Genomic DNA, 144,179 nt, shown 5'->3' with positions numbered 1-144,179 from the left:
GCAAGCTTCAGGGGAAAACTAGAGCAAGAATTCCGGACCACAGGGGAGCCTACGGTTACATCCTTCTCAACCAGGGGAGCTTTCAGTCAGCTGATAAAGGCTGAGCCTCACAGCAGTCTGCCATGGCTCAGACCCAAATCCAGGTTGGACCTCGAACAGCTCAGCCCAAGGGGGCAGTGATCAGACTTTGCTCTGGGTGCACTGAAACATTCAGGTCCTCAGACTTAGCTGTCCCTGAGATCCCAGGAAATAGATGCATGTAGCAAGCAGATCACAAACCTGGAATGTAGTAACAGTAGGAAAATGCAAGCATTTGGTCATCTGCTTCTCTCTCTCTCTCTCTCTCTCACACACACACACACACACACATACACACACACAGAATTTCTGATAATTTAATCTTTTATGAAAGATACACAAAACAACAAGAGGAAAATTTACACTGGATCTGATTCTTACCAACAAAGATAAAATGATTGCTAGTACGGGAAAGATGGAATCATTGAGGAAATTTACCATTGTATCCTAGAATATGTAATAGGCAATGATATAAAAGCCAGGAATACTCTGAATAAACCCTAGATTTGGAGAGAACAAATTCTGAAAGGTTCAGAAAAATGATAAGTATATGGACAAAAATTCTCTAAGGAAAGTAATCCTCAGAGCCAACATGGCAGAGTAGAGGCAGGGATTCACTCATAACAAATAAATAAATATAACAAATAATAACTAACAAATAAATATAAAATATTTGGGAGTCTATCTGCAAGACAAACCCAGGAACTATATGAACACAATTACAAAGCAGTTTTTACACAAATAAAGTCAGATCTAAACAATTGGAAAACTATCAATTGCTCATGGGAAGGCTGAGCCAATATAATAAAAATGACAATTCTGCCTAAACCAATTTACTTATTAATGCCATGACAATCACACTACCAAAAATTATTTGATAGACCTAGAAAAAATAACAAGATTCATCTGTAAAAACAACAAGTCAAGAGTATCAAAGGAATTGATAAAAAAAATGCAAAAGCCAGGGTCCTAGCAATGCCAGATCTCAAATTAGATTATAAAGCAGAAATCATCAAAAAACTATCTGATACCAGCTAAGAAATAGAGTGGTCGATCAGTGGGTTAGATTAGATACACAAGACACAGTAGTCAATGACCACAGTAAACTAGTGTTTGATAAACCCAAAGATCCCAGGCTCTAGGATAATAACTCACTATTTGACAAACCTGCTGGGAAAACTGGAAAACAATGAGTAGAAACTAAGTGTAGGCCAACATCTTATACCACATACCAAGGTAAGATCAAAACAGGTACATGATTTAGAGGTAAAGAGAGATACCATAAGCAAATTTGATGAGCAAGGAATAGTTTAATTGTTAGATCTATGGATTAAGGAAAAATTCATGACCAAACAGGAGAAAGAGAGCTTTACAAAATATAAAATAGATAATTTTTGTTATATTAACTTCAAAAGGTTTTGTACAAACAAAACCAATGCAACCAAGATTAAAAGAATAACAGAAAGCTGTGAAACAAGCTTTGCAGCAAGTGTCTCTAATAAAGGCCTCATTTCTCAAATATATAAAGAACTGATTCAGATTTATAAGAATACAAGCCATTCCCCAATTGAAACAGGCAGTTTTCAGATGAAGAAATCAAACCTATCTATAGGCATGTGAAAAAGTGCTCTAGATCACTTTTGATTAGAGAAATGCAAATTAAAATAACTTTGAGGTACTACCTCATATCTATCAGATTGGCTAACATGACCAAAAAAAGGGAAATGATTAATGTTGGAAAGGATGTGGGATAATTGGGACCCTAATGCACTACTGGTGGAGTTGTGAACTGATCCAACCATTTTGGAGAGCAATTTGGAACTACGCCCAAAGGTCTATAAAACTGTGCATACCCTTTGATCCAGCAATATTACGTCTAGGTCTGTATCCCAAAGAGATCATAAAAAGGGGAAAGGACCAACATGTACAAAAATATTTATGTATTTTGTAGTGGCAAAATATTAGAAATTGAGGGAATGCCCTTCAATTGGGGAATGGCTGAGCAAGTGACATCACATAGACGTAACAGAATACCACTGTGCACTAAGAAATGATGAGTAAGCAGATTTCAGAAAAACCTGGAAAGGCTTACATGAACTGATGAAAAGTGAAATGAGCAGAACCAGGAGAACATTGTATACAGTAACAGTAATACTGTATGATGATCAACTGTGAATGACTTAGCTATTCTCAGCAATACAAAGACCCAAGACAATTCCAAAGGACTCATGATGAAACGTGCTATCCACATTCAGAGAAAGAACTGATAGAATCTGAATGTATATTGAAGCATACTATTTTTCATTTTGTTTTTCTTGAGTTGGGTTTTGGGTTTTTTGAGAGTTGTTTTGTTTTTGTTTTTTTTTTTTTTGTTTCATCTTCTTTTGTAACATGATTAATCCAGAAATTGAATTTGAATTGTCTTAGAAAGATTCTGAAGATCACCTGGCAAGATAAGGCACTGGACCCTGAGGTCCTTTCTTGAGCTAAACTGCCAAGCATTCATACTCTACTGCAGAGAGCACAACTGTGATGGGCTGGCCACCTTGTTCAAATGCCAAATATACATTCGCCTAAAAGACTGCAGCAGAGAACTCGCACAAGGCAAACACTCACACAGAGGTCAGATGTGATACAAGGACATTCTCAAGGACTTTCTGAAAAACTTTGGAATAAATTGCGAGACCTGGGAGACACTGGCACGGGACCACCCAGCATGGTGTGCCTTCATCAAAAAAAGACACTGTGCTCCATGGGCAAAGCAGAATTGCAGTAGCTCAGAGAAAATATGAGATGCACAAATTTAGAGATATCTCCACTCCAAATGCTCATATGGACTATTTGTGCCCAACCTGTGGTAGAGCCTTCTGAGCTTGTATTGGTCTGATCAACTACAGTCAGACACACTGTACCTCAACCCTAACATAGGGATGTCATATTGGTCCTCTTTGAGAATGAAGGACAACAGCAAACCAACCAATATGGAAATACTTTGCATAATTACACATGTATAACCTTTATCAGATTGATTGCCTTCTAAATGGGGAGGGGGGAGGTAAGGAAGGGAGGAATGGAAGAAGAGAATTTGGAACTCAAAATTGTAAAAATAAAAAAAAAGGTTAAAAGTTGTTTAGCATGTAATTGAAAGAAATAGAATTTATTTTTTTTAAAATAAAAGAGGTATACTTTTCAGGTTTAAGTGGCCAGCAAAAAAAAAAAAAGACTGAAATTCTAAAGAAAAAGAGAAATAATACTTCTAAGAAAAGGAAAGGGGAGGTTTTCTAAAGTGGCTAATATGCATGTACATCGAGAACCCAACCAACCAACTCAGATTTGTAAAAGATATATCCCGAAGATAGAAGCAAAGGTAGGTAAGAAGAAGTAATAGAAAAGCATGTCAGGGTCCTTGAAGACCAATTTCAGGAGGGCTAAAGCTCACAGTGAGTTGAGCCTGGCAAGAGAAGTTAAGAGCAACAAAGACTGGTCATTTGTAAGCTATTGTAGAGGAAAAGGTTGTTTGGGGGCGGGGGGGGGGGGGGGGGGGGGGTGGCGCAGAACCACAGCTCAAGGCAACAGGAATGAGGAGGAAGACCAAAGGAGGAAAGGTAGGTCTGGTCGATGTCTATTTTAGTTCTGTTTTCTTGGCCAAAGAAAGGGTTTCTGAAATGGACAGAACAGAACAAGCATGGTTAACAAGGAACCGATACCCAGGTAAGAAAGGAGATCATCAGGGCAGCTAGGTGGTGCAGTGAGTAGAGCGCTGGCCCTGGAGTCAGGAGGACCTGAGTTCAAATGCGACCTCAGACACTTGATACATTTACTAGCTGTGTGACCTTGGGCAAGTCACTTAACCCCAATTGCCCTGCCTTCCCCCCTCAAAAAAAAAAAAACAACAACAAAAAGGGATCATAAGAGAGCCATTGGATGCCTTTAATGAACCCAGTCCCAAAAGTTGGATGCGGCTTAGGGCACCAGAAGTATGACCAGGTTAACTCCTGAGCTGCCTGAGTCATCTCTGAAAGATCTGAAAGATCACGGGGACTGGAAAGTTGCTTCAGGGTTTGAGAAGGGACAGTGACCTATGGTTGTTGTCAGAGTCAGAATTGACTCAGAAGTGAGACTAGAGTTTGGCTGGAATATCTGACACCATTCTAAAGGTGGTGGGCCTCTCCAGCTCACAGTCACACCACCCCCACCCCCCAACACACACACACACACTACAGTCAAACTGTTACCACTGCTCACTGTCCCATATTGTACAAAGAGGTTCTTTTCCCTTTTTTATCTCCTTGGGATACAGCCCTAGAAGTGGTATTGCTGGGTCAAAGGGTATGGCTTTATAGCTCTTTGGGCATAGTTCCAAATTGCTCTCCAGAATGGTTGGGTCGGGTCACGATTCCACCAACAGTACATTAGCGTTTCAGTTTTCCCATATCTTTTCCAACATTTATCATTTTCCTTTTTTGTCATATTAGCCAATCTGATAGGTGTGAGGTGGCCCCTCAGAGTTGTTTTAATTTGCATTTCTCTGATCAATAGTGATTTAGAACATTCTTTTTCATATGGCCATAGTAGCTTTGATTTCTCCATCTGAAAACTGCCTGTTTCAATTGGGGAATGACTTGTATTCTTATAAATTTGACTCAGTTCTCCATATATTTGAGATATGAAGCCTTTATCAGAGACAATTGCTGTAAAAAATTTTCCCCAATTTTCTGCTTTCCTTTTAATTTTGGTTGCATCAGTTTTGTTTTTGCAAAAACTTTTTAATTTAATATAATCAAATTTATCCATTTTACATCTTGTAATCCTTTCTATCTCTTGTTTGGTCATAAATTCTTCCCTTGTCCATATATCTGACAGGTAAGCTATTCCATACTCCACTAACTTTACTTATGTTACAGCCCCAAAGGGATATTCTTAAAACATAGATCTGACCATGTCAGTCTACTGCTCAAAAATATTCAACAGCTCCCTGTTGTCTCTAGTTTAAAATAGAAATTCCTTTAAAAAGCACCAACCATATCACTCTCCTATCCCAGAAGTTCCAGTGGGTCTCTATTACCATTAGGATAAAATACAAACTTATCTGCTTAGCATTGGGAGTTTCTCCCATCTGGCTTCTGGCCTCTACCTTTCCAGGATCATTTTGCTAAATTACTCCCCTTCACATGCTCTCCCTCATAGCCATGCTCACCTACACACTTTTCTGCATACATAATGCCCTCATGGAAGACAGGAAGTGACCAGAGAGTGGCCCTGACTATATGTAGCAACTCTGCAAGTTTTTTGTATTGTATATTTTCTTTGGGATAAAATTAAAGCTAACCTGTATTTAGTTGGTATTGTTAGCCTGAGTGTGTGTGGCACACTTGGGAGGGGGATAACAGCCTATTCATGACCTTTTGTGTAGAAATCTAAACATGACCCAAATTCTGAGGTTTCCAGGGAAAGACTAAGTGGGAACTTTAGTAAAAAAGTATTTGTGAGAAACCTCTGAGATTCCACTCCATCCATTCTACAAAGAGCTTGCTGTTCTGGGTTGTAGATTTCATCTGTAGAGGCCTGATCAAGATCTCTAGGGATCACGGGTGCATAAGGAGGAAGCTGTTGGAATCCTCAGCAAACCAGGGTGTTTCCCTTTGAAAGGGGACAAAGACTAGCCTTGCAAATTAAGAAAAGCTGTTAGCCTGTTAAGCTGACCAGATACTTCTGATGATACCTCCTTGTTGATACAGCAATGAGGACAACAACAGAAATACAAATTAAAACTCTTTGATACCACCATGCACCCACCAATCAGAGAGGGGGATAAAATTCAGTGCTGGCGTTACTGTGGAAGAGCAGGTACACTAACCTGTACCTAAGGGAGCTGTTCATTGATTCCACCATTTTGGAAAGCAATAGGGAATTTTAAAAGAGCTATGAAAACATTTGTTCCCTTTGACCCAGTAATTCCACTACTAGTATGAGGCCCTGAGGAATTTACAGATAGAAAAAAAGACCTATCTGTCCAAAAAATAATTCTGGCAGCACTCATTATAATACCAAAAAGTAGAAACAACTGTTTCCAGTGATTAGGGAATAGCTGAACAACTTTGGGGATGTGGGTGTGATGGAATGCTCTTGCACGTAAGAAATAACTGTTCTGAAGAATTCAAAGAAATGTGGGCAGGTTTACATGAAGTGAAGAAAGCGGAGCTGAAAGAGAACTCCTCCAGGGCTCCAGCTATGTAAATAATCACACCAGCAGCTGGCTCAATGCTTCCTTGACCAGCGGTTCTAGTTGACCAGCACATTTTTGTCCTCTCTCTTTTGTTCCATTTTGCCACAATCCACAAATAATCTGTTTATAGTTACATTGACTTTGGGCTTGGTTTGTTTTTCTCAGTTTTTCTCATTCTTCCTTGTTGTTGATCTTATTTTCCCATCTGAATGAGACACGATGTAGCCCTGGGAATAGAGAGCCTGTAGAAAGTGGCTTTGGAGCCAGGGGTCCCTGGGTTCAAACCCTGCTTTTTCTGCACACCTCTCCCACCCACAGAAAGAAGTGGTCCCAGATCCGGGGGGTCAGGAGTGTGATAGTCCTAGGGAAGGACGTATCAGGGATACTGACTTAGAACCCTGGAATGGGCGGAGATCCAATCCATCCCAGAAGGGAGCCAGTATCTATAATTCCTTCAGCTGGGCCGGCCACCAGGGAAGGAAGGCTTCCTGCCCTGGGACCAGGTGTTCTCCAAACACGCCTTCTTGACATGTCTGCTCAGATTTCTCCCTACCACCCCACCATGACCACCCCATTGGCTCCAGATGTTCTTTTCAGGGGCCGAGAAGCCAAAATATCCATTAGACAAGTGCCTTTGGGTTGGCTCCAAGGAAATCTTGGATGGCAAAAAGAAGCTGGCAAAACATACTTTAAAGAGTCCATTGCCACAGCATGGGTCAATCTAAATGACCACAACTCAATCTGTGGTTTCCTTCTCATGACTCCAGCTGGTGGATGGGTGCCTCTGATCCACTCCCAGCCCCAGAGTGGCTGTGGTCAAGAATAAGGAAGGGCTGATGGTGAGGTGTCATGGGAAGTGCTCTGGGCAGGGAGGCTGGACATCCAATGGGCATCTTAGTCCAGTTCTGACTCCTCTGTTTGACACATCAGATGAATGACCTTGGGAAAGCCTCACTTTGCTGGTTTATCCAATGGTTAAGATACACAAAGTGTTCATCCAATGCCTTATAGTGGTATGGAGGTTACTCTGTCCCCACATCCCATGCCAACAGAGTACAAGAGTTTTTATCATTCTGTAAAGGTTTCAGACAAGGTTCTGGAGTAGCCTTTCTAAACTGAGGATCTATGTCCCAATTCCTACTCTCAGACAGCTCGGCTCTCCGAGGAAGGAAGCCTCACCCCCTCAAGGTGCTGGGGTATCAGTGAGGAGTTGTGGGTGTCTCTCCAGTTCCAGCCTCTCTCCTGACCTCGAGTCTCACATCTCCAGCTGATGTATGTGTGTGTGTGTGTGTGTGTGTGTGTGTGTGTGTATCAAACTGGCTGTCTAATAGACATCTTAAACTCCAGTGTCCAAAACTGCCCTCATTATCTTCACCCTCAAACCCTCCCCTCTTCCTACTTGTCCTACTGCTATTGAAGGCACTGCCATCCTTCCAGTCCCCTAGGCTTGGGGCTCCTGGACTCCTCACACTTTCTCCCTCCTCCCAAAACCAATCTGATGCCAAGGCTGTAAATTTGTCCTTTGTCAAATCTCTCAAATACTCCCCTAAAGCTACCAGGCCATCTTCACCACACACTTGAGGCTGATCTCCTAGCCCCAAATCTCTCCTCGATCCAACCCCTGCTCCACCCAGCTGCCAAATCCATCTTCCTAAAGCTCAGCTCTTACCTAAGTCCAAGAGCTCCAAGATCAAATAGGTCTTTGCCTTGTAAAACCCTCCATAACCCAGCCCCTTCCCACCTTTCCACTCTTCGTACACTTTATTCCCTTTTCCATCCTCTCTGATCCAGTGACCCTGACCTCCTTGAACATGAAGCACCATGTCCCAAATCAGTATTCATCACTGGTCATTGACTGTGCCGTGGAGCTCTCTCCCTCCTTGTCCCCCCTTCCCAGTTTCCCCAGCCTCCTTCAAATCTCCGCCAAAGGCCCACCTTCTGCATAAAGCCTTTCCCAATCCCACCTAATCTCAGAGCTTTTCCTAAACCCATCCCCAATTTGTCCTCTACATAATGTTTGTATATGGTTGTTTTCCCCATTAGAGGTCTCCCCCATTAGGTGGGAAGCCCCTTGAGATCAGGTGCCTTTCTTTATATCCTCCATATTTAGCACAATGTCTGGCACATAGTAGACACTTCATAAATGCCATCAGCTTTGTCTCCCATTCTGATGTGCTCTCATTTCTCCCCTGGCTCTCTATTTGGGGGACTTTTCTGACTGACTTCTCCACCATGCCCCCATGTCAGGACCTATCCCCCTTTTCACACTCCTTTTGTGTTTTCTCTTCTCCCATTAGATTGTGAGCTCCTTGAGGGCAGGGACTGTCTTTTTTCACATTTGTATCCCTAATGCTTTGCACAGTGCCTGGCACATTGTAGGCAGTTAATAAGTGGTTTTTTAACTATTGGCTACTTACTAATGTTAATTAACAATAATCTGTCATCCATTTAACCAATTAAGATCAATTAGCTTTAGGAAAGGAGTGTTTCTTGAGAATCTGGAAAACCATTTGCCAGGGCCATGTTAGCGAGAATTTCTTTTTTAGATGCAAGTTGGATGAAATGGTTATTCAGGCACTTTCCAATTCAGCTGTGTATTTAACACGGTGCCTGGTATATAGTAGGTACTTAATAAATTTTACATTGGTTGAACTTTTGCAAGAAATAGTTATGTTCAAGGTCAATTTTTTTGGTATCAATGGTTCTTTTGAATAGCTCAAATTTCTATTCTTGCAATCATTCCCAGTGTTCTTTCCATACATAGTCTTCCAATTTGATGGTGCTTTTTATCTTTGTTCTAACCAGGTGGGGCTCAGCTTATGCAGAGATAGCTTATGGAGAAATAACTGCCTCAGTAGTCAACCAGTCATCCCCTCTCTGTTAAGAGAGAGTCATTAGAGGTGAAGTAGTTCATCTTTTAGTGTTCCAGATAAGTATTTTTAAGGCTAATCATCACAGGAAAATCATCACACATATATTCTATTGCAGAAGATAAAAAAGTAGAGAAATTCCACAAGAAACGATGTCTCTCCAAATTAAATCAATTTATACCCTGATACTTGATGAACTCAAATCAAAGGTGGGCATAGATAATGGGGTTGAGAAATAGATGGGAAGACACAGGTCAGCAATATGGAAGGCAGCAGGCCAACCAGCAACCTAAGTCTCATGACCTCTTCTGTACATCTTGAATTGCTTCTTTGAGAAATAAAAAAAAAAAAAAACAGAAGGTACAGAACATGATGAGCACCAGTGACATCACAGAAACAAAACGTATTATATTCCAATTGATAGATGCTGACTCTTTACTGATAAGGAAGCCTTTGCTGAATCATTTGTCTGTGTAAAGACTAACCATGAAAGATAATCCCAGGGAAATAGCCACCAGCCAAATAAACTTCCTGATCTTGAAGGCAGGATTAGAAGGGAGAAAGAGACAAGAATTGGAATTGAAGAGAATGTCAGAGATGCCTCTTAGACAATGAGGAATGGCTGAGCCAACTGTAGTGTATGAACATAATGGAATTTGGTCACGATGTAAGAAATCATGAAAGAGCCAACTTCAGAGAATGCTAGGTACGATGAAATGATAGTGAAATTAGCCGAACCAGGAGGGCAATTTACATATGGACGGGAACATTGTCCCTATAAATAAAAGCAACTTAGAAAAACTTCAGGACTCTGATCAAAGCAACAACTAACCAGATGGTCACATGCCCTACACTCAGCCCCTGACAGAAGTGTTGGACACCAGGCACACAGACAGATTTTTTTTTTGACATGGCTATTGTATGGATTCATTTTGCTTGACTATGTTTATTTGTCACATGAGTTTTTCCCCTTTCTTTCTCTTGGTTAATGGGGGAAGAGGATTGGTAAAGGGGCCGTTGGCAATAATGATGGCCCCAAAAGGCCAGCATAACTTTTAATGCACAGATGGGAACAAAAGGAAATCTGGGGAAATGCAGGACAGTATCAAAAAGAAGTTGTAGAATTGATTATATCCATTTTCTACAAAGCAAGTGGGATGAAGCGGAGACTCCTGGCTTCCTACAGAATCCTCCTTCTGAGTTCCATGGTTCATATAGAAATGCTCTTTTCTGTTGTCAAAGTTGAAAATTAAAAACATAAAAGAAACTTACCTTTTCATATGATGCTGACATAATGTCTGCAACTCTTTACATTCATCGTGAGTGGCAAGGGAAGATGACCAAGTGTTTCATGAAATGATGTTCCTTGTTGGCCTTGGAGGGATAGTGAAGTCAAGCTAGCTATATCTTTTATCTGCCTCTCCAAGGGAGATTTGGGAGCCATCCTATTTAACTCCAACTGTCCTTTGTCTTCTGGCTTGTGACATGTAAAAAGTTTGAGAGACATAATTTCTGGGTAATTAATCATTTTGTTAATAATTCTAGTGGATAATTAATAAAGACCACTCTAGGCTTATATGCCCTTGGAAGAGTGGGTGTTCCTGAGGGTGGCAATCAACTCTGATAGGTTAACAATGAGAATCATTGAGAGGTGGACCCATTCTAATGAGGGGTTGAGAGACTTGATTTTGATCACTCTTGCTCCCAGACCACTCCCAGCCTCAGGCCATCAAGACAAAGAATCTACCTCAGCCACCCAAGCCTGAGTAGAACACTGGGCTTCCCCACTTGGGTGGGGTCTGAACAAGATTGAGGAAAAAGTTAATCCAACCTCATTATCAGCAATGTCCTTCTGGTGCTGACTTGACCCAGTAGAGAAGAAGATAGGAGAGGAAAAAACCTTGGATCTCCCCAATAATTGGTTATTTAATGATCATTTCACTCAGGCTTTATTTATCGTGAGGATATCAATGTTGATACAATTCAGTTTTAATACTATGTCCATCTATTTGGAATTGGACAAAGATTTTATTACATGTATGTGTATATATACACAGACATATATACACACATATGTATTTGTTTCTATTTAGTCACTTTCGGTCATGCCTGACCCTTTGTGACTCCATTTTGGGTTTTCTTGGCAGAGCACTGGACTGGCTTGCCATTACCTTCTCTGGCTCATTTTATAGATGAGGAAACTGAGGCAAACAGGGTAAAGTGACTTGTCCAGGGTCACCCAGCTAGTAAGTGTCTGAGGCTGAATTTGAACTCAAAATGATGAGTCCTCTTCATCACCTAGCTGCCCTATGCAGATAGAGATAATGATTGAGAGAGAACCAAGAATTAAATTAATATTCATAGATTATCTTAAAAACTATGTTCTGCAGCATTCTTTGCCCCTCTTCTTCTTCCCTCTACCCACCATGATCACTGTGGAAGAAGAAGAGGCCAGTACAGACCCGAGGGTGGCTGTCTGTCTCTGTCTCTCTGTCTCTCTCTCTGTGTATCTCTCTGTCCCTCTCTGTCTCTCTCTGCCTCTCTATCTCACTCTGTCTCTCTGTCTCTCTCTGTCTCTCTCTCTGTCTCTCTCTGTCTCTCTGTCTCTCTCTCTGTCTCTCTCTCTCTCTCTCTCTCTCTCTCTCTCTCTCTCTCTCTCGTCTGCCCCCATCAGAACTTGAGCTCCTGGAGAGCAGGGATTGTCTCACCTTTTTATGTATATCTCCAGAGCCTAGCAGAGTGCTTGACACATAGCAAATGTTTGAAAGCTTTTTTCTTCCTTCACTAATTTACACTAATAAAATAGCAAAGAGAAGTGCCTCAGGTTACCTGTCAGCCAGTTTCCTCATTTGATTCACATGTGTACATTTGTATAACTACTTTAATTTGTCTGTCTATGTTTCAGGTCCCAGGGTCAATCTTGGACATCTCTGGCTCCTTTCTTAGATAACTAGGTATCCCAGTAGAAGCAGAGATAGCCTTTGAATGAGGAAGCTTTGAGTTCCAACACTGGCTGCGTGACCCTGCACAAGTCACTTAGCCCCTCTCAGCCTCAGCTTCCTCACCTATGAGATAGGAGCACTAATAGCATGTGCCTCCCAAAGTTGTTGTGCTCATGTTTGTGAGATGCTTTGAAAGCCTTAAGGCATGAGTTAACTCTGGTTTTTGTTCTTATGTTTCAACAATCCGGCTAGCAGCTGTTGTGGGGGTGAAAGACCAACACAAGCCCAACAACAGGCATGCTGCCAAAGACCAGGCTCTTTAGATCCGCCATAGTAAGGAAAGCAACGCTAAGGGGTTGACAAGCTTACTTTAATTCAGCACACAAATACCATTCACTTAGTTCAGGGGAAAAAAACAGCAACCTGAACTTCAGAACAAAATACAAACAAAGTACAAACATCCACAGACAGACCTTGTCTGATTCAAATCCCAATTCATAGTTACCAGAGTTTAACAAAGTCCCAACATCAGGGTTACAAGCTGGAAGGCCCTTAGCTACAGCTGCCGGGAGTCTCTGCATCAGCACATGCCACCAAGAGTGAAAGCCCCAAACAAATTACAAACATTGACAGACAGACCAAATACAGTTCATAGTTACCAACATCTAGGTTCAGCCCGGGAGCTCATAATGAGGGCTGGCCCAGAGTCACTCGTGCCACCACTGCTGTGGGTAAGAGCTCCAAAGAAGAGAAAGCCAACCCCTGGTTTTATATCCTTTTCAGGGTCGGGGTGAGTCACACATGCGGCTCACTCACGTGTAGAATCGTCACAAAGAGGTGACTTAAACCCACAGACAGAGACAGAGTGGTCTAAAAGCCTCTGCTATCCTAGACATGTCACTCAAACTCACGTGTAAACTAGGCCCTCCCCTGAGGCAAGGAGGCCACCAAGGACTCCCAATCTAATCAAGGAAACAAAGGCCAAACTCTTCAAGGGCACTTGGTTGAACTGAGTGCTAAGAGCCCGTTTTGCTTACCAACATATCTTATTACATAATTTGAGTTGCCTCGAGTTCCTGATTCCTTTTCCAGACAGTTGAGTCTTCCTAGCCCTCTCGGAGCACTGTACACAGGAGCCTTTGGTCCCACCCAACATCATGGCATGCTCCCAACTTCCCAGGACTAGCAAGTCATTGTCTAGTTGTGATAGATAAGGCAAACCCCGCACAGCTGAGGAATCTTCAGCTCTGCAGTGTAATCTAACGCTGCAGTAAAGGGCATGTTCTCTGGGCTAATGACTTTTGCTGAAAGAAATACCCCTTGTGAAACCCAGGGTGTTCCCTGGGAAATGGCTTTTATTGAATGAGAAAGTAGCCTAGAAATTTGGTCTTCAGCACCTTGTGGGGAGGGCAATGAGTACCTGATGGACATCACCCTTTGCTTTTGACCCCTCTCTTATGAGTTATTTATTCTGCAATATTTTACAACTGCGAATATCTAAACTTCCCCTATTCTTCAGAGGAACAGACAGGTTATAACAACATTTAGAGGTGATGTATGTACTGCTAGTTCATTCCTCAGGAAATGCCCTCTGACTAGCATCTTGGATGACCTCTAATCAAGTCTAATCTTCTTCTGAAAGGAAGCCATTGTCACTGATGACTGTGGCAGGCCCTGGCTTTGTGGAGTCATTTCAGAATTATTTATTAAGACAATTGTGGGAAGGAAGAAAGACGTTAGAGCATCGGCATGAACATGAAGATGGGAAGAAATGCTGGGGAGACTTGAGGGAATTTTCCAGTGATGACTTTGAACAAAGAAGCAAACGTATTTCCACAACAAGTTATTGGCTGCAGGTTTAACATGTGTCCATGAGATATGGTCATAGGAAGGAAGGAAAGGAAGAGAAGGAAACAAGCATTTATTAAGTGCCTACTGTGTGCAAAGCAGCAAGCCCTTTACAAATATTATCTCATTTCACCCTCACAGCAACCCTGGGAGGGAGTAGCATTATAACTCCCAGTCTACACATGAGGAAACTGAGGCATATACCAGTTAAATGGCTTGCCCAGCCTCACATCCCTAGGAAGTGGCTGGATTTGAACTCAGATCTTTCTGACTCCAGGCTGAATGTTCTAGCCATTGTGCTCACAAGCTACCATGTGAAAAATGTTCATTTTGCTAAGTGTGGTGCCCTGTCCTATTCCCAGCAGTATAGAGAATGCTTGAGAGGCAGGCACATGTGAGCCAGTGCATCCGTAGAGGCAGGGTAGAGAAAGCAGAAGAGGGGAGCCAGGACAGACCCTTAGGTTCGGTAGACGCATACATAGGGGACAGCTCAGAGACGATCACTCAGAAAAGGAGACCAGGAAGGATTGTTTAGACAGGTAGGAGGAGAAACAAAAGATAGCAGAGCTCAGCCAACCCAGAGATAAGAGTGAGATCAACAGTGCCAAAGGCTGCAGACAACCTGAGGAGGATGAGGGATGGTCAGGCAGCCACTGGATTTGGCAGTGAAGAGATTGTCCATACCGAGAGAGAGAGAGAGAGAGAGAGAGAGAGAGAGAGAGAGAGAGAGAGGGAGAGAGAGAGAGAGAGAGAGAGGGACAGGGAGAGAGGGAGACAGAGAGAGAGACAGACAGACAGACAGAGACAGACAGAGAGAGGGACAGACAGACAGACAGAGACAGACAGACAGAGACAGACAGACAGACAGACAGAGACAGATAGACAGAGAGGGAGAGGGACAGGGAGAGAGGGAGACAGAGAGAGAGACAGACAGACAGACAGACAGACAGAGACAGAGAGAGCAGTTTCAGTTGAATGAATGATGGATGAGATTGGAAGTCAGATTGCATAGAGTGGTGAGGTGAATGAGAGAGGAAATGGAGGGAGCCAATTGGAGACGGCTTCTTTTGGATGTTTGATTGTAAAAGGGAGAGAGCTCTGTACTGCCAGTTTGAGGAAAAGGTAGCAAGAGACCTCCTCAGGTATGGAAAGAACTGGCAGGTGGAATTCCTGAGCACCTCTCAGGGATGTTGAACTGCTCACACATGCAAGCGCGCACACACACACCATAAACAAAACCATGTGCACATATAAGCCAATAAAAAGTGTGTGTGTGTGTGTGTGTGTGTGTGTGAACCAGAGCACTAATAGCTGTGATGGGGAAGAAGACCCACTGAGGATCAGCTTCATGGAGAAGGCATTTGAGCTGTGTTGTGAAGGAAGCTAACAATGCTCTGAGGCCAGTATCAGAAGGGAGGGTATTCCAGGCATGGAGCCCAATTGATGGCAAGGCAGAGGTGGGAGCACCTTGACTGGGCTGGAGAGGGCATGAAAAGGAGTATTATGAAATTAGATGAGAAAATCAGACTGGGGAGGGGTTTCAATGCCAGATGAAGGAGGAGAAATTTTCTCCTGGATCAGTAGGGAGCTGCTGTCTATTTTTTAGTGGGGAGGAGAAGTTATATGGCAAGATCTGTGCTTTTAGAATCTCATTTTGGTATCTTCATGAAGAATGGATTGGAGGTAGAGACAATGTGAGTGGAGACAAGGGAAGGGATGGGAGAGATGCTATAGAGGGAAAATCCATAAGCCTTGGCAACTGATTGGACGTGGGAGTTGAGAGGGAGCAAATTATAAGCGCTGGCAATTGTAGAAAGCTTTCAGATCTATGTGATATTCCCTCTACACAATGTTGAGTGGGGGAGTTGATCAGGACTGCTCCAATCAATCTATTTCCCCACCCTAGCTGAAGTATTCACAAAAAGTAATGGGCAGGTAACACAGACAATGAGGAGTTATGGTTTAAAGTAAGCTCTTTGGCACAACCATGATGGAGTTAAAAGGCAGTTTGCCATTAATTTTCTGAAAATTGGCCGTTTAAATTGGCATTTAAAAAACAAGCTTAGCAACTCTGAAGTTAGCTGAGGCATGGGTTCTGAGAAGCGTAAACCCTGACTGCAGAGAAGCAAGCTGTCTATGGAGGAAGAACCCACCTCTCTAGAGAGCATCACTCTGCCTTTTTCCTTGCACTTCAACCAGAAGGCAGTGGGGGGACCTTCCATCAGTCATGGCATTTTGTAATAGGTTAACCCACCCAACAAAAGTGTCGTTCTCTGAGAGGAACTGGTGCTATGCCCAACAATGGGAGGAGTGGGTCAAGTGGTGTTGGAGGCAAGAAGCACCTTTGTCACATTTGTTCGTACTAGGGACACCAAAAGAGGCAAAAACCAATCCTTGCCTTTAAAGAGCTCACATTCTGACAAAACTCTTTATGATTCTAGGTGTGTCCACTCTTCAGACTAATGCTGTGTGTAGTTGTGGAAGGGTTCACCCCAGGCTTATAGAGGAAATGTTTATACTCTTCCATCTCAGTATATGTCTTTGATTCCAGCTAATTATGTCTGCTGTTCTTCAGTCATTTTCAGTCATATCCAACTCTCCGGGCCCCATTTGGGATTTTCCTGGCAAAAATGCTAGAGTGGTTTGCCATTTCCTTCTCCAGATTGTTTTATAGATGAGGAAAATGAGGCAAATAGAGTCAAGTCACTTGGCCAGGGTCATACAGTTAGTAAATGTCTGAGGTCAGATTTGAACTCAGGTCTTCTTGACTCCAGGCCCTCCAGGAGCTCTATTCACTGCGTTTGACTAATAAAGGTATATGCACTAATGGAGCCATTAGAGTAAGGGTCCACAGGGACCTGAAGCTTAGAAGGAGTTCTGTCCCACCCCCACCCTCAGGGACCCAACCTGAAAATACGAATTATAGGGATAGCCCCAGAGTGGGACTACATATGAGGATGGAATTTGGCAGCTGCCATAAATCAGTAAACACGCCATGCCTCTGTTCCTTCTCTGTTTACTCTTTCCCTGTCTTAGGCAAAAAAGCATTCTAGGATGGGAGTGCCCAAACCAAGCACATGAGTTCAGGAATTCCTGAGCTCCCATCAGAAGGCCCCCTGACAGAGCAATAGCCATGCTCTACCGAAAGGTGGAAGTGACCAAGCAGCAGCTGGAGAAGGGTGCAAGATGAGCTGTAAGGGACTGACAGAAGCCAGAGCCACTCCAGGGGCAGACTGATCTTCCGGCAGGTAAGGAGCGGAGCTGATGGTCCCAGTGGAGTCAAATAGAGACTGTATGATGAGAGACACAGAGGAAGTGAACATCCCTCTGCCAGGCTTTAATCCTGAACTGAGTTTTCCAAAGTTTTTAACTCTTTAGAGGCAGCTGGTGGAGCAGCGGATAGAGTGGTGGGCCTGGAGTCAGGAGGATCTGAGTTCTAATTTGACCTCAGACATTTACTGTGTGTCACTTAACCTCTGTTTGCCTCAGTTTCCTCAGCTGTAAAATGGAGATCATAATAGCATCTGTTTTGCAAAGTCAAGATCAAATGAGATAGTATTTGTAAAAAGCACCAAGCCAGTACAGTGTCTGGCACATAGTAGGTGCATTATCAGCGCTTATTCTCTGACTTTCCTGCCCTCTCCTGTCCGAGTGTCAGAAGATAGACTTGATTTGGAGGATTCTGTCAAGTTCTTGGCCTCATTTCTCTGCCTCTTCATTCATGGCATGCTGGTCTATGCCATGCAATTATCCTTACGTCACCTTTTCTGCTCATGTTCATGTAAGTGCTGTAGGACCTGGTAGTGGAGCACCCCAAGAGATGATGTCTCGTGTGTCCGTGGGAACAGGAGGAAGTGAGCTCTCCCTGATGATTTTATTTGGGAGCTAGGCTTCCGTTGGGTGCCAATGCAATCGTGGCTCCTGGTTTCACTCAGAACAGAATGCCAATGTTTACGTGGTTCATTTCTATCATTATATGAGTGTAATAGAATACTTTTGTGCTATAAAAAATGATGAGCATGCAGACTTCAGAAAACCCTGGAAAGAATTACGTGAACTGATGCTGAGGAAAGTGAGCAGAACCAGGAGAACACTGTACACAGTAACAGCCACATTGTGAGACGACTGACTTTGGTAGACTTATCTTTTCTTAGCCATGCAAGGATCTAAGACAACTCCAAAGGATTCATCATGGAAAATACTGTCCAGATCCAGTTACAACATGACTAATGTGAAAATAGGATCAATGTGAATATGCATGTAGAGCCTATATCAAATTATGTGCTGTCTTGGGGTGGGGGGAGAGGAGAGATGGGGAGAAAATTTGGAACCCAAAATCTTATAGAAGTAAATGTTGAAAACTAAAAGTAAATAAATTTTTAAAAAAAAATTCAAAAAATCTTTTTCTACAAATAAAATCAGATATAAATAATCAAAGAAATTTTAATTGTTCATGGGTAGACAGGGCCAATATAATAAAAGTGACAATTTTACCTAAACTCATTTATGTATCCAATGGCATCTCTACTAAATTATCAAGAAATTATTTTCCTAAATTGGAAAAAATAATAACAAAATTCATTTGAAAGAACAAAAAGTCAAGGGTATCAAAGGAACTAATGAAAAAGTGTAAAGGAAGGAGGTTTAGCAGCACCAGACCTTGGACTATAGTATAAGGCAGGAATTATCAACACTGTCTAGCACTGGCTAAGAAATAGAAAGGTAAATCAATGAGACAGAGTGGATATGCAATTTACAGCAGCAAATAAACATAGTAAACTTGTAATTGACAAGTGCAAAGAATTCAGATTTGGGGATAAGAATTCATTATTTAGTAAAAATTGTTGGGAAAACTGGAAAGCAGTATGGCAGAAAATGAGCATGGACCAATATCTTACACTATTTACCAAGATAAGGTCAAAATGGATACATGACCTATAACCTAGGTCATGTATCCATTACAGGGGTGGAGAACCTGCAGCTTCCAGACCACATGTGCGGCCTTTTGACTGAATCCAAACTTCACAGAACAAACAAACAAATCTGTTTGGAGTCAAAGGACTGCACTTGAGGATCTAGAGGGCCACATGCAGCCTTGAGGCTGCAGATTTCCCACCCCTGAGTCCTAGATATCAAGAGAGATATTACAAGAAAATTTGAAGAACATGGAACATATTATTTATCAGACTTATGAATGATGAACAATTTAAAAACAAGAGAGAGAGAGCAGAGGGAGGTGTAAAATGGATAGCTTCAATTTCATTTAAATTAAGAAAGATTTGAATTGGGAAAGAATCTTTACAACCAGTGTCTCTGATAAAGGTCTCATATCTAAAATATACAGGGAACTGAGCCAAATTTATAGAAATACAGGTCATTCCCCAATTGAGAAATAGTCAAAGGATATGAACAGGCAGTTTTCAGAGGAAGAAATTAAAGATATCTATAGTCACATGAAAAAATGCTCAAAATCACTATTGATTAGAGAAATGCAAATCGAAACAACTCTTAGGTACCACATCTCTCCTGTCAGATTGGCTAACTGCTGGAGAGGATGTGGGAAAATTGGAACATTATTACATTGTTGGTGGAGTTGTGAACTGATCCAGCCATTCTGGAGAGCACTTTGGAACTATGCCCAAAGGGCTATAAAAATGTGCATAACCTTTGACCCAGCAATACCACTTCTAGGGCTGCATCCCAAAGAGATCATACAAGTGGGAAATGGACCAGTATGTACAAAAATATTTATAGCAGCTTTTTTTGTGGTGGCAAAGAATTGGAAATCAAGGGGATGCCCATCAATTGCAGAATGGCTAAACAAATTATGGTATGTAAATGCAATGGAATACTATTGTGCTATAAGAAATGAGGAGCAGACGGACTTCATTACAAACTGGAAAGACTTATATGAACTGATGCTGAGTGAGGGGAGCAGAACCAGGAGAACACTATACACGATTACAGACACATGGTATCTGTAAGAACTAACTTTGATAGACTTGGCTCCTCTCATCAATGCAAGGTTCAAAGACAGCTACAAAAGACTCATGATGGAAAAAGCTATGCACATACAGAGAAAGAATTATGGAGTCTGAATGCAGATTGAGGCAAACTATTTCTCTCTTTTTTTCCTTCTTTTTTTTGGTTTCATTTCTTTTTTCTCATGATTCATTCCATTGGTTAAAGTTCTTCTTTCCAATTTGACTATTATGTAAATAAGTTTAATGCGAAGGTATATGTAGAATATCAGCTTACATGCCATCTTGAGGGGGAGGGGGGATGAGAGGGAGGGAGAGAAAATTTGGAACTCAAAAACTTGTGGAACTGAGTGTTGTAAACTAAAAATAAAAAATAAATTTAAAAAAGATGTTTGTACAAATAAAGTAAATGTTGCCAAGATCAGAGGGAACGTAGAAAATCAGTGGAGGGAGGTGCAGGGGATGAAAGGGAGGGAGCAGGAATTTTTAGCCAGTTTCTCAGAGAAAGGTCTTATATATCAAATATATAAGGAACTTTGTCAAATCTGTAAGAATGTGAGTCATTTCCCAACTGATAAATACTCAAAGGATACAAATAGGCAGTTTTCAGAAAAAAATCAAAAAAATCTATATTCATATGAAAAAATGTTCTAAATCATTATTGATTAGAGAAATACAGATTAAAACAACCTTGAGATATCATTTTACACCTATCAGATTGGCTAAAATGATTGAAGGGGGAAGCGACAAATGTTGGAGGGGATGTGGAAAAATTGGGACACTAATCCTCTGTTGGTGGAATTGTGAACTGATCCAACCATTTTGGAGAGAAATGTGGAATTATGCCCAAAGAGTTATTAAGCTGCCTATACATTCTGACCCAGCAATACCTCTACTAAGTCTAGATCCCAAAAAAATAAAAACAAAAAACAAAAAACAAAAGGACTTACAAATGCACAAAAATATTTATAGCAGCTCTCTTTGTGGTGGCAAAGAACTGGAAATTTCTGGGATGCCATCAACTGGGGAATAGCTGAACAAGTTGTGGCACATGATTGCAATGGAACACTTCTATGCTACAAGAAAAGAGGAGCTCAATGATTTTAGAAAGACATGGATAGACTTGCACAAAATGACAAAGACCGAAATGAGCAGAATCAGTAGAACTTTGTGCACCCTAACAGCAATCGTGTTTTAAGAACAATTTTGAGCAATTAAGTCATTTCGATTATTATAAATACCCAAATTAACCACAAAGGACACATGAAGGAGACGCTCTCTGCATCCAGAGAAAGAACTGATAAAGAGAGGTATGTATAGAATGGTTTTACATATGTGAATGATATTTATGTCTAGTGGTAGCCATCTCTAGGGCGGGGCAGGCTGGGAAGAAATTTACATGATAACTTTATTATATATTTAAAAGGAAAAGCAAGATGTATGTAATAATTTTGCTTTCTTATGTGCAATCATCTTTTTTATTATACAACATTATGGAAATGTTTATTTATTCCATAAATTAAAATAGAAAGATTTTTTAAAAAAAATACTTCTTTTGTGATCATCTACAGTCAATGCCATGTTATGGTTTCACCCTCTATCTTCATGTTCTGGCTGGAGTGCATAGACACAAGCTCCTTTGGGGAAATCCCCATTTGACCAGGACTGCCAATTGGTGCTACGACAGAGACATGGGCATCCTGAACCACTCCAGCAACTCGGCCAAACGTCAGAGAGGCAGCTCCTGGGACGTTAGCTCTTCAAACTCGCCTACACAGTGCCCTAGCCTTGGAATTCAGGACACTTGCATGACTCATTGAGCTGCCCTGCTGAGTGAGACTGGCAGGCCTCTGCCACCTCGGGCTCCTGCTCCAGTTCTGGAAGATTAGCTGTGAACAGGCCACTTTGTGGGAACTGGTAGGGGAGACAGAACTCAGTTAACACAAAGGGAATTGACCTAAAGGTGCTTAGCCCTCAGGGACCAACCTTGAAAATCAGAGGAAGAAAAAAAAACCTTCCCTCCTGAAACTTAGTTTAAACTTTGATCTCCTCTGGTGCCTTTCAGTTCCACTCAATCCACCTATTGATGGTGCTAACACTGAATTGTCTGAGAGTTCAGAAACAAGCACTGGAGCAATGGACCTGATGTCAGGAAAAGCCAGGCACAACTCTTATTTCCAAGGGCTAATGAAGTATGTGATAGCGTACCCGTCACTTACCCTCTCCGAAACTCAGTTTCTTCATCTGGTTTAAGTCTTTATAAGTTCTGGGGCCTTTATCCCAACTCTCACTTGCGACGAATTGGATTCCCCAGAGCAAGACTGGCCACAACTTCCCCATCAGGGTTCTAGAGTTACCCCTGAAGGATTCAGGGTGTCTTCTTCTAATTCAATTGACTTGAGCCCCGCTCTGGTGTATTCCCACCTACTTTTAGCAACCAGTGATTAGCATCCTAGTATCATTTAATCAATAACCAAAGGGATATTTACTGAGAAGACAGAGTTAAGAACAGAAGTATAAACATTTCCCCCAACACTCAGGTCACCCTCTCCTCTATCCCACCTTGGTCTGCAAGGGCAGTTGGCTCAGACTTGGAGTAGTTTCCACATGGCACTTACCTGACCAGATTCACTTCTGAATATAGCGTAGCCCACAGACGATAGATCCTCCGTCACTCCCTCTTGGCTGTTTTCTATTCATTTCTAAGAAAGTACTGCTGGGCTCTGGCAGTTTGTTCTCCTGCCCTTTGGAAGTTCTTAAGGTTGCAGTGCAGCCCAATATTCCTTCACTTAGGAGCAGGTAAAAATAAATACCAAGAGACAAAGAAGAATAATCTGTGTCTCCCTGGGTAGGGAGATAAATGCTCCAAGTACCTCTTCAGGCATCTGTTCCTTCAAACACAGCCAGATAGGAAAGGGGATTGTATCATCTGGTTACCCTTTGCTAGCATTCTCAGTCCAGCTCTACAGAGTGTCTTCTTTTTCGTGCTGCAAGCAGACCAGAACCAATGCCAGCACATGCTCCAAAGCCCACATGGAGACTATGTCTGCATCCTAATAAGCATCATGCTCTTGTTGGCCAATCCCAGTCCCTGGTTACCTGTGAAATGTAGATAATAATAGCACGTGCATCACAAGGCTATTGTAAGGATCAGATAATACTTGTAAAGTACTTTGTAAATCTTCAAGGCTCGTAGAACTATCTAGTATTGTTATTACTGGAAGTTTAGCCTGGAGAAGACTCAGAGTGGAGAGCGGAGGGGTGGACATGAGAGCTGTCAGGAGGAAGAGAAACTTGATTTATTCTGCTTGGTCACAGTGGGTAGACCCAGGAGCTGTGGACAGGAAAGACAGAGAGACAGACCCAGGCTCCACATAAGGGAAACCTACCAGGGCCATCCTGAAGACACTGGACCCTAAGAGATGGGGAGCTTCCCCTCATTTGAGGTTTCTGAGTGGAGATCACACATTCATTTCATTTTAATAAACATTTATCAGGTATGACTATGTGCCAGGGACTGTAAATCTGCACCAACTCAGCAGTAATAGTGTAGTCAAGCTTCTGACCACATCACTCAACTGAAACTGCTCTCTGTAAAGATGCCAATGTGCTCTTAACTGTCAGATTTCATGGTCTTGACTGGGCACATGTCCTTCTTGCCCTTCTGGCAGCCTCTGTCACCTGGTGACCACCTCCTCTCTAGGCTTTGGGGTATTCACTGCTCTATACTGGCTCTGCTCCTACCTGTCACTTTTGCCAGATCTATATCCACCTCCCCAAATGAGGGTGCACCCAAGGTTCTGCCCTGACTTCCCTTTCTATCTCAAGCTCTAGGCGATAGCATCAGAACTGGTCTCCCTTATGATCTTGGTGTCGATGAATCCACTCATCTTTGGAGCGACTGTCTTAGGTCCCAACCCAGCTGATTGGTGACTAAGATCCCACTGCCAGCTGGGCCCAAACCCTGACCATGTTTCGGCTTCACATCCTATCCAACCATTCAGTCAGTCAGTCAATAAACATTTACCCATGGCCTGACACAGGGCAAAGTGCTAGGGATTCCAAGGAAGCCCAAAACACAGTCCTCGAGGAGTGACAACATGAAAAAATATATATATACCTGCATGAAGAAATATACAATTTAAATGGAAGACAAGAGCAGTGGTGGGGGGGGGGGGAAGGGTAGGACAGGAAAGGCTTCCTGAAGAAGGTGGGGTTGGAGCCAGGGAAGCCAGGAGGTTGTTTGAGGAAGAAGAGTCTTCCAGGCATCCACATGTCTGCTGCCTAAGCCCCTATGCCTTCCCTGCACCCCAGAACCAAACCTCTCTCCCTGATCACTCCTTCAAAAGTTCTCTCTTTCTCTATTAGAATATAAGCTCCTTGAGGGCAGGCACCATCTCTCTCTTTTTCACTTAATATTTGCATCCTCTGTGCTCTTCACAGTGCCCGCCATATAGTAAGTGCCTAATAAATGCTTTGGTATCATTCATTCACATGCATAGAGAGCTCTAGTCTCTCCAACCTTCAAGTCAGCCCCAACAACAGCCATCTGTACGTGTCCAAGCAGATAAAACACTTCCTTCCCAGTAAAGATAAAATGAGATGATATTTGATCTTAAAGCACTACATAGTGCTCTAGACCAGGGATTCTTAATGTCATGTCCATGAACTTATTTTTGTTTTTTGTTTTTTTGTTGTTGATTACTGTATTTCAATACAATTGGTTTTTTTGTTCTCCTATGTAGTTTATTTTATACGTTTACAAACAGGATTCCGAGCAGGGATCCATAGGTTTCACCAGATTGATTGTCCAAAGGATCTATGAGTGATGCTTTCTTTTGAGACAGAATCCTCCATTGCTGTCCCAGCCCCATTCTTGAGAATTCAGCAGCAGGACTGTGGGTTTGCATCTCAGCAGCGGGCTGTGTGCTGCTCTATGGGTGACCTACCACTGATGGAGGGGAGAAAACAAGAGGCCCAGGAAGCTTGAGTCATCTTTTCCAGGCTGTTTGTCAAGAGGCTGATGGATCACTCAGGACTCCTAAATGAGTAAATGGGCAACCAGAATGAGGCCAGCCACATTTAGACTCATTTGGAGCCTTACTTCCTGGACTGCATCCTCCAAACAAGGACCAAGAACCTCTGGGGCTGTGCTTGCCCACAGTGAGGCACCTTAGTTCGGTGGGCATGGGGCAAAGTATGTGGATGTTTTATGATGAAAAAGCAGACATCATCCCTCAGAGGCTTCTGGGGATCTGTCTCTGCTTTGAAAGATGGCCCTCCTGCTCAGTCCTCTGAGCATTGTTTAAGATTCATAGCCATTAACACGATATAACTTAAACATTCATAACCCGTTACAGAAGATAAATGCGGAAGTTACTTATGTGTTGGTCTCTCAATGCTCCATATATGGAAAGAGGATTCTTGGTAAGGAGATTAACCCCAGCTGTAGCAGGCTCCATTTGGAAGAGAGAGATGGGGACGCCACTTCTTGGTTCTATAACCTAGCTTCTTGAACAAAGCAGGCTGGTACCATCTGCCATCAAATGAAGGTTACAAAGTGCTCCAAAATCCCCAAAGATAGATGCCAAGACAATTAGAAATTAATAGGGCGCTGTTATTTATCCCTGCTGACACTATTTTCAGTAATTCATCATGTACGCTAGCCCACAGACAAATGAATACAGAAATTCCAGTGGCACCCGATGGCATGTCCATTCCATCAAATATTTCAGATCTCTGGATACGATGTGTGCTCTCTGCTGGCTGCTGCCAACATGCCTGGCACTGAACCTCACTGTGCCCAGCTTCCTCTTTTTGTTCAGTGATGCTCTTTTTCTCGAAGATAAGTGCCAGCCTTGGCTTCTTGCTTATCCCTAAGACTGGGGGAAATGAGGCCTCCTTGTCACTCTCCAATAGAATATTATGGTTCCAATCTCTTAGATATCCAGGAGAATTTGTCTAAGGAGTTTGTCTAAGGTCGTACAGGAATGTCAACATTTGAATCCAGGTCTTTCCACTCCAAATCTAGTTGTCTTCCCACTTAACAGAATCTCTGTGCATTTGCAACTTCTTGGTTCTTCAGTCTGTAGAGGGCATACTTGCTTATTTTTTACACTGGCTCTTGGGAAATATTTTGTTGAAATTAAATGAAGATTCCAAGGCCAGAAGGCTGCTATGCCCATGGGCTGGAGGACCACCTCGCACAGTCTGACCCCAGAGTGTGGAAACCATCAGGGTAACTCACTGGCTGAGAATGAAGGAGGGAAACAGAAGTAGGTGGAATGGCGAGCGTATCTCCAACTCTGTGCCTGGAGAGAGAAGAGAAATGGTGAGCCCGGGAGACAGATCCCTGCCCAGACACTCAAGCCTGAGGAAGGAGGGGAATCAGAGCTCCCACCTGGCTACACAGAGTAGCCGAGGACCCTGCACTCACTTCAGGGCAAGTTTGAGGCTGCCTTTCTGGGCTTATCATGCCTCCTCCTTCAGCAATAATACTTTCCAAGCAAACTGGCCTCCTCATTGCCATCTGCCACCCTTGCATCTTGGTACCACATTTACCTCATGCCAGGAATGCCATCCCTCTTAACCAGTCCCTCTCAGAAGCCCCAGCTCACTGTTCAAGAGCCCAGGCTTTGGGCTCAAAGAGACTCTCTGCCTACTTGTTTCAACAATCTGGCTAGCAGCTTCTGTGGGGGTGCAAGATCCACCCACAGCCAGCACCCAGAAAGCTGCCAACAGCACAGGTTCTTTTGATCTGCTTAACTAAGGAAATCAAGGTGAAGGGGTTGACAAGCTTACTTTAATTCAGTACACAAATATCATTCACTTAGTTCAGGGAAGAAGGCCAGCACCCTGAACTTCAAAGAAAAATAAAAACAAATTACAAACATCAACAGACAGACCCAATACAATTCATAGTTACCAACATCTAGGTTCACCCTGGGAGCTCAGAACAAGGGCTGGCCCAGTCACTTGCACCACCACTGCTGTGGATAAGAGAGCTCCAAAGAACAGACAGCCAACCCCTGGTTTTTATATCTTTTTCAGCGTCAGGGGTGACCTAGAATCGTCACAAAGAGGCAGACTTAAACCCACATGGTCTAAAAGCCTCTGCTCTCCCAGACATGTAAACTAGGCCCTCCCTGGAGTTAGCCCCACCTTGGGCCCCACCTTAGTTGCCAATCCACACCCACTAAGGTTTTACACCTAATAGGGGTTTGGGCCTGGGGCTTAGCACCTAGTAAGGCTCAATGAGTTTCTCAAAGGGAACAAAAGCCAAACTATTCAAGGGCACTTGTTGAACTAAGTGCTAAGGAGCCCATTTTGATTACAAATACAGTTAGCTAGGTGACTGTTCTGCAGCTAGAGCACACCCTGCCCCGGGGGGAGCTGGCCTCCGTGCAGCAAGGCCCCTTGGAGCTCTGGGCTCCTGTGAAATGCTTCTAGACAGGGGCCAGTCTTTGACACATCTCTCTTCAAGTAACCTTTAAAGTCTACATGGAGATGTTAATGGTGCCCAAATAAAACCTTCCAAATTAAACAAAAACCTCAAAATAGCAAGAGAACACCTCAAAACCTGGGATTCCAAAATTTTAAACTTTTTAAAAAGCGTTCACTGAGATTTTACTCAAATAATTATCCTTATAGAACAGGTATGAAGAAGCCCAGATGGACAGCTCAGCTTGGTGACTACTCAGGCCTTATGACTTCTTTTGAATTCCTCCAGCATCTTTGTCATCACCACCATCAATTTCTGGTGATGCGTCCAGTGACATGAAGTGCTGGGCTGGGCTACCCTGAGCTCTGCACTGAGAGGGTCATGACACCAGGCCCTTTCCTGCCCTGCCCTCCAGGAGCTCACAGGATTCTTGGCTGAAGACAGTGAAGACTGGGTGCCAGAAGATGCTAGCTGCTGCCTGGGGTTGCCTAAATTTGGATCTAGAGCATCAAAAGAAGGATAATGAGTAGCAGGGAACAGATAGGCTAAGAAAGTCAGGACTTTCTCCTACCCACCTGGATTCTGCCTTCCATTCCATTAACCACTGCTCTGAGGAATAATTCATCGAGGCTGACTACAAGAGAGACCTGTCTTGAGCTCACTGAAAACTCAAATCTCCCTGCTCAGGGATCCATCAGAGACACCACAGCCAGGCTGAGCAGCTGGAGAGGAAGAGATCAACTTCGGCACACGGGCATTGAGTCAGTGACAGGGATGCTGGCCCAGGCATCTGTCGTATGGATCTGAGGATATTCTATCCACAAGGAATTTTTCTTAATGACTTAACTGAAGAAAAAACATCACTAAGCTTACATAAAGGTGATTCCATCCTAGAGGGTGAGCCACAGAATGGCCCCAAGCATCATTTGCACAATCCCATCATTATACACAGAGGCCTGAAGCTGAAGAGACTGGCTGCTCAAAGTCACAGGGACTTGAACTCAGGTCTTCTGGTCCAAGATTTTTCTTTTCTGACACCAAACCTTGATCCCACCTCTACTGACCAGTGTCTTCCTGACCATCAACCCCTCCCCTCCTTGAATGATGGGAGTAGGAGGGGTAAGTCATAGTGAGTGCTTGTAGATGACACCTAGGTTTGAGAACCCGGGGCCTGGGGTAATGGTGATGCCCTCCACAGTAACAGGGAAGCCTGGAAGAGGGGAATATTTAGGGGAAAGAAAATGAGCTCCTTTGTGGTCTGATGTCTATGGCACATCCAGTTCAAGCTGTGTGAGAGCAGTTGGAGATGGGCGACTGGAGGCCAGCAGACGAAGGTTGGTACAGAAGGCTGTAACCTCGCATTGTAGGGTTCCCTGCCTAGTGCCTGGTGCAGTACCTAGATTGGACTGGATGCAGAAGTGAGCATCAGCCCAAGCTGTCAGGATTCACATGCCAATGATTGCATTTCTCTCCTGTTGGATTGGGCAGAGTGGACAAGAGTTACCCTCTCCTGGGCGAGGTTAGTCGGAGCAGAGACTTCCCCCAATAATGCGGCATTGATGAGGACACAGTCTCTGGGAACCCCTTGAACCCTTGAACTCTCCTTGAATCTTCCCACTCTACCTGGCCTTGGCCTGAGGCTATAACCATTAAGCCCAAATGCCTACCTTGCCCAGTCCTCTATTGTCCAGCTGTTTCCCACCCTTAATCCTGTTTCCCATCCTTAATTCTGATCAAAATATCTATACTCTAGCTCTGTTACCCTAGCTCCTTATGGTCTGTCATTTCCATATGGCCTGCAGCTATTTCCCCCACCCTGGAGTCTGACCTCATCCTTAAGTCCCTCCCTAGACCCCTCCTCTGGCCACCCCAGACCACCCCTCAATCCCTCCCACAACCTTTGTGTATATAATCTCCATCTTGCCTCCATGAAGGTGGTCAGTTCCAATCTAGCTCAGATTGGTCTGGCCCGCTTTCCTTACAGGCGTCGTCGCAAGGGGTGGGATGTCTTGGGGGCAGGCCTGTGTGGCTAACTCTTAATAAACTTTATCTTTTCCCTTGGCTGAGAAAGTTTGAGTCGAATTCTTTCGGCAGGACCCGGTGTTTCGGTACTCTGGGGTGTCGAGCACCTCTCACCCCAAACCCTCATCAGCATCAGGCTGAGGTCCTCGATTCTACTGCTCTCCTGTGAACCCAAGTGCTAATTAAGGCTGATGAGCTGAGTCTGCCAGGACAGAGCTCTCAAGGTGATTAGTGATTGCAATAAATAGAAGGTGCCTTTTCTTAGCCTGCACCAAGGCCTGGTGATGGAAAGGACAGCGACCATCTTCGTCAAGACTTAGTTGCTATCTCTTGGTTCTCTGAGCACACAGTGTGTGCGGACTTGGGGGAGAGTATATTTTTTTACTTATTTCATTAAATTTTTCCCAATTACATTTTTTTTAAATGTTTCACATTCTTTTTTTATGTTTTCAGTTCCAAACTCTCTCCTTTCTTCCTGCCTGTCTCTAATGGTAAATCAGGGCAGTGCTTTTTGCTGTTCTTCTCTTAAGTGCCTTTAATGATTCTGGCCCTTGTTTGAATGGGGCAGGTAAAATGGGATCTTTTTGTCTTGGAGTGTTTCTCAGCCCTAAGACAATGTAATGGTAATCAGGATAAAACTTTTTGTTGTCTTCTCCTTTGGAATGCTGAGGTAATTAAGTACCTTTGATGAGTCCTGCCTTCCAAAAGTAATGGGCAGCAAAATGGGATTTTTCACTGTTCTTTGTTTGAGTGCTTCTCAGCACTGAGGTAATCAAGTGCCCCAGGGCCCTGAGATGGGTATATAAGATCAAGGCTGGCATTTGACTTTTAGGGCACACCCATAGAAGGAGTGTTGAGACTCTGGGCAAGCCATAACTGCCTCCCGGCTTTGCTAACCCAGACCCATTGGTTCTTCTCTGATAACTAGATATTGTGATTCGATCAGACAAGGTCTGTCTGTTGATGTTTGTAATTTCTGTTTGTACTTGCCTTGAAGTTCAGAGGGCTGATCTTTTCCTCCTGAACCCAGTGAATGATATTTGTATGCTTAAAGTGAGATTGTTAACTCCTTAAAATTACTTTCTTTAGCAAAGCAGATCAAAAGGACCTGTGCTGGCAGCTCTTGCTGTTATTGTTGGGTCTTATACCCCCACAACAGCTGCTAGCCAGATTGTTGTTACACCATCCCCCACCCCTTGAGAAGGCAAGCAATCTGATGTCCGTGATACATGTGAAGTCCTGCAGAACATATTTCCACAATAATGTTCAGATTTAAGAAGAACAAACCCAAACCCCAAGGCTGACTGGGCTTTCGAGACTGCCCAGGCACACCTCACATGATCAGCTGCCCCTTCTGGTTTGCCCCTTCTGGTTTTCATCACTTCTTGTCTTTCATCGCCAACCCTGGTGAGCCAATAGCTGGCTGAGCACCCTCCGTTTCCTCCCCTGACTCACCCTCCTACACAATTGGGCTTCTGACCCTTTCTCTCCTCCTGCCCCACCTCTCACCATGCTGTGCCTTCAAAGATCACCAGAGACCTCATCATTAATCCAATGATCTGGCCTTCCTCCTTCACCCTGCCACATCAGCCATTGGAGGCTACCCCCTCCTGAAGGCTCTGGCCTCCTTTCGTCTTCATGGAACCAGTTTCCATTCTCCTCCTGCATCTGTAACCACTCATTTCTATCCCCTTCCTCTGCCCTGCTTGTCTGTCCCAATGGGCCCAATGGGGGTATCTGCCAAGGCTCTGTCCATTGCCTTCTGATCCCCACTTTTTTTGGAAATCCCATCCACTCTGACTACTTCAAGCACCCCATCTATGGTGGGCTCTCCTGAGTCTTAACCTCACCTAGGATCATAGGATAGCAGCATTAGGAGGGACCATGAGTCTAAGTCATCCATCAGAAGGGTCTCCTCAACAGCATCCCTGAAGGGGGTCAGGCAGCCTCTGCTTGAAGACTTCCAGTGAGTGCTGGCAAGTTTGCCCTTACTCAGAGCTGAACTTGCCTCTCTGCACCCTCCCTCCTGGTTCTGCTCTAGGGTCAAGCACAATATGGCTGATCCTTCTTCTGAGCAGTAGACCTTTACATGTTCAATGACCATCTTCCTGTCCTCTTGCCTTGGGTCTTCTCTTCCCCTTGCTCCAGTGCCTTTCACCAACTAATCCTTAGCACCATGACTAGCCCAGAGGAAGCACTTAATCAATGCATTTATCCTTCTCTGGATGCCCTCTCACTGGTCACTGGCATCCCCAAACTGTGCCTCCTAGAACTGAGCCCAAAGCTGTGGTCTGACCATGGCAGAAGCCAGCAGAACCCAGGGCCCCTTTTTTTCTAGCCCTTACATCTCCTTAAGGTCACTGGGGGACATGAGCAGCCATATCACTATCTTGACTCATATGAACCTTTCCACCTACTAAGTCCTCCAGATGTTTTTTATCTTCAGTGTTATTGTCATCACCTCCCCCTGACACAATCCTATACATGTGCAGTGCATTTGCTAGAGTTGTGGGTAGGAGTTTATATACACATGCAAGGGATCTGCCATTTTGTCAACCTAGGGAAATTCCAATGTGAATACTCCCTCCACCAAAGCATATCATCACCCTCTATGAGGATTTAGTTGATCAATCTGAGGGAAATGTTGGAGGTGTAGGGAAATGAAGTGACCAAGGTCGCTTCATAACTGCTAAGCGTCAAAGGCAGCATTTGAACCTAGGTCCTTCTTGACTCCAGGACCAGTACTCCATATCCGTTATACCCTCTTATCCCTGTTAAGGTACAATTCATTAGAATGGTCATTCTAGCTTGCCAAGATTCTTCTCAATGCTAATTCTGCCCTACAATGTAACAGCCATCCCTCCCAGGTTCCTTTCACCTTCAAATCTGATAACAGCATCAGAAGGCCACCTTGGCAGGCTGTTGAAGGCGGAGCTGCAGCCCGCTCTGCCTCTGCGGTGCTCTCCCCCTAGAGATCATTGTCTGCATGAGCATCCATCCGTTGCTCAGGATTCTTTCAGTAGATTCAACCATTTCACCATCCATCTGACTTTTGGATCCAGCCTACATCTCATCTGTTCCACAGGGAAATGACACGTTATAAAATGCTCCAAGAATAAAGCAACTGTTGCATTCCTTTGGTCTTTCAAACTAGTAACCCCATCATAGAAAACCAAAAATGAAGCCAGACGCAGCGTGCCTCAATCCTGATGGAGCGGTCCTGGCTCCAGAAATTGACCATATTTTGTGCTGATTTCCACGGGCGTATTTTGTTTCCCACAATAGAAAGCAGGAACTGTTTTTTTGGTTTACCTCTGAATCCCCAGAACCTAGCACAGTGTCTAAAATATAGCCATGGAAGTTTAATAAATGCTTATAGAATTGTGTTGAATTGAACAATAATTATCACTTTATCTGCCAATACACTGGAATATATTTTATCCAGGCCTGATGATGTAACTTCACGGAGGGCTTTATCATTCCTGAAACTCTTCCCGTAGAAATGTGAACCTCCTTCACTGTTGTCTTCAGTTAGTCACCTGTCCTTTCTCTAATCTTCTAAATATGTACTTGAAAAATATCCCCCCCCCTTGCTAATCTCTCTCTCAATCTCTCTCTGTCTCCTCCCACCCTCTTTCTTTCTCTCTCTCTCTCTCCCTCCTTCCTTCCCTCTTTCCCTCCCTTCCTCCCTCTCCTTTCCTCTGCCTTCTCTCTCTACACACAATAGCATGATGTTTGAAGAAATATCAATGTGTATACTGAAGTTTCCTAGCATGAGAATGGGCAGCTAGATGGTGAAGGAGATAGAACACCAAACCTGGAGTCAGAAAAACCTTAGTTCAAATCTAGCTTCAGGCACTTTCTACCTGTGTGATTCTAGGCAGGTCACTTCACCCTGTTTACCTCAGTTTTCTCATCTATAAAATGAGCTGGAGAAAGAAATGGCAAACCCCTCCAGTATCTTTGCCAAGAAAATCCCAAATGGGGTCACAAAGAGTTGGACACAACTGAAATGACTGGACCACAGCAGCAGCATGAGAACAGGAGATGAGGACAGAAAACCTGTGAGCTCAATTGGGAAACAAGCAAACTATGTGGGGGTGGACAGATAATGGCCACCAGAATCTGGATCAGATGACAAGTTTGGATAGCACAAACCTCAGAGGAGAAGCTGCTGAGTAACAGTGGCAGAGGGAGCTGGAGCTGGCATTGGGGAGAAAGGAGGACTGCATCTCCCCATTACCATGGCTTACTAGGGCAGGGAAGGAAGTGTGAACAGTGCTGTAAAGAGTGACCAGGGAAGCAGTGTCATCAGCCAGAAGCCAGGTCTCATTCAGTGCCTAAAGTTGGTAAGAGTGAGAAAGGAAGAAGTTGAAGATGAAAAGCAAGTTTTTAAATTACGATCTTGAGGAACAGGGTTGAGACGGTGGGTTTAAGGAAGCAGTGACTTGAAGATGAGGACCAGGGCTTGTACTTTGCTATCTAGGGGTTTCAATCTTACTGGGTTAAGAACAATATAAATGGGCTGGAGTGTGTTGACCCCTGAGGCAGTGGGTCCAGGCAGAGTGTAAGCAACTGGAAAATGAAGTGTTGAAGAAAACACTTGGTTAGCTTGGTCAAGCCTTTCCCCCCACACCCATTCCAGGTCCAGCCTCCAGGAAAGTGGTGCTTCTGGGTCCATCTCACAACAGGCAGGAGCAGAAAGAAGGAAGACCCAGGGAATCCTTCTCCAGAGGCAAGAGATGGCAGTATGAAGTGGGCATCAGCCAAAGAAGGCCTTGCTGGTGAAGACAGAAGCCAGGGGGTGAAACTGTCTCTGGAGAATGTTCTGACATATCTGCCTCAATTTTCTTCAAAGTTTGGCTTACCTGCTCCCTCCTATATAAGGCTTTCCCTAATGTTCCCCCACCCACTCAAATGACCTTGTAGCTATCCTGGATAGCTGTGCATGCAGCTTTCCCAGATGGGATATGAGCTCCTCAGGCCAGTGGCCATGTTGCTTTGGTCTTGGTATCACCAGCACTTATTCTGCTACTTGGCACAAAGTAGCTCTTAATAAACACTTATTGATCAAACAACCTGGTTTCCCCAAATCAAAAGTGAACATAAGACTTTGCCAATTTTTCCCCTTCTATCTGTCACAAACTAAGATTCAATGACTTGAATGAAAGCATAGACGTTGTACTTATTAGGTTTGTAGATGATGTGAAATTCAGAGAGACCACAAACACATTGACTGACAATCGCAAAGGACTAGACAAACTAGAAGGGGGGCAACTCTGCGAAGGCAAATTATTGTTGGAATGACTGGGTTCAAAAACTCGACTTCCCTCATACAAGTAGGGGAAGGTGTGACTATGCCACAGCTGCTGTGCCAAGGACCAAGGTAGGACCACAAGCCCAATAGATGTCAGCCATGGGACAGAAGGGAAAAGAAACGCTAGTGGTCTGGGCTGTGTGAAGAGAAGCTTTGCAAGTTTGGAGAATAGTGAAGGCTCTGATCCCACCACAATCCACCCTGGCCAAGGCACACTTGAAGTACTTATATTCAGCTCCATTTTAGGAGGAACATAGCCAAGCTAGAGCATGCCCAGAATGAGGTGACCTGGCTCTGGTCCCCAAAGAGTCTTGGCTGAAATAAGTGGACACATTTGAGCTGGAGGAGAGAAGACTTGGGGAGGAGGGAGGGGGCAAAGAGCTGTGTTCAATTCTTTGAGGGGTACCCCATAGGAGAGATACTAGGTTTTCTCATTTGGGCAATGGATGAGAATGCCAGAGATTCTGATTTTGGTGGGATGGAAGCAAAAATGCTTTAACTGCTAGAGGTGTACCCCAGTGTGATGAGCTGAATTGAGAGGGAATGGGATCCTCCCCTTCACTAAAGGCTGGATGGCCATTGTCAGCAATGTTGCAGAAGGGATAGTCAGATTGAGATGGCCTGGATTAGATGGCCTATATAGGAAAGACCATGGGGCTCATGGGAGGCAGATGGAGATGGGAAGTAGCAGTGTACATGAAGAGAAAGCATGAGAAAGAGCCAGTAACAGAACTTATTATGGAATGTACTGTATGTTATGTTATTACACCAATAATACACTGGAGGTTATAAAGTTATTATGTTATATATTATTACATCAGTATTTATAGTTAACATATTGTGTAGGATTTCATATTATATCTAATTATGTAGCCTATGATTACATGTATATCCCTATATATAATGCCAACAGTATAATCCCATGAACAAGTAGGATTTGAACCCAGATCTTACTATCTTCAGAGTTATAAAAAGGAGAGTCAATACTTGTCAAGCAAGACTGAGGGGAATCTACAAAGAATGTTCTCTACCAGGGAACCTGCATGTTCCTAGGGACAAGGAATGGAAAGGCTCTGGGAAAGGTAAGCCATGGGCAGCTCCAATCTGCAGAATGCTTGGAAGAGACTGCGGAATCCCCCTGACTTTGTCTCCAGTGAAGATTTGGGCTGGATTTCCCAGAGCTTTTAGCTTGTTGAGCGATTATACGAACTTGGGACAATCTAAAAACAAGGGTGGTTTTAAAATCGAAAAGGTCAGTTGGTGGTGGGGTGTCAAGTCTTCAGCCCCCAAACCAGCCAGACGTGTTAGTTTTCTCCACAGCTAGCCCTGACACTGACTTCTTTCTTGGGAAATGGCAGAGCTGGCTGGGACCATAGTTGTTAGAGTCGGAGTCAGACCCTCATGGAAAGCATGAAGGAAGGCCCTTCACAGAAAGGCATGACTCACCTCTCCAAGATTCAGCTGGCTATCTTCTCCTAATGACCTGAGAGCACCCAGGGCATGGGGAAAGAGAGCCACCTGTGGAGGGTGGAAGCAGAATTTCAAATAGAAGTTCTGCCACTTGCTACCTGTGTGGCTTCCCTGACCCTCCGTTTCTTCATCTAGAAAACAAGGGAGTTGACTGAGTTAGATTACGTTAACCTCCAGCTCCAAAGCCATGGTCCTATGACCAAAGGACATCATTCAAGTGAGGGCAGAGCTGGAGGCCAGAATTATCTGGATCAACTTGGGAGACAGGTTGGAGCGCCGGGAAATTAATGGGAGGTTCATTTTCCTTTGGCTGGTTAGAAATAGGCCATGCTTAGTAACAGACTAACAGCTTCTGTCCTTGGCAGAGAGACGTCTATTTACACCAACATTTCATTGACTGCTCTTGACGAAAGGCAGAATGGAAAAAGTAAAAAAGAGAGATGGGCTAGGTAGCATGAGATGCTCCCCCATCCGTAAAGAGGAGCCGGGCGGAAGGATGGCTACGGCTCCTGCTGCCTCCCGGATCGCCTCTTCGTCCTCTGCCTCCCTTCGCATACAGTCATCAGCCGCCCGACCAGACACAGGCCACAGGGACCGAGTCTGGGCCTCCCTCGGGGCAGAGATGCTCCCAGGCTCCCGCATCACTTAAGCACGTCTGCTCGGGGCTTCCTCTCGCCGCTATGACCGTCCAAGCAAGCCATTCCAGTCCAGAGGAAGCCCCTTCTTGGTCCCTGCCGCCCGCCCTCCCCGGCTCCTCCGGTGCCTGCCTCTGCCTCCGCTCCCCCGGAACGCCGGGACCAGCTGGGATGACAGGCAGAACGTCAAGCAAGGACTGGGAATGCACCGGGAAGCCGCGGACTGAGCCCGCTGCCACCGGCCGGCTTCCCTCGAAATAGAGCTGCCAGGGAAGGGGGGAGGGCAGAGCAGAAGGGGGCAGGGCGCTTGGGAGGAGGGAGGCAGGGAGGGGCGCTGGGAGGGAGAGATTAGCAGGGAAGAAACGTGAGTGGAAAAGGAAAGCCAGGAGGGGAGACGGAACCCCAACGTCAGCGCCTCCCAGCCCTGCTCGCTGATTCAAACTGAGAGCAGAGTTTCTGGGCTTGGGGAAACCAGCACAAGAACTGGACCGAGGCACGAAGAGGCCACTCACCTCCCTGGCCCAGAAAGCGCCGGATCCCCTCGAAAGGTAGAATGATTCCTCCGAGCAGTCACCGGGAGGACCTGGGGCACGAGCTGAATAAAGAGAAGCAGGGGGGCGGCAGCGCAGATGGCCCTCCGTCCCCAGCATCGACCCACAGCCAGGAATCTAAGGTACTGCCTCACCTCTCCTTCCCACCTCCCCCACTTTCAAGCCCTCTCTCTCTCTCTGTGTCTCTGTGTCTGTCTCTCTCTGTCTGTCTCTCTCTCTCTCTCTCTCTCTCTCTCTCTCTCTCTCTCTCCTTCTCTCCCTTCCTTTCACCTCTCTTCGCCTTCTTATCTTTTCTTCCTTCTCTTCTCTTCACCTCTCCCTTCCTTTTCTCCTCTTCCCTCCTTTCCTCTTCCCTCTGTTCTCTCCTCTTATATCCCTTTCTTTCCTCTCTTATCTTTTTCTCTCGTCTTCTCTTGTGCTGTCCTCCCTCTCCCCTCCTTGTCTTTCCTCCCGCTACGCCCCCCCTCCACTCCAGCCAGGGAGTGGGGTGAGCTCTGGGCAGCCTGTCCGCATTTCCTGGGGACCGGTTGGGGCGGGGGTGGGGACAGCAAGATCTAGTCGGGCTCTCACCAGGGCTCCCACGCCATTGATCTCAAGGGCCGGAGATAAGCCCCACTCCCCCAAACGTTGGGTGGGGCACAGGCAGATCCATCGAGAAAGTCCTGGGTTCCCCTGGGCCGACCCCTGTTGGGTGCTTGATTCTTGCTCCGACCCGCCTCCTGCCCAGCCCAACGTATGCAATCCAGTTCCGATGGTTTTACCGTTATTTAGTTTAATAAACAAGAAAGGACATTCCTGATTTAGAACAGAAATTGCCCCCCACCCCGGCTTTCGCTATCCCTTTGCGTGTGTGCTGAGAGCACTAGGGAGTGTGCAGCAGCGTGCTTACAAGATCTGTGTCATAGTGGGCTGGGCAGGTGACCTAGGAGTGTGAGAGAGCCACGAGAAGGGCAAGCCAGGTAGTCTGCCCCCAGCAGATCTTTGTCCCTGTGGGTCTGAAGGTCCGTTTTCCGTGGAGCAGGGAGAGGTTCATCCCTCATTCAATGCGTTGGTCTCAGGGCAGTTCTAGGCTGGGAGAGGATGGGGTCCACAGTGTTGGTGAAAGTTTGGGTAGCTCTGGTGCTGGTGAGGAAGGTTGGAACTTTAAGCTACTTCCGCAAAAACCTATTTCGCCCCAAACCTCAGTGAAACAGTACCAGGCACACCCCCAGGGGCATTGTATGTGGGCAGCTGGTGATGCAGCTGTACCGCTCAGTGCATCAGAACACTCCTGTTCCCCCTCCTCTTTCCCCAAAGAATGACATTGTCATACCCCTCATCACAGGCTGACACTTAGCTACAACAGGACATTTCTCCTTGTTACACTTAGGCTATTGTAACAGCCTTCCTTCCATGGTTATACCCTGCTATATACCTAGGGACACATCATTGCAAAGCATATTGTTGAAGCCACCTGCCAGGGGCTCGGCCTTGGAAGCTGGAGACCTGGCTCCAAATCCCAGCTGTTTGCCACATGCTATCTGTACCCTGGGCATGCTTCTTCTCCTCTGTGGGCCTGTCTCATAATCTGTGAAAGGAGCAAGCTGGAACCTGTGGGATCTCTTCATGACACCACACTGCACCCTCTGCTCAGAAGCCCTTTAGAGGGATGCCCTCGTTGTCACACGAGGTCTTGTATGAAGAGCTCCCCACGCTTGCCACAGATTGTCTCCTGAGTCTCCTGGGCATCCCAGGATGTGCTGAGGTGCCCAAATGACAGAGAGCAGGGGGAGCCAAAGGCAAGAGCCAGTTGGGTGCATTGCTCAATCATTTGAACATCACGATTATGAGAAACCACTTGGAAAGTCAGAGCACAGAATGCCCCGAGGGAAAGGGACCAGCCAGAGCATCCTGGACAAAGTCCCAAGACAGTGACAGGGTGTAGGGAAAGATCCAGGTCTCCCGAGTCCGTGCAGGCTCAGCCCAATGCACCCTCAGTAAGCAGACCTGTGGCCGGTGCCCTGCTTGGTGGGCACAGAGTGAACTGGGTGGTGGGCATCGTTCTCCCGTTCAGGGCTGTCTACAGCTTAACATAAAGAATATCAATAAAAAGCTAAGAACGAGCACGTTAAGGCTTCCAGAGCACTTCATGTGTAATAACCTCACAAGGGAGTGCTCAGGTGCTGGCAGCAGCAGCACCTCCATTCTATAGGTAAGGAAAATCAAGGCTGAATGTGCTGTGCCTGTGGTCACGCAGCTAGAGCAAACCTTCTTCTCCATGAAACATTCTGAAGCAGCCTTACAGCTGCCCCCTACACACACACACACACACACACACACACACACACACACACACACCCCCTATGCATACACTACACACACACACACACACCCTATGCATACACTACACATATACCACACACACACACCACTCACACCACATACATCACACACCACACCACACACACACACACCACACTCACACCATACACACACCCTATGCATACACTACACATATACCACACACACACCACTCACACCACATACATCACACACCACACCACACACACACACCCTATACAACCTATGCATACACTACACACACACCACACACACACACCACACTCACACACACACCCTGTGCATACACTACACACACACACATACCACATACACACATATACACCACACACACACATCATACAGACACACGCTACACATACCCTCACACACCACACTCACACACAGCATATATACACGTGCCACACAGACATACATCGTACTCACACACCACACACACCATACACACACCCTATGTATACACTACACACACACACCACACACACACACTCCATACTCACATACCACACACACACCACACACACACACACACACACCACACACATACCACACTCACACACACACCACACTCACTCACACACAGCACACATACACACACCACACAGACACACACCACACTTGCACACCACACAGACACACTCCACACACGCACCACACTCACACACCACACACATACCACACTCATACACAGCACACATACACACACACCACACACAAAGCAGGCCCCATCTCTTTCTGTCCTCCTTCCCCCACCTCTCATTTTTCATCGGTGGCTTGTCATGATCCATCCCTTGCCTAAGTCTGATTGATTGGTGGCTGTTCCAGACTTGCCTCTGACTCTACAACAATAAAAACAAAGCAGAGAGTGAGGCTTTCCCTGCTGCCAGGCTGCCATTCCCTTTACCAGCTGCAGGTGCGCCTCCAGTTATTCATTGTGAATGTTCCAGAAAAGCAAATTCAAAGGCTGAGTCCTCTTTTAAATGAACCACAGACACCTGGAGCTCAGGGGGTCCCCACAGAAAATCGCTTTGCAAAGCAGAGAATCAATGTGTAACCTGAGTAGGTGATCCCAGCGTTGGCTGAGCCGGCCTTCCTTATTTGTTTGGTCTGTCGGGTCTCACCATGGCTCTGCTGATACCTGGCAGGCCTCAGCCCGCTGGGGTTCCTTGAGGTCTCCTGGACAGCACCAGCAAAACCCATGGTCTGGCCAGTCACCACAGAGGAGGGGGCTTTGGACTTGTCCATGCAGACTCAGAGCTGAATTCCTCAAGGGAGACTTTTTACACCTGCACATACACATGTCCATACAGATGTTTATTCACATTCGAACAGGTCTTATCTATCTGGCCTGGGGGCAGTCAGAAGATGGTGAGGGGGCCCAAGGGCCAGCTCATGACCCAGAGGCTGAAGTCCCAGAGCTCTGCCCCAGAAGGCTGGTCAGCAGCTGAGGACCGGTCAGGGCATGCCGGCTCATACCAGCATCGAGAATGGCCCTTAGTCCTGTGGATTGATAGACATGACAGAGGGGTTGTGGTTTGGCGGGGAGAGTACTGAACTTGGAGTCAGATCCCACCTCAGACACTTATGAGATGTGTGACCTTGAGTTGGTCATTTCTCTTCTAAGAACTTAAGTATCCTCAGTGAAATGAGGAGCTTGGCCTGGATGGCCTCGGAGGCCCCTTTCAGCTCCAAACCAATGATTCTCTGACAAATTCACAGGTGCCTGTGTTCTGTTGTTCTGTGCCGGGCCTTGGACTGGTCTAGCGCAGGACTTTACAACCCAACGTGGGGAAGGGTATTAATTCCAATAATTAGGACAGGAGTATAAAATAGTTGTGTGTGCCCTACTCTCTAAATCAACATTCCTGGCCTGAAAGGATGCGTGATCCAGGATGTGGCCCACCCCATTTCTGAAATTTCTACCTTTGCTAAGAGTAGGAAGAGGCCTCTGTGGGTAGGGTCAGTCAGGCCCCAAGGACTGCCACGGCTAGGGCTGGCTCCTTCCCTCTCCTATCTCCAGGAAGGGTGTTGGCCTCCTCGAGGCCCACAATAGGGTTCAGCGAAAGTGCTGCTTTCCCTGATGCTTCTCTAGGGCAGTCTAAGTCAGTTATTCTCTCCAGGTTAGCTCCCTCCCACCTGATGGTATCCAGGGCCATCTCCAGTCTTCCTGATCTATAACTGGCCACTGGACCCATGTGGCTCCAGAAGACAGAGTGAGGCTGGTGACTCTGCACAGCCCTCCTCACTTCAATCCAAACCGTTAGCTCTTTGAAAAGGAAGGACAAACAACCTCCCACAGGTGCTGATTAAACAAATGACCATCAACAGTAGCTAGTCTACATTGAGGAAAGGTAAACCATAAACAGAAGTTCTACAGATTAGAGCAGCTGAAAGAACAGACCACAGTAAATGAACTCTCTGGCTGGGAGTGAGTTAATGCAGAGCTCAGCTCAGAGGGAAGGTTCTTACTTGGGTGAGCACTCAGAACCAGCCCAGACTGTCCTCCAGGGAACTGCCCTGAGCTCGGGAAGAAGTGAGATTAGTGAGCAGTGAGGAGGAGAAGGCCAGGCAAAGGTGTGTGCTCAGTGTGAGGAAGACAAGACCATCATCAAACTGGGCTCTAGATCAAGGCTAGGAGACATGATCCTGGGGCACGGGAAGGATGGGACTTTTCTGTCCCATGACTTTGATTGAGACAACCCCACGCTCCTCTCCCTTGGAGCTCATGAGCCTGGGATGTGGAAAATTCTAGTGAAAACTCGATTGCAACATGAATGAATGAATGAAGAATCTTTTATTAAGTGCTTACTGTATACCCCGAAGTGTGCTCAGTGTTAGGAATACAAATACAAGAAATCAAGAGCAGCCCCACCCTCAAGGGGCTTTCACCCTCGTGGGGGAGGACAAGCAAGGAAGGGATGCTAGAAGGGGGAGGGGCTCCATGTTGCAGCAGGGCTTGGAGCTGGGGGCTGGGAAGGCCGCTGAAGACCTGGTTACAGGGAAAGCTCCCCTGCCTGAGCTCCATGGCCACATCTTCAGGTGCCCTCTGGAGGTCCTTCCGGCTCCACAGACTCATTGTCTTTCTTGCCAAACCCATGCCTCCTGCCCACAGACCACCTCTGATGACAGAGGCAGCTTCCGCCCCAGCATCCCCTGTCCCTCAACCACCATGGTCCACCCGGCTCTGTGGGCTCTGCTTCCACACTGTCCCTCACTCCCACCCCCTCAAATGTTTAATTGCCTCTCATTTGGAAGGCTCTGTGCAAGGTGCAGGGACTACAGAGACAAAAAGGGAAATACCCCTGACCTCAGGGGGCTCACATTCCTCACTACATCCAGGCTTTTAATCATGGAATCCTAGACTTAGAGACAGAAGGACCTTAAACACCACGGAGTCCAAGTCCCTTATTTGACAGATAAAGAAACAGAGCCAGAGCACCCGGGATGTGGCAAGGGCCACAAAGCTAGTGAGTGTCTAAAGTGGGATTTGAATACAGGTCTGCCTGACCTCACCCACACCCAGTGCTTGATCCAATTCCACCCCCTAGTGCAGGTGCCCCCCCCCCCCCGCCCCCGCCCCATTGTCTCTCACCTGGACTATGGTAATAACCTTCTAAGTGAGTTCTTCTCCCCAATCCAATCCAACATTTCCAAAGTTATGTTCCTGAGGCACGGTGACCACATCACTCCTCTGATCGAAAAAACCTTCCATATCATTCCCCAACTGAGAAATGGCCAAAGGATATGAACAGGCAGTTTTCAGAGGAAGAAATTAAAGATATCTATAGTCGTATGAAAAAAATGCTCTAAATCACTATTGATCAGAGATGCAAATCAAAACAACTCTGAGGTACCATATCACACCTATCAGATTGGCTAACGTGACAAAACAGGAAAATGATAAAATATTGGAGAGGATGTGGGAAATCTGGAACACTAATGCATTGTTGGTGGAGTTGTAAGCTGATCCAACCACTCTGGAGCACAATTTGGAACTATGCCCAAAGGGCTATAAAACTGTGCATACCCTTTGACCCAGCAATACCACTTCTAGGGCAATATCCCAAAGAGATCATAAAAATGGGAAAAAAGACCCACATGTACAAAAATATTTATAGCAGCTCTCTTTGTGGTGGCCAAAAACTGGAAACTGAGGAGACACCCATCAATTGGGGAATGACTGGACAAGTTGTGGTACATGAATATAATGGAATGCTATTGTGCTGTAAGAAATGACCAACAGGCAGACTTCAGAAAAACCCAGAAAGACATACAAATCAATGCTGAGCGAAGTGAGCAGAACCAGGGGAACCCTGTACACAGTAACAGCCACAGTGTGCGAGGACTGATTTTGGTAGACTTAGCCCTTCTCAGCAATGCATGATGGAAAATGCCATCCACCTCCAGAAAAAGAAATGTGGAGTTTGAATACAGAGCGAAGCAGACTCCTTTCTCTTCTGTTTTGTTTTGTTTTCTTTCTCGTGGTTTCCCCCATTTGTTCTAATTCTTCTATGCAACATGGCTAATGTGAACCGAAGCTATGTTTAATAGGAATGTACATGCAGAGCCTATATCAGATTGCAGGCCATCTTGGGGAGGGAGGGGGAGGAAATTTAAAACTTGTGGAAGTAAATGTTGAGAACTAAAAATAAATAAATTAACTAATAAAAAAAGCCTTCCACAATTCCCCACAGCCTCTAGGTTAAAATCTAAGTTCTTTAGGCCAAGATTTAAGGCCCCATGCTCTCTGGCACCAACCCACCTTTCCAACCTTAATGTTCTCCTTTAAATACTCAGCATTTCAGCCAAACTAGATTTCCTGCTGTTCTCAGAACTCAATACACCCTCCTTTGCCTCCGTGCTCTTTCGCCTGCCATCCATCCCTTAGACCCTCTCCTTACCTGCGCCTCTCAGAAACCTTCTCTTTCTTTGTGGCTCAGCTCGTGGACCTCCTCCTCCATGAAGCCTGCTCTAATTTTCCAGAAGAGCCTGCTTTCTCTCTCTTCAAATATCTTGAGCTTTTTGTCAGGCTTTCTCCTTCTGGGCCTCCTTGACTCCTTACTTTGTCATGTTTAGAAGAGTAAATGTCACACACATACACACACACACACACACATACCAAACTCTTCCAAGGGAAGACTTATTAAAGCAAATTCACTATATTAAGTTCTCATGTGAAACAATCATTTGAATTAAATTCTTTACACACTCACTTTCCTGCCATTAGTGGCTGACCTAAGAATGTCACAGAATCACAGAGTAAAAGGGAGGGACCACAAAGACATTGCTTGGTCTAGAGTATCCTATTGATATAGGGGATGTGGGATCCACAGCTTTATCCAAAACCAGATCCAGCCAAGACATGTGTGTGTGTATCTGTGTCTGTTTCTCTGTGTGTGTGTGTGTGTGTGTGTGTGTGTGTGTGTGTGTGTGTGGCCACTTTGCTGCCCTTTCCATCTAAAACAGTCCTTTTGAGCAGGGCAGACTTCTCCATTGCTGTATTCTGGTGTGGTGGCCTGTCTCACCAAGTCTCAGCAATGCCAAGGAGATCTCGTGGGCCCCTTGTGTGGATCTGACTTGGTCTGCTGTTCACACTTTGCACTTCGGGCCGTAAGCATCCTCTCTGCCCCCCTCTGTTCAGTTATTTGCTCTTGTAAATTGCAATGGTTTTCCTCCTGGGGTTTCCTCCTTGCGCCTTCAGTGTCTGACTTGGCTGTCATAGGTGTGTCCCTTTCTCCCTCTTCCTCCCTTTTTCCTCCATAGCTCTTCAGGTCACAACAGCAAACCTCCAAGCCAGCACTTGTAGGTCATTGGCAGATGGACTCCATCTCTGGCCCCAAAGCCCACACAAATATGTTTTCTACCTCCATCTTCTTAGCCACTTCCTGGATCTTCATTTTTCTGCTAATATTTCTACTTTCAACTCCCAAAAATGATGGACACACCACCTGATCCCTCAAGTGGGGCAGATGCCTTCCCAGGACCTCCGGGATCCCGAGAACTGCTTTCTGGGTTCCTTCTGGTTTATGTACTGCCCCTCCCCCATCATCAGAAATGGAGAGGAGTCATCGGGGTTCACAGATCTCCAGAGGCTCTTTGGCACATCATGGGCACGTGTTCCAGAAGGACAGCCCCCCTCTCCTCTTCCAATCTTCACAATACTTAGTATCTCGTTAATCTGAGTCTGCCTCTGGAAGCTGCCAGCGGGGATAGGCAACCATGCCCTCTCTGGCTCCTGTTGAATAGAGGGCAGTGTGCTGCAGTGCAGAGGGCACCGGATTTGGAGTCAGGAGGACCTGAGTTCAAACCCCCCTTAGACATTTATTCCCTGTGTGACCTTGGATACATCACTTCCCCTCCCCTGGGCCTCTGTTTCCTCATCTGTAAAATGAGGGGGTTGGATTCAATGGCCTCTAAGGAACCTTCCAGCTCTCCATTTATGATTGAATGAATGAGCTGGGCTCATCTCACTGTCCCCATGCAAGATTTGGCCAACCTTAAAGGCCATGGCTCGCCCTCAGTGCAAGGCTGTCACAGATGGTAATGCCTAGAATACCTTAAAAGCAAGACAGCAGAAAGTGCCATGATAGAGCTCTGCTCCCCCTGCTGACCCCAGGTCCACTTGAGCTGTCCAGTGCAGTGGCTCATGCCCTGTACCCTCTGCCACCCTCACTCTCAGCTGGGATTTGGGGCCAACATCACACGGTTTTCTATTCCTTGTCCTGCTCTTTGGACCAAAAACCATCTCCTGAGTGTATCATGTGAAGACCAAGCCCCAGATGCCACTCTGACCCCACCTGGACCATCGCCAAGGTGGGCTGCCATCAGCAGCCCACTAGCTCCCCCAGCTAGTCAATAAGAGGTGGTTAAAATGCCCATGCCTGCCCTCCCACCGCTGGCCAGCCTCATGAGGCACAGGCTGCCTTGTCCAGTTTGCCAAGCCAGATCCATCCTTCATTCCTAACCAACCTTATTTCCCTCTACCTCTCGGTATGGATCCTCTACTGCCACCCAACTCGGCCCAGGTCAGGCCCTGACCCAATTAGACCCTTCTCCTCCCCATCTCCAGAAGTGGCAGAGATTTTTCCCTGTTTTAAAACATCCTTAGAGCAGCTTAGGCCAGGGCAGAGCCACCCAGGAGGGCTGCTGGGGACTGCTGCACCACCCTCGTCTGCAGGCTTGGGTGTGAGGGGGCTGGCCTGGCTCTGGCTACCAAACCATCAGCTACGCCAGAACTCCACCCCCACCTTGGTCTGTTTTCAGCCAGCCTTGGCTGTAACACTTTCCTTTCATTCTCTTACAAGATAGCTTCATTTTCAGGCTAATAACCATAGCTAGCATTTATCTCATGCTAGAAAGTTTGCCAGGGATGAAATATTATCTCACCCTAAAGACATTATCTCACCTGATCTTCACAATAACCTCACCAGACAGGTGCTGTGTAATAGCTTTAATGCTATTATTATCCCTGTTTTACACACAAGGAAACATGACTTGCCCAGGATCACACAGCCAGTGCCTCATACCAGATTTTCACTCAGATCTTCCTGGCTTGAGGTGCAGCACTCTATCCACAGCACCAGCCTGCTGCCTTTCCTGCAGTATTCTGCAGCCAAATTTCCCCTGGACCAAGCCAGGATCAATTTGAACTTGAACTCCTGGCATCTGTTTGAAGGGCTGACATAGAGAGGAGATTAACCTTGTACTGCTTGGTGTCAGGTGGATGCAAAAGGAGCAAAAGGTGGGCATTGAAAAAGCCAGAGGCTTGAGCCCAGGAGAAATGCCCCAGCCATCTGAGATGCCCAATGGTAGGAGGGCCTGCCTGTCTTGAGGAGTGGTGGGTTCCCCTTCCTTGAGGATTTCAGATGGAAGCTGGAGGACAATAGTGAGGATTCCTTTCAGGTATGTGTCTGACCGAGTGACCAGTGAGGTCCTTTCCAACTCTCAACTCCGTGGTCCTGTGCTTCTGGACCCAAACTATAAACATGAGGCGGGCCTGCTTGAGACCAGAGTAAAGCTGTTTTTTCAGTGCTAGACGGCAGTGTGGACATGATCTTCTCCACCCATGGAGACTTTTAGGTTCCCTAAGAATGGATGGCCAACCTCTCTGACCATGATTTGGGTAGGATCCAACTTCCCCATCGAGCCTCCTCTATAAACATCAGTCAGTTGGTCAGGACCAGTGATAAAGACTGCCCAATGACACTAGTCCAGCTCTGGTTTTTATAGTGTGTTTTCTTAAGTGAGGATTTCCTTGGTAAAGGCTTGACATCCAAGCCAGGCCTTTGCAGGGGCAGCCAGTATATGCCTCAAATGTGTCTACACAAATTCATCTCTACAGTAAATTTCTCATTATTGGACAATATTTTCCTCTTGACTTATAAAATTACAAATGCATTTCCATGGAAGGAATTGGCCTGGAGATTAAATAAAAATCACGCTGAAGAAACAGCAAACCTTTTTAAAAAATCATCTGCAGAAGGACAGCTGCTCATTTTCTGATAAAAAAACATCAGTCCTTCTTCTCGCTGAGAAGAAATATTGTGGTAGCAATGGCTCCCTCTAGGCACCCATACTGTGGGGAGAAGAAGGGCTCTTTCCAACCTGACTAATTATCCCTGTTTAAAATGCCAATCTATCAGATGGAAAGCTAAAACTAATGAGCTTGTGCTGACGGACGTTCCCTGGTCTGTTTGTTTAATTCCTGGGATTCAGTACCTTGAAGAGGCTTTGCTGCAGCCCAGTTGGCTGTGCCCCCCAGGGCCCAAGTCCCATCATTCATCACTGAAAGGCAGAGCTCCCTAATTTGTTATTTCAGTTGGCTGGCATGATGGGAGATGGGAGCTTTGGTCAACTTCGAGGGAGGACAGGAGAAAACTGGGCCCCGCCCTGTTGTTGCAGTTTCCCAAATCCATGTCTGTGGGTACATTCTGTGGAGCAGAGTGGGGAGCAGGCAGGGACAGGGGGCTACAATGAATAGGAAGCCAGCATGGCCCTCTCAGGTGTGCCACATGTTGGAGATGTGCTCTGTGAAACAAGATAGCAGTGAAGCCTCATGCCCCAAGGATACCAAGCAGCAGAAATGGGGTGAAATTGTGCTCAGTGCACTCCCCTTCTAGAGGGAATAACCCATGTCCAGCCCTGGCCAACCAAGCTCTCTCTACTTCAATGGATTTTATGGCCTAGGCTTACAAAAAAGCAAAGTAAAATCCAGAATTTATGTCTCGTTTAATTTTGCGAGTTATGGGAGCTAATATTTTAACTTGGGTTGGGGGGAAGCAGTGAGGGTGTGTTTCCTTACTTTTGCTATTTTTGTCTTGGTGAATGACCAAGAGAATGCTCCACAGATGGCTTCCAGGGTGGTTCTTGGTGCTCTTGTTAGTAAACAAACCCCACCCCACCCCACCCCAGGTCCTGCCAGGTGATGAATCCCTGGGCCAGCCCCGGGCGGCTGGATTGGAGGCAGGGAATGGACCAATCTGACTTCACTGAGTTGTTCTGCTCACCCTTGCCCTGTACACACTGAGGCTGTTGTAAGGACCAAATGAGGGAATGATAGTAAAGCATTTAGCATAGTGCCTAGCGCATAGTAGGCGCCATATTGATGTTAGCTGTTGCTGTTGTTCATCAGTTCAGTACCATCCAATCCCTGGGGACAGATGCTGTTGGAGGAGCCACAGCCCAGCCACCCGTGCCCAGCCACCTGGCAGCAGGGACAGGAAGCAGCCCGGGTGCCCTCTGGCTCCTCTCCACAGCCTCTGGCTTTGGGTGGTTGATGGAGCCACATCAGGAACTAGAAGCTAAATTTGGTTTTTTTCTTCCATGACAAACAGACATATGTGTCAAGCTTCGAAAATGTTCTTCCTAACCATTCCAGTGGCCCATTAGACGGGCCCTCCTCCAAATGTGTACCTCCATTAGATGCATTGAGAGTTAGAAGTGACCTTAATAGTGGCCTAGTAAAATAGCCTCGGTTCACAGATGAGGCTCAGAAATGACCTTCCCAGGGCCCCTCAAGGGCTAAGAAGCTGGGCCAAGGTTCAAATCCAGCATCACCGACTTTGCGCCAAGTACTCTGTCCTCTGCTTTCTGGCCACATCTGCAATGAGCCAATCGGTTTTTCTTACCAATGACCCCTCATGTGAGATTGCCCCTGAGGAGGGGAGAAGTGCCCTTGAGCCAATCCAGCATTATGGGGGCACAGCTACTCTAACTCCTAGGGAAGCTTTTCATTCAACGTGCAGTAACCACTTGACTCCAAGGATTTGGGATGCGATTCCACATTCAAAAGAGCAGTCAAGGCATAATAGTCACACGTAGGAATCTTACAACTCCTTGGAATGTTGCCTGAACAAATAGTTGACCCTGACTCGGCCCTAAGCTAGCTCTCCATAAAGCAGAGGGCTCCTGTACCCTGCCTAAGATCACAGCGCCAGGCCCTGTGGCCATATGCTGCAGCCTGTCCAGAGCTGCCATGTAGATATCTCTCTGCAGCCCTTTGGTGACCCACAGTCCTAATTCTTCAGAGATTGTGGTGTCCCATGACTCAGCCATACAGCATAACCAGAAGCATGTTGATGTTTGAAACAGGGGTTTTGTTTCACAGAGCATCTAGGGGCTGGAGAAAATGCTGCACAATTTCCTAAATGCCAGCCAGTCTACAAACTCCCTCCTGTTCAATTCTGGGCCCAGATCATTGCCCATCTAAACCCCCATTCAAATACCTAGACCAAATGCCCATTCTTTGTAAATCTGTAAGGATGCGCCTATAAAAAATAGTTCACATTTACATAGTATATTAAGGATTACAGGATTAATATTCTCTTATTCTATTCTCAAAACAACCCTAGGAGGTAGGTAGGTGCTATATTATTATCCTCATTTTACACATGAAGAAACTGAGGCAGACAGCAGTTAAGTGACCTGGGTCACACAGCTAGGAAGCATCTGAGGCCGGACTGAGCTCATATTCTCCTGACTCTACGTCCAGCTCTCTTTCCATTATGGTGCCACCAGCTGCCCAGGCTCCAGAGAGACAGTGAGACCTCATGCCATCCAGCAGATCGGTGCCTCAGACAAGAATGATAGCCCCGCCTTCCCACTGACCAGATGATATCCCAGAGAAGTAAAATCATTGGCAAAGATGGCAGCTGATCCACATGTGGACCAAAGACATCTTTGATAAACAACAGGCAGGGCTTTGCACATGATCTTCTCCAGCAGACCCCCTCTGCATGGGCACACAAGCAGATAGGGAGGGGTGGAAAAGGAGAGTCCTCTGTGTCTCTTGTTCGTTGACTTTCTGAATGGATTTGACTAACCCCCAACAAGGTGCCAACCTGGGTTGGTTCTGGAATATCCCAGCCCATACCTCCCCAAGAGAGGGAGAAGGTGAGGGGGGTTGAGTGTCATCTATGATGGCAGCTCTTCCAGTTGCCCAGCTATCCAAGGCAGGTCCTGAGAAAGTAACCAATGGTGATTGTTGATGTCTTTTCAATCACCTCTGTTTTTGTAAAAGCTCCTTCTGAGATCTTTTTTCTTATAAAATCTTTATCTCTTTGACATATCTTAATTATTGATGCCTAAATGCCTTTAAAATTGTGTCTATCCCAGAACAGATTCCTTCCATCATTGGTCAGGGCCAATTGCTCTTCCTACCTTCTCTGCCATTTCTTCGTGGAGTACCTTTGGTTGTTGGGTGGTAAAATTCCAATGTGGTTTTTTTGTTATAATCATAAATAGTTCACTAAAAATGGAAACCCTGGCAAATCCACTTCATTTTACATATTTAATCCTGGTTTCATGTATCTATAACCACATTTCCTCTAAAGTCTAGGGCAGGTTCTCTGAGGCTGCCTGGAAAGCACCACACTTAGTGTCTGCCTCCTGATTGGATGAGAGATCACTGAGCCGCTATTCGAATAGAGCAGGGACTTCCTCTGCAAGGTTGAAGACAAACTTTGAGAGAGGTGGGTCGGAGGAAAAGTGAGGCATGAACTCTGAAGAGTGAACTAGAGGCAAAGATATGTAGGGAAAGACAGTGCCCCCCATATCCCTTGACCCCCAGTGCCAGTGGTTCTAGACACTGCTGAAAGTGGACTCTTGCTCAGCTTGAACTGAGAGCTTCTCCCTCTCCTACTTGGCGAGATCATTCTTCTCAAGTGTTCTTTGGAATATTCTAACCCATTTAACTTCTCTGATTTTGGTTTTCTGCTTCCTTTGATAAAGAAATGGGCCCCTGCCCCTAGACTGAGCAAGTAAAGAAAGGACATTCTGCATCATCTCCTAGAGCATGATGTGTGCTCTTCCCAGCAGTTCCCTGTGTCCTCTGAAAGCAAATATAACATCTTCCTCCTTTTAAAGCCCTTCAACAGCCTGGCTCCTTCCTACCTTGCCGGTCTTATTAGACCTTCTTCCCTTCCAATATGGCACAATTCAATGATGCTGGACTCCTTGTCTCTTGAACATGACATTCCATCTCTCAATGCCAGACATTTTCACCGGCTGCCTTCTATGCCTGGAACTCTCTCCCTCCTCCTCTCTACCTCCTAGCTCCCCTGGCTTCCTTCAGATCTCAGTGAAAGTCTCATCTTTTGTAAGAAGGCTTTATGGATCACCTTTAATTCTAAGACCTTCACTCTGAGAATACCTCCTGTTTATCCTTTGTATCTTCTTTGTGCATAGGAGTTTGCATACTGCCTCCCCTCTTAGACTGTAAACTTGAAAGCAGGGATTGGCTTTGTCTTTCCTTAGATCACCAGTGCTTAGCACAGTGCCTGGCATATCATATATGTTTAATAAATTCTTGTTGATTCCCAGTGGTCATTGTGATATAGCCAGAAAAGATAGCATGATTGTTCATCATACATTATTGAGACTATTCTGGATATTAGGAGGAAAGTTTTCACTGGTGGGTATTAATTGTTTTCCATCTACTTGGTTTTACTGGCTTATAATTAACTTATTCATTCCTTTAGCCTTGTGAATCTCTGTGCTCACAAGGGGAGCTGACTGGCAACTCTTTAGTTGGAGGGAAGGGAGTTGAGCTGCTGAAGTTTTGAGGATGTCTGGGTAGGACAAATGAGCCATAGAAACAAAATTCCCTTCCACTACAGAACAGTTACATATGTAAGATATGTGTATGGGTGTAAGCATGTAAGATGTTGCTTGGGGGCTTCATGGACCAACAGGACCTGGAATCCTGTTGATCTTTGCAGAGCAGAAAGGAGGACTCTGCTGTCAGTGGCAGCAGCCTAGTTGAAGGGAGGGACAAGTAGACTCCTGGAATGCCTAGGCTGGGCAGTGTCTCTTCCTGTCTCCAAGGATGTTGGACCAGAATGATTTTGATCCACCAGAGCTCAAATAGCTTTAGTCTAGGGGGTCTGATCCTGAGTGGTTCCAAATGGCGAGCCATCTCCGACATCCTGATTGATATCTGGAACCAGATGGAACCAGATGACTCTGGAGGAGACAGTGAGGCTGGTGACTCTGTACAGCCTTCCCTCACTCAAATCCAATCGACTTGCAAGTCATGACATCACCTTCCTGATGTCACGGTCCTCTTTGGGAAAGCAGAACCAACATGAACGAACTAACAAATGGTTCCAAATGAAAGCTACTTTTGTCACTCTCAAATGGGATGAGAAATCTTAGCTTGCACTGATCAGCTTGGGCCCTTTCCATTGCTGCCAATTTCCCAACCACCAGTGGTGTGCCCGAAAGAACAGCATTCTTGGTCTTCATAGCATGGTAAAGATCTGGCAGCTTCTTGCCTTGTGGGGGGTGGTGAGTCTAGACATCAAGAGCCCTCCACTTTCATTCCAGTAGAAACCTGGCTCTCCACCCCTCTCTGCTAACTGTGTACCTCCTTCCTGCCTTCTTTTTTTTTGCAGGGTTGGGAGGGAGGGCGATGGGGGTTGAATCATAAAAACCTGTGCAGCTTACTACACTCTCTGGAGAAAGAAGACAGGAAAGAGAAAAGCCAAACCCAGCCAACAGCCCCAGGGAGGGAAAGCTCTGCTGGCCAGCCACATCTACAAACATTCAGGATGCTCAAACTTAGTTCACTCACCCTCTCTCCAAGCTTTCTGCACGCTCGTCTTCACCTCAATAATGGCTCGATTCGGTTTTTGCTGTTCTGCTTTATTTGAAGCTTCTCCTCAAGGCTTCAAAATTTCCTTTTCCGTGTATTGCTTGATGCTTTTGAAGAAGGATTCTTAGACACTTTTAGAATGTTTAGTGAGTGTGTGTATATATGTGTGTGATCACAAAAGCAAAAGAGTACCAAAACACACGGCTGTTTAAGATAGCACATGTAGTGAACTGAGTCAGCTGACAGATGTTTGCGGTGTGTCCTTTGTGTATCCGCACACAGCTGGCTCAACTGGGTGAAATGTTCTTTCTGACAGATGAAATTAAGCACAAGCAAATGCAAAGTTCACATTGTGCTCAGACTGTTCCCTGTTATATCTATCTGACTGTACTTGGGTGGAGGAGGATACCAGCTACCCAAACTCCTCTGTTCACTCTCAGCTGAAGAGCAGCAAGCCGTCCTTCCATCTGAGCTCTGTTTTATATCCATAGGATATGGTCTGCTCCCTTCTAGGATGGCAGGTACAGACATGGTGTGCACTTGCTGGGGGTCTTTTATGATAGAAGGTGCTTTGGCAGTGATGGCAGCTGGACTCTGGTTCTGATCTTGGTCTAAAGCTCCACAAAACAAGCCGGAACTTCAGTTGATCCATTTCCACACCATTCTTCCTACATTCTGTCCATCATCCTCATCCCCTCTCCCCAAGCCTGCATCTACACACGCACACAAGCACATGCACACACACACACACACACACACGGGCACACAAGCACATGCACACACACACACACACACACATGCCCTGAACTCTTAGACTCTGCCCTTGAGACCTTGGGCTCTAATAGGAGAGCCCTGCCTTACCCAGAAGGCCTGGGCATCACTTCCCAGCCATTTCCAAACCATGCCACCATGTGTGTGCCCTCACTCTGAACTCCCCTTTATATGTTGTCTTCTCCCGTCAGAATGTAAGTTCTTTACCATCAAGATGGTCTTGTTTGTTTACATTTGGATAGCCGATGCTTAGCACAGTGCCTGGCACATAGCAAGCCATTGATGATCCTGTATTTTAGCTATTAGTTAATCATGGAATGAGATCTTCCCACACCCATGTGCCAGCAGCTTGATCCCTCCAAGCCTTGTGTTTGAAAGGGGCTATGTCAAAGGATGCTCCTTCTACCTGGAGCTCTAAGATCTTAGGCTATGAAAAGACAACGTGACTTTCAAGTCTTGGGTAGAATACTAAACTGCATCTGTGACGTGCAGCCCTGCTCCAATTCCGGGACCTCTTCGGTCACATCACTTTACCTATTATTACCGAAGCTCATATTGTGGGAAGCCACCTAGTCTGTCACATGTAGCAGCAGTATTGGCACATTGCGTGTCCACCTCAAAACGTGCTTGGTGCCTCCCTCTCCCAAAGGCTCCTCGTAGTTCCCTCTGGGGATGTTGAAGGGACCCTTCTAATTACTCACCCAAGCCCCTACAGGTGACCAAAATGATCAGGGGAGCACCCCTCTTGGGTCTGTTATCCAAGGAGATGGCAGTGAGGAGGGTGGTCTCCTGGCTTTCTTACTAAGCACTGAGTTTTTCATAACATCTGATCATCCCACCCAGCTCCATCTTCACCTCTGCCAGGCTCTTTTGTCTCAGTTGAGTCATCCTCCTTCAGTGCCAGCACCAGTCCCCCTGTCCTTGGTCCTGGTCAAAGCAGACAGGCTAATACCACAGTGCCCTCAGCAGAGGATACATGGATCCCAGCCAGTCTCAATCTCTGTTTGGCTCCTTGCCCTGGAATGAAATGTCAGGGCAAGAAGGATTTTAATCTCAAAGTCCAAAACTGGGGGTGAAGGAGGGGCAGGAGGAAGTGTCCCGTCCAGTGTGCCACCCATGTACTGAGAGCCTTCTATCTCTGTCCTCTCCTGTGATCTATCACCTTTCATGAGTCTCTGAAAGGTAAGGGAGAGAGAAGGGTTCTGAGCTTCCTGTCCATATTGCACAAGGTGGGAGACATTGGAACATGATCAAGAATGCTCCACTCTCCCTCCCTTGGTCCCAAAGTGCCATTGCATGGGGCACTGGGGCAGGTGGCAATCCAAATGAGAGAAGGAATTTCTTATGCCAACCCACGATATATCAAAACCATGATGGGGGTGATGAGGGAAAGTCACGATGTAGAAGGGATAACTGCAAGAAATGCTTAATAAATGCTTGACAATTTATTATGCCATGGGACGTTCAGTCACCCTGGATTGCAGTGTTAATGATAATTATAATAGCTTATGCCTCAACGTTAGATTATGGGATCATAGAAGGACAGCCAGAAAGACCTCAGATGTAACCTAATCCAAGCCCCTCATTTGACAAAAGAAACATCTTAATTGGGATGCAGGGAGGTGACCTATTGCATCCAAGGCCCCACAGCTAGAAAGTGCCCCCAGGGGGATTAGAACCTAGCTCCTCTGACTGGCCGCTCTGTCAAATGGGCTGATGATCCCTGCCATATTTGCCTCTCAGGGCCATGGCAAGGCTCCAGGGAGACACTACATGGAAGGTTTTTTGCTGAACTTAGAAACTCTACCCAGAGGGTTGAGAAGAAGCTGGGATTCTTCTAGGCCTCCAGAGTTGCCAGCAAGTGTCGGGGGGGACCAAATCTTCTTGTTTCCTTCCCTGGTCCCTGGCCACCTGCTGGAAGATGAGCTAAAGATCCGAGGCGTAATCTCAGGATGGAAAGAGGAGGAAGGAAAGGCAGCCTGAGCTGGCCCCTTCAAAGGGAAGACTGGTCCCAGCCAAGTCTGGCTGCCCTGAATAATAATTGGTCTCTAATCAGTCAGACAGCAAGTATTTACTGAGCAGCTGCTATGTGCCAGACCCTGCTCAAGAAATCGGTGACACAAAGGCAAAAATAAGGAATTCCTGCTCTCGAGGAGTAAATAGCCTGCTGTGGGAATGCACCATGTGAGAAAATGTGGAAATAAACACTGGAGACCAAGTGAATAGTGGGACAGTATGGTATAATGGTTAGAGAGCCTCCCTATTGCCAAGAAGAACTGGGTTCAGATCCTTCCTCTGACCCCTACTGACGGTCCATCAATCACAGGCATGATTCACTCAACCTCTCAGCAGCCCAGCCAGCTCTCTAAGCTACAGATCTGGGTTGGAGGTAGTAGATTCCTCATCTGGGCTCCCCTATACCACTGAGGTCACAGGCAAATGAAGAAACACCAACATTTTGGGGCAGGGGTGCTGCCAACAGCTACAGGGTCCAAAAGGGCTTCATGTAGACCTGGGCTTGGACGAGATGTGAGGATTGAATTATAAAGGGCAGATGTGAGGAGGAGGAAGTACCTCCCAGCTGTGGGGAGCAGCCTGTGGAGAGGCAAGAAGATGAGAGCTAGAACTTTGTACATGAGGGGAACGTGTTCATTTGGCTGGTTCAGAGTGTGCATTAAGGAAGCTAGAATTGCAGTCGCCTGGAAAGGGAGCCAGGCTTTAATGGGCTTAGAATGCCAAGCTGAGGATTGTCCCGTAGCTCTCTCAGTTCAGAGAGGACTAGATAACTCACAGTGGCTGCTGCTTTTCTGCCATTTGGGTGGTCACTGATTTCAGTACTTTGGTGGCCCTGGGTTCTCAGGAGTGAAGGATTACTTCTGACCCCCATCACAGCTCCTCCACCCCTTCTAATCCCCTGAGATTTTTGTCCACATCTTTGGCTAAATCTGTCGGTGCATCTGGTCAGGTTAACATTTGTTCAGCCCCTGCTAGGTGCTAGGCACAATCGTTAGGACCACCGTCCCCCACCAGGATCCTCTCCAAAGGCTTCAGCTCCTCCACTACAGTGGGGACCCTTCCACTTTCCTCTGACCTCAGTCTGTGGTTGGACCCCATCCTGCCCATCCTCAATATCACCCCGTGGTGGCTGGACAGGAGGGCCCCAGCATGTGCTCAGTCAGTGAGTAAACACCCACTATTTCTCAAAGCCTGCCTCTGAATGGAGTCCTCTATTCTCAGCCCCATTGCAGGTTTGCACACACGAAAGATTAGCTCCCAATTTTTCCCTTAGAGTCTTGGCTCTCTGTGCCCTTTCCCATGCACTGAGCCGAGCATCTCTCCTAGGCTCGGGAAGGAGCCTGACTCTGCATCTCTAGCATGAGCTGCTCAACCATCTTCACACCAGGGCTCCTTTCCTGACAGTTCCCATTTTCTTTGTAGATTGCATGTTAGGAAACTTTTCCCATTAAAAAAATAAAAGTGTCTCCTAGACCATGAGGATGATGGGAACTGCAGCCTGATGCAGAAAACAACAGGAGCTCTGAGGGATCCCAGGGAGCTGCCAGGAGCCCCCCAGAGTTTCCCTCCAGTCGCTGTAATGTGCAAGGGACAGAATCTTCACTGGAAGGAGCCCATGGGGGAACACGCACCCCTGGGCTCAGGTAGATGCAGCTCGTTTCATTAGAGTGGGCACCCAGGGAAATTTTTAAAAGACAAGCTTTTATTGAATACTCTATTGTAAAAGACATCAGACTAAAGAAATGAAAACATAGCGAGGCTTACTTTTTAAATTAACAGCTAAACTTTACTTTTAAAACACAAAACTTGAAAAACAAGGCCCAAGATACTGCCCTTTCTTTGAGACCTGAGGATGTGCCTGGAGCAGAGTCTGAGCCAGAGGGGCTCAGGGAACACTTGAGAAAAGTTGTCAGACTGAGGAGGGAAAGGAAATGGCTTTGGGCAAGCCTGAGGGTCTCCAAGGGCCTCTGCTCAAATCGCATTCCCACTTCTCCCCATCCAGCAAATGGCTGCTGCAAACCTCAGATGGGCTACAAAATCTGAGGAGAGAGTTTTGCTGCCTTGACTCTCATGGCTGCTGCCAATGGAGCTGCTGAGCATTGCAGAGCATCTGTCTTTTTGACAAGCATGGAGGTGAGAACAGAGGTCTGGGAGAACTGGGGAGCGGCACCTCCCTGCACAGCGGTCAGGGTTTGTGAGAAGATTTCTTACGTGTCCAAGCGGCCAGTGAGGCATGGTGACAAGAAGAGCAGGCAAACCCTGGCACTGAAGAGAGGGAGCCCTCATTTAGAAACCTTTCACCCAGCATCATGAGGCACCCAAAGAATGACAGCACTGAAGGGTGCCACCGCTGGATGAGTATCCTCACATACACACACTTGCACATGCCCTAAGCATCTCTTAAAGGACACGTGTTCTTTGAACAGCTTGTAGGGGTCTAGAAAGAAGAGGGGAGGGAAGGGAAGGGAGAGGAGAGGAGTGAAGAGGAAAGAAGAAAGGAGAGGAGAGGAAAAGGGAGGAGAGGAGGAGAGACAGGAGACAGGAGGGGAGGAGAAGAGAGAGGAGAGAGAAGAGGGGAGGAGAGGAAAGAAAGAAAGGAAGGAAGGGAGGAGAGGAAAGGAGGAGGAGGGGAGGAGGAGAGGAGGAGAGAAGAGAGAGGAGAAGGGGAAGAGGAGGAGGGGAGAGGAAGAGGAGAGGGGAGAGGAGAAAGGAAAGGAGAAGAGAGAAGGGAGGGGAGGAGAGAATGGGGGAGGAGAGGAGAAAGGAGAGGAGGGGAGAAAAGACAAGAGAGGGGAAGAGAAAGAAGAGAGTCACCCTAAACTTTAGGACATTCCCCAGACAGAGACAACTAATGTAATGAATTTTAGCTTCACCATCCCATTTCAAATCAAGGTGGGGGAAGGGATGAGCTTTGATCAAGAGAAAATTCTATTGTGAAACAGAAAATCTGATTTGTTTCTGTAATTATTGATTGGTCTTTGTTTTCAACCTTAAAAGCCTTTCCCAGCCCAGAAAGCTCACGTGGGTACCAGGAGCTGGCTGTCTGCAGGTATTCCTCAAGGCATATGGGCTGCCACATGGGGTCTGTAATCTCTGATTTACTTTGGTTCAAAGAGAAAAGGCCCTGCCCACCCAACATGAATGATGCTGAGATACCATAGAAACAGAAATGGAGCTATCATAGTCACATCTCAAGATGGTGGCGATTGGGAAGAAGAGAAAGGAAGGGGAAGTCTTCCAGCTTCACTCCCAATGGCAAGTCATGTTAACCCTCCCAAAAGGAAGTGAGCCCCAGCTCACAGGAGAGCTCTGAGTGGCCTTGGGGAAGTTCTTCTGCTCTCAGGGCCTCTGCTCCTCCAGTCACCTGTTGGATGCTCAATGGTAGAAAGAAGGAGGTCCTCGGCTTCTTCATTAAATTTCTGGGCAGTGCAGTCCTATGGGCTGTGGCCAGCCCTTCTGTCATAAATGAAGGGACAGGTGGTGGTGGAGGCTGCCCACCCACCACTCTTCTCATGGGTGCTCCCCTAAATATTGCCTATGTGTCTGCCCCAACTTTGGAGTCACCTTCATCTCTTGCAGTCCTTGGAGTTGGCACCAGAGCCTTACGTGGAAACACTCAATGAGCTTTGGGGGCAACCCCATGTCTGACCAAACTGAATCAACTCAGCTTTGATCTCTGGCAGCTTCTGGAGGGGGAAGCTCTCCATCTAGGACTGCCTGCTTTTGCTTTGCATTTAACAAAGGGAAGGTGACCACAAATCCACACACAGCCCCCAGAAATGTCCCATACATTATTGGCCCTAAGCTTTGACAGAGCTGGCCTTCCCTAACCAGAGAGCTCTTCAGCACACTTCACATTCTTCTAAACCACAGGGGTGATACCGTGGGGTTCAGAAAAGTGAACACTGAGCTGGGAGTCAGAAGAGCCAAGTGCTGCCATGTACTGCTCCCGTCAACTGAAGCAAGTCCTAGCTTCCTTCCTGTGGTCCTCAGCATCCTCCTCTACTAAATGAAGGAAAAATGACCCCTTGGGCCCAACCCAGCTCTAGACCCAGGATGCTTGATCCATTGTCGAGAGAGCCAAAACCAGAAATCCTACTAAATAGAGCCAAAGACCCTGTTTCTAGCCCATTCTCTCCCCCTCCAGTCTTCCTCAGATTACTTCCCATAACAGGTCTCCATGCATCTCTCAGAATGGCTGTGGAGGAGTGTTGCAACAATCCGGCTGGCAGCTGCTGTGGGGATGTAAAACCAACAACAACCAGCTCACAGAACGTGCAAGCCCAGGTTCTTTTGATCTGCTTTACTAAGGAAAGCAACGTTAAGGGGTTAACAGTCTTACTTTAATCCAACATACAAATATCATTCACTCAGCTCAGGGGGAAAAGCCTGCATCCTGAACTTCAGAGCAAATACAAACAAATTACAAACATCAACAGACAGACTTTGTCTGATTCAAATCTCAACACATAGTTACCAGAGTTTAACAAAGTCCAAACATCCGAGTTTACAAGCTGGAGGGCTCTTAACTACAGCTGCCTGGAGCCTCCACATCAGTGCACCACCAAGAGTGAGAGCCCTAAACAAATAGCTCTGTCTTCTATTTTTATTCACTGTTTAGCCGTCATCAACCATCATCTGAGCGACCAGAACTTAAGCTCTTACTATTGGCTCTGGAGTTAGCACCTCCCCCTAGGACCTTGAGGGCTTCATGCCCACATCGACTTAGCACCTAATAGCTAGGGGTTTGGGGCCTACTTGGGAGCGAAGTTATAACCAGACCTCCCTTCACAGGCCCCACCTGGAGCCCCACCTTAGTTACCTAATTTAATCAAGGAGATAAAGGCCAAAACTCTTCAAGTGCTAAGAGCCCATCTCGATGGCCGATACAAGGGGACACCTGCTGTGGGAATTTACTAGATTCTTCAACTTGTAGGCAAGATCAGAGCATTCGAAGTGGTTTCTGGAAAGACGTCATCAAACACAGTTGTTCATTTGGCAAGTGGATCTCTCTCTCCCTCTGCCTCCCTCCGTCTCTGCCTCCCTGCCTCCCTGCCTCCCTGTCTCCCTGTCTCTCTCTCACACACACACACACACACACACACACGCATATGCACATGCACACATGCATACACTCATACATGTACGTATATGCATGGGCACACACCCTCCTTGGTTTTAACTGGAGGAATGATAAAAGGCAGACACAGACCCAGAGGCTGCTGGAACTGGAATTCTGGTGGATGCTGCTCTCATGCTCCTCAGTGCAAGTTTGCGTTGGACTTTGAAAGCTGCTTAGCCAAAAACTTAGCTGCCAACATCTGTTACCCCAAGGGCTGCCAACAGAATCTCAAGCTCTTCCACATCAAATGAAGGAACTAGTTCCGTAGAGCTCCAGCAGCCTGACTCAGAGAATCCCCAAAGCTCAGCTCAGATTCAGGTGAGACCCCATCCAGCACCTGATCCAGCTCAGACCCAGCCAAGACTACCATTTGCAACCCCTCCCCCACTCCCAAGGTCACCCACCCTTCACCTGAGACTCTCCGAAAGTACAATCCACTGCCTCCTGAGGCAGCCCCTTCCACTCCAGGGTAACACTAATTGTGAGGAAGTTTCAACTGGAATCAAGCCTAAATGTCTCCTTGCAGCTTTCCCACTCCCCTTCCTCCCCCTGCCCCCTCCTGGTTATGCCTTCAGAGGACCAGCAGAAAAAAAAAACACTCCTTCTTCCCCAGGACAGCCTCTCAGATGCTCAAAGACAGCTGCCGCACCGGCCTCAGCTTCTCTTCTCCAGTTCCTTCAAATGATCATAGGGCATGAATCCTTCACTATTCACTATCTTCCATCTACTATCAATGTGTTCATGTCCTTATTGTAGATTTAGAGCTGGGAGGGGCTTAGAGAGGAATGAGGAAACTGAGGCCCTAAGAAAAGTTAAGTGACTCGCCAGGGTCGTACAGCTAGTCAATATCTGGGGTGAGATTTGAACTCAGGTCTTCCTAACTCCAAGTCCAGTGCTCTCTGCTCTACTCTATGTCCTCCCTAATCCTATGGAGGTGATCTGACCAGGGCAGAGAGACTAACTCTTCTCTTGTTTCTTTGAATGTAGCCTAAGATCAGCTCCTGTGCCCTTGGTCTGCTCAGCCTTCAGTCCAGTGTTACCTCCTGATCTTCTCACATCTGGGGAGCCGTAATTCCCCCACCTTCTTTGTAGATGCAGCTCAGCCTGTCTCGATCCTTCGTGATTCTGACTCTGTCTCCCAGGATGTTAACCATCTTTTTCAGCTCAAAGTCAGCTGAAAATATTATGGATGCATTCATTCACATCACTGATAAAAATGTTGTTACCAGGATCACCTGGGCCAGGTCCCTGGAGACTCCCTTCCAAGCTGGCACCAAACCCTCAATGACCGTTCTTTGGTTCTGTCCATTTAGCCACTTATGAAAATGTCTACTTTACTGTCATCCATATGGCATCTCTCCGCCATACCCACATGAAGAGCAAGAGATACCGGATCCAACTCTTGGCTAAAATTGAGGCAAACCAAAGCTTTGGCATTTCCCTCATTTACCATTTTAACAAGTCTGCCCAAAAAGGACCTAAGCTTTGTCTGTTAAAACCTGCTCTTAATTAACGGTTTTTGAGATCTACATTCTCTCTGTCTCACCTTCTCCTTCCCAAGTGAGAAAGCAAGAAAAACCAAACCTCTGTTCCAATTTGTACAGACATGGCCTGTTCTTGATCCAACTATGTCTAACTTAGGGATCCTTTTCTAGGTGTTCATCAGCCTCCTCTTTGATCAGATATTCTCCAATTTCACTGCAGACTCAGCTCATTGACCTAGAGTTCCCAGACTCTATTCTCTTACTTTACAAACAACAACAAAACAAAACAAAAATCAGGACTTTGCTATTCCCCACTTTGCTGCTGCTTTTCTGCCTGATTCCAGGGTCTCCCTCCTATCACCTCTAATCTCACCACCACCGAACACCACCTCCCTCAGCTTCTTCTTCACTCTGGTTAGAGGGCTGGAGAGTGGCATACCCAGCTCCTCCCAGTGCATTCCTTTACTGAGTGCAGAAACTGGACTTTTCAGCTCAAGCCACTCTACATCTGATCCCCACCCCCAACCTTGTTTCAACTGCACAGAACAAGATGCTCCTGCACCAGATACTCCCGGGCCTCACCCTGGCTTTTCTGGCCCCTTTCGTGTTTTATCTCCCCCCCCCACCTTGAGGGCAAGGATTGTCTTTCATTTTATTATTAATTGTATCCCCAGCATCTAGCACAGTACCTGGCACCCAGTAGGTGCTTAATAAGCGTTGATTGGATTCCCTGGGCCTGTAATATCTCTCCTGCACTAGGATTGCTATGGTGTCAATAGAGACAAGGAGAGGTGTGGAGGAGGGGAGATGAGCACAACTCATCACAACAGTAAGGAGTAGAGGATGACGCTGAGGTGGTGAACGTGGGAGAGGAGGAGGATTGTGCCTTCACAAAAACAGAGAAGTCAGAAGGAGCAGGGGCGGGAGAGATGATGATTTTTCTCTGGGGTTCATTATGTTAGAGAAGCCTCTGGGGCCTCTAGGTGGAGGGGTCTACCAGGCAGGTGGAGGTGCTGGGCAGGATCCTGCTCAGGAGAGAGGTGAGGGCCAGGTGGAGAATACAGAGTCACCTGAAGAGAGAAGCTGCCTAGACCTATGGGAACTAGGAGGTCAGCAAGAAGAGAGCCCAGGAAAGAGCCCTGGGGGACGTGGACCATGGTACTGCAAGGATCAGTCCGACAGCTTGGATGGGAGAACATGAGCAAACAGGCTCTTCTTTCTGTCCCCTCCCTTCTCCTTCCCTCCCCCCGAGACTTCCCTCCCTGAATCCTCTGGGAAGTGGGCAGGACAGATGTCACTATTCCCATCGTCGAGATGAAAAGACAGGTTCAGAGTTGAAGTAGACTGCCCAGGGTCACGGGACAGGTAAGAGGCAGCTCCAGGACTAGGGCTCGGGATTCTTGATTCAAAATAACAAACTTTTGGATCTGGACCTTCACAATCCCCACCCCCAATTCTAAGGAAATGGGGGCCCAGGAAGAAGTAACTTGTTCATGGTGTCATGGGGAGCCTAGGTGAGATTTGGGGGGGGGGGGGTCCTGGTCCAGATTGAGCGTGCTGACAGTATCCCAAATCACAACTGGGGCCTCCAAAGTGAAGCAAGTTCTCTAGCCCTCTCATGGGCCCTGCTCTCCTTGTGTGGACCTGGCCACTCAGCAGCAGCCAAAGTGAGCTGCTTTTCACCCCACACTAAGCCTCTGGTATATTCCATAATGCCAGTGGATTTTTTTTGCTATAGAAGCATTAAGCTTTACTAAGGAAAATTTCCTAACCATTAGGGCGACTTCCCACTAGAATGGACTATCTGGAGAGGCAGTGGGTGGGCACTTGTCGTTTATGCTGCAGACCAACTACATTCTCAGATTAGGTTGGGCCAATGTCCCCAAGACCCATTCCGGCTCCGAGATTCTGTGGTGTTCTGTTTCAAGGATAACAACCCCAGTCACATCCCGGTCTTGGCACTGGAGAGAGCAGCTCTCTGGAGGTTTGTGGGGAGGCTGGGAGGCAGAGGGAGAGCAGAATGATGTAGGCTGCTTCTCCAGCCCACCCCCGCCCGCCCGCCCTGCGGACGTTGTACTCTATCGCTGTGGTCCAGGCTGGACCTGGAGGGTCGGCTTCCCTTCACTGTGCCCACGTATCGCTCCAGACGGGGAGGTGGTAACTCTGGTACCCTTGGGGCATCAGCGATGCCAGGGAGACCATCGGGAGTCCGAGGGATGGCGAGTAAGAGGGACGCTTCTGCCATTCTGTTGCAGCTCCAGAAACTGAAGCGATCGCTTTCTTTCAAGACCAAAAGTTTACGGAGTAAAAGCGCAGACAACTTCTTCCAAGGGACCATCGGCGACGGAAAGCTGCCCGAGCTCCCCGCGAGCCGCGGCGGCCAGCCCCGCTTCGGAGCCGGGAGCCTGAGCGCCACGCCCACCAGAGGGCGGCTGCAGCCCCCGGCCCACAGCGGGGCCCACGCCTTCCAGGATCATGTCTTCAAGAAGCCCACCTTCTGTGACGCCTGCAGCCACATGATCGTAGGTAAGGCTTCTGCCCAGTCCTTGGGCCATCGGGGAGCCGAGGCGGCAGGTGGGGCTGGCCTCTCAGAAATGGCTTGTGCCAAGGCCATGCCTAGTCCACGGCTGGGCCAGTGACATGCGATTGTAAGGGAAGGGAGGCTGGGGACAGAAATGTGCTGAGGATTGGGGCAGGGTGGGCACGGGCGATTCTGCCGAGCTGCGTGAGCACCGGGTTCTCTGGGATGCCAGGCTCAGACAACGACGTGGCCAACGACTCTGCATCCAGGCTTCCTTGTCTGCTAAGAGGGAAATGTGGCCAGGAGCTCCTGTAGAAGCAACCTATCTGTGACTTAACCCTTTCTCTTCAGGCTACTCTGGCGGAGGTGCTAACCTGAAAGCCAAGGGTCTGGATAGATGGAGAGAAAGAGGGAGGGAGAAACAAGAGATAGACAGACACAGACAGAGACAGAGAGAGGAGGTGAGAGAGAGACAGAGGGAGAGAGAGAGAGAGACACAGAGAGAGGGAGAGACACAGAGAGAGGGAGAGACACAGAGAGGGAGAGACACAGAGAGAGAGAGACACAGAGAGGGAGAGAGGGGGGAGAGGAGGGAGAGAGAAGGAGAGAGAGGGAGAGAAAGAGAGACAGAGACAAAGACAGGGAGAGAGGGAGAGACAGAAAGAGAGAGAGAGAGAAGAGAAGAGAAAGGGGGAGAGAGAATTTAAAGGGAGTTTCTCGAGGCAGCTAGAAGCAAAGCAACTGCCCATGGTAGTAATAAATGTCGGAGCACGGTGTGAATGCAGGGCTTCCTCAGGTCTATAAACATACTCTCCTCTTTGCCAGGTCCCCTCTTTAATGAAGATGGGGTTTGGGGGCCAGAACCAGGAGGTCAGTCTGCATCAAAGGCTCTCTCTTCATTAGAAGGTGAACTCCTTGAGGGCAGGGATCATTTTTCCAGTTAACATAAAGTACTTGGTGAGCCTTAAAGAGCTCTGCTCCAAATGCCAGCTCTCAGCTGGCTAGTTTGGCTTTTCTTTGGATCCCCAAGGCTTAGCTTGGTGCTTGGCATATGGTAAGGTCTTAAGTCATTCTTGGTTTGACCAGGGAATTTGATTCTGCCTCTCCTAGTGTGCGAATTACCTTGTCCAAGACGACCATTGAAAATGCTGAATAAGGGGCAGCTAGGTGGCACAGTGGATAAAGCCCAGTCCTGGCGTCAGAAAGGCCTGAGTTCAAATCTGGCCTTGAACATTTGACACTGCTAGCTGTGTGACCCTGGGCAAGCCACTTAACCCTGATTGCCTAGCCCCCCCCCCCCCCAAAAAAAAACTATGGATAAGCGTTGAGCAAGGAAACTAAAGGAGACCAGAAATTTGAACTGAGGTGAAAATTACTAACATGAACCTGCCCACAGTGTCAGAGTGAGTGGGAAAAACCATGTCTCTTGAGCCTGGGCATATGGAGACATGCTCATCCCAGTAACTCCTAGGTTCATAGATTGAGGAGAGACCTCAGAGACCATCTAGTTCAGCTTGTATCTGAACCAAAGTCCACACTACAGAAGCCATGACCTGGGTCCATCCAGCCTTTGTTGGGGCTGCCCTTCACCCCCCCCAAGAAGTCCCTTCCATGCCACAATGGGGTATCCATTGTGACTTGACGTCCCTACATTTCTCAGTAAAATGTACACACACACACACACACACACACACACACATGACCTCCATGACAAAGAGGAGAGGCCCCCACAGAATTCAGTCTCCCATAGAATAATAGGCTATTTCAAGAGTACCCTGAACTCAGAGCAGCTCTGCTGGAGACAAGCCAAAAGGGAGGGGAGCTCAGGCTTGGCAGACAAGGTAACAGTCATCAGGCATCAAAGGAGAGTTAGCCCCATGATCAGAGGTTGCAGGGGCTGAGAGCAGTGTGATGGAGGGGACAACTGAAGCTAAATATTGAGAGAAGCCATGAGATCTATGTAGTCACAGTAGCAGCTTCGAGGGGAAGCTGTCCACCCTCTCTCAGGGAGCCAGCCTCCCTGGAGATGTGTAAAAATAGATGGCACAAAGCCCTGGAAAGAGGAGGAAGAGGGAAAAATGTCCTGGAACAGAGAGGGCTGCTAATCCTAGAATAACCATGACTCCTGTGTCCCGCATTCCCTGCACTAAGCCTACAGGCTCTGCCAGCCTCCACCAAGCTGCCCTTCAGCAGATGTATGGAGTACTCCTGGCATCCTGCTTTGGTTTTCTTAGCACTCCCTCAGGGGTCGGAGTCCCTTCTGTGAACCTGAGGACAGCGGCTGAAACTTCAGCTAAAAGAAGTGGTTATTTGTGTCTTAAAATGGAGCCAGTACAGTGGCTTCACAGCTTACCCATTTACCCAGCAGATGTCACTGCTGCCCCTTGCTAGGCATGGCCCTGGGGAATCCACCAGAGAGGAAGAAGATGGCGAGTGATTCTGGGCAGGGTCATGCCCACCTGGTGGTTCAGCACTCCACTCCACACCAGTGGAAAGGGCCAGACTCTCGCTGGCTCTCAGGCTCTCAGGTGACCCTGGGGCACCTCCGGGCCCCAGGGTCGCCTCTCTCAGGGTGGCAGAATTCATCTCTTTAATCCAAGGGTACAGCACAGCTTTATTCAATCAGAATGGGGCTCAAGACCCCACACGCCAGGACAACTCTGTATCCTCCCAGCCCAGTGGGTTTCATACAGCCCTAGTCATGTGAGGAAGGCAATGGAGTCCACCACACAGGCCAGTGGACAGCTCTCTACTACATAACAACACTACTCAATAGAGTATAATCAGAAATATAGTTTCACGACTACCACGCTGGCCGTGTGTCTGAAGCTTCTCCAAGAGGCAGGCAGTTTGTGAGTAGTCCGTAACTAAAATCTGGCATTCGAGGGCAGTTCAAGGTGTCTAGATGTAGTTCAGCTACTCCCACCAAGAGCTATAATCAACTCCAAAGAGGGAGTCAACAAAGCTCCCCAGTGCAGAATTAGTAAATCTCTCCAGAGCAGTCAATGACCCCCTGGGCTCAGCCACAGATTCTTCCATAGGTCCAGCCCAGCACATCCGGGCACTTTCCAGGTCTTGCCAGTTCAGGGGCCAGTCTCTTCTGTTTGATCTCCTATCACTGGCAGGGTCCTCTGGCTCTAGCTGGCTCATTACTCATAGCGTTGGACAATGGACACAAAGGCAGCCCCCAGCATGAAGACTACACATTCTTCCCTCTCCTGTTTCTCAGTTCTATCCATCCATCCATCCATCCATCCAGCTAGCCGTCCACTCGTCCATACCCTTAGTCCTCAGGTTAGCACCTTAACCAGAGTAGTCTGATGAGAGTCTACATCCTTTCTACAACCTGGGTCACAACCTGACTCCCCTAGTCTTTGCCTCTTTCCTCTTGGTCTTTGCAAATGATGTTCTAGGAGCAGGACCCATAGTTTGTCAGGGGGGACGTTACCAGAACCACCGCTACCCTGGCTGCATGATGGCCCTGGCGCACTGGGATACCAGCCCCAGACAACAATGTGTTCAATGGCTCTTCATCTAAACTTCCCAGTCTGTTAAAAGGGAAACATGGCCAGGGACTCCTGTAGAAGTGGCAAGGTTTGACTTGAATCTGTTACCTATCCCTTCCTCTCCTGGCAACTCTCTTCAGGCTACTCTGGCTGAGGTACTAAACTGCGAGCGATGAGCTATGAGAGGTACGAGTGGATGGACAGATAGATAAATAGATGGGTGGATGGATGGATGGGGACAGAGACAGAGGGGGGGGGAGAGAGGGAGAGGGGGAGGGAGAGAGAGAGAGAGAGAGAGAGAGAGAGAGAGAGAGGGAGGGAGGGAGGGAGGGAGGGAGGGAGGGAGGGAGGGAGGGAGGAGATGGGGTGGGGCAGGTACGTAGATTCTCATTTATTAGGCATTTATTATGTACCAAGAGCTGTTAAGTGTTATAGATGTAGTTTGACTTGCATCTAAAAGGTAGATTTATGCCCAATGATTCTGCACTTAAAAGTGTAGTTCCTAAATGGCTCACTCTTATGCCCCCAATCAGAGAATAAAACTCCAGCAAACAATGGGCTGGTGACTGAGATCCTAGCCCTGAACTAGGAAGTGTCCTCCTCCAAAGGGACACCTAGCAACATATGGACAGGGTTTGTACCCTGTCTCCATACCACCCTGGCACCCCATCCCCATGTCATTTTGTCCACATGCCACCCTGGAACTCTGTCCCATGTTACCCCATCCCCATGTCATCATGTAGCCATGCCACCCTGGCACCTGGTCCCTATGTCACCTGGTACCTGTCAGTCCCCATGTTGCTCTGTCCCCATGTTACCAGTTTAGCTGAATTTAATGTAATAACCACAAAAACAAAACAAAAGATAGAACTGAAGATAGATTGCACAGTTTTGAACCCAAATAATTGAATAGTATTGAGTAAATGTTCAGTAGGAGCCACACAGCTGGTAAATATTCACTTCAACCCCAAATTTAAATATTCTCATTGTCTTGAATTCAGGATTCAGTATTTGTCCCAATCAGAGAAGCAGCTGGTATTAAGGCCTAAAAGTAGTTTTTTAAGGGTGATCATTGGCTAAATCAGAAATGAAGTCTCAAGAAAAGGAGATCTCCTCACACCCAACAACAAATCCTGATTGTTGTACAAAGTGTGCTGGGTGTACATTTTTAGGAGAGTCCCTTGTAAATTCTTGTGTTGAATTTCAGAGCCTCGTCTCGTACCTAGAAGATGAGGGGAATGGGGAGGAGATGAGACACGGACATCTTTGAGGTCCTGTCATGTGAAGTATTCTTGCTGCCTGGGATGTGGTGCCTCACCCTCACTGTGGGTCTTCAGTCAGAGGCCAGACATCCACGATAATATAAAAGGAATTCTTGGTCAGGGCCACGTTGAGCTCGGTGCCCTTGAGGGTCCCATTCAAGGGAATCTGAGAGGCTGTGAGTCTGTGACCCAAAGAGCATAGCTCTGTAATACTCTCCCACTCCTCCCCCTGCCCCAGCCTGAGGCAGCATGAAAGAAAGCATGTGGTCTCCATTTTTCAGGGCTAAGGATTAGCAAAGTAGGAGGAATGGCAGGCCAAGAAAGAAGAGACTGGAGAGAGGGGCCCGAACATTCTTGAAAAGATTGGAAAGTCACCCTGACATCGTGCCAAAGGCACTGAATCTGGGTTTGGAGAGCCAGGTCTGGATCCTGACTCTGTTACCTGCTACCTGTGTAGGGCCACCTCCTCCCCTGCTTCTGGGCCGCGGTCTCCTCATCCACAAAGTAAAGGGCTCTCCCTTCCCAGATTTAAACCCAATGATTCACTCATTAAGGCAATGTAAGCAAGTCACTGAGCCCAGGACCAGTGTGGTAGACTAGGAGAATCCAAGGACTCATGATGCCCAAGATTGTAATGAGAAGCAAGAGCAGTTCGAGTAGGAGTAAGGATGCGGGAGAGGGGGAGGGACAGGAGAGGATGTTCTCATAGGAATCTCATAGTCTGGGATTTGGGTGGGATGGAAGTGATAGGTAGGGTGGATGGAGGGGGGACCAGAGGAGCTTGGGAAGCAGAAGATCCAAGAGCGTCAGAACATCAGAATGGGGATGAGCTCTGATGTAGAAGTCACTGAGGATGTGGCGGAAGGAAGTCTGTGAGTCAGGCACTAGTCCCGAATCAAAAGGAGGAAGGTGTCCTGGAGGGCAGTGGATGGTAGCAGAGGAGGGAAAAGGGAGCTGAGGCATAAATGGGCAGCACAGCCTCCACCCTCTAGCTCATAAACACACTTCAGGGACGATTTGTATGCAGGTTCCCCTTCTGAAAGTTCTGATAGCAGCCCTTCTCCTGCTATCTCCAAGCACAGGCTTGATGGCCACTTATCAGGTGTGATGTAGACAGGTTTCTTGTTCAGGTTGTTGGGCTAGATGCTGCTGAGGTTCTCCTCAAGCAGCAGGAAGCTGGAGCCCCCTCAAAGAGGCTCTGGAGACCTCATTGTTAAATGTCCAGTGTGCGCACATACACTTTGGAAATCAGTGAATGCCACAAATGAGGGCTTAGTTTATTGTTCTGTTGATTTATCGACTTAAGAAAGTGATGATAAAATGTTAATGAGGCACATTAAACTTACAAAGTGTGCTGTGTGTACATTTTTAGGAGAGTCTCTTGTTAAATGTTTACCGGTTTACACTGCTTCCAACTCCGTGATTCTGTGATTCTGTGAAATGTGTGAGTCTGCCCACAGCCTTTTTCATCTGTTTCAGTATTCTTCCTTGTATTAGGAGAGCAGAGTCTATAATCTCAAAGAGGATCATATATACGTCTGAAAGACGATGTAAGAAACTCTCAAAGAATCAAAGCATATATTTAGGCTCCACAGTAACCAAGCCATGAACCAGCATCCCCATTTTGACATATTGATCAAAAGCTTCCAGGCCCAATAAGTACGCCGCACAAGAGTAACCAGGAGGCTACAGAGAAGCATGATGGTGTACAGCAAAATCATGCTTCCCCCTCTATGGTAAAAAGATTACCCACTGACCTCAAGTCCTTGTTCAGCTTCCTCTCGTAGGTCAGCTCTGCTACTGGCAGCTCCTGCTTCAGCTTCAGCTGTGGCTGTAGCTGTAGCAGCCTCTGGCTCTAACGGAAGCTGTTTTTAACCATCCGGCTTCTTCGGGGGTGTAAGGTACATGGGGAAAGCACAGGTTCTTTCAATCTGCTTAAGCAAGGTGAAGGGGTTGACCGGGAAAGCACAGGTTCTTTCAATCTGCTTAAGCAAGGTGAAGGGGTTGACCGGGAAAGCACAGGTTCTTTCGATCAGCTTAAGCAAGGTGAAGGGGTTGACCACGAAAGCACAGGTTCTTTCAATCTGCTTAAGCAAGGTGAAGGGGTTGACCGGGAAAGCACAGGTTCTTTCGATCAGCTTAAGCAAGGGAAGCAAGGTGAAGGGGCCGACAAGCTTACTCCAACCCAACATACAAACAGTATTCAATTCAGGGGAAAAAGCCAAACTAGTCAAGGGCACTTGTTGACTAAGTGCTAAGGAGCCCATTTTTGGTTACCAGCACACTTCCTAAGAAGACTCATGCATCATGAGTCTTTGGTGTTACTGCAGCTGCCACAGAACAAGACCACAAACTCGAGGATCATTCTATGGGGTGTCAGCCCACTTGTTTCTTTACCTAGACTGTGTCACCTTGGGTAAATGCATTCCCTTCTCACACCTCAGTGTCCTCCCCTGTAAAATGAGGAGATTGGTCCCTCGTGGCTCTGAAAGCCCAGGATTTTTACTTTGTCCAGAGGGTCCCTAAGGGCCAAGAGTTGCTACGTGTCTTGCCTACTAAAGATGAGGAGAAACCATATCCCATAGAAAGTCTCCTGGGCCACTGAGAGGAGGCATTCCTTCAGAAAGGGGCCCACTCTACTGGATGTCATGGAGCCCACGGAATGGAAGCAGCTCTAGAAGGGGAGCGGATGTCACTGTTAGAGCCAAGAGGCCATGTGGGAGGCCACCAACAATGAATCCTGGCATCCAGAGCCAAGGGACAAGAGGAGAGGAAGGGTCTCCTCATCTATGGCTGCTGAAGACACAAGGCAAGCCATTCATGGACAAGCACTTGGCCAGGGCACCCCAGGGCTCAGAAGCAGTTACTGTTGTCCTTTCACAGCAACACAAGCCACTTTCAAGAAAGCTTCAAGCTCAGTCATAGCTTTGCTTTTTCCCCTTGGACAAGATAACACCTCCAGGGAACTCCCCAAAAGGTCTGAACCTAAAGATGAGCCTGATAAACTCCCCCTGCCTGGAAATGGAGGCTGCCCTGGGCCGCCACTCTGCCTGCAAAGAAACGCCTCCTCTCCGTGCTTCTCGGAGGAGGAGGTTTCTTCTTCCCCCTCCCTTCTCCTGGCCACCTTGACTTGGGCATTCCTTCCAGGCATTCTGGGAAATGGAAGGTTATTTGTTTTGGTTTTTACCCACTGTCACCATGCCCTCTGAAGTTCAGAACCCATGGTCTGCTACCAGCGGTGGTTGTTGCCTTCACATTTGATAGATAAATGGGTAGAAGTTACAGGGAGACAGATTTGGACTCAACAGAAGGAGAAGCTTCCTAAAAGCTGTCCTAAACCTGCCTTGTGTGGAAGTGAGTGAGGTCCTCTCTCAGGACTGCATCCATGTGCTGGCCAGAGTAGTGGGCAGGACAGCCTCTAATGGCATCACCTTCATGTCAGACTTTGAAGTCATTCATATAATCCCAACCATGGGTCTAGGAAAGGGCTGGGCATATTATCTAAGAGCACTTCATACAAAGCAAGGACCACCATATGAGGCTGACATTCTCTCCATATATGGAGGAAGAAGCCAAGACCTAGAGAAGTCATGTGACCTGCCCAGTATGTGTGCCAGGATTTGAACACAGATCCCCTGACTCCAAGTCTAGCACTCTTGTTTACCCCACTATAGTAATCAGGGTAGGAGGTGGTCACCAAGGGGCCATTACATTTTTTTTTCCCACAGCGCCAGCTACGTGGTATTACAGATTGCCCAAATCTCAAACAAATGTAGAAAAATCAGTTGACATGACCCAGAACCAAGTCCCTGTGATAAGGTCTAAGGGGTTAGACAAGTCGGGTAGCCCAGCATGCTCCCTGAGTTGGTGATTCAAAGCCCAGTAGCAGACCTGGGGTGCACAGGGGCCTGTGCTGAGGGGGTGACCCCTGGGAGCAGAGGCATGATGGGGACCATGGCACCAAACCAAAGCAGAACCCAGGAATCTTCATGGAGAACCAGTTGGTGGGAGGACTCCAGCTGAGATTAAGGAATGACAGAACCAGTTCACAAGGGTCGATGGAGCCATCGGGTTTGAAACCAGGCAGGAGGATCCAAGGGCAAGGGCTTGGGGAGAGCCCAAGCCTACAGGTCTTAGGGTAGGCTCAGACATGAGCCAACCTGAAGAGGAGTGCCTGTGCCTGTCAGCAGGTGAGAAGTGACCTCTGAGCGTGGAGGACATGCTCGAGGACAGTGATAGGGGCAGCGACATCCAACGCAGTTCCCTTCCAAACAGAAGGCTGCTCTTACAGTGGCCACCCACTCTTACTGAGGATTGCCACCAAGGAGAAATCTCCCCTCTGAGGCCCTGACACACAAATCCCACAGCCTACAAACAGCAGGATTTGAACTGGTGGCCTCAGGGTGAAAGGCTGTGGACTCCAGATTACAGCCTGAGGCAGCCAGTCTCCTACTATTTTTAAAGGCCAATGAGAATGAGGAAGGGAAGGAAGCAGAGAGAATTTTTCCACTAGCAGTCAGGCCCCGAAATAGGAAAGACCCAGAGAGGCATTTATAAACAAAGAATACCATTAATGTTTTGAAGGGAGATGGGGCTGGGGAAGTGATCATGAGAGGAGGGTGGGAGGGCTCCAGGGGCTTCACTTTTCTGGTAGCCCCTTGGGGTGTCCTTCATGGGCTCAGCGACTGTGATGCTCACAGCCCATACCCTGAGCTCCCACTTTCCCAGAAAGTCCTGGAGTCACGCCAGGGATCCCATAGCCATCCCAATGGTGTCCTGGGTAAGGAGGGGGCTCACAGGGGCTATTTTTAATCAATCTTCCATGACAAGGAGCTGGTAGGATGGAAAATATGTTCCCTTTTTTCCTTTCACAGAAATCCCTAGAAACATTGACCCGGTGTCTTCTGCAGTGGAGCCATCTCCATTGTCATCTGTCCAAGAAACGCAGAGAAGTGGGGTGATGGGGGCAGGGTGGCGTCGTCGGGTGCCCTATATAGAGTCAGGAAACCCCTGTCTGAACCCCAGCACGGTTGCTGAAGGGCTCACTCGGTGGCCCTGGGCAAGTGATTTCCCTTCCGTGGATCATGATTTCTCATCTTTAAAGTGAGAAATGAGAGGTCCTTTCCAGCCCGGGATTCTGTGGTCCACTTCCAGGATCGGGGTTGGCCCCATCTTGGGTAACGAGGCCAGTTCACGCCTTCTGCTTCGGTGGTGACGGTATTGGGTCAAATGTAAAAAGGAGTCATTTGGGAGAAAGTAGGCTTAGGGGTGAGGGAGGCCCATGGGAGAAAATCTAATTTGGGAATCTTCCTGCACTTAAAATTTTCTCTCACATGAACATGCGTTCCCTTCCTCCAAGTCATCTCTAGTCTTCCTTTGCAATGTCTTTTAGTGGAAATAAGACTGCTGCACCATCTTTTTTTTTCCAGTGGCAGAGGCCTCATCTCATTAATCTTGTCATCTCCTCCTTGGCATCGCCTCCTCTGGTGCTGAGAACATCATTTCACATACACATAGTAGGAGCCTCATCAGGGCTTATAAGATGGGTGGATGGGTGGATAGATGGATGGACGGATGGACAGACGGATGGATGGATGGATGGATGGATGGACGGACGGACGGATGGATGGATGGATGGATGGATGGATGGATGGATGAAAGGTTAAGAGGATGACAGTCTAGCCTGAATTTTCCAGCTCCCTTCCCATTTGCCTTTCCCTTGGTCCTCCCTAGAGCCATTTCCCAGATTATTACCATTTCTACTTGAGGGAACTCTTCCCTTCAACCAGAAGGGTCAGTGAAAGTCAGATTGGGAGAGGGATGCACAGTGCTTTATCTCCTTAGCCCAAAACAAAGGATTGGCCCTTTAATTTAAGAGAATACTCAATTTAGTCCATTACATTTGGAGTCCTCTATTGCAGACAGAGAAGAAGGAACAGGGAGCAGGGTGAAGGGTGTGGGGGACCCCAAAGAAAAAATGTCTTTCTTAGTGGCGAATGTTACTTACAGGTACAGGGGGTTGGATGACCAGTCACAGGCTACAGTTAAGGTGAGACCTCAGGATGGTTTTAGAAATGTGAATTGGAAGGAGGGAAGGAACAGGCATTTATTAAGCACTCACTGCGCATTCACCATGCACCAATATTCCTCATTTGAGCCTCACAACAACTCTGGGAGGAAGATACTGATATTATCCACATTTTATGTTTGAGGAAACTGAGGCAGACCTGGTGGCCAGGACTGCACAGCTAGTAAGTGACTGAGAAGGGATTTGAACTCTGGTCTTCCTGGCTGTATGTGCTACGGTGCCTTCCAGATGCAATGGTTGAAACATGGTCTCAAGGAGAGTGAAGAAGGCACTGTGTCCCTTCCAGCTTTGCCTCTCACTCATACTCAGCTTGACAAATCCATGCCAGCCTTCACCATGATGAATAGCGAGAGAACTGAACTGGCTACAGACGCGGTGACCCTGGGCAAGTCATTTAACTTCTGTGTGTCTCGTTTCCCCATCTGTCAAATTAGGGAGTTGAATTCAGTGGCTTTCAAGATCCCTTCCAGATGTAAGGGGACACCTAAGGGTCTCAGTGAGAAGAGCGCTGGGCCCAGAATCAGGAAAACCTGAGTTCAAATGCAGATTCAGAGACTTACAAGCTGTGTAACACTGGGCAAGTCACTTAACCTCTATTGCCTCAGGGTCGTTGTGGGGATGAAATCAGATCCTGATTGTAAAGCACTGAGTACAATGCCTGACCTACAGAAAATGTTCTATGAATGTTAGCTGTTCTTATCATCATCCTGACAGCGCACTTCCTCTGTGCTGGGTGCTGCACATGCGCCGGGTCTCCTATGATGTAAGCCTGTGAGGGGACCGCAGCAGGGCTGAGACCCGACCAGGAGGAGCTTTAACAGCAGACAAAGGAGGCCTCAGGTCCTCAAGGTGCCTGGGAAGCTCTGGGGTCTTTCAGCCCGGCCCGACAGTCCAAGCCCCAAGGGCCTGGCCTAGGGGAATGGAGGCCCTGTGGACCGGAGACAGCCCTGATAACTGACCACACTATAGCGTGAAGGCTTTGTTCTGAAGGCTTTGTTCTTCCTCCGGGTGATAGATTATGAGGGAAGGCCCAAAGCAGAGCTTCCTGCCCAGCCAAAGCCAGCCATGGGAGGCAGGTGGGTGGTAGCCCCTGATGTCAGCCTATGGAGAAAGATACCAAAGTTTACACACCTCCGTCTGGGGCAGACCCCAGGACTGCAGCACGCAGTGCATGAGGCCACACATACAGGGTCAGTCCTGGCCCCAGTGCCAACATTGGCACCTCCTCCAAGGAGAGCCAAGGCAAACATCTGGACCACCGGCCATCTTCCCTTGGGCTCTTCTTCCATCCCATGTGCAAGGCTGGGAGAGAGGTTCTGCCTCAGTCCCCCCCCACCCCCCTTGAGGTTCCACCAGTACCATGCTTTGCATCACAGAGGTAGGGTACGGAGAGCCTGGTCCAGATCCTGGCTCTGAGCCTTGCTTCCTGGCTGGCCTCAGGCCCATCCCAATGCCTCTCTGGAGCTCAGCTTCCACATCTGTACGAGGAAGGGATTGGCTTATATCCCTCGGAGGTCCCTTTCCAGCTCAGAGATGGGATTCTGTAGTTATGTTTCTGAAGTTCCAGGAATCAGGCAGCACCTGCTTCATTTGGCCTCACAGCTTGGGTTAGAACAAAGATCTGGGTTCAAGGATTTATAGGAAATTGGTACAAGCAAGCATGAGGTTTGTTCCTATACAGTGCAACAAACAGGCAAAAAGCAAAGTCACGCAAACACATACACACACACATGCTCACTCACATACCCTGGTAATACAGACAGATAGAGACTCAGCCAAACACACAGACAGGCCAGCATCACTCGACTGAGGAAGACATGTACAGCGACAATGATCTTGGTGGGAGGACACTCTCAGAGAGATGTCTGGGCAGCAAAGGTTGATACCTTAAAGATGGGCTTGGCTGAGAATAGGTCATCAATGCCAGATGTTGGAAGGAGAATCCCCAATCAGACCCAAATGTGACAGGGAAATTACCAGCTCACTTATCAATTCCATACCCAGGTGGGGGAGTTTCCTAATCAGGACCAGAGTCAGTGATGGGGACCAGAGAAATGGGTATTGGCACACAGCCTCTGCAGTGGGCCAGGAGCTTTGTCCAGCGAGGAGCTAAGATCATATGTCTGACCGAGGGTCAGAAAGACTCAAGACAGTTGAAAAGTACAGGCTATCTATGGTCATCAGAACACTTAATCTAAGTAACTACTTATTGGAGTCCTGTCACTTAGAACTACAAGCCAAACAGTATACATTTTTGAGGCAATCAGGGTTAAGTGACTTGCCTAGGGTCACACAGCTAGTAAGTGTCTGAGGTCAGATTTGAACTCAGGTCCTCCTGACTTCAGGCCTGGTGGCCTATCTACTGTCCCACCTGGCTATCTGTCAAACAATAGATTTCAAAAAATCACAATTATCACGCCACCTCACCCAAGAGTCTCAGGGTTGTCTGAGTTTTGCTTCTAACCCCAGTAACTGAGGCTGCATTTACTCTCAGAAACAGACAGCTGACTCACTCTTGGCATGGGCCATGAGGAACTTCCAGCCTGAGAGCTTGAAAGGCACCCAAGACTAGAAGGAGTCGGCTGAGGCTTGAGATTCCAGAGGGGACAGACACAGCCAAGTCACCAATGCCCAAGGCTTGGAAGGCCAGAGTTTATCATCACAGCCGTACATGCACTGGTCAGGCTGGAAGGGAATGGGGTAGGGTTGTCATGGCCAACCCAAGCCTGTCCCTACATAGGAGAGGGAGCTGGGCCTCTGACTACTGGCAGGAGTGAGTGTGGAGCCTGGACTCGGCCCAGACCTCCTGAGCCCTAGGCTGCCCTCTGAGAGAAAAGGATGGGTGTGAGACAGACACATGAAGAAGGTAAAACCCAGCAGTCTGGGTGGCTGGAGGAGTGAGTGTGCCCTCCACAGAAATCCTCAGTCAGGGGAGCAGCTGGAGCTGCAACTGCCTGGGGGCTGGGGCTCAGGCGCACCGGGGACTGATCTGGGCAAGAGGCTCTAGCGACAGTTGTGGGAGGCAGCCCAGCATGCCCCAATCCCTCTCATTCCCCCAGCAGTGCCCAAAACGACTCTCCAAAGGGCCAGAGGTACCCCTACCCCAAGGCTGCCCAGGTGGATCGAATGCATCATCTGGAACCGGAGTTCACATCCGCCTCCTGCCTCCAATCTCCCTGCCCTCAGTCCTTCCCACACACCCTGGTAGGTGAGCCCCCTTCACTCTATTCCAGTAGCCTTGACTAAAAGGCAAGACCTCAGGTGTGTCATCGGTATTTTGGTTAATTTCTGCCCTGGAGATAAGGAGGATTGGCAGGCTCTGGAACGGGTGAACACAGTAACTTCCAAGTCGAATCTGTCCCACAACACCAAATTTGCCACTCCTGACTTAAGGGTGGGGACCTTGGATTCTCTTGTTGGTCTCTCAGATGAGTTGGGGAAACTTGATAGCTTCACAGGAGGCCTTATAAAGCAGATGGCTGAGTCCATGTTGGCCAATGGAGTTGACAATTTCTTTTGTGACCCGCTTTGAATGGGCCATGGCCAAATATCCTGCCAAGCTGCCTCTTGTGGTTGTAGTGGGCACATTAGCAAAGCAACTGGCACAAATAGAAACAGACCTGAAAGCTCCAACAGCTGCCTGCAACACTGTGAAAGGAAACCTGGAGAATCTGGAAAAGAAATCCTCAAGAAATCTCTTCATTCAGACATTAGCTGATATGATGAACATAGAAGATTTTGTTCTGGATCTGGAGTATCTCCTCACTCTCCTGGTGATAGTGCCAAAGCCAAACTATTCACGGTGGCAAGATAGGAATCTCTCTCACACACGGCGGTACCTCGATCAACCAAACTGATTGCCGAGGATGAGGGAGGCCTCTTTACAATCACAATGTTTCAGAAGGTGATCAATGATTTCAAAGCCAAAGAAAACAAGTTCACTGTCCATGAATTTTTCCATGAAAAAGAAATTAAAACTGAAAGGGAAGAGACGACTAAATTGCTCTCTGAAAAGAAGCAGCAGTCTGGTCCCCTTTTGCGCTGGCTCAAGGTGAACTTGTGTGAAGCGTTTATTGCCCGGATTCACCTAAAGGCTTTGAGAGGATTTGTGAATCTGTGCTGAGGTATGGACTACCCAAGAATGGTCAGGCAGTGATTTTACAGCCCCACGAGAAGGCCACAAAACGTTTAAGAGAGGTTCTAAACTCAGCCTTCCAACACCTGCATGAAGAAGCAGCAGCAAGTATACCGGATGCTTCTGTGGGTATTCCTGGATCCCAACAGAATAACCCAGATCACTTTCCTTATGTCTGCGTTCACATTGACCTTGGTCTTCTTTAGCTTTTTAAGAATTCGGTGACCCTTATTAACTCTAAAAATAGACTTATTTCATGTCTTTATATAATCAAATTAAATGGTAGATGCTGTCTTCTCTAAGTTAGAGAATTTTTACAAATAACCTTCAAAATAGAAATTACTTTTTTTAAAAAAATGGCTTAGAATTTAGAATTCAAAAATTACTCTCAAAATTAGTTATGGTTGTGTTTATTTTTTGTAAGTTATAATAAAGAAAAGCTCCCATAGTAAAGAGAGAGAGAGAGAGAGAGAGAGAGAGAGAGAGAGAGAGAAGAAACCCTCACATGAGGGCAGGGCACTGCACCCTGTCCCATCATCAGCCCTTCCCAGAGCTGTGCTTTCTGCCCCATCTCCACCCCCCAGCTCCATCCCCCAGGCAACTCCTTGTGCCAGCCACAAGTCATAGTGAAGCAGTGACAAGCTGGAGTCAGAAGGAAAGGTGATCTCAACTGATCCTGAGACCAGCGGCAAATGGCTCCTCCTCCCACTGGGCCACTCTACCTCTCAAAGATGTTTGTGTGATGGTGTCCCTCCTAAGAAAGGATTCGATAAACCTAAAATTACTCCAAAAATGTGAGTTCTGGACATTGTCTACATAGGTTAAGTGGCTAATGTAGAAGCTGACCAGCCTGCTTGAGTAAGGCAGTACCACCCTCTGGACACTAGAATCTCTTTCCAGATCTCCAGACACAAGCCCTCCCAGCCAAGGGCCCTGCCATGTTCCAGGCTCCACTGGAGCTTCAAGCCTCAAAGGGAAAACCTTTTGAAACATAGCTGCTTACTAAAATCAGAGAGTCAGGAGGAAAGTCTTCTTATTGGCTGATTATTTGACCTGGGGTCATCCTCTTCAGTTCAAGAGGCCAAACCAAACAGTGACTGTGCTCTATTGAGGCCCAGTCCTAAGTCAGCAATGCCTTGATGTTGGAAAGCACCGGTGCCACCTCTTATCATCACTCACCTTCCTTGTCCCATGCCTGAAGGACCTTCCTAGGGGAGTGGGGGATTGACACTTTACTGAGGGTCCAGAGTACCAAGGGCCCTTTCTCTTCAAAGCACTACCTCTGCAGGCGGGCCTGCCCCAAGATCTAGGCCTTCAGGATTATTGCTGCTCAGTACAGCCCTCCGGTGTGTAAAGAGCAGACAACAGAGACCACGCATGGGCATCAGGGTGTGCCATCTACATCTGCTTGTTTCCTTGTCTCTTTGCCAGCCGCCCTGGCAGCAAAGGTGGTCCGGAGGTGCCCTTAGGATCTCTAAGGCCATGCCAGCAGGGAGTGAGCTCTGGCTCGTTCCACCAGACTGGACAAGCTTTGAGAAGAGTCCCTGGCCTCCAACTGGGCCCAAGATCAGCCTGGAAGGGCCCCTGCCTAGCAGACAGAGCTTTCTGTGGACAGAGGGACAGCTTGGCTTCTATGTCCTGTGTGGCCCCTTCCACTGGGATGGGGAGGGAGGGAGCAGAGGGTGCTGAGATGTTCAAGACTGTATAAACATCCAAGTTACTGATAGCCTCCTCCTCCTCCTCCTCCTGCCAATCAAGGGCAGTCAATTCATTAAATCAGCTAATATTTCTTTTTTTAATTAAGGTTTTTTACTTTTTAGTTTACAACACTCAGTTCCACATGTTTTTGAGTTCCAGATTTTCTTCCCCTCCCTCTCCTCCCCCCTCCCCCCAAGACAGCATGGAATCCGATATATCTTCTATATATACCTTCACATTAAACTTATTTATATAATAGTCAAGTTGTAAAGAAGAATTATGACCAATGGAATGAATCATGAGAAAGAAGAAACAAAACTAAAATAAAAGGAAAAAAAAGGAGAGCAAACAGCTTGCCTCAATCTGCATTCAGACTCTATAGTTCTTTCTCTGGATGTAGATAGGCTCTCCATCATGAGTCCTTTGGAGCTGTCTTTGAGCCTTGTATTGCTGAGAAGAGTCAGGTCTATCAAGGTTTGTCATCACAGAATCCATATATCTGTGGTTGTGTATAATGTTCTCCTGGTTCTGCTCCGCTCACTCAGCATCAATTCGTGTGAGTCTTTCCAGGTTTTTCTGAAGTCCTCCTGCTCCTCATTTCTGATAGCACAACAGTATTCCATTACATTCATATACCACAGCTTGTTCAGCCATTCCCCAACTGAGGGGCTTCCCCTTGATTTCCAATTCTTTGCCATCGCAAAAAGAGCTGCTATAAATATTTTTGTACCTATGGGTCCCTTTCCAACTTGTGTGATCTCTTTGGTCAGCAAACATTTCTTAAGTACCTACTACATGCTTGGTCATGCTAGACACTGAAATACAAAGATAAAATGAATTATCCCCTCCATGCTGTCAAAAAGCTTCCATTGTATGGAGAAGAATAGTCCCCACCCATGCAGTTGCAGAGTAAAGGTGGAGGGGGTGGTGGCAAATGGACACAGAGCAGCCAGAAGACCAGAGGGAGGCTTCCAGCAGGCCACCAAGATGGGTGGAGCCAAGATGAGGACAACTGGGAGGTGGGGGAGAAGGCTGAGCTCTGGATGAGGGGTGGGCAGTAGGGGAGAATTCTCAGGATCCCTATGAGACCACATCCGTCAGAGGAACAGCTAAGGGTGGCCCTACCCGTGTCTTCTGGCGGAGGAGGCTGCAGCTCACCGGCAGGATGAAATCAGCCCCAAGGCTGGGGGTCCAGGCCAGGAGGTGGCCTGGCCAGGAGCCCCTGGCCTGTAACAAACTTCTCCTGATGTCTTTGACAGGGGGCAATGCCAAGCAGGGTCTGCGCTGCAAAGCATGCAAGATGAGCCTTCACCACAAGTGTGCGGACAGCCTGGGACCCCAGCACTGCATGGGCAAGCTGGTAAGCCAGTCTCTGGTCAGGAGGAGTGGGCATTCACAAGGCGAGTGAAACCTGCTTAGCCCTTTACAGGCATCACATTTTCTGCCACTCTCAACAGCCCTGAGAACTGGCTGCTAATATTGTCCCCATTTCACAGGTGGGGAAGCTGAGGGGAGGCGATTGGCCCATGACGGCATGCACATTAAGAGTCAGAGTCAGGCTTTTAAATCAATCTGTCTTCCTCCAAGCCCAGGGCTCTAGCCACCAGGCCACCAGGCCACCAAATGCACAGGCTCCAGGGACCTCCTTCTGGTCCTTTGGAAATGTCCCCAATGTGGCCCTCCTGATCTCACGAAGAGGGGGGAGATGGAAAGGGGGTCACTGACCTTCAGGGAGCTGTCCCTGCTGTCCCCATCCCAGACACAGGGCGAGGGGAGAGGAAAGAGAAGAGACGCAGGGCAACTGGCTGCTTGAGCCTCCGGGGAGACCCGCTCCCTCAAGCCAGCCGGGAAGGGCCCAGTTCAAGGTGTTCAGAATAGTCCAACTTGGCCAAATGGCTCCCGGTGACCTTGTCTTCCCTTTGGTGAGAAGGCCCAAGGAAGGGGGGGGGCAGAGCAGAGAGGGGGAGACACCCTCAGAGACAAGGTCAGTGTGATGGGGTATTCTGGGTTGATTTTGCCAGCACCGGTGACCTGAAGGCCTTCTCTGTCTCTCCAGCCCAAGGGGTTCCGGCGCTACTACAGCTCCCCCTTACTCATCCAGGAGCAGTTCGGGTGCATCAGAGAAGTCATGCCCATTGGTGAGTGGGGAGCACTCGCCCAGCTATGCCCACACCCTGAACAGCAGTGTGCTTCTCCACCCTTTACCCCGAGGCCTCCAAACAAGGACTTTCATTCCCCAGGGGATAAAGAAATCCAGTCTCTGAATCTTCTCTCATCTATCATCCTCTTCCTTGGGGAAGTCACCCTGAATATGCCAAGCTTTCTTGGGTTTTATCTCTGTCACATTCCTCCTGTTTTTCTCCCAACTGCCCCAATGTCTCAGCATCACTTCTTTGCACTTTGGGGGATTTTTTAAGGCCCCAAATCCAAGAGACCTGGTAGGACCTGCTTGTGACCAATCCGTGTCCTTGAGGGAGGACAGTGCATCTCTCCCAGGCCTTCTCTCTCAGGGAGTACAGCACCTTCCATTCCAGATAAGAAGGCTAAGTTGATTTGAGGAAGAGAGGATTAGAAACATGAAACCCAAGAGAGAAAGTCACCCCGAGCCTGGGGTTAGGAAGGGCCCAGAACAAGAGGTAAAAAGAGGGCTGTCCCAGTGCCCGCCAGCATTCCATGGACATCAGTCATTTGTGCCCAACATGTCCCCACCAGAGCCGGGGTGAGGTCTGGGCAGAGTTGGGGGGAGAGGAGGGAAGGAGCCCCTCAGGGACGGGCCCCAAGGCACCATTTCCACCACCCTTCCCAATGTGGAGACGGGCAAGGGCCCCATGGGGCCGACCAACAGCAAGGCTCCTCTCATGGGCGCATCCTGTGTTCTGTTGTAGCCTGTGGCAACAAGGTGGACCCAGTGTATGAGGCTCTCCGATTTGGCACGTCCCTGGCACAGAAAACCAAGAAGGGAAGCTCGGGCAGCGGATCTAGCTCTCCCAACCGGAACTCTGTAATCTTCCTCTTTCTCCAAAATTCTGATGTCTCCTCTAATGATAATTGCTGACAATGCAAGTCAATCAACAAGCATTTATTAAATACCAGCTGTTTATTACCTATTTATGAAGCTAGGCACCAGGCTAGGTGACAAGGATACAGAGACCAGGGGAAGAGAGACAGAGATATAGACACAGAGAGCCAGAGATGGGGGGAGGGGGTGAGAGGAGAGAAACAAGAGAGGGGGAGGGGAGAGAGATACAGAGAGACAGTGACAGAGAGAGGGAGAAAGGAAGAGAAGGAGAGATAGAGATAGAGAGAGAGAGAGAGAGAGAGAGAGAGAGAGAGAGAGAGAGAGAGGGAGAGAGAGAGAGAGAGAGAGAGAGAGAGAGAATCTGCCCCAAGGAGCTGACATTCTCCTGAGAAAGGGCTTAGTAAGCCAGACAGCTGCATTTATGTGAGGGATCCCAAGTTTCTGAGATATACCTTGAATTAACAGCCACTATAATGCCTTTGAGGATTAATGCAAGGGGTCTGTTGGTCCTCACAACCCAAACGAAACAACCCAAACCAGGGCAAGCCCTGGGGCTCCTCAGGCAGATTCTCTGTCATAACCAAGGAGATGAAACCCTCCCCCTCCAAGATTCAGCCCCCGAGCTGTAGCCCCTGCTCCTGCCCTCAGCGGCCTGCCTTTCCTACCTGCACCCCTCTCCCGCTGGGCAATGCTGCCCACTTTCAGCCTCCCCTTCCCCCTCCTCATCTCCACCTGTGGTCATCCTAGGCAGGGCAGGGTGTAGCAGTCAGAAGACCTGGGTTTAAATCTCAGCTCCATGGCTCTTTAGCCACGTGACCTTGGACAAGTCTTCTCTCTCTGATCCTCAGTTTCCTCATTTCTAAAGTGAGAGCAGTCATATTAACACTGTCATCCTGCAAAGATACTCCAAGGCAGGAGTGGGGCACTCCAGGAGCTTCTGTTCCAAACTGACCTGGGCACTGAGAAGTAAATAAACTCGAGGAAATCAGAGGAGGGAGAGAGGTCTCCTGGGGGAACCAGGAAAGCTGCCCCACTCCCCCCCATAAGAGGCAGCAGCTGAGCGAAGATAAGAATTCCGGGAGGCAGAGAGAAGCCAGGAAGAGTCCATGTCCAGCCAGACAGAGCCTATGCAAAGGCCTGGAAGGTTGAGCTGGTGGGCTGGTACATGGACCCATATGGGTGGACCGTTGAGGGTGTAAAAGTGCATCATGGGATAGCAGACCGGGCAGGAAGCTCAAAGGGCTTTTGGCCAATTCCAAGTGTTTATAATTTGTCCTCCAGGCATAGGGAGTCATTGAAGGTTTGAGACGTTCGTTGTCAGAATTCAGCCTTAAGAAGATGATTTGGGCAGTTGAGTGGGAGAGAGGGGATGAACTGGAGCAGGAGGTCAGTGGACAGGCTGTTGTCATAGTCCATCTGAAACATGAGGGGGGTCTGAATTTGGCTGGTGTGAGGAGACCACTTTGATTCAGGGACGTTAGGCAGAATCATCAGTCCCCCACAGGGTGGGGGAGGGTGTGCAGAGAAAAGAGGAGGAGGAGTTAAGAATGGCTCTGGGCTCACCAGTTGGAGTGCTTGGAAATTCTTTCAGGTCACACCCTTGACAGAGATTGGGAAGTGTTTCTCCCTCCACCGGGGCAAATAGTCCTGGAATTTTAAATGGACAGGATGTTGTTTATTCACATTTAACAAAGGATTGATTTGCAATTAAAGTTCCAATGGTGCCTGTCATTTTTGTACACCAATTATTTTCTGGTAGAATCCCTTCTAACCTTCCCTCCTAACTGCAGCCAACCAACATGTTCTGTTCCCATAGTCCCCCGCCTCTCTACAGGGAGGAGGGAAAATGTGGCCCCTCATCCATCTTCCTGAATCAGCCCTGGTCTCACCATAGTTGTTCAGGGTCCGGCTGCCTTTAGAGGTGTTTCCACTTACATTATTTTAGCCTCTGTCTATACCGCTCTCCTGGTTCTTCCTGCTTCACTCTGCATCAGTTCATGTAAGTCTTCCCATGTTTCTCTGAATTCTTCATCTTCTTCATTGCTTCCTGCACATAACCTAACCTTCCATATTGTTGAACCTGAAAGTTTGGTTGAAGAAGGCAAACAAGCTAGGCAATAGAAAAATCCATGTTGTTTATAATTTTTCCTTAAAGCATAGCTAAGCTAGCTTACTTGTACGTACGAGGAGTCAGAGCATAAGCTCTGGCTGTCTGAACAAAGGAATGAGAAAACTTATACACATTATGTTTAGTGGACTCAACAAGCCTGTGTTACCTCACTTTTATGATCCCCACGTCTGTTTAACCATCATACAAGAGGATTTTCCTTAATGGAATAGATTTGTAAATACAATAAGATAAGAGTGTTGACAAAGGTCAGTTGAACCTACAACCCAGCGTTTCTGTGTTTCATTAACATTCCATAGCATAGTATATGCCTGTAAAATATTAAGCGAGGTAGTCTCTTGGGATTAGGGTCTCATCCTTTAATGGTTAACAGGGGAAGGAATGCTCTTAGGTCAGCCAGATCTGGCCTTGTTGACAGAGGAAAGGGTATTACCTGAGCAAACTTTAGAGAACAAAGGAGCCCAGGTCCGGGCTCTTCTTCCAGCTGGTCATTAATTCAGACCCTGGCCCTTGCAAAAATGATATAAAATGGTATAAAATGTTCCACAATATGTGCACCACAGTATGTTCAGTTCACCCACCCCCATCAATAGGCACCCACTGCCTTCCAGTTTTTAGTTTCCCCAAATAGTACTGTTAAGTACGTATGGGCACTGTCTGTCTTTGACCTTCTTAGGGTATAGTGGAAAGGATAAAAAGCAGGACAGAAGGAGGGTGGGAAGGATAGAAAACAGGAATGAAGGAGGGAAGGGGAGAAAGCAGGAAGGATGGAGTAAAGGGAAGGAAAGACAGAGAGAGAGAGAAGGCATGCCGGAATGATGTGACTGTATGAGATGGACCTTGGTGGACAGTGCTTGGTGACCCTGTGATCAGCTGATAGTGTTATCATTGAACCCTTCAGCTCCCCCCACTGGCTCCTTCCCTATCTGTTCCAGGAGGGTGAACATGGAATGTCTATTCCTTGGGTGCAGAGGCGGATGGGAAGACAGTACGATGGTTGCTCAGCTTGGGTTTCTACCAGATGGGTGGGCCTGAGCAGAGGGCCATCCACATGGTATCCCTCAGATAGCATGAGCCAAGGCAGGAGTTCAGTTGATGCCAGGTCTCCCAACCTCAGGCCACCAATTAGAATTTCTCTTCAGATTTCTCTGATTTATTGGGTAAGTGTTACACCCAAAGGGAAGTCAAGGGTGAGAGACTCGTGGTCAACACTATGAATAGTGATGAGATTGCTTGTGATTAAATAAAAAAGGAAATGCTCCCATTCCATCATAGGGGGAGGAGGACCACAGAGGGTCAAGCTTCCCTTTGGAATGATTCTGCACTTCTCTTTTGAGTGGAGGCTTCTCTTGCGCAGGGGCTCCTGCTGCTGGGACCCATTGAAACAACCCCACCCATTTCTATAATTATTCTAGGCAGCCCATGAGCAGAGAAGAGAATTGCTTTGCAGAATTTCAGATCCCAGAACTCTTTCTCCACCTGCATGACTGGGGGCCATGGGAGATTTTCCCCAATATTAGTGTGAACCTAGAGCCCCAACCCCAGGTGCAGCTCCTCCCTACAGTGAGGCTGCCTAAAGGCCAGACTCAGCTTTCCTGGGGCCAGCCCTGCAGGCCCAGATCTGTCCAGAGACAGCTAATGCCCCAAATAGACCTAAGACATGAAGCATTTGTTCATTTGGTTGAAATAGCAGTAATGTCTCCGGCCAGCAACAAGCCGGTCCAAGCCCCCAGCTCTCCCTCCTCTCTTCTCATAGATCTCAGACCTTGGAGAGGTCCCAGAGGAAGTGCCTGGAGTATTCTTTGAGCCAAGCAGGAGACGCAGCAACAGTGGTGAGCAGAAATAGGGGTGGGGCTGGTTAGCGCACAGCAGGACTGCTTGAGAGGCCAGCAGGGGAGCTGGGTGGGTGTCTTTTTGTCCCACTTCGGGCACCCAGCCACACTGCATGGGTGGGTTCTCCACTGTTCAGTTGTGGGAAAGATGGTTATGCAGGGACACAATTACCTCCAGGATATGTCCCCCAAATTCTTTGCGCTTAACTTCTGATTTCCCACCCCACCCCCACTTCAGAGCCTACTGATTCTGTAAGCCAAGGGATCAACATTCACTTACTGTACTGTGCTAGCATGACCTTATTCCCTTGGAATTGGGCTAAATTGTTAAGGCATTGTACCTAGAAGCTGGTCGTTCCCAGAGATGGGGGATGAGAAGTGTCCTGCGTGGGGAAGAGTGAACAGGCTGGTTTAGTTGGACCAGGGCTGGACCATGGAGAACATGGAGGGAAACAGGGTCCAGCAGCCTGGAAGATGGGCTGGACCCAAACTGTTTGTATTTTGTGTTTGATCCTCAGCACACTAGGAAACCAATGGGGCCTCATGAGCAGGATGGTGGCACAGTGTAGCTACTCTTTGGGAGAATGGCTGAGCAGCCATGTAGAGGACAGGCTGGCGGGGGCAGAGACAAGGCAGAGAGATCAGTTTGCTGAGGCAATAGTTCAGATGGAGGTGAAGAGGGGGAGGTGGGTGTGAAGATGCTGTAGTATTTGTGCTAATTGAAAACAAACTCTAACCTAGCTCTATAAATACAAAGCAAGTGAAAATAAAACCAGTTGGGGCAGGGGAGGGGACTGTGGGTTGGTTTGGGTTTTTTCCCCACAATCAGATCCCTTTCCTTCAGATTGGGAGATTCAAGAAAATGGCTTAGAGCCTGAACAAGAGCAAAGAGAAATGTGAACCTATAATTCAGAGACTGGCTGCCCCCCACCCCCACCTTGCAGCTCAAACCCCAGTCCCCACATTTAGAAGAGCTGCACATTTGGGAGCAGAAGCACTCCAGAGAAGGAAGATCCCAGGGGCCACCTAGAGGCTGGGCAGGAGAAGGGGGCAGGGTGGCCGAGGGGCCTGGCTGTGGCTCAGTGTCCTGAGGACTAGCTGTCTGTGATCTCTCCCTCCACAGTGTTCACATACTCAGAAAATGGCTCCGATGATGTCAGAGAAGACACGAAGACCACAAATGGACCAGTATTTACCAAAGTAAGGGAAAAGTGCATTCCTCTGGGGCATCTAGGGGAAATTCTTCAGAAAACAGAGATTTTTGAGGGGATTGTTATAGAAAGGAAACTGGGCATTGTAAAGTGCCACCTCGGTCCATGGTCTTTGTGCATCAGAAGAGCTTCCTTCTAAACCCCCCTCTCTGAGCCAGCCCTTCTCTTTAGTAGACACCTGGAGGCAGGCAGTCATAGCATATCCCAAAGGGTGAGAGTAAAGGCCTTTCCAGGGCACAGAGGCCTGCTGTTGGGCAGCCTTTGAGAAGGTCTCAAGGACACCTTCACACTTAGCAGGGAGAGCCCTGAAAGGGAGGGGCACCCACTGTCTCATTCCCTTCCCTCTCTTCTCTCCCACCTGGCAGGGGCCTCTGCACAAAGACACCACCCAGACCAGCACCTACGTTGCCTTGTACAAATTTGTCCCCCAGGAGAATGAAGACCTGGAAATGAGGTAAGAAAGGTCCGAGCTTTCCTGGGAAGAGGGACAAACCACCTTTTGGGTCTCACCCACAGATCTAAGTTCATTTGGGACTCACAGAAATCACCAGCAGGCCCAAATCAAAGCTACCTTGAGAAAGGGTAGACAAAGCAGCCCAAGCCTTTTGCCTTGCAGGAGGGGCCCTGCACAGCAGGGAATTCTGGGCAGTTTTCAGACCCGCCAAAGCCCAGTGGCCTCTGGCCGGGTCAGCACTAACCACAGAGCTTTGGGGAGGCTGATAAGCTTTGGTCAGTGATGTGCTCATATCTCTGTGGCAAGTGAAAAGCTGTTTGTCTCCTTTCCCATCAAGACTAGAAGATATGAGTAAGTCTCATGAGGAGATTTATGGATTTTCCAACCATGTTTTGCAGGAAAGGGGTGATTCTTCCAAGCCAATGGGCCCCTTTGGGGCCTGTCCTTTCTTCCTCTGAAGATAATGGGAAGTTAATTAGCAATTAAAGCTACTGAAATGCTCTGCTGGTGATGCTTCTGGAAAAGTGGGGCATGGGAAAATTCCCTCCCACACTGGTTAAACTCCATCATCCTCAGCTCTGAGGCACCATGTGAAGGATCATGAATAATTCACAAACCCTCCCCACTCCCCACTCCATACACTCGTGTCTTGGCCAGAACTTCTCTTTGATTCTGGAGGTGGAGCAATGTTCATACCATCCTCATGAGTCACCTAAATTGTACCCATTCTCTCCTCCCTCTCTCTCTGTCTCTTACTCTTTGTCCCCCTCCCCCCTTTCCTTTCTCCTCCTTTCCCCCCCTTTCCCCCCCACATTCCATTTCTTTCCTCTGGTGGTTCCTTCTTCTCTCTGTGACTTGCCCCAAGCTTCTCAGAAGGAAGGAGACTTGGTGGACAGGGTCACTTTGAGGATTCCTCTTGTCACCAACCTTTACTCCACCAGACAAAGGTGAACTCTCATTGAAAGGTAGTAGCCACTGTCTCGAAAAAAAGGCTAATTGTTGCTGTTGGCTTGGGCCAGGATCAGGGCTGCTGACACAGAGAATGGAGCAGCATCGTTGGTGGGATGTGGAGGCCTCTAGGACATGGGGCTGAATGGCCCTGGAGATGAATTGTGTGGCCATGACTGAGCTCCCTGCTCCAGGGTGTGATTTTAGATGGAGAGGGAGCCCTTCGGAGACAACGTGGTCCTAGCCCAGGGAGCTCTCTTGCCTCTTCCTCTTTGTGTCCCAGCTGAAGCACAGGACTCACTTAGAGACCCCTGAGATTTCTGCTACATGCTGCTGACCCCTGATCTAAGCAGCCATTCCAGAGGAGGGAGGAAATGAGGATGGCAGAGCCCAGGAGAACAGACAAGACACCCCCTCCTCAATGAATTCTAGCGACTCCCTGCAAAATCCTCTGTTTAGAGTTTAAGACCCTCCCCTGGCCTCCCAGCTGCCTCACATCTTGGTCCACTCCATGTACTCTATGGTCCAGAGCCTACTGGCTTTTCCTAACTGGCAACATCGCCTTGAATGGGCTGTTCCCTGCCCCTGAATGTTCTTCCTCCTCTGTTCTGTATCTTAATTCCCCTGGTTTCCTTCAAGACTCAGCTCAAATCTCACCTTCAGCAACACTCTCCTGGTCTCCCCCTCCCCCAGTGCTAGTGTCTTCCCTCCATGGGCCACTACATACCTTCTGCACAGACCTATTCATGTACATGTTTCACCCCATTAGAGTGCGCACTCTTAGAGGGCAGACCCTGGATTTGGGCTTGAGAACTTTTGCCTTTCTTTGTGTAGCATTTCTCAGCACAGGACCCTCGACTTAATAAGTGCTTACTAAATGTGTTACCTGACTGGCTGACTCTCCAGCCAGAGATTGTCTCACTTTATGAATCCTTGTACCCTGCAGTCCCCAGGGTGGCGTGCCTCCACCTCCCAGAATTCGAGTACACACACATTCCATCTTGTCTTCATCGTGAATGAGGGTGTGTTGTAGCAGACTTAACAGAAGACCTACTTGAAGTAAATAACCTTAATGCCAACCAAACCTTCGCCTGGGGCTCTTCCATTCGCATAAATGTAGGCTCAGCGCTCCAGGAGGGGCCAGAGTGCCCAGGGTACTGTGGATATTAATTAGAAGGAGACAGCAACGGGTGCTCAGGAGCATCAGCTGCCAATCTGTCACCGGGGTCTTCTTGCAGACAACAGGCAGGTCTGGTCATTTTCTGAGTCCCCCCAAGGTCATTTGGGTGATTGGCCCTTGGCCTGTACCCCCTAAGTCAAAGGGCCTTTGTCTCTTTCCTTCCAGGCCAGGAGATGCAGTCACCGTCCTCGAGGACTCCAATGAAGACTGGTGGAAGGTGGCGTATTCCCATTCCATTCCTTTGCTGGTCATTTGCTATACTTGCCAGCAGCCTGAAGGAGATGGATTCACGCTCCTCTTTACCTTGCAGGGGAAAATTCAAGACCGAACTGGGTTTTTTCCCGCCAACTTTGTTCAGCGCGTGCAGCCGGACGAGAAGATTTTCAAGTGCGTCCAGACCTTCATTGGCTGCAAAGAACAGGGCCAGATCACCCTGAAGGAGAACCAGGTGAGTGAATGGCCCAGATGCCCAGGAGAGGAGAGCCCGATTTGGCAATGTGATCAGGGATCAGTAGATTTGGGCCCGGCACCGGATGATGATGGCGATTAATAATAATTATAATAATGATGGCTTTAGGGCTTGCAAAGCGCTTTACAATATCATTTCACTGAATCCTCACAACAGCCCTGGGAAGGAGGGGCTCTTACTGCTTCCCTTTCACAGAGGAGGAAACTGAGGCAGAGAGCAGTCAAGTGGCTTACCCAGGGCCCCACAGATGTCAGCTGAGGCCTCTCCTGGCCCCGGGTCCGGCTCTCTGCCTGCTGTACCCCCTAGCTGCTTCTCTCTTCGTCCAGAAGAGTTTCCACTTCAGTGCCGGGGTGTTTGGGGCGAGGTGAGGAAGTCCAAGCGGTGTCTTGGGGATGGCTTTGGACAGCAGGCAGGAAGGGCTGGATTTGGAGCCCTCCAGGGCAGCGGCTTCTCCTCTGGTTCTTTGTGCCCTCGTGGGTCAGACCAGTCCCTCTAAGAGTCTATGTGAGGTTTCACCAGGTGAATGAGCAGAAAGGGCTTCCACGTGCTCTAGACTCATCGGGCATTGCCATCATTAGCAGTTACTCCAAAGCTGCTCCCAGCAGCCTCCCGACAGCCTTTCCCAGGCAGCTCAAAGTTACTCACAATCTAAGTGCCAACTGTTTTGGGACTGCCCGGCTCGCCCACCCAGCCTTCTTACCAAGCTTGGCTCTAATGACATTGGGCACTTCCAAAAGACTCCTCATCGCGGGCCCCATGGTAGAGATCCCTGAGGGAATCCTGACCTGGTTGGTGCAGGGATCAGCCCTGAAGACAGCACCCAAGGAGCCCTGGGAAAGGAAAGGCCAGAGCCGAGGCCGTGCTCCCTCTTCCTGCCTTCTCCCACTTTGTCTCTGAATGCTCAGGGCTCCGTGTCCCCAGGGCCCCTCCAGGCCCTGGCTCCCTGATGACTTTCCTTTCTGGCCAGGGACAAACCTTAGACAGCTGTAAACAAAGGCACATTGTCCAGACTTTACTTCTCTGCTCGGGTCCACCACGAGGCCCTTTTCGGTTTTCCTCTCCCCAGTATATCAGAAACAGAGGCAGAAGGATCCATGAATCATCTGTACTGATTGTTTTCCAGATGCTTAAATTCTCTCCATTTTCCTCTAAAATTTGGAGCTTGGCATCCCATGTTTCCTTCTGTGGTCCCCCAGCTGTCCAGGCCTCTCCTTGAGCTCAGCCATTGGGAGCAAGTTGCCCATTTGCTTCAGAATACCTATTTCAAGCGATCATGGTTCTCAAAGATTCATCCCTTTGCCCAACCACAAGTTACAGACCCAGGGAGACAGTTCTCCCTGAGTGTGGGGCAGCTACCAAAGGGAAGGGTTTCTCCATGTGAGACTGTGAGAGAGCAGAAACAGACAAAGCCGAGATGGAGAGCTGGGCATGGTGGTCACAGTGCCACAAAGGGAGTGGGGTCTGGAGCAAAGGACCCAGGGAGAGACTAGGAAATGGGGTTGCTACCTGCCCTTGGAAACCAGCCTCTGTGGGACTCGGTGGGACTCCGTCTGGATGCATAATGGGTCATCACAGCCAACTCTAGGACAGACTTTCACTATTGTGGCCACAATGGGAATTCCACCTCCCCACAGGCAGAATCCCCTCTGTGCCCCCTCTTCTGGGACAAGTTCTCAGGACTGAGTCTCAGAGCTGAAGAAAAACCACATGTGCTTTGGGGAGGATACAGGCAGATGGAGGGTCCAGCAGGGTTTGTGTGGTCATGGGAAGCTGCCTACAAATCCCAGCCCCACTCCCCCTCTTTGGTCCTAATGAGCCCAACTCCAGGGTCCAGGACTGCTCATGCCCTCCAGAGGTACTAAGGCATTTCCTCCAAGTGCTTGCTATAGAAACACATCCCACTTTTATGAGGAAAAGGATTTCTCCTCATAAAATATCCAGAAGCTTCAGGTTCCCCCAAATTCCCCCAGATAATCAGCCAGAGCCTTTGGGGGTTGGTTGGTTCTCTCTACAATGCAAACAAAACATCCTTTGACCAGCCTCAGTTTTTCTCAGAGCAGTCTCCAGCCCCTTCGTTGAGCTGAAAGGGCTTTGGTGCTAGTCAGTTTAGTCAGATTCAACACTTATTAAAAGCCCCTCTGCACAAGAGACAGCATTTGGTGCTGGGGTTCCAAAGATGAAATGGCCCAGTTTCTGCTCTCAAGGAGCTTACCTTCTGCTGGGGGAAGAAGGGGATGATGTGTACACAGTGGAGTCTGATACATGGGCGAGTGTGGTGGGACCAAGGTGAGATCCCAGCAGAGGGCCCTGGGCAAACAGAAGGCAGGACGACAGGAAGTCTCCAGGAAAATATGGCAGCTGAACTGAGCCTTGGAGGAAGTGAGGCTCAGGATGGGCCATGAAGAGAAGGCAGGAGCAGGAGGTTATCAAAAGGGAAGACACTTAAATGAAAAAACACAAGTGGGAATGTGCCAGAGCCAGCTGCCTTAACATCTGTGGCCTCAATTCTTCAGCCAGAGTCCCAAAGAAAATCTTCTGCATGAAGGAGCTTCTTGGAGCTCAGATTTAGAGCTGTTCACCCAGAACAACCCCTTTACCTTGGAGGTGAGAGGGAGGGTCACCAGTAGTGAAGAAGAGAGCCAGGTGCCCCGACTCCCCGCTTCATTCCCTGGCCTCCCCTCCCCAGCAAAACTGACAGACTGTGGAGTGGGTTTGAAGCAAGGACTTTGTCCAGAGGCAGGTGGCCTAGGCAGTTGAGAAAGAGCTGCCCTCAGGCATTTAGAAGATGGGCTGGCTGGGTGACCTTGGACAAGTCACTTAACTTCTCAGAGACCCTGGGCACTCTAAGGCTGCAGTCATCTGCCCTGGTGGAGGGCAGGGCCAGCACCAACTGAACTAGAGCTCCAGTCCAAAATAAACAAAACTTCCTCATCCTCTTAGGGGACATGTGCGCAATCCATTAATCTAGAACAAGATGGATCCACCCAGACTGTGGTGGGAATCCATGGTCTCATCACAGGGCCCACCCCCTCCTCTTCTCATTCTAGTCAGCTCTGGCCTGCAGTTTTACCACCAATCCTTTTGCCAGGAAGGGGGCCCAGCCATTGTGCTGGGGGCCTTTCTTGCCCGAAGGATCATGTAAGCTCCCCCGGGCTGTCCCTGGCCTTTGTGTCCTGAACCACCCACCTCCCTTTCCAGGTCTGGAGCCCTCTATGTAGCTTCTCCAGTGTCATTCTTTGGTGTAAACAGGCTACACCTACCCTCTGCCCCATCTCCCCATTGCCCTTTGGCCATTCAGCATCCCCAGAAAAAGACTGATGTTAAAAAGACCAGCCTTTGGTTTGGCATCAGAAGGAGGTTGTTCAAAACACCGTGCACTGTGCCCTAGGCAGGCCAACCCCCAGTCCTCCCCTGCTGGATTCTGGGCAGCTCTGTCCCCACTGGTTCAGTGTCTGGTCACTGTGTGCTCATTAACAACTTCACAGATGAGACACTTTTCAACGTACTACTAATTTGCCTTCACGATCTATTTTTTAAAGATTCCAAGCACTTAGCAGAAAACCTGCATTTATAAACCTATAATTAAGAGTAATTTTGAGGGAGGACTGTACTTCAGTGCTCCCCACACTGTGGGGCCATGGACTGCACCAGCTGTTAGTCAATGACGGGCACCATCGATCTGTTCTCTCCACACGACTACGGCGTTCATGGAACCCACAGATGGCCGGAGATGCTTGAAATGAGGCCATGTGCCTCAGCAGTCCTTAAAACCTAGAAAAGATCCTGTTTATAATTCCAAAAGGGCCACCACTCAGGCCAAGGGCCACAGGCAAAGCAATACAAAAGGGAGAGGACATTCCATGCCTTTGAACTCCCTTCTGGGCCATCCCCGTGAAGATTCCTTCCAACAACTATAGGATCAGGGTTGGTAAGGCACCATATTATGTGGTCAGCCCACTGCCCTTCCTCAGCCACACCCTCTCATTATGAGCAGCTCTTATCCAAAGCCCCGCCTCTGCTCTATAGAGAAGGTCCAGCCAATGTCCTGAGGACAATTCTCCAGGTCTGTGAACATTGCCATGGGTCCTAGTATGGCCTGAGCTTCAGCTCTGCCCCACCCCACCCCCAGCAATCTTCCCCCTGCATTCCTTGGAGGATTCCCTTTCTTGCCCACAAGTCAGCAGGGGCAGGAGGCTGCTGTTTGTTCATGTCCCCAGCCCCGAGGCTTGCCCACAATCTTAACCCTTCATAGAGTGTGCCAGCCCATGATTTCCAGCCTTCCAGCATCACCACAACAGATTACCAAGGAAGGCAAGGTCTTCCAGATACTGGGCTTTGACAGATTCAGTGTCTGGAACTGAGGAGGTGAGAGACTTCCTCCCCGCTGCTGTGGTCAGAGCCCATCTGTGCACAGACGTTCACAGCACCACTCTGTAGAAGGGTAGCGATGGGCTGGAGTAACTCCATATTTCAGTCATACTCATGTGAATTCAGTTCCACTTACACACACCCCAAAAAGTCAAGGCCACATGCCCCAAGCTCACTCTTCTGGGCTTCTCTTCTCCCATTCCTGCAACGTCTTCCCTTGAACTCAGTAGGGTCTGGAGGGGGCTATCAATCACTGAGCCTCCCTTTTTCCTCCTTCCCTTTGAATTCAGATCTGTGTGGCCTCAGAAGAAGGACACGAAGGCTTCATCAAGGTCTGCAGTGGCAGAAAGAAGGGCCTGGTGCCTCTGGACATCCTGGAAAACATCTGATTTCTGTGCCCCATTTTGTGCCGTGAAAACCTTGGCTGATGATGGTCAAAAGCCTCTTCGTATGGACACTGTTAGTTCTGATGACCCCCCAGGGGACAGTGAGAACATGAATTCGGGCATGCAATCGCTCGAGCACATGCACACATACACACACACACACACACACACACACACACACACACACACACACACCAGGCTGTTGAGAACAATGAAAACCGTAACAAAACCGAGGGTTGGTTGAGGAAATATATTCAGTCTACCAGTGAGTGTGAGCAGAGACTGCAGGTGACGCCCTTCACAGGGAGAATTCAGGGGAGGAGGACAGGAAGCAGTTGGAATGTAAACGTACTTGTCTAAAAGATGTATGTGTGTGTGAAGAAACCCACTGGCTCCTGAGGCAGCCCTGTGTTAGCTGGGACCCAGGCAATCGAATCTGACCTTCTCTGGACTAAGGACAGACTGATGCTTTGGGTCCAGTATGACATTCAATCCACAGTATTAGTCAAACAGCGTAGCATTTTAAACTGGCCAGCCTCACCAGGAAGCTATTTGGAGCCCACCAATGGGAGAAGCAACTGGGTCTAGAATCTCACTATGTTACCAGATTGTCAGGAAATACAGTGGCCCATTGGGGTCCTCCCTCCCTCTCTCTCTCTCTCTCTCTCTCTCTCTCTCTCTCTCCCTCTCTCTCTCTCTCTCTCTCTCTCTCTCTCTCCCCCCCTCCCTCTCTCTCTCTTTCTCTCTGTCTCTTTCTTTGTGTCTCTGTCTCTCCCTTTCTCTCTCTGTCTCTACATCTCTTTGTCTCTGTCTGTCTGTCTCTCTGACTCTCTCTCTCTCTCTCTGTGTCTCCCTGTCTCTGTCCATCTCTGTCTCTGTCTCTCTCCCTCCCTCTCTCTCTCTCTCTCTTTGTCTGTCTCTTTCTTTGTATCTCTGTCTCTCCCTTTCTCTCTCTGTCTCTGTCTCTCTCTCCTTCTCTCTCTCTGTCTGTGTCTGTCTGTCTCTCTCTGTCTCTCTATCTATCTATCTATCTATCTATCTATCTATCTATCTATCTGTCTCTCTCTCCTTTCTCAGTGTCTAGTATGTTACATGGCTTTGATGCCTTGTGTCTTACACCCATCAAACCCGGAGGAGACACCTGTCCCAGCAGGTCTCCCTTCCTTCCTTCCTCACTCTACTTTTCCCACAGGTGGAGAGAATTACATGAGACAGTTATGGAGATGCCATACATCCAGTGGTGGTTGGGTGAAAGGAGCCTTTATTTACTATTAGAAAGAATTCATTTTCTTCTTTCTCCTTGGTTTCAAAGCCAAGCAACTTCCCAGGGGCCGTGAGGCGGGTGGTCAGGGCATCTGGTGAAATCCCCTTTCGTTTCCAGCACCCTCAGCTCCATTTGACAGAGAGCCTGGCACTCTTGTGGGCTTCTCAGGCCTGTCAGATTCAGGGATCAGAGTCAGGGGTAAGAAGGAGCCCAAATCTGGGGTTGCCAAACCAAACCCCTATTTCCCTAAGACCATTTACTATAACCTCCCTGGTGGGGAAAGGAGATGCTACCATCTTTCTTCCCTCAGAAGCCAGAGGGGCTAAAGGGGCCCATTTAGTGTCTCCTAAGAAAAAAAGGCTTGGCTCTTCTTCCCTCCCCCTGCCCACTGAAGGCTATAGTTCACACAGACGTCCTGTCCCAGAACGTTTCCTCGAATTCCTCCTTGTACTGCAGCCCAGCACATAGCATGTAGCTAAAGAAGGAGAAGGTGAACTCTACTCCACAATGGCCTTGAAATCAATGTCAGTTTGATTTATTTTGATACAAAGCAATAAAGCGATTATAGTGATTGCCCCGTGGCTTCTATCCTGCCCACTGACATGGCGCTTTTCAGAACCAAAGCCTGGCTATCTCCACTGATTTCTCTTCTTCATTGTGGCCTGAACAGGGGATGAGGAGTGGGTGGGAGGCTTCATGTTCCTTCTTTGGATGCCTTACCCTCAATTCTGAGGCAGCCCCCTGGGTTCCTGCCCTGCCGAAGATGTGGGGTGCAGCAGATGAGGTCCAGGGAGCACATGGACTCTCAAAGTGAAATAAGATGCATCTGCTTGAAAAACTGAATGTCTGAAGACCAATGCTGTTTGCCTCTAACTCAGTGTTCTATTTAATGATAAAAAATTCTCATTGGTATAAAAACAACCTGTGTCCTGGTTTCTCTTGAATTCCAGTGGTGGCCAAGAGAAGGCCAGGTTTTACTTATACCAGCATGCCCTCTTTGTCCTTCTGTTTGCCTTTCAACGGATAAGACCCATTCAGACTACAAAGTCATTCACCCAGGTGGTACTGGCAGGGGCAGGATTTGATTCCAGGTGCTGGGCTCTTTCCACATATCTCTAGGAGCACCTCATCAGCTACAGGCTCCACCAGCAGTGGAGTGGGGGGAGTTGTGGGGGGGGAATAGCCAACATCCTCAGCCAGGGAGGGCCTGGGAAAGAACATGGCTAACCTCTCCTCTCTCTGCACTGCCCCTCTCTGCACTGTTCACCCAAAGCACTCCTCCCAGGAGACTGGAAAGCTGTGGGGTCTCCTGGATGCATGGACTGCGTCCAACAACATCAATCACAGCCCATCTCAGCCTCTGAACCTTTGTGGCTGCTGGTCATGCCTTCCCTTGGGGCCTCCATTCAGGAGGCCTCCTTTCCTCTGGGTCCTTCCCTGGGTCTTGCAGCACTAGATAGTATCAGAGCAGCCTTCATGCTGTCCAGCTACAGTCCCGACTTCTTGCCACGTGACCGGCCCTCCTCCTTTTTGAATCACACACATCCCTTAAACTCTCTGACACCTCTTCTTGTATCCAATCATAAGATGGGCAGATAAGCTGGATTGAATGAATACTGAGAGAGAACATGGGGTCACAAGGCAGTAAAGGACGCCTTAGGTGGCTAAGGGCATCAAAAGCCTGGTGACTTTGAGGGTGAGCAGCAGATGTTGGCAGACTGTTCCTCAAACAGACAGTGAGAAGAGCCTGGAATCCTGATGCAGTCCAGGAGGGCAGCGGACAGACAAGAACAACCCACTGGGCTATGACAAGGGTAGGGGTGCTCACCAGCATGGGAGCAGCGCAGCCAAGCTCCTAAGGGGAATGGATTCTGGCCATGGAGTCATGAGTTTGATTTCAGCAGATCCCAAAGTGGGCTCAAGAAATTTGGTGTGAGTTGGTACCTATGAGAACTCCATCTCCATAACTAGCCTGGGTACACAAACACCCCTTCCCCCTGCCAGAAAGACCTACATGCCCTTTGTCTCCAATTCTCTGTCAGGCACTGACTAAGGAGACTGACCAAAAAACTTCATCAAACCAGCTCATGGGAATGCCTGGGCTACAAATTTCTTAGAGGAGAGAGAGAGAGAGAGAGGGACAGAGACAGAGACAGAGACAGCAAGGATATAAAGACAGAGACAGATAGAAAGGCAAAAAAGAGACAGAGACAGAAAAACAAAAAGACAGACAGAGAGATGCAGATAGATAGATAGATAGATAGATAGATAGATAGATAGATAGACAGACAGACAGACAGACAGACAGAAACAAGCACAGAGACAGAGAAGGATTCACCTCTGAGACTCTGGGCTGCTCTTGAAGCTGTTAGTGACAGGGAAGATGCTGAGCAGCATCAGTAGAGAGTTCCCTGGGCCAATAAGATTACAGGTCCAGACCAAAAAAAGAAAGTCTCTGCACTCTCATTACTAAGTTTGGCTAAAAGAGGAGAAAAGAAAGGATGCAAAGACTTAAGCAAGGAACAACATATGCAAATGCAGCTGAGAGAGCTGGGCTTCTTTCCTTCCTTCCCTCTTTCCCTCCCTCCCTCTTTTTTTCTTTTTTTCTATTTTTCTTTCCTTCCTTCCTTCTTTGTCTCTTTTCTTCTTTTCTAGTTTTTCTTCCTTCCTTTTTTCTTTCTCTTTTCTTCTTTCTTTCCTCGTTTCTTTCCTTCCTTTCCTATTTCTTTCTGTTCTTTCTCTCCCCCAGGTAGGGAGCACTCCAAGTTTCCACATATAAATCTCAGGTCTCAAGGATCTCAAATACCAGAAAGTCCCCCCAGTAACCAAAGGGATGTTGAGCTTCCTGGCATGTAGTAGATGCTTAAAAAATGCTTCTGGAATGATTGGTGATGCTGTATCATTCATCTCAACATCTTTCTATCAAAACTCCTCAGTGGCCACCCCTATCACTAGTTCCACCCACTCCCTTCCCACCAATGTGTACCTGCTAAGTGTAAGGCAGGAGCCAGCTGACCAGCAGGACACCAGAGATGCCTGGAGAGCAAGACCTCATCATGCTACTGGCCCTGTGCTATAGGTGTCCTGTTGACCGCCCCCCACTATGCTGCTGCTCCCAGGTGATGGCCGCACTGGCCCTGGAGAGGCTGCCCAGAGAGAGAGAGACATGCAAAGGGGCTCTGGACCTCAGGTCTGAGCAGAGACCACTCCATACATTCCCTCCCACACCCCTAAACATGGCAGGGCTGCTACCATCCAGGCAATCCCAGCAGTGCTGAGGAGCCCACCAAAGAAAAGCCCAGAGGACAGAACCAGGATCAATGGGGGGTGTCACAGAAAGGCAGGTGTAGACCCAAACCAGACTGCATCATACTGAGGGCTGCCCAAAGGTGAGACAGGTTGCCCTGGGAGGCACCGGGCACCCCTTTCTTGGAGGTCTTTAAGTATAGGCTGAACAGCCAGCTGGTGATGGGGAGATAAACCTTAAAGAGCCCAAGAAATGTCCATTGGTCTGAGGATCCTAGATCTAGACCTGAAGAGGACCGCAGAGGTCTCTGAATCTGCCTGCTTCATTTTACAGGTGAGGAAATTAAGTCCCAGAGAAGTGAAGACACTTTTACAAGGTTGTAGCTTGGACCCAAAGGCGAGCTTGGACCCAGGTGCTCTGATCAAAAGCGTATCAGCTCCTTCTACTGCATCTCTGTGATGGTTGTGGTGGTTATTATCTGTGTTCTCATCATTGGTTTGATGAGACTCCGTAGAATGGTCCCAGGACAAGCTGGCATCCATTCTGTTGTCACTATGACTGTTGTAGGGGACTCCTTGTTCAGGTTGGACCAGGTAACCTCTGAGTCCCTCCTAGCTAAGACTCTGCAGAGCATCCTGGGGACATCTCTGGAGACAGCAGGGTGGGAGCTTGGCTGGAGTCAGAGTCAGGGTCACAGGGCTTCACTGTAAGCCGCCCAACACAAGAGTGACCTGGATACAGAATGCTCCCCAAAGTAGGTGCTCCTTTCACCAATATGGGAACAGATGGAGAGGGTTTTGCATCTGGGTTGTGAGTGTTCTTATCTCATAATGGTGATGATGTAATGATCATCACTAATGCTCTCAGACATTAATACAGTCTTGGAGGGAGGCTGTGGCCATACAACTTGCTCTCCTGGTGGCCAGCTTTCTGCTGATAAGCATCAGAGCCCCTGGGTTCAAATCCTCCCTCTGATGTTTTCTAACTGTGAGATCTTGGCTTCCCTAGAGCCCAGTTCAAGGTCCATAAAAAAGGAGATCAGACCAGTCAGTCTCTGAGGGTCCTTCAGTCTCAAAATGTATCCTGGATCCCCACAGCAGGGCTAGGAAAGGTCTCTCATTCTGACCTGGGAGGGGGTGCCCAGGGAGCAGGTGTGCCATGACTCTCCTCTCTCTGAGATGGCCCAGTCTATCTGAGGGAGCCCTGGAGCTCTCTGACCAGCCTCGGACCTCCCTCCACACTGAGCTGAAGACCACCACCTAACCGGTCAGTGAACCCCCACATTCACCAGCGATGCCAAGCCTCATGGTCTCAGGATCGAAGCTGCAATAATCAGCTTCCCAAAGCCTCCGCTGGAAGGCAGCTGGAGCTGTTTCCTGTCAAAGCCACAAAGACGCCTCCCAGTGGGAGGTAAAGAAGGGCCTCCAGGCCACCTGCCTGGCCAATCTCTCCTGCAAGGGTTCTCAAGGCTCTGCCTCTCACCAGAGTGCTGAACTTGGAGTCAGGAATCTGGCCTCAGACATTTACTAGCTGTGTGACCCTGGGCAAGGCACTTAACCTCTCTCAGACTCAGCTTCCTCTCCTGTAAAATGGGGACGATCATAAGTCCTTCCTTCCAGGGCTGAATGAGATAACTTTTGTCCAAGTGTCTGGCACATAGAAAGTGCTGTATAAAGGCTGGCTGTTTTATCGCCGTTGCTCACCATCATGACCATTGTTGTATTCGTAAAGTGTTTAGCGCAGTAGGTGGCATGCAGTAGGCACTCTATCAATGCTTATTACCTGCCCTCTCTCCCCCCATCTCCATCTCCCAATAGCTGGCTGGGGCTGCTGCCATGCTGCCACTGCCGCTGTTCTGTCTCTGCCTTGGCCCCTTGCCACAGGTGCTCCGACCTGGCCTTTCCTGTAGCTGGCTTCTCTCAGCCCTGGAAGCCACACCTGCCGATTTCCCATCCTGCTCCTGGTTTGCTCACCCTCCTCCTGCTGCTGCTGCCCCTTCTGCTCCAGGTAAGTGACTGCACTCTTTTAGAGGCAGACTACCCAGTGTGTTGACCAGCCCTGAGGCACAATGTGGTAGTCAACACCTCATCGTCTCTATCGGCAGCCATCATCATAGGGCTACCCCTACTGACACCAAAAAGATAGCTATAAGACTTTATTTACCCCCTCAACAAGCTGTCCCCCAACTCCTTAGTCTAGCCGAATGAAAGCAGAAGAACTTCTTTCACTGCCTCCCCAAAGAAGCTCACCCCACCCCCCACCATCAGCAGCACCTCCCGCTGAGGTTCTCTGAGACTAGGAGCGTGCGCGCGCGCGCGCGCGCACACACACACACACACACACACACACACACACACTTTTCCATTTGTTCCTTCAATTCCCATCGTGCCATTGTCCTAAAATGTTTCCTAGCCTCAAAAAAAGCACCAATTTCCCTAACCATAAAATGTGGATAAACCTAACTCACATGGCTGCTGTATTTTGTTCAGTTTAAAGCAATAGAGACATTTGAATCATCATAAAAACAAGCATTCATTGAACTCTTACTCTATGCTAGGTGCTGAGCTAGGTATTGGGGTGTACAAAGAATGAAACAGTCCTTTCTCTTAAGTAATTTCCAATCTATTGGGAGAGACAATCACTTATATAAATACCTACAGAAAAAATCAAAAGATTAGGGGGTCAATTGAGGTGATCAGTATAAGGGTGGAGGGATCAATGGAGTAAATCCGTTATCCCAACCTACTTAAATTGAGAAGATGCTACACCCTGATACCTTTGTCAGGAGATAACAACCAATCAATCAGAAGTGTGTGAGTGAATAAGGCCTAAACGGCTCTGTTGAACCCTTAAAAGCCATGAGATGAGCTGGAGTATTTCCACACAGAAAGCAGGTTGGGATTAGCTGAGGGAAAATGGAAAACCTATTCCACAGCTAAGCCATTTCTGAAACTGGGGGCATATGGTGCAAATAAGTTCAATGTGAAGTTATATGTAGAAGATATATTGGATTCCAGGCTGTCTTGGGGAGGGAGGTGAGGGAGGGGGGGAAGAAAATCTGGAAACCAAAATTAGGTGGAATTGAGTGTTGTAAACAAAAATAAAAAATCTCAAAAAAAGAAAAGAAAAAAGAAAGAAACTAGGGGCATTAAGCATTTGAAGTCTCCAGCCAAGCCTCTGTGACAGAATTGCTTGAGGGGTGGGAGGAGAAGATGGCGCCTCAGACTTAGACTCTGCTTCTTGGCCAAAAGAAGCCCTCGTAAACTTCAGAGGAGCAGAGAATTTTTTCATTCAGGTCCTGAGGCTAACGGTGGCCAGAAGCAATGGCTGCATTGGGAGCCAATAACAAACTAGATACATTGAGGAAAGGCAGGTTCCAGGCTCCGCACCAACCTAAGGGGGACACCCAGAGGAACATCATCCCCTTTACCACATGTGCCATTGAAGGAAGAGAGGACTACAGAAAGTGGAGAGGAGGGAGTGTGCTCCTGGCATGAGGGACAGCCAGGACAAATGGATAGAGACAAGAAATGGCCAAGAGAAGGCCAGATTGGCAGGGTTGGTGCCAGGGAGTGATGTCCTTCTTCTGCCTAAACAATGCCAAGGTGGATGTCTTCCTGGCTGAAATGAGATTCTGGATGGAAACGTCCTCTATTTGTAATGATGCCTGGGGTATCATTGACATCCCCACTGATGGGGCTCATTAGCAAGAGCTAGAGGCATTTTGGAAGCCAACCATCGAGTGCAACCTTCTCATTTCACAGATGGGGAAACCGAGGTCAAGTTAAGTGGTTTGCCCAAAGTCATGTGGTTAACAGAAAGAGCAAGGATTTTAACGCAGATCCTCTGATCTCTTACTGAGTCCACTTTCCACTGAAATCCAAGGATTCTCAAAGATTTGGAGACAGCACAAGTCAGAGGACATCCCCCAAGAAAAGGCGAAACTCTTCATTAAAAGTCAGCTGATAGTCAGGTATTAGCCCTATCCCTCAGGGACCAGTGTAATCACACATCAGAATCATGGAACTGGCTTCTGGGACCAAGAGCAAGACATTTAACCTCTCGGGGTTCAGTTTCCTCATCTATAAAACGGGACCGATCATATTAATAGCAACCCTGCCCCCCCGCCGAGGTTGGTCTGAGGATGAGACTCATGCTTTACAAACGCTGAAGGCCAGGTATGCCAATGACCAGATGATGCTTTCGCTTCTAGGAAGCTCCTGAAAGATGGCACTGTAAGAGCTGCAGAGGCGGTGGCCCACCAGCTGGCCACCCTGGCTATCTCCTCTCAGGCTTCACGGCCACGGCTGCTGTCCGCAGTACTGGTCCTGGCTGGCCCACCTGCTGACCTCCGCAGAACCCCCTTCCCAAGCCGCCGCTAGGATTCTTTCATCCACAGAGACCCTTCCTTGGAAATGCTCAAAGCCCTTTTTCTGAGGTGAAATCAGACCTTTGAGGATCACTTTGCTCAGGACATGCTAAAACAACAGCAATGCCACAGCCTCAGTTTGTGGGGACTTGGAGCCTGCAGACAAGGAGGCTCGAGCCAGGGGAGGGGGCACAGATCATCCTTGCAGAATTCCAGCAGAGGCAAAGACAGCAGAGCAGGGAGCATAGCCCACCGAGTGGTGAGGTCGAATGCCGCTGTCAAGGGGTAGGGGAAGGGAAGAAGACGGAGGGCCCCAAGCCCAGAGTCAGGGTCCTGAAGTCCCAGCCTCAGCCCATCAGGAGGCACCTCCCTCCAGCTACCCTCATTACTTCATTGTGCCATTTATTCAGCACCTTAAAGTTTTCTGGGGTCAGCACTTGGGAGTGAATCTAGGACAAAGGTCAGAGCGTGGACTGAGTTCCCATCCAGCCTTAGACACTGACTGGCTGGGAGACTCTGGACAAGTCACTTAACCTCTGCCCTCCTCAGGTTCTCATCTGTAAACTGGGGATAAACACAGCATGTTGCCAAGTGGTTGTACCGATCAGCCCTAGTGCCTAGCACATAGTAGGTTGTTCTGACCCTCAGAACAGCAGGGGGGTGATGGGAGGCAGGGCCCCAGAATGCTTAATAAACGGTCCTTCTCCTTCTTCCACATCAATGGAGTTTGGGGAGAAGTAAATGCGAGGGGAGCCTCCTGGGCAGGGTCGCACTGTAAGGCCTCACACCCTCTGCCAGCACAGGGGAAAACCCTGGGAGTCCAGCCTAGACTCATCCTGGGCCTCTGGAATAGGCCAGCCAGGACCTGGAGCTTTATCCTCCCCCAGGGGGGCCTGGACCTCTGGAACCGCTTCCATCTGCAGTGGGGAGACCCTCGGAAGCAGCAGGTCCTGGGAGAGAGGTCAGGAGGAAGGCTAGTGCAGTGACCTCAGGCCCAGGGGGCCCTTTGGGGCTCAGACTGTCAGCCCAGGACCTCAGACTAGTCCTGGACTCCCTATAAATAAACAAAGAACTTGCATTTAAAATGATAAAGTTACCAAGACCCAGGATGCCTTGACCTTTCCATGGTCACCACATGGCCCTTCTTGAGACCAGGAGGGCCTGGCTCCCAAGCTCCCAAAATAAATATTTGAACTCTGAACTTAAAATCATCAGAGATTTGAGGGAGGGAACTTTCCCCCAGATGTCCCCATGACACAGGACTACTTGTCTCAAAGCCGTCCTGTCCTGGCAAAGTAGATAGAGCTTGGGCCTGCAGTCAGGAAGCCCCAGGGCAAATCTGGCCTCACACACTTACTAGCTAGGTGACCCTGAGTAAGTCACTTCTCCCCAATCTGCTTCAGGTTTTTCAACTGAAAAATGGGGCTAATAAGAGCACCCCTCTCCCAGGTTGTTGCTCAGATCAAATGAGACAGCCCTTGCAAAGTGCTTAGCACAGCCTGGCCTAAGATAGTTGCTTAATAAATGCATATCCCCCCCCCACCTACCCCAACCCCCACTTCTGCTTCAAATCTCCAGCTCTGCCCCAGCCCCTGTCTCTGACACTACCTGGTCCTTAGCTCACCGAGCTCCTTCCCATCCTCATTCCTGGCCTAGGGGAGGGTTCTGTTCATCTGGAGGTCCCTGCCTTCTTGGCTATGACCTCTCTCAATCCCCAGGGGCCTTTCCCAGGGGCCAGGCTATATGGAGTAAGAGGGAATTCAGATAAAACCCCTTAACTTTTCGACAACTCAGAGTCTTCCCTTGGAGAAGCCGTTTGCTGCTTTGCCTCTGAAGGTCCTGTTCATGACAGGCTTGGAAATATCAGGCAATGCCTGAGTCGCCTTGCTCTAGACTCTCTACTCCAGGGTCAGATCACCGTCATCTTGTTCCCTAGGAAATGTCGTTAAATAGAGATGTTTGATGGGAGTCCTGAGCAAGTTTCCTGCTCTCACACTTAGCTGACCCGCCCTGGACGGCTCACTTAACTTCATCTGCCAAAGGGAAGAGACCTTCTCCATTTGGCCCCAGAGCACAAAACTAGGAAAGGGGTGGGGGGATGGGTGTTTGCCAAGAGACAGATTAGGGCTCTATGTCAGGAAAAGCCTCCCCATAGTGAGAGCTGTCTCAGAATGGGATGGACTTCGGGAAAGGTAGTGAGCTCCCCATCCTCAGAGGCCTCCAGCCATAGGCAGACTAGCCGTTGGAGGATGCACTAGGGAGCCTCCTTTCAGGTCAGGTGGGACTAGAGGCTCTGAGGTCTCTGCCAGCTCCAAGCTAGACTTGATCACCCGTGAAATCCTTCGTGATTCTGTGAACCCTAGGAGGCAACCTTTGTTTTTCTTTTTAAGAGTCCTAGTGCTGGATTTGTCCAGTAACAGAAGCACCCAGACGAAGAGTGGGGAGACTGACCCAGGATGAATAAGGCATGTCAAACTAGTCGGGAGAGAGCCCGTTTTCCGGAGCTAAGCTCTAACGAGCAGGCTGTGCCCTGAGCTCCCCACAGCAATAATCTTTGCACTCAAGATGGCGTCACCCTCCGGCAAAGTGATTGCTTGGACCGGTACCAGGTGTTCCTGAGACTAGCTCTCCCTATTTCCTGGGCCATCCATCACCTGTCCACACTTCCTGTTCCTGCCCCAGAGCTCTAGTTCTGTATCTGGCAGTGTGGCCACGACCCCGAAGACTTGAGACAACAACTGTTTCCACAGGACCCAGTATTGTCCCAAGGGATGCCAACCATGAGAACTGTCTCAAGATCTAAGGATTATTTTGTTGTGGTCCAACCCCTTGCATGTATACAAGTGGCCCCGGCCTTCACAGCCTTAGGCCCTCCTTTTTAGGACTTCCATTTGCAAATATCATTTTCCTCACTCTGAAATTAATTAAACTTTTGGTTGTATCCTGCCTCTCCTGTCTCTAGCCTGCTCTTTGTTTGGCTCTGGCCACCCACAGGTTAGAGACCAGCTCTAGTCCGGTTGACCAGTGATATAAGTGATCAGTCTGGTGCGAAAACTGAAGATATGATAGAGCAGGACAACCTGAACAAAAGATCATTTCTGGTGCTGTGGCAATTTCATCCAAAAAGCACAAAACTCAGTTTATATGGGAGACCACAAGACCTCTGGCTTGGCATTCAGTGCCCCAGGGGCCTGGAAGAGAGCCTGAGAGCAGCTCTGGTCTTGCCCATAAGGGAAGAAGACCTCAGGATCAGTCACATTAGGCCCAATGAGACCATGAGTTTGGTGTCACTGCTCCTGACGTGGTTTGGTGGGAGTTCATTCTGTGTGCTGCCCAGGCAGAGGGGGACCTCAACGGGTCAGCCTTGTACATGGATGCCAGGCTGCCTTGGCCTCTCTTGCCTTCTTCCTTCCTTTGGTACTGACCTTGTGGGAAGGGCATCAGAAAGTCCTGGATGGACTTTGAGTCTGGAAAGCAGCAGCAGCAGCCACCGAAGGGCTGTGGATGTAGCATCAGTAGGGTCAGGCTAGTGGTGAGGGAAGAGTCAGGTCATTGAGAAGAGAAGCCCAGCGGCTCCTCCACTGCAGATGCAATGTTAACTGATTTGTTAGCAGCCTTGACAAGAGGCTGTTTGGGTCCTGTTCAGAGAGGCTGGGGCATCCTAGTAGTGAGAAAGTACCAATCATCTATGGCTCTTTGCTGCTTAGCATGCATTTCTCTGGGAGGAAAAGCCACCAGTTCCACACCTGGCTTATGGCATATATTGACCACTTCCTTTACCACCCTCTTTGAGAGTTTGGGGAAGCTGGAGGCTGGAGCCAAAGGTGCGCTGATTTGTCAGGAATCCAAGGTGGAGTGGAATGAAGTACTGGAGAGTTTGATTCCCCAAGGAGAAATTGGGCAGCCTCAGGGCAACAAACCCAGGACAGGTAAAGGATAGGCCTGGCTAGCCACCAGTAACTGAGGAAAGCATCCCCAAATGAGCACCAGAGGCTAAGGCCTGGCATCTGACAGAAATCACATGGAAGCTCTAGAAGAAATCTGCAGCTCTTCATGGAAAGTCACTTCGGTCATTTTAAAAGACCAGGCCACATTTCTGGATACATTACATTGGCCCTCCACTTGGAGGGAATGAAGCAAGACAGTTTAAAAATGAAATAAGAGCTTGAGGAAAAAGTGGGAAGAAAAGTAAATACCCTAAAACAGAAGAAAGAAAACTTTGTGCAAGAAGTGGAGCTCTGAAAATTAAAACAAACCAAACCCAATTTGATTCATGAAACAAGAAACATTAGAATAAAATCAAAAGACAAGTTTGGAACCAGGCTAGACCAGAAAAAGAAAGATGTGTGAGGGATCCGCTACCGAAAGAACCAGGTGACTCTATAAAACCCTTAATGTGCCCCAAAATAGTCTCCTTTATCTTCACTGTAACCCCAGCAGTAGCTGCTATAATATCTCCATCTTACAGGTGAGGAAACTGAGAGGCTGAGTTGTGGCTAGCAAGTGCCTGAGGCGGGACTTGAACCAAAGTCGGGAAGACTCCACATCCAACACTCTGTCCTCGGCGCCACCTTCCTACAAACTGATAAAGGATAAAAATGCCTGCATGTTGAGCCAAGGCCAGCCAAGAATCATTGATTAATTAAATAAAGCAAATTCTCCATATTTCTGCTTGTCAAGTGAGAGATCCAGACTGGATAGTTTCCCCAGGCCTTTGGAAAGGCCATTTTAGAACTCGTATTCATAATATCCCCAAATAATCAACAAAATGCCACAACAGGAGAGAGCATAATTATAAAGACCAGCAAATGTTCTGCTAACTTCATCCAGTGGAACAATAAAATCTGGGGTGCACAGGGAATAATGGCCCCACCATCATCATCTCTTTTTCCCACTCCCTCCTCAGATTCCTCATTCAGCCTGGTCAAAGGGAACAAACGCTCTGCTTCCATTCACTGAAGTAAGCGAAGACTTCTTCTTTCTCTTAATCTGACGATTACTCCAATTACTTCAAGGAGTCATTCCTGAGCCAATCAGTCGTGTGGGGTCCTCAGGATAGGTTAGAAGCTGTTTAAAGAAAGATGACTATAAAAAGAATTCATTGAAGGGCATTGTTTTAGAATTGGTAATTGAAGAGACAAATAAGGTTTTCTCACTGAGGTGGGACCAAGGACTTTAAACTGCAGTAACGTCCCAATATTTTAGGACATATTATAATGTGCAGCCTAAATAAGGCAACAGGGGAAGGGAGGTAGACACCTGCTTGCACAAATGCCATATTTCAAGGAATCATAAACTAAAACTGCCAGATCTCTTGGAACCAATGGTCAACAAATAGAAATACCCACCACTCACTTTGTGAAAGAAAATTCAAAATGAAAAGTCCCAAGAATGCCATGGTCATGATCCAGAACTTCCAAGTCAAAGAAAAAATGCTGCAAGCACCGAGGAACCCCAGTCAGGATCATGAAAGATTAGCAGCAGGTGTTCCTCCTTGTTCAGTCCTTCAGTCATGTCCGACTCTTCATGATCTCATTTGGAGTTTTCATGGCAAAGATACTGGGGTGGTTTGCCATCTCCTTCTCCCGGCAGGAGATACTTGTCTCTAAAGGAGAGAAAAATCCTAGAATGTGATATTCTACAAGGCAAAATCTAAAGGCTCTGTCTCTGTGTCTGTCTCTCTCTCTTTCTCTCTCTCTCTCTCTCTCTCTCTATTTCTCTCCTCTCTCTCTCTCTCTCTCACACACACACACACACACACACACACACACATACACACACCTCAATAAAGAAACACATAGGGAGAGGGAAAAAGGAGCAAAGGGTTTGAGAGAAAGGGTAGATCACAAGCAAAACAAACATCTCCTTCAGAGGGTGAATCAAAATGGGGTGGGGGGGAGCTAAAAGAGAAAATGATCATTAAAGAACCAGTTATCAGGATCTAGATGAAGGGAAGAAAAAGGGGGCAGTGAAGTGAGAGCAGATCTTCAATGGCAGCTCACTAGTCTGGATCACATCCACCACCTTCTTCTTTGTAAAAACTGTGGGCAGGAGGCATATGATGGAGAGGAATACACAATTAACTATCCTAACATGAAAGTAAATGAGATGAGCTCACACATAAAATAGAAGAGGATAGTAGAGTAAATTAGAAAGCAGAATCCACCATGTTTACAAGAAAAACACTTGAAAGATAAAGATCCACACAGTTAAAATAAGGATGTGAAATTTATTATGCTTAAAATGAAACTTTAAAATGGGAGACTAGCAACCATGATGTCAGACAAGGCAAAATTAAAAATAGTCACAGGGAAAGAGACAAACAAGTTACATTGTGCCTGAAGACACTAGGGGCAATGAAATAATTATTATATGTGTACTAAAAGTTCTTAAAGAAAAAGTTAATTTAATTACCAGGAGAAATAGCAAAACTATCATAGCTGAGGATGTCAGGGCATGCCTCTGGATTCAGATAAATTTAACAAAAATGCAAACAAGAAAGATGCTAAGCACCTCTTACAACTTTAGAAAAGTTAGATATGATGGGAATTACTAAACAGGAATAGGAAGGAATACCTATATTCCTCAGATGTGCACAACAGCTTTACAAAAAATGACCCTGTGAAACATAAAATCTTCATAAATAAGTGCCCAAAGCACCAATATTAAAAAATGTCTTTTACTTACCGTAATGCAGTAACATTACAATCAATAGGAGGTCTTCAAGAAAAGGGTTCACACTTAAATGAATACTAAATCATTTCATTCTAAAGTTTCGTGTGAACAAATCAAGGAAGTGATACTCTCACCAAAGAAAATAACACCAATAGGACTACATAACAAAATTTCGGGATGCGGCTAAAACATTCCTTAAGGGAAATTTTATGCCATTAAATATTTTCATCAATGAGAGAGAAAGAACAGATCAATGAATTGGTCTTGCAAATAGAAATAAGTACTAGGAAAAAAATGTAAGTGTTCAATGAAAAACAAAATAGTATACAAGACCTCTACCACAGTAGGGAGAAGTAGCCAGAGCAGCATCGTTGAGTGAGACTCTCATTGGTCTCCCCAGCAGGGAATCCTCTAAGGCCTGAGCCCTCCTTGGGCAGTTCCCTGTTACTTGCCCGGGCCCTGTTACGCTCGTATCCTCAGCACCCAGCACACGGCCCGGCACATAGTAAGTTCTTAGTAAATGTTTGTGGAATGATTGACAAGTGGAAGACTCGTATGAACTGGAAATGAGCAAAATCAGAACGATTAGTACGATACCAACATTACAAAGAAAAACAGCTTTGAAAGACTAAAGAACCCCCATCAATGTAATGACAACCACAGCTCAAGAGAATGGGCATCAGCACACACTTCCCCACCACTTGATAGAGAAGTGAGGGGCTGACGGTGCAGGGTGAGGCATACATTGTTAGACACGGCCAATGGGCACACTTGCTTAACTATGCTAACTTTTTAAAAGAGAGGAGAGTAGCAGAAGAGAAGAATGGGTGGGGAAGGGAAAACTAGTATATAGCAATGGAAAAGAAAAGAGGAGAGGGGAGTAGAGGGGAGAGGAGGAGAGGGGAGGGGAGGGGAGGAGGGGAGAGGGGAGGAGGGGAGGGGAGGGGAGGGGGGAGGGGAGGTGAGGGGAAGAGAAAATACCAAAAAAGCATTTTTAATACACAGGAGAGAACAGGGGAAACATAAACAAACAGGTCAGATTTGGAGCTACGATGCTGAATTTAGCGTAGACTTTTAAAAAGCGAGCTGTATGTGACAGAGGCAGAGTCTCATGTACGATCCTCTTTTTCTGTTCCTCATATGTAGGAATGTTCAGGTCTGTTGATATTTGTCAGGTTCCGAATAAGGCAAAAATGAACTAGTCAAGGTTGCTAAGATGGCAGAGCTGAGGTTGGAGGCGCCTTTCGGGCACAGCTCGTGCGGTCTCTTCATTTTTCAGACGAGGGAACTGACCCGAGGAGAAGGAAGTGCTTTGTCAAAGGTGACATGGCTCCTAAGTGACAGAGCCAGAATTTGAACTCAGATTCTCAGGCTGCAAGGTCGGCATTGCCCCGTTACACCACACTGGAATGACAAAGGGAAAATAAAAGGGATAGGGGAAAATTACTTCTGAATCCCGGCTTGTCTAGAAAATGATTCTCCATTCCACAAAAATCAATTACAGCGTCCTAGAAGCGCATTGTGTCAGAGCCAGGAAGGACCTTAGGACTCACCTAGTGCAGTCCTGAGCTTACAGTAAAATGCCCCCACCCAACAAGTGGTCAGCCAGCCCCCTCTAAGGAGGGGAAACCTGCAACCTCTTGGGGCAGCACCCTCCACTCCAAGCCAGCTCCCATGGTGAGGAAGGTTCTCAATTCAACCCAACAAACTTTTATTAAGTGCCTACTGTGTGCCAGGAACTATACTAAGTATAGGGATAGAAAAAGAGGCAAAACACAGTCCCTGCCCTCAAAGGAGCTTACCATCTAACGGGGAAAGAGAGCGACAGGCAAACAAACATATACAAAGCAAGCTCTGTACAGGCAGGAATGAACAGAGGGAAGGGGCTGGGATGAAGGGGGGTGGTGAAAGGCTTCCTGTAGGAGGGAGCTTTTTAGGTTCTGCTGACACAGAGCCTACACTGGCTTCTTTACAGCTTCATCCATCGTATCTCAAGCCTCATCTCTCCTCTGGGGACAGCCCTGAGAGAGTCTCCTCCAGGCTACACATCCCCAGTGCATTCACCAAGGCCCTGTAGACTAGCTAAAATTTGTGCAGAGCATAAGGTTTGTGAGGCATTTTACACATATTTCCTTGTTTGATATGAGAAGTACCAAAGTGTGTAGAGCGCTGGGCCTGGAGTCAGGAAGACCTGAGTTCAAATCCAGCATCGGACACTTACTAGCTGTGTGATTCTGGGCAAGTTAAATAACCGCTGTCTGCCTCAGTTTCCCTGTCTGTAAAATGGATGTGACAGTAATACCTGCTTCCCAGGATTCTTGCATCAAACATGCAGTGTTGTTTAAAGCGCTGTGTAACTGAATTTATCTGTTATCATCACCAGCATCAGCATTATTGCTCTATGACATGGACCGGTCCTGGCTTCTTGTCCTGGTCACACTCCTGCTTGCCAATGAGCGACCTGAGGGGTCCCTTGGGGACAGTGTCGCCCTGCAAAGAGACTTGGTGCCAGACAATCTCCAGACCCTAGGCCAATGACTCGCCTCCCTCCTGCATGGGAGGTGCCTGGCAGCACATTTCCACTCTTCTTCCCACCCCCTTGGGCCCTCATCTCACCCATCTCCTATGACCTGACATTGCTTCCGAGGTGGGATGGGAAGAGGACACCTGAGCTTACAGCCAACCTCCAGCACTCACGAGATGAATAGTCAGTGAAGTTCGCTCAGTTCTCTTATCTGCAAAATGTGAATCCCATTAGAGCAGCTCCTTTACAGGTCTGTTTTAAGAATCAAATGAGATAAATGTAGGCAAAGTGGTTTTCAGGCCTCTAAGTGGTACAGAAATGTCAGCCATTATCATTCTCCAAATGGTATTTCTTACCCATTAGCATCTGCTACCAAATGGAACAAATCCCTGCAGTGTGCTTCGGTGCCATGGCAGAGAGCCCCGACAGGAAAATGCCCATGTGAACTGAGCATCTGCAGGTGGAGGAAGGTGGGCCCATTAACTAAAGTCCATGGAGAGGAGAAGGGAAGCAGAAGGGGGGAGGTGGCAATGGGAGGCAGGAACTCAGCCAATTAAGAACCAGGTACCAATTTAAGGCTCTGACTCACCTCTCACAGAGACGCAGAGATGATGCTTTGGGCTCTCTCACAGAGGGTCTCAAAGTACTTCATGAGTTCTTCCCTACGACCACAGAAGAAAGCAAATGGATTTTACCATTCTTGTTCTCCAAAGCAAGAGGATGAGAGAGATACTAAATGATTTCCCATAAGTCTCATGGTAAACCCAAGAAATGGAGGCCAACCCAGTGAGGAGAGGCTCCGAGCCAGCTTCTTGTTTTCAAGCAGCCTGGATGTTCCACTTGTACACACTGGGCCCACACAGTCATCAAGCCCACAGGAAGCATGAAAGGCTGAGGAAGGAGTCAATGTTCTCATGCTACAAGTAGGAGACAAGTAAGACTGTTATCCATTAGGAGCCCAACCTTGGTGAAAGCAATTATGGGACCAATGAGAGAACATCTAAGGGCTAAGCCCCTGGAGAGGGCTCAGACTTCTCCTTTGAGGCTTGCTAGCCTCTCCAAGACTCCATTTCCTCCACATTAAATTGGAGATAGTAAAACCTGCTGAACCGACCTCACAACAGTCAACACCTAGATGACTGGAATAAGCGTTAAGGAGGTCTTGTCTTTTGTTTCATAACCAACATGCAAACATCAGTCTGGCCACTGAGCACACATGTCCTTCCTCCTCCTCCTCCTCCTCCTCCTCCTCCTCCTCCTCCTCCTCTTCCTACTACTACCCCCACTACTACCCAGCCTTTCGGTAGTGCTTTAAGGTTTCCAAAGCACTCTTCAAATATTATCTCATTTTATCCCATAACTACTTGAATAATAGATGTCATTATTAACCCCCCATTTTACAATTGAAGAAACTGAGGCAAATGGGGTTAAATGCCTTGCCCAGGAACCAACAGCTAGTAAGTGTCTGAAGCCAGATTTGAATTCAGGTCTTCCTGACTCCAGGTCCAAGGCTCTATCCACTATGGCTCCACCTAGCTGCTTCTAATGTCTATCAAGTACTTTTGTTCTCTCCACAATGTCTAGAAACTATTTTTTTCAGTCCTTTTAGGGCTGAAGATGCCATGTTAGTGGGTCTGGTATTGCCATTGTGAGAGATGGGTAAAAGTTAGGGAAAGTTAGGTTTCCACAGAAGACTTAATTAAGTTCCACAGAATAATTAATTGTCAGGCTGAACAAAGAAGGAGTAAAAATTAACCAGGATGAGGGTCCTCAGCCAATGGGAATAGAGTTTGTGGTTTTGCAGAAACCACAGTTTCAGGATACAGGCAAACCTCGTCTAAACTGGCCAGATAAAGGTCAGGGTTGAAGACAGAACTGGGTCAAATGGCTATCACACATGCTTAACTGGCTAATTGAATATTACCTCACACACCCACAGGGAAAAGTTTTCCGCCATTTTTTAACATGGGACGTATGTTGAAGAAGGGGGAACATACCATGGAGTTGCACGTTGGGGGAGTATTGGGAAGATTGTGACCTAGAAGGGAGCAGACCAATCCGTTCTCTGAAGGGAGGTACTGAGCTGACAGTGCATCAATCTATGTCAGTCTAACAGAATAAAGTTGGTCTCACTCCTGTACACTCCAGTCCCCCTTCCTAGAGAAGGGTGGAGTCCGCTCCTGGCCAGGAAAGTTTACCAATTCCTTTGGATTCCTCAATAATAATAAATTGCCCTTGATACCTGAATTTTAGTGTCAACCTTATTTCTAATACCATGATCGCCCTCATCCCCTTTGGCAGATAAATATCGATCCTCAGTATCAGGATGTCTCTGTAACCCTCCCTGAGTTCTCCTCCAACAACAGTTAACTAGATGTCTATGGCTCTAGTCCAGCCTATATTTCAGAACCTGATAAGTTGCAACATCACATTACGATTTGCAGACTTAAGGCTAAATGCACTCTTTTCACTCACACTCCCACTTCTAAATCTTTCAGACCAATGGGAAGGCCCCCTATCAAACTCCCAGGTATTTGGAGCCATGGATTAAAACCCCCGGAGTCTCAGAAAAGAGCCCCAATGGCCACCACCAGCTGCAGGCCCATCCCATCCCAGGGGACCTTCTGATGGTACAATGATCATGCAGGTTCTCTGCCGTTGGCACCACATTCCCTACTTCTGCCTGGAATTCTCATAAACAAGGGCTACCATTCTACATCTGTAACCACTCAGACAAGTCCAGTTAACAGGAAATTTGAGGCTTTTTAGGAACAAAATAATGGTGGAAAGTAGAGGGAAAGCCTTTGCTTCTCTCTGAGTCTCCTCTGTAGAAAGGAGGGAGAAAAGGTTAAGGACCTGAGAGATGCTCAGGTGACATGAGAGGCCAGGGTCACCATGGGAAGCACATGGGCCTGAGAGCTGGCTCATACCCTGCACAAGCCACACTCTGTGGGCCTCAGCTTCCTCCTGTGAAAAGTGAAGGGGCCAGATGGGTTCACCTCTTAGGGGCCTTGCTGGCTTTAAAATTCCTTGAGTGACAATGCTACAAACCCCATGCTACAGCTACCTTTTCCTCCCCCTTCCTTTCACCAAGGATGGACTCATCAAGGCAGGGAATCTCTCTCAACCTTAGGAAGACTTGGACCAAGAGTTTGACTCATATGAATGTTACTCCAGTTGTGTCTCAGCCCCTCCAGAGCCACAGCCCTGCCCAGCAAAGTCCTAGAGCCTGGATGATGCTCGCTCCCAGCCCTCCACTGTAGGGTGCCCCTGGGGGTGCTGTTCTTCCCATCACTCTTTTTCATGGGTCTCTTCTTAGAGTAATGGCCAGCTGCCTAGCTACCTGGACCCAAGAAGCCCAAATCTTTTCTCAGTACTTTAATGAAAGGAAGGAAAAGAGGGAAGGGGCTTCTTCTAAGGGGCTACCAAACAGAAACCTTAGGACTTGTGTCAAGCTTCTTTTCCCAACAATGGCAAACTTTAGCATATCAGTCACCTGTCCTTGATGACCCATGCCCTTTGCTTTCTGTGGAATTCAAGGCATTCCCTCAACCCTCTCTCCCAATCCTTCTTTAGACTTCATAGATGCCAGCTCCACCTTCCCTCCAAAGTATGCCCTCCCCCAAAAAAGACAGCTTTCCACCCATTCTTTCTCCACCAAGCCTGGGTCCTGAGCAGAGAACATGGAATAAATCCCAGTCCCCACCTAGAAATGGGATCCTCATCAGCCTTGTACCCACAGGCATAACTAAAGCACCTGGCCAGGAGAGAGGACCAAGGCCCAGGAGGAAGAGGGGACCGGGAGGGACTTACCACCTGCATGTGGTCACAAACTATGATGGGTCTCTCCTAGTCCTGTGTAAGATAGGTCAGAAGTCTAGAAAGCTCCACCAGGCACAAACACATATAAAAGCCCAGCCATGGGCTTACTCTTACAGAAGGGTAAGTCAATGACCTTGACTCATGGGTTGAATTTGGTTTCTATGCCTTTTATTCCTCCCACTAATTTGTGTGAGAATTGAGAAACTTGCCTTCCTCCCACCGTTTCCCCAATTACCCTTGGCAACTGACTGTTAGATGGCATGAATGGATTCTGACTGGGATCGCTTTAATCATTGGAAATTAAAAAGAAAGTACATGGACTTTCTGATTTGAGGTCAGACTCCTGTCAAATGGTCTCCTTGGTGACCGGGGGTGGGGGGGAATAGAATAAAATCTGAAGGTACTTGTTAGCTGGGGCAGCTTTGCCCAAAGATTTTGGGGCCTAGGGTAGGAAAGCTCTCTCTCTCTCAATCTCTCTCTCTCTCTCTCTCTCTCTCTCTCTCTCTCTCTCCCCCTTTCTCTCTTCCTCTCTCTTTCTCTCTCTCTCTCTCTCTCTCTCTCTTCCCCCCCTCCCCTCTCCCGTCTCTCCTCTCTCAGTATGAGTCAGCACCATGCTGTGAGGAAGTGAATGGGATCTTGAGTCACCTTAAGAGACATCACTTCCAAGAATCAAGAATCAATAGTCCTTCTATGTTCTTCCCTGGTCAGACCCCAGCTGGAGCAATGAGTTCGGTCCTGAGGCCACACATCATAGAGGACTTTGATGAGATGGAAAGTATCCAGAGGAAGGCAGCCACAGCATTGAAAGGGTTCAAGTCATGCCACAGGAGGATGAATTGCAGGACATGGAAATATTTAACCTAGAGAAGAGAAGGCTTAGGAAAGTGGATGATAATAACAATAATGACGACGACGATGGTGGTGATGGTCATGACGACAGTAATTACTAGCACTTACAGAGCTCTCTGAGGTGCCAAAGTACTTTATAAGTGTTATCTCATTTGCTCAATATTGGGTTCAAGGGGAATGAAGGAGAATGTTCCAGGGAAGAGGTTCTAGACTCGTTTTCCTTAGCCTTGGAAGGCAGGAATAAGAACAGTAGGTGGATGATGAAAAGGAGAAAATTTAGACCTGATATAAGGAAAAGTTTCTCAACCAAATAGAGCTAAATAAAGCTCACAAGAGGTGCTCAAGGAGGTAGTGGGTTACACACATACACACACACACACACACACACACACACACACGCCAGACCATCTAACAAAGATTGGACTACTGCTTGGTAGCAGTGTTGTTCAGGTCTGGATTAGATTAGATAGCTATGGAGACCCCCACTCAGGTTATGTTGGTGGGTTTTGAATGAATCCACAGATATGAGGGCCATCTGGATGCAATATGTGTCACCCCATTGACAACCAGGGTTGATTAGGCAAATCTGGCTGGCTAAGCAGGTGTCCCCTTCCTTGCTCACCACTCCAGTGAATCCCTCCCAAAGCTGCACACTCAGGAGACAGAGCCAGGATGGCAGAGTAAAGGCAGGATTCACCTAAGCTCTCCCTCAAACCCCTCCAAATACCTTTAAAAGATGACTCTAAACAAATTATAGAGCAGCAGAAACCACCAAAAGGCAAAGTGAAACAAATTTCCAGCCCAATAAAACTTGGAAGGTTGACAGGAAAGGTGAGAGAGGAGCACAGTCCAGCACAGGCTGCAACAGCACAGACTGAACCCCCGCAAACTAGGAGCAGGCCTTGAGAGTGACTGAATCACCACCGGCAGTGGCTGCTTCTGGAGTCCTTAGCCCACAGGTGGTAAAGGGGATCAAACAACTGGTCAGAAGGGATTACAGAGGTCTCTTTGCTAGCACTGAGGTAGGACTCCATTGCTTTGCCTATTCTCAGGTCTGGGTTGCAGTCCTGGGTGGCAGTCCCAGGGTGAGGAGAAGGACTAGCATAGCAGAGTTTGTGACAGCAGTGAAGAGGGGGCAGGTTTCTCTTCACAGTTCCAGAGCAGAAAAGAGTGCTTTCGGTTGCTCACAGACCGGAGCACAGGCCAGGAAAATAGTAAACATCTCTCCTTGGATCATACCACCTTGGAAGAACTGAAAATTTACAGGTCCCTAGAAATATCTCTGAAAAGAACTGCACAAAGCCCCTGAAACTTGGGACAGTGCACCCTCCACCCTGGAAGCAGGGCCCTACTTTAACAAAAAGTTAAAAGTCAACTAATAGGCTGTGAAAATGAACAAACAATGGAAAAAAAACCTCTGAATATTGAAAGTTACTATGGTTACAAGGAAGATCAAAACACACACTCAGAAGAAGATAACAAAATCAAAGCTCCTACATACAAAGTCTCCAAAAAAAGTATGAAGTGGTCTCAGGCCATTGGAAGAGCCCAAAAAAAGATTTTGAAAGTAAAGTAAGAGAGGTAGAGGAAAAATTTGGATGAGAAATGAGAGTGATGCAATTAAATCATGAAAAATGAGTCAACACCTTGGTTAAGGAGACACAAAAAATACTAAAGAAAATAACACCTTAAAAAACAGACTAGGCCAAATGGTAAAAGAGGTACAAAAAGCCAATGAGGAGAAGAATGCCTTAAAAGGCAGAATTGGCCAAATGGAAAAGGAGGTCCAAAAGACCACTGAAGAAAATACTACTTTAAAAATTAGATTGGAGCAAGTGGAAGCTAGTGACTTGATGAGAAATCAAGATATTATAAAACAGAACCAGAGGAATGAAAAAAATGGAAGACAATGTGAAATATCTCATTGGAAAAACAACGGAGATAATTTAAAAAATTATTGGACAACATGAAAGCCATGATCAAAAAAAGAGCCTAGATGTCATCTTTCAAGAAATTACCAAGGAAAACTGCCCTGATATTCTAGAACCAGAAGGTAAAATAGAAATTGAAAGAATCCAATGATCACCTCTTGAAAGAGATCCCAAAATGGAAACTCCCAGGAATATTATAGCCAAATCCCAGAGTTCCCAGGGCAAGGAGAAAATATTACAATCAGCCAGAAAGAAACAATTCAAGTATTATGGAGCCACAGTCAGGATAACACAAGATTTAGCAGCTTCTACACTAAAGGATTGGAGGGTTTGGAATATGATATACTGGAGGGCAAAGGAACTAATATTACAACCAAGAATCCCAGCAAAACAGAGTATAATCCTTCAGCGGGGAAAATGGACATTCAGTGGAATAGAGGACTTCCAACCATTCTTGATGGAAAAAACCAGAGCTGAATAGAAAATCTGACTTTCAAATATAAGACTCAAGAGAATCATAAAAAGGTAAACAGGGAAGGGAAATCATAAGGGACTTAATAAGGTTAAATTGTCTGTATTTCTACACAGGAAGATGATATTTGTAACTCATAAAACCTTTCTCATTATTAGGGTAGATAAAAGGAATATATGTAGAAAGAGGGCATGGGTATGAGTTGAATATGATGGGATGATACGTAAAAAATAAAATTAAGGGGTGAGAGAGGAATGTACTGGGAGAAAAAGAAAAAGAGAAGTAGAATAGGGTAAATTATCTCACATAAAAGAGGCAATAAAGATCTATTACAGTGGAGGGGGAAAGGGGGGAGGTGAGGAGAAGTGAGTGAACCTTACTCTCATCAGAATTGGCTCAAAGAGGGAATAACATATGCATCAATTGGGTATAGAAATCTATCTTACTCTACAGGAAAGTAGGAGGGGAAGGGGATAAGAGAAGGGGGTGGGGTGATAGAAGGGAGATCAGGTTGGGGAAGGGAGTAGTCAGAACCAAAACTGTGCACTCAGTCAAAGAGGATGACCTTTTCTGATAGAGGTGTACCATTCTTTGAGTCAAGGGCTGTGCTCCCCTGCTAGAACAAGCTCCCAAGGTCCATTTGAATGAATCCATATTTGTTCACAGGGATTGCTGCTTCCCTTTCCAAGTGCTCAAGAACCATCCCTGTTATAATGTGGTCTTGAAATCTCCAAGAAATTGGAAGTAAGTCCTTTGGTCTGTAGTTGGTCACTACTATTCCATAATAGAGCCAAGGGGAACCAATCACATTCCATGGACTACTCTTTCATGTGTCAATAATCAATGACCTCATCCAAATGAACATTCTTCCCAATAATGCAGAACTCAACCCAACCATGGCTCCCACGATATGCAGTTCTTGTGTGTGGGTCCTCCTACTAATATTCCATGAGGGCTCCACCTACTGTACTGGGGCAGGGGTGGGAATCTTTCCCCAGTCTTCTAGACTCTAACACAACAGGGTCACCTAAACCCACCAGCCCCTTAGGCCCTGACTCAGAAAACCGGTGACCAGGTCCCTAGGCCCTAGCACAAGAAACTTGGGACAGTGCTCCCTGTGCCCCAGGAGCAAAGCTCAACTTTGAAAATAAGCGAGAGAGAGAGAGAGAGAGAGAGAGAGAGAGAGAGAGAGAGAGAGAGAGAAAGCCTTGACCATAGAAAGCTACTGTGGTGACAGGGAAGATCAAAACACAAACTCAGAAGACAACAGTGTCAAAATGCCTACATGTGAAGCTTCAATGGGGAATATGAATTGGTCTCAAGCTCCAAAAGTCCTCTTGGAAAAGCTCAAAAAGAATTTTAAAAATCAAGTAAGAAGTAGGAAAAAATGAGAAAAGGAATGAGAGTTATGCAGGAGACTTATGAAAAAAAAAAGAGTCAACAGCTTGGAAAAGGAAGCACAAAAATTGACTGAATTGACAAAATAGAATTGGCCAAATGGAAGAGAAGGTACAAAAGCTAGTCGAAGAAAATAATTCATTAAAAATTAGAACTGGACAAGTGGAAGCTAATGACTCTATGAGACATTGACAAAAGCTGCTGGGAAAACTGGAAAATAGTATGGCAGAAACTAGGCCTAGACCAACCTCTCACACCCTATACCAAGATAAGGTTGAAATGGGTACATGATTTAGACATAACGGGTGATACCATAAGCAAATAAGGAGAGCAAGGAATAATTTGCCTGTCATATTTTTTTTAATTTATTTATTTATTTTTTGTTTACCACACACGGTTCTACATAGTTTTGAGTTCCAGATTTTCTCCCCTTCCTCCCCCCTCCCTCCCCAAGACGGCATGGAAGCTCATATAACTACCATGTATAACTTCGCATTGAATTAATTTATGTACTAGTCAAGTTGTGGAGAAGAATTTTGACCAATGGAATGAATCATGAGAAAGAAGAAACAGAACCAAAAAAAACAACCCAAAAACAAAAACAAAAGAGAAGCAAAAAAGGCGAGCATGAGTGCACCTCGATCTGTATTCAAGCTACACAGTTCTTTCTCTGGATGAAGATAGCATTCTCCATCGTGAGTCCCCTGGAATTGTCCTTGCACCTTAGGTTGCTGAGAAGAGCGCAGTATGTCAGGGTTGGTCCTCATGGAATCCATATATCTGTGGTTGTGTACAATGTTCTCCTGGCTCTGCTCCGCTCACTCAGCATTATGTCATGTAGGTTTTTCCAGGTTGTTATGAAGTCCGTATCATCCCCATTTCTTATGGCACAATAGTATTCCATCACCTTCATATACCACAGCTTGTTCAGCCATTCCCCAATTGATAGGCATCCCTTTGATTTCCAATTCTTGGCTACCACAAAAAGAGCTGCTATAAATATCCTTGTACATATGGGTCCTTTTCCCGCTTGTGTGATTCCTTTGGGATACAACCCTAGAAGTGGTATTGCTGGGTCAAAGGGTATGAACATTCCTATGGCCCTTTGGGCATAGTTCCACACCTCCCTCCAAAATGGCTGGATCAGCTCACAACTCCACCAGCAATGCAACAATGTTCCAATTTCCCCACATCCTTTCCAGCATTTATCATTCTCCTGATTTGTTATTTTAGCCAATCTGACAGGAGAGATGTGGTATCTAAGAGTTGTTTTGATTTGCATTTCTCTAATCAGTAGTGATCCAGAGCATTTTTTCATATGCCTGTAGATAGCTTTAATTTCTTCCTCTGAAAACTGCCTGTTCATATCCTTTGACCATTTCTCAATTGGGGAATGGCTTGTGTTCCTATATATTTGGCTTAGCTCCCTGTATATTTTAGAAATGAGGCCTTTATCAGAGATACTAGTTGCAAAGATTTTCTCCCCATTTTCTGCTTCCCTCCTAACTTTTGTTGCATTGGCTTTTTTGTACAAAAACATTTCAATTTGACATAATCAAAATTACCCATTTTGCATTTTGTAATGCTCTCTATCTCTTGTTGGGTCACGAATTCTTTACTTTTCCATAAATCTGATAAGTAAACTATTCCTTGCTTTCCCAAATTACTTATAGTATCAGCTTTTACTCCTAAATCATGAACCCATTTTGACTTTATTTTGGTATATGGTGTAAGATATTGATCTATGCCCAGTTTTTGCCCTACCATTTTCCAATTTTCCCAACATTTTTTGTGAAATAGTGAATTATTAGCCCAGAAGCTGGCCTCTTTGGGTTTATCAAAGAGTAGATTGCTAAACTTGTTGATTTCTCCTACTTGTGTACCTATCCTATTCCACTGATCCACACCCCTGTTTCTTAACCAGTACCAGGCAGTTTTGATGACTGCTGCTCTGTAGTACAGTTTAATATCTGGTGTGGCTAAGCCACCTTCTCTAGGATGTCTTTTCATTAATACCCTAGATACTCTAGACCTCTTGTTTTTACAAATGAATTTTGTTATTATTTTGTCCAGCTCAGTAAAATAATTTTTTGGTAGTTCGATTGGTATGGCACTGAATAGATAGATTAATTTAGGTAAAATTGTCATTTTTATTATATTAGCTTGGCCTAACCATGAGCAACTGATGTTTTTCCATTTATTTAGATCTGATTTTATTCACGTGAAAAGTGTGTCGTAGTTATGTTCATATAGGCCCTGGGTTTGTCTTGGCAAATAGACTCCCAAATATTTTATAGTGTCTACAGTAACTTTGAATGGAATTTCTCTTTCTATCTCTTGCTGTTGGGCTTTGTCAGTAATGTATAGGAATGCTGAGGATTTATGTGGGTTTATTTTATATCCTGCAAATTTGCTAAAGTTGTTTATTATTTCAAGTAGTTTTTTACTTGATTCTCTAGGATTCTCTAAATAAATCATCATATCACCTGCAAAAAGTGATAATTTAGTTTCTTCTTTTCCTATTCTAATTCCTTCAATTTCTTTTTCTTCTCTTATTGCTACAGCTAATGTTTCTAGTACCAAATTGAATAATAGGGGTGATAATTTACCTGTCATATTTATGGAGAAGGAAGAATTTATGACCAAAAAGAGATAGAGAACCTTATGAAATACAAAATGGATTATTTTATTACATTAAATTAAAAAAGTTTTATACAAACAAAGCCAATGCAACCAAGATTAGAAGGAAATCAGAAATATGTAAAATAATTTTTACAGCTACTCTCTCTGATACAGGCCTCATTTCTCAAATACATAGAGAACTGAGTCAGATTTATAAAAATACAAGTCATTCCCCAATTAATAAATGGTCAAAGGATATGAACAGGCAGTTTTCAGTAAGAAATTAAAGCTATCTATAGTCATATGAAAAATGCTCTAAATCACTATTGATTAGAGAAATGCAAATTAAAAGAACTCTAAGGCACCACCTCATACATATCAGATTAGCCAAAATGACAGAAAAGGAAAATGATAAATGTTGGAGAAGATGTGGGAAAATTGGAACACTATTGCATTGTTGGTGGACTTGTGAACTGATCCAACCATTCTGGAAAGCAATTTGGAACTGTGCCCAAAGTGCTATAAAACTGTGCATATGCTTTGACCCAGCAATGCCACTACTAGGTCTGTGTCTCAAAAAGATCATAAAAACAGGAAAAGGACCCACATGTACAAAAATATTTATAGCAGCTCTTTTTGGGGTAGACAAAAATTGGAAATTGAAAGGATGCCCATCCACTGGGGAATGGCTGAACAAGTTGTGGTAGGTGAGTGTAATGGAATACTATTGTTCCATAAGAAGCGATGAGCAGGCAGATTTCAGAAATACTTACATGAACTGATGCTGAGTGAAATAAGCAGAACCAGGAGAACATTATACACAGTAACAGCCACGCTGTTTGATGACCACCTAAGATAGACTTAGCTCTTCTCAGCAATGCAAGGATCCAAGACTATTCCAAAAGATTCATGATGGAAAATGCCGTCCACACCCAGGGAAAGAACTACGGGGTCTGAAAGCAGATGGAAGCAGACCATTTGCTCTTTTTTGGTTTTTTTTCTTTCTCATGGTTTATATGCTTACCATGATTGTACATGGATAACCTATATCAAAAAATAAATAACATAAAAATAAAATAACATAAAACTCTATCCTCAGGGGAAAAAAAGAAATGAGGAAGCCTGGAGAAGAGGAGAATTCAAGAAGATGTGAGAGCTGAGTTCCAGTACTTTAAAAGATTGTCTTAAGAAAAAGGGATTAAATTTGTTCTGCTTGGGACAGAGGATAGAACCAGGAATAATGAGTGGACATTATAAAAATGCAGACTTACATCTGATGGCAAGACAACCTTCTTAACCATGAGGACTGCCCAAATATGGAGGGGGCTCCTTCAGGAGGTGTGGGCACCCCCTCCACCAGGCTCAGGGAGGGTGAGTTGATCACCTATGGACTATGTTATCCAAGAAATCTCATTAGTCAGATTGGACGACAGCATCTCTGTGGTCTCTCCCACCTCAGACAGTGTGCGATTCTGCTGGCCTGAGTTGTGCAGGCCAACAGTGAGGAAACAGTGTGCTGGCTAAACCAGGGATCCAGGTGGGCAGGGCTCAGACCTTAGAGAACAACCAGCACAACAAACAACAAACATCAACAATAATTAACAATAACTGCCATTTCTCTACAAACCACTCTCCATCCATCACGTCATTTGGCCCACCCAACAAGCTCAATATTGCAAGGAATATTATCCCCATTTTATAGGTGAATGACATATGATGACTTACTTATCTAAGATAATAAATAGGAAGGAGAGAGGGAGGGAAGGAAAAAGGAAGAAGGGAGGAAGGAAGGAAGGAAGGAAGGAAGGAAGGAAGGAAGGAAGGAAAGAAGGAAGGAAGGGAGGAGGGAGGGAGGGAAGGAGGAAGGGATGGAAGGAAGGGAGGGAGGGAGGAAGGAAAGAAGGAAGGTAGGAAGGAAGGAAGGAAGGAAGGAAGGAAGGAAGGAAGGAAGGAAGGAAGAAAGGAAGGAGGGAGGAAGGGAGGGAGGGAGGGAGGGAAAGAAAGAAGGGAGGGGGGAGAGCACTCTGGACTGGCCCCAGAAATCAAATGGGATTGACAGGGCTAAGGAAAAGGTCTCTCAGACCTAATCAGGACTAGATGGTTTCTAGTCTTTCATGTCAGAGCCTCCAGATGCACAGGACCCCTGTCCTTTACAAGGGAACAAAACAGCCTCCCATTAGCATGGGAGAATTCTCTTTCCTGAGAAAAGCAGGGAAGGGCACCCAAGCTCTATGCCCCCAGCCCCTTCACAGAGGAACAGGCAGTCATGGGACAATGCAGAGGAAGAAACTGAGCAGCAAGGCTTCTGATAGAGAAGGGTCTGAGAGCCAGGACCCTTGTTCCATGAGACTGGAGAAGTGGACACGTGGATGCCGTTGCCTGGGCCTCTGCCGGTCCCTGTCTGTCAGAGCTGTGGTTCACAAACGTGCCTGCCCCGCCCTGTCCTGCCTGCCTGTCCGGGGAAGCCAGGGCCCTTTCATCTCTTGCATTGTGGTTATAGATTAAATGATTTCATAGACAAATTGGTTGCTTCCACATTTGGCATGGGACTGACTTTGAGCCCTGACATTCTGTCATCACCTTTAATGAGATCTCGACCTCCTTGCAACCCAGGAGGAAAATTCCACTGTCATTGAGTGAGACTTCATCGCCTGGCTCTCAAAAAGGAAACTTAAGGAGAGGGCTGGGGTGGGGGTGGGGGAGAGCCTATCACACCTAGGAAAGGCAATCATCTGCCCTGGCTGCTGCCCCCTCCCCCTCAGCCAGAAGCCTGCAGAGGGCTTTCCACCGAAGCATTTGCCACTTCTCCACCAGCTGTCCTCCTGTTCTTGTACCAGACTAAGAACTCCGAGGAATGTTGTCTCCCATCAGCCTCTAGGCATCTGCTCAGAATCCTGCAGGATGACCAAGGAGGCTGCCTGTCTCCAGGTTGAGAGATCTTTGCCCTCTGGTGTCACAGACATGTACCAGTGAGGAAGAGAGGGGTTCTGGGGCCAGGGTGGAGGCCCAGACAGCTTCCTAAGACCCTGATGAGAGGAGGGAGGCCCCTGTCATCCCCACCTGCCCCAACCCCACCCCAACCCCACCGTCTTCATCAACACCTGACTCCAGGTGTGTGTGACACAGCTGGGAGAGGTGCCCACTGCCCCCACTGTCTGGTGGCTCCCAGAGCTCAAGCTCGGGCTCTGCAGAGCAGAAGCTGGGAGCAAAGCAAGGAAGGAGCTTGGCTCGGCTCATTCATAGGAGGTTCTGGGCCGTCACCGTCATGCTGTGGCCGGCAGAGCTCCAGCCAAGCCAGCGCCTGGGCTCATGCTGTTCTGGTCCATTGGGCTTCCAACCAGCCAGAACCAGCCCGAGGGAGCAGTCCCTCAAGGGCCGATTCCCAGAGGGCAGCGTTTGCTCAGCGCCAGCACCGGGCTAGCTCCAGAGACAAAAGCGAGACTTGCTCTGTCCCCCCGATCCTGGCGTCCGACAGAGAGAAGCAGCTTGTGCGTGCATGTGCATGTGCAGCGCTCCTGCAGAAACAATCCAGGGCACTTCCCAGGCCGCCAGGGGGCGCCATGGTGCACAGAGCAGGGCGTGGAGACAGCAGGACCTTAACTCAAACCCATGCTCAGACACCTACAACCAGCCATGGAACCCAGGCAGGGCCCTTCACCGCTGGCGGCCTCAGCTCCCTCGTCGTGAAATGGAGGTGACACTGCCCCCTCCCCCTCCCCCCCCCCCGTTGTTGAGAACATCCAATGAGAACATGTTTTTAAAGTGCTCGGCATATAGTAGGTGCTTAATAAATGCTCATTTCCTTTCTTCCTTCATTCTACCTATGCTTCATTGAAAGACAAGCACAGGCCGCAGGCATGCCATGAAGCCGGCTCCACTGGAGCTTGAGGAGACTGCGCCACCTGCTGGTGAGCCCCCGCAAGCACCTGAGATGTTTCCAAGGACTCCGCCGAGGCATTTGAGGGGCTCTTGAGTCTCCATCGTGGGGAGCCAAGATGCGCGAGGCCCTTTTCCCACCGACCGTCCCCTTGAAAACAAAGGCGCAGGAGCCCAGAAAGGGCCGTCTTCCTCTTGAGAGCAACAGCTGCCACTGCCCTGGCCGCGGAAGGGTTGCAGAGCCATTTCCCCCTTTTCTCACCTGCTCCTCCACCAGCCTGGGGGGAGGGAGCCGTGGATAATCAGCGCAGGAAGACTGGCCGCCGGGTCAAAGGGAGCGGTGTGCATCTAGTCCTGGAGGCTCTGGGAGCCCCTGGCTCTCCTCCAGTGCTGTGGTCAGACCTGAGCTTCAGGACGGTCACTTTGACAACTGGGGGGGAGAGCTGATCCGCAGCAGGAGCCTCCTCGGTAGTACGGCAAGACACAATGAACTGTCCCCTTCCGCGGCACTACTGACCCCTCAGCTTTGCCTTCTCTGGATAGTCAATGCAATGAGGCTTCACGAGACGGGCAGATGGGACATTGTCCCAGATGTCTCCACACCCTGGCTCATGTATTCAGGCTGCAAGGAGAAGGGGAGCAAGACTCCGGAGGGTCTGGAGTTGGGTGACTTTTGGGGGTGGTGACACGTGGAAGTAGCTAGATCCCCACCTCTTCCAACCACGTCCCTCTTGAACTCTCTGGCCAGCTCATCTCGGTTAGAGAAATTCAGTCCCTGGAAGGCAGAGCCGAGATGGCAAAGAAAAGGCAGGGACTCCCCCAAACTTTAAATGATACCTAAAAACAAATTCTGGAGTGGAGGCACCCATCCCAGACAATTGAGAAGGTCATCAGGAAAGGTTGGTTGCACCAGGGTAAGAGTGGAATAAAGTCCAGATCGGACAACACTCAAGCAAACCAGCAGCAAGTCCTGGGGCGACCTAATTAGCAGCAGCAGCAGCTTCGGGAGCTCTCAGCCTAGAGACTGTAGGGCGGTAGGACAACGGATCAGAAAGAAATTGCAGGGGTCCTTCTGCCAACGCTGCATTCAAGACTCTGTTGCGTTGCCCGTACTTAGATCTGGGTCACAGTCCTCGTTGCAGTCCTAGGGCTAGGAGAGCTCTGACCACAGGGGAACAGGGAACCCAGGGTGCAAAAGCATGCTTGCGGTCACTCACAGAGCAGAGTGCAAGCCAGGCTAGCAGTCAACATACCTCTCCTCGGATCATACCACCTTGGAAAAGCTGAAAACTCACATCCCCCCAAAACTAGCTCTAAAAACAGCTGCACAAAAACCTGAAACTTGGGAGAGTGCCACCTCCATCCCAGGAGCAGAGCCAAGGCAACTTTAATATAAAGTTAAAAGTCAAAAAATAGGCTGGAAAAAACAACAAAAGAACCTGATCATAGAAAGTTACTCTGGTGACAGGGAAGATCAAAACACAAACTCAGAAGACAACAAAGTTAAAACTGCTACATGCAAAGCTTGCCCTCCCCACCCCAAGAAAAATGGGAATTGATCTCAGGTCCAAAAAGAATTCCTGGAAGAGCTCAAAAAGGATTTTAACACTCAAATAAGAGAGGTAGAGGAAAATTTAGAAAAGAAATGAGTGATGCAAAAAAATCATGAAAAAAAAGGGTCAACAGCTTGGTAAAGGAAGCACAAAAAGTACTGAAGAAAATAACACCTTGAGAAACAGAATAGGTCAAATAGTAAAAGAAGACAACAATTCACTGAAGAAAAACTCCTTAAATATTAGAATTGGTCAAATAGTTGATTGAAGAAAATAATTCCTTAAAAATTAAAATTGAGTAAGTGGAAGCTAATGACTCCATGAGATATCAAGAAACAATTTTTAAAAATCAGAAGAATTTCAAAAAGAAGAAAATGTGAAATATCTCACTGGAAAAAAGCAACTGACCTGGAAAATAGATTGAAGAGAGAGAATTTAAGAATTATTGGACTACCCGAAAGTCATGATCAAAAAAAGAGTGGAGACATCATCTTTCAAGAACCAGAAGGTAAAATAGAAATTGAAAGAATCTTCCAACCATTTCCCGAAAAAGATCCCAAAATGCAAACTCCCAGGAATATGATAGCCAAATTCTAAAGCTCCCAGATCAAGGATAAAGAATAGCAAGCAGCCAAAAAGAAAAAATTAGTGGGGCCACAGTTAGAACAACACAAGCTTTAGCATATTCTATATTAAAGAATCAGAGGTCTTGGAATATGCTATTCTAGAGGGCAAAGAAGCTAGGATAACCACCAAGAATCACCTACCTAGCAAGAGTGAGTATAATCCTTCCAGGGGAAATTGGACATTTAATAAAATTGGGGACTTTCAAGCATTTTTAATGAGAAAACAAAAGCTGAATAGAAAATTTGACTTTTAGATACAAGACTCAAGAGAAGCATAAAAAGACAAACAGGAAAGAGAAATCATAAGAGTTTCAATAAAGTTAAATTGTTTACATTCCTACATTGGAAAAATGATACCTATAACTCCTAAGAAGTTTCTCATTATTAGGGCACTTAGAAGGAGTATCCATACACAGAGGGCACGGGAGTGAACTGAATATAAGGGGAAGCTATCTAAGAAATTAAATTAAGGGGTGAGAAAGATAAATGCACTGGGAGAAGGGAGAGGTAGAATGGGGTAAATCATCTCACATAAAGGAGGTGTGAAAGACTGTTTACAATGGAGGGGAAGATGAGGGACATGGGGGGAACATGCTTGAATCTTACTCTCATCAGAATTGATCATAGAAAGAATGACACACACACTCAGCTGAGTATGGAAATCTATCTTTCCCTAAGGAAAAGTAAAAGGGGGAGGGGATGAAAGAAGGAGGGAGAATAGAAGGGAAGGCAGATTGGGAAAGGCGATGGTCAGAAGGAAAACATTGAGTATGTACAGGGTGAAAGGAGAGAGAAGATGGATGGGAATACACAGTGACCATAACTGAAAAAATTTTACAGCAAGTTTCTCTGATAAAGGCCTCATTTCTCAAATATAGAGAAAATTGAGTCAAATTTATAAGAATGCAAGTCATTCCCCAATTGATAAATGGTCAAAGGATATGAACAAGTAGTTTTCAGAGGGAAAAATTAAAGCTATCTATAATCATAAGAAAAAATGTTTTAAATTACCATTTGTCAGAGAAATGCAAATTAAAACACTCTGAGGTACCACCTCATACCTATCAGGTTGGTTAATATGACAGAAAAGGAAAATGACAAATATTGGATGTGGGAAAATTGAGACACTAATGCATTGTTGGTGGAGTTGTGAACTTATTCAACCATTCTGGAGAGCAATTTGAAACTATGCCCCAAAGGGCTATAAAACCATGTGTACCCTTTGACCCTGCAATACCACTACTAGATCTATATCTCAAAGAGATTTTTTTTAAAAAGATAAAAGGATCTATATGTACAAAAATATTTATAACAGCTCTTCTTGAGTTGGCAAAGAATTGGAAATTGAGGGGATGCCTGTCCACTGGGGAATGGCTGAACAAGTTATGGTGTATGATTTTGAAGGAATACTCTTGTGCTATAAGAAATGATGAGCAGAATGCCTTCAGAAAAGCCTGGGAAGGTTTATCTGAATGGATGCAAAGTAAAATGAGCATTGCACACGATAAGAGCACTATTGTATGATGATCTACTGTGGGTGGCTTAGCTCTTCTCAGCAAGACAATGATCCATGACAATTCCAAAAGACTCATGACGAAAAATGCTATCTCCCTCCAGAGAAAGAACTGATGGATTCTGAGTGTGGATCAAACTTTTTTCACTTTATTTTTGCGTGCTTTGGGGGTTGGGGCACTGTGGTTTCTTTCACAACATGACTACTATTGAAGTATGTTTTGCATGACAGCACATATATAATCTATATTCAACTGTTTGCCACCTATTTATCTGGACTGCTTCTTTTTACCCTATGCTATATACATTTATATATGTACTTGCTCTTTCCCCCACAAGGATGTCAGCTCCTGGAGGGCAGAGCCTGTTTCATTCTTTGGACTTCTATCCCCAGCACGTGACACATAGTCAGCGCTTCATAAATGCTGATTGATTAACTCTGGGTAATTCATTTTGACTCAATCTGTTTTCTCTTCTATGAAATGTGTCTATTACAGTTGATGGAGAGTTATTCAGAGGAAAGGGAATATTTGTAGCAGTTCTTTTTGTGGTGGCTAAGAATTAGACATTGAGGGAATATCCATCAATTGAGGAATGGCTGAACAAGTTGTGGTATATAATTGTGACAGAATATTATTGTGTTATTAAAATGATGAGCAGGATGCTTTCAGAAAAACCTGGAGAAACTTACATGAACAGATGCAAAGTAAAGTGAGCAGAACCAGGAGAACATTGTACACAGTAACAACCACATTGTACGATGATGTGAATGACTTAGCTATTCTCAGCAATACCATGATCCAAGACAATCCCAAAAGACTGATGATGAAACATGCTATCCACCTCCAGAGAAAGAACTGATGGCATCTGAATACAGACTGAGGCATACTATTTTTCTCTTTCTTCCTTTTTTTTTCTTTTCTCTTCCTTTCTTTTTTGTTGTTTGAGTCTTCTTGTAGAAAATGACTAACACAGAAATGTTTTATATGATTGCACATGTATAACCTATATCAGATTGCTTACCATCTCAGGAAAGGGAGGAAAAGAGGGATAGAATTTAGAACTCAAAACTTCAAAAAAACACCAAAATTTTTAAATTGTTTTAACATGTAAATGGGGAAAACAAAATATTATTTTTAAAAAGAGGGAAGGGAAGCATTTTTATAGCATCTACTATGTGCCAGGCACTGTACTAAGTGCCCTACAAATATTCTCTCATTTGATCTCATTTGAAATAGGAGCTAGTTCCACTTTGGTGGGATTGCCAGGCTTGCCCTCACCACCATCCCTGGCATGGGCTTTGGGAGCCCAAGGCCATTGCCTCTCTCTGTCTCCTCCAAAATGACATAGGGGGTGCTCATCACCACGAACTTGGCCACCAAGTCAAGATCGCTTGTGGCTACAACAGAGCAGAATTCAGTTGGTTCTCTTGGGGTCAAAGGGCAGAACCATGAGCAATAAGGGAAGGTGCAATGTGGCAGAATTAGGCTCAGTGTCTGAGAAAATTTCTAACACTTCGGTTTGCACTAAAGGAATAGGGAGCCTTGGGAGGTGGTGGCCTCCTCTTCAGGCAAACACAGGGTGAGCACGTTTCTGAGATTCTGGACAAGAGATTTCTGTCCAGGCACAGGTGGGATTTAATGACTTCTGATGTCCCATCCAGCTTCGAGACCCTGAGAGTCAGTGACCTTGCCTCCTGAAGAAAGGCTAGGCTATGCTCAGCGCCAGGTGAAGAGTCGGGGCAGCTAATTCCGAGACTGTTTCGGTTTTTGGAAGGGGGAAGCCAGGGCAATTGGGGTCAAGTGACTTACCCAAGGTCACACAGCTAGTGTGTCGAGTATCTGGGGCCGGATTTGAACTCAGGTCCTCCTGACTCCAGGGCCAGTGTTCTACTCACTGGGCCACCTTGCTGCCCCCAAGACGTTTTTAAAGCCACGCTTGGTCTCCCGTCTTCATGCCTTGGGACTGGTCATCCTTCAGACCTGCACTGCTCTCTCTCCTCCCTTCTACCTCTTGGAATCCCCAGCTCCCCTCAACACTCAGCTCAAAGGCTGCCTTCTCCATGAGAACTTGCCAGGTCCTCCGCCTGAGAGCTCCGTGCTCTCGAAAGTGCCCTTTGATCTACATTTTGTCCATCAATAAATCACCCAACAAGCATTGGTTAAGCACCTACCACGTGACGAGCACTGGGCAGATGAAGGCAAAGGGCTCTCCACTGAGCCCTGCTCACACTCCGGTGGGGGAGACAACATGCAAGCAATTGGGTTCAAACAGCCAGAGACAGGATGAGTTGGGGAAGCCAACAGAGGGACGGGAACTTAGACGAAGGAGGACTGCGGGTGTTTAGCTGGAGGAAGGAGGGAGAGCATTCCAGTGAAAATGCCCAGAGTGGGGAGGTCGAGGCTCGTATGCCGGAACAGGCAGGGGGCAGCTGTGACCAGGTACAGCATGTTGTCTGGGGCACCTGTGGACAGACCTGTTGACTCCCCATTAGAGCGTCAACTCCTAGAGAGCAGGGACTATGGCATTCTCGTCTGTGCCTGGCCCAAAGCAGGCGTTCACTAAGTGCTGGACAGGGGATGGCTTCATCCGGGGCATTGGGGAGCATCAAGCCCAGCCCAGTATAAAGGACAGTAATTTAGGGGCTGGGGGAGGGGGAGAGGAGGGAAGCCGAATCGTAGTCCTGCCCAGGAAAGTACTCGGAGCCAAGCAGGATGAAGACGCGTCCTTAAGCTCAACGAGGGCCCAAAGAGTGTCCTGCATTGGATCATCGCGCAGCCAACGCCTCTCAGTATTATGGTGTGGAATGATTCTGTACCTGGCGGACAGGAGGAATCCTGCAACCTCCTGGAGGGGAGGAGGGCAGATCGGGGCAGGGAGAAGGAAGCTAAGCAGAAGCCACGCTGAGCTCTCATGAAACGCTTTATTCCCCAGAAAGTCCCTGGTTATGTCACTACACTCCGGCTCTTGGTGCAGCTTGGGGCTTGGTTTGGGGTTTATCCTAATCAGCACTAACTTTCACGCGTTACACCATGAAGTTCATTACAAAGGGGAAACAAAACATCATGTTATTCTGTAACAATTACAGGGACAAAGTCATCACCGAAGTTATTTATACATTTGAAAAGCTACCGATTTTAAATACTTCAAATATACAAAAAAATTAATTCAACAAACATTTGTGAGGTGCCTGTTTGGTACAAGGCACTGGGACATGAGGATAGGCCAGGGGGCCTGCCCTCAAGGGGCTTACCATCCGCTGGGGAAGTGTGGAAGAGACAAGCATGGAAGGAGGGAGAACGGGATGTCTGCGCTATTGCTGAATCTGAATCTCTCTAACTCTCTCTCTCTCTCTTCCCTCCCTCCCTCTTCTCTCTGTCTCTGTCTGTCTTTCCGTCTCTCTGTCTCTATCTGTCTGTCTCTGCGTGTGTGTATCTCCCCCCCACCCTTCTCTATCACTGTCTGTCTCCCAATACCTCTCCCCCTTCTCTCCCTCTTTCTTCCCTCCCTCTCTCCTTTTTCTGACCATTTTTTGGTCTCTCCACACACTGTACCCAACAATTGCCCCATCCATCTCTGCTTCTGTCAGTTTGTCTGTTACTTCCCTAACAGCCCTGCCTTCCAGGCTGCTCACAAACACAGAGCAAGCTGCTCTCCCTTATGTGTCTCCTTGCAGGGCATTCTTGCCCTGGATCCGGGAGGGGAGCTCACTGGCAGCTGTTACTTCTGTCTGCAAGCTAACAGGGCTCGCCTTCCCAGTAGCCTTGATCCATGGATGCTCAAGAACTTGGTGGGCCGTGTAGCGCTTCTTGGGGTCCACCACCAGCAGCTGGCTCACAAGGTCCTTGGCAGCTGTTGGAGAATGACAGAGAAAAGACTAGACAAAGCAAAATGGCAGCTTCCTCCTGGAATGTGAGGACACTGTCCTGTGGAGTCTGTGGCACTATTGCTTGTTTTCTAGAGTCCCAGGAACGTCCCTTGTCCTGTTCAGTGACTTGTCCAAGGCCACACAGCTAGCAAGTGTTTGAATTCAGACCTAGGTGTCCCTGACTCCAACCCCAGCATGTTCCCTGCTGAGCCACCTTGACGTTTCCTTGCCTTGGAGTACAAGGCACTGGAATTCCCCTTCACAGGTCCCAGACCTCACCTTAATTCCATATACAAGCACAAGAGGTCTCCCGCTGGTCTGAGGTGTCTGCGACTTGGTCGTGCAATGAATCTCTCTCTCTCTCTCTCTCTCTCTCTCTCTCTCTCTCTCTCTCTCTCTCTTTCTCATACACACATACGCACACATACTCTTTCTCTGTCTCACACTCACAAACATGAACACACATGCATGTACACATACTTGTACACACGTACACACTTACACACACAGGCATACACACACATTCACACACTTGTACACATTCACACATGCTTGTATAAACATGCACACATTTACACATATACTCACATGAGCACACACACGCACACATTATGCCTCATTTCTCTGCCCATTCTTTACTTTCTTTTATAAGCTGAGGAAGCAGGCATCTCAGTCAGCCAGTTTCGTATAAAACTTCCATCAGGAAGGGGGCCATGCATTAGAGGATCCAGTGTTCTACTCCCCCAGTAACCCATTTGGCCCTGCCCCCTACGGCTTCCAGAGCTTCCTGTGCCGCCAATCCTGCCCCAATGCCCTGACCTCATTTGAAAGAAAGAGCCTTCTAAATCTTTGATAACCAGACATTTGGAGATTGTAGGACCAGGGAGGTCAAGCTGGAGGGACCACAAAGGCCTCTGGTCCAACCCCCTAGACCCAGGGACACACTAAGCACCCGCAGTGAGAAGCAAGGTGTGCTTTTCCCCTCCAGAATCTGGAAAAAGTCTATTTTCAAGTCCTAAGATACCAATAACTGAGAAGGGACTAGTTTACTGTGTCTTTGCCCTCCTCGGTGGGCACATCCCCCCCACACACACTACAGCCTCCCCCCTCTAAGTCTTCTCCCATGGGCAGCTTTTGTCCACACTCTCCCATAGGTCCACCACAGGAGACTTGTCCTACCCAGGGCTGCATAGCTGCCCATCTGTTGACCTCACTCTTCTTCCAATCACTTGTTTCTTCAGTGATAGCCCTGAACCCACTTCCTGAGAAGGCATCAGCCCCAGAAATAGGCTAGAGCCAACCTGAAGCCCCCCATCATCTTTCCATGGCCCTCAAAGTCATTCAATTGCCAGGGACAGTGGTGTCACCACTAAAAATGGGGGTTAAAGAGATAGGTTTGGGGTTGAGAAGCAGCCCATCCTTCCCGTGCTCAGATCTGAACCCAGCTCATTGTCTCACTGCAGGGCCTCTCTCAGACATATGGACTGACAGGCTAACTTGCAGACTAACCCTCCAATTGCATCAGGTTGGACAAGAGGTCAGCTTTATCCATTTAGCAGTGCCTGTGTAGATGGTGAGGCCTTGTTCCTTAGAGTGACTCTAGGTCATTGAGGAAGCCCGGCAATGATCTGGGACCTGGAGCGACCCCGCCATCCTCAGGGCATCCATCCTGTCTTAGGTGGCAGACCAGCAGAGATGTCCCCAAGCTGCACTCTGCTTGATGTTAATAAGCATAGGTTCTCTTATTAGAGACCAAAGGGGGACACACTTTCTAGAGGCTTCCTGAACTATGCCACAAGAATCAGCATGAAGACAAATCTTCAGGGAAATCAACTTTGTCCCCAAGGACAGGCTCGCTTTGGACCAGCAACTCCATGGAAATAGGGGCGCAGAGGTGCTCAGCTTTGGGGGCCAGGGGGCCTGGGGAGATGGGCCCCACAGCTCCCTCCCTTGCTCCATCTCGGAGCCCCCAAGATGGCTGAGTCTCTTACTTACCCTCTGAGATGTTGTCCCAGTATGGGCTGAGGAAGTCAAAGTGGCCCTGCTGAATGATGGCAAACAGCTCCTCCTGGTCCCTCTCTTGGCTACGGAAGGGAGGGAAGCCACACAGCAGGATGTAGAGAATCACGCCAGCTGCCCACATGTCCACCTCCAGCCCGTACCCTGGGGAAGAAAGGCCCAAGAGGCTGAGGTGGCTCTGCCCCAAGACAAGCCCCTGGCATCAGGAAGAAAGAAAAGAAGCCAGGGGCACAAGCAGCCCAGCCCTTGCCACCTAGTTCTGGGCTGAGAAACCAAAGAAAAAGGAGGTGGGAAGGCCGTCTCCACTCTCCTCCTTGGGGCTGCTCTCCATTCTCGTCTTCACTCTGCCACCCAATTTCTCCAGCACCTGGTCTGGCCAGCTGCTCCCATTGCCAACCTCCCCATTCATTCCTCAGCCTCCTGCACTTTGGATGCTTCTCCCACCAAGGTCACCCCTGGAGAGGCCAAGTTTAATGTGTTTTCTTCAGCCTCTACCTTCCCCATCCACCAAAGGATTGCACAGACAGGGAGGCTTATTTGCTCCTGAAAACACTCTCATCCCCAGGTCATGATGATGCTACCATTTCCTGGTTCCCTCCTCCCTCTCTGCCCTCTCTTCTCTCTCCTTAGCCAGTTCCACATCCTTCTCTGACCTTCTAAAGCCAGGAGGGCTTCATTAAAGATAAGTCAGGCCAGATGAGTCAGGTCAGACGGCAGGTGCCTCCTCCCCCTAGAGGCAAAGGCGTCACATGCAGTCAGTGTAGCTGGATCAAAGTTTCTCATCCCTGGCCTCCTTCATGAGCCCAATGGAGAGATGGGGTTGAATGAGAGTAAAGCTCAAGAAATTCAAATGTGGATGAATCAACCAAAAGTATTTATTATATACCTACTATGAGGCAGGAGGGCAGCCATGCAGTGTAGTGGATAAAGTGCCAGACCTGGAGTCAGGAAGACTCATCTTCCCAAGTCTAAATCTGGCCTCTGACACTTACTAGCTATGTGACCCTGGGCAAGCCACTTCACCCTGTTTGCCTCAATTTCCTTATCTGTAAAAAGAGCTGGAGAAGAAAATGACAAACCACTTCAGTATTTCTACCAAGAAAACATCAAATGAAGTCACAAAGAATGGGGCACAACTGAAAAATGACTGAATAACAATAAAATGTGCCAGGAGCTGTGCAAGACACTAGGGAATAAATAAAGACAAGAGGGAAGCTGTGGAGTCCTGCCCTCAAGGGACTTACTCTCTAGCCAGAGAAAACAACTCAGACATATATAGAAATACGCAAAATGTATACAAAGTACAGACTGTGGCAACAGAGTTTTAACAAAAGGGTAAACTGAGGCAGATCTTTGAGGAAGATAACATTTATTAGCAGGGACATGCTACCTGTCCATAAATGGGTCCATTGCTTGCCTCCATTAATGCCAAAGACCCTGAACAAAAGGATAGTTCCACTTTTATAGGTTTTGGGGAGCACAGGACAAAGTATGGTGACATCACGGGATTGAGGGCAACACAGAGCTCAGCACATCTGCAGACAGAACACGGGTGTGGGCAGTTTGTGAGGAGGCTAAAGTGAGAACATGTTGAGGAAGCTGTGAGGACTCTGAAGCATCATCAAAATGTCACTTGTTCTTGCCCTTCTTACCATCACGACACCAAGACTCAGAAGCACCTTGAGGATCTGGAGTCCCTCCTATTTTCCAGCTGCTGTCCGTGGTGCCCACACCGGCCCAGTTTCCCAAACAGGGAGCCCAGGAGCAAGCGCTGACCCTGGCTTTCAGCTTCCAGAATCTGTCCCTGCTTCCATCCAATCCACAAGGTTTTTTTAGAGCCCCACTCCTGGCTCACTCCCGACTTGCCATCCCCCTGGTAGAAGCCATCCCTCCCCCTCTGGCCTGGACCCCCCTCAAAAATCTAGTAATCCCTCCTGCTGCCCCCCCCCTCAGCCAATCCTACTCAAGGCCTACCCTGGCTCCCTCCAGCCCACCATATCAAGTTCAAATTCCTCCCGCCCGGCCTTCCAGGCTCCACATGAACGAAGCAGCCTCTTTCCCTGCTACTTAAAACACACTCTGCTGTATTCAGCCTGGTCTGCAGTGTCCCTGGACAGCTGTGCTCATTCTGGTCTCCGGGCCTCCCGAGCCTCCACAAATCCTACTCACCACACTTGGGAAAGGGAAATAGATGAGCCCACCCTGACCCCCAAACCAATGAGGGAGAGGTGACGAGGCTGAGGTCTTTCAGGAGAAATCATCTCCTTTCCCCTTTCCAAGTCGAGCTCTCTAGTCATCCAGGCAAATGGTTCGCGGGGCCTCTGAGGCAGGGGCAAAGGAAGAGCTAGACCCTGGCTCCCCAAACATCCTCCCCCACAAGATGGTCCCAGCTCCTACATGTGTGGCCAGTCCAAGAGGCTCTCCCTAGCCCAGGCCTCCTCCCAGTCTGACAACCTTGAAGCAGCAACAGCATAACCAGCCGGCAGAAGGCAGCCAGGATCACTGGTGAGGGACAAGCAGGAAGCCTAAAGCCAGGGCTGGGACCCTTGGCTTACGCGCCCTTCCCGAAGGTCTCCTGTTTACCTTTCTCCAAGAGAATTTCCGGGGCCACGTAGGTGGGCGTCCCACACACGGTAAATAAGGGCTTGACCACATGCTTGGCGAGGCCAAAGTCAGCCAGCTTCAGGGTGCTGGATTTGTCTGCATTTCTCTGGACCTGCGGTGAAACAAAGCCCCCTCAATATAGCGTCATTTACCCCTACTATGTGCAAAACACTTCCTATTACACAGCTGGGCAGCTAGGTGACGCTATAGTGCATAAGGCACTGGGCCTGGAGTCAGAAAGACCCAAGTTCAAATCCAACCCCAGACACTTACTAGCTGTGTGACCCTGGCCAAGTCACTTAACCCTATTTGCCTCTGTAAAGTGAGCTGGAGAAAGAAATGGCAGACCTCTCCAGTGTCTTTGCCAGGACAACTCCAAGGGGGCCATGGGGAGTCAGACACAACTGAATAACAAAAATTCACAGCAAATCAGGCGAGTTGGAGACAGATGTAGGGAAACCTCTGTGTAGCATAGGCCCGGCTTCTCAAATTAAGACAAACGGCCACGTCTACGTCCACCACCCAGTTATTCTAGGT

The 144,179-nt window shown here is 47.4% G+C and overlaps 2 protein-coding genes and 1 pseudogene across 3 annotated transcripts in view; 2 read left to right on the top strand and 1 right to left on the bottom strand.

Annotated features, from left to right (window-relative positions):
• The first annotated feature begins 37,383 nt into the window (after nucleotides 1-37,383).
• Nucleotides 37,384-98,414, top strand: STAC (SH3 and cysteine rich domain). Of its 2 annotated transcripts, XM_036739270.1 has the most exons (11): nucleotides 37,384-37,503; nucleotides 65,462-65,732; nucleotides 83,676-83,776; nucleotides 84,473-84,554; nucleotides 85,302-85,417; nucleotides 89,320-89,395; nucleotides 90,519-90,583; nucleotides 90,972-91,060; nucleotides 93,354-93,405; nucleotides 93,499-93,636; nucleotides 98,316-98,414. In XM_036739270.1, the coding sequence occupies exons 1-11, from the start codon at nucleotides 37,384-37,386 to the stop codon at nucleotides 98,412-98,414; spliced, it is 1,209 nt and encodes a 402-aa protein (XP_036595165.1). The 2 variants fall into 2 exon arrangements, with proteins under 2 accessions (XP_036595165.1, XP_036595166.1); XM_036739271.1 differs by lacking the exons at nucleotides 83,676-83,776; nucleotides 84,473-84,554.
• On the top strand, nucleotides 74,646-80,924 carry LOC118831088 (annotated as a pseudogene).
• A 40,360-nt stretch (nucleotides 98,415-138,774) lies between the features above and the next one.
• The window catches only part of DCLK3 (doublecortin like kinase 3), a 17,047-nt gene continuing 11,642 nt past the window's right edge, over nucleotides 138,775-144,179 (bottom strand). The window contains exons 2-4 of the mRNA XM_036739479.1: nucleotides 143,622-143,754; nucleotides 141,015-141,182; nucleotides 138,775-139,003 (exon numbers count right to left, since the gene is read on the bottom strand). Coding sequence (XP_036595374.1) covers nucleotides 138,810-139,003; nucleotides 141,015-141,182; nucleotides 143,622-143,754 — 495 coding nt within the window. The 3' untranslated portion in view covers nucleotides 138,775-138,809. The remainder of the gene's footprint in view (nucleotides 139,004-141,014; nucleotides 141,183-143,621; nucleotides 143,755-144,179) is intronic.

The sequence above is a fragment of the Trichosurus vulpecula genome, chromosome 9, assembly GCF_011100635.1.
Source record: "Trichosurus vulpecula isolate mTriVul1 chromosome 9, mTriVul1.pri, whole genome shotgun sequence".
Classification (NCBI taxonomy): Eukaryota; Metazoa; Chordata; class Mammalia; order Diprotodontia; family Phalangeridae; genus Trichosurus; species Trichosurus vulpecula.
This window is presented reverse-complemented; position numbering and strand designations above follow the sequence as displayed.

Bases quoted from the DNA above. Each gene is read 5' to 3' on its own strand.
- STAC (XM_036739270.1), top strand. From the start codon at position 37,384: ATGATTCCTCCGAGCAGTCACCGGGAGGACCTGGGGCACGAGCTGAAT. The intron at 84,555-85,301 runs GTGAGTGGGGAG...GTTCTGTTGTAG, and splicing joins CAGAGAAGTCATGCCCATTG to CCTGTGGCAACAAGGTGGAC. The intron at 90,584-90,971 runs GTATTTACCAAA...CCCACCTGGCAG, and splicing joins CGAAGACCACAAATGGACCA to GGGCCTCTGCACAAAGACAC.